Raw genomic sequence first — 144,179 nt, forward strand, 5'->3', positions numbered from 1 at the left:
CTTAATTCAGATGTGTCACATCAGGGTTACCAAAGAAGAGCACCATTACCATTACCATAATGACTCCATGCCATGCACGCACACCTATTCCCTCTCAACTTGGGAAAGGTAAAGAAAACTCATCAATAGAGAAATTAATTTGACAGTAACCTTGAGAGAGTTAGAGAAACTCTTTCGCTTGCCTAATGACTACAGAGGGACTTTTTGCATTGGGATTTCACATAATCTAACTGTTTGCTATTTAAACAAAAAATAATCTTATAGAGCCTGCAACTACCTGAGACTGAGTCCCCTTTCAATTACAAAAGTGATTGTGTTTGAATAGCTGGCTTTCTCCTTCACTGCTCTGCTTGTCTCCACTCTGGTGACTTCTACAGGGAAATCATCTTTCGGACATCATGGTTAGCTGCTCCAGGAGTTAGTGGATTGTAAAAAACTCAGTGTCTCAGCATTACTGCTAGTACTAGGAATGGAAGAAGAGAAATGGACTGTTGAAAAGAAGAGTAGTTGTTTAGATACTTTTGAGAGCCCTTATGCACACCGGAGAAGTCTCCTTCTATCAGCACTCGTAACTAGGAGTCACTTAACCCTTGACTGTTTCATGCAAAAAAATTCCATGATTTATTGGGTTGCCACTGTAGTAATAATTAAGGAGCACAATGTAGGAAATAATAATTTACACTGGTATGTCTGCAATCCCAAGTTCTCAATGTGTTCTACAACTGTTAATGAAAAATATTCAAAAGACAATGGGTTATGTGTTTAGATATGATTAATGTTACAGTCTTTCCCAGTACAGAAATGTCATGGAGGGAGGATGACACCATCAAAACAGAGAAAGGAGAACGCCTGGGGTATGCACTTGTTTTACAGACGTTACTTGCTTAGTTTCACTTTAAACAGGAGCAAAAGGTATGAGGCTGTTATAATTTCATGCAAGCTTGCAAAGCTGTGTCCTTATAAAGAGAGTAATTATACACACACTTTAAGCACGAAGCAGCACAATAATTAAATGAGTAATTACCTTCCCACTTTTAAGCTGTCATGCAATTAAACTTAATTAAACATTCTCTATACTTCACTAATCTTATACAAACAGAAGAAGGTAAGAAGGGTGTGGTAAAGAAAGGGCATTTGGCAGAAGGTTGAGCCTATTATTCTGCCTATAACAAAAAAACAAACCCGCTGTACAGTCAGCACTAGATTCTCACATAATTGCCTTGTTTCTAGTGAGAATATAGCCTGGCCTGAGCTGCAAGACAAAAAAGACAGGCTCAAACAATACATTACCATTTAATTTTATGTAACATTCTTGTATGTAACATTGCAAAATGCTCTTCAGAAGTGACAATTTCAAGGGAAGAAAAATGTTGGCATTTTAGAGCAGAGAGAGCAAAGAATTCCATACAGAAAGGCCAGTGTAAATGTTAAACAAAACCTTTAATGTAAGCCCAAGTCCAAGGTTCCATTTTTCCCCAGGAAAAAAATGACAGAGGTAGGTCCAAAGTAAGACACCAGAATTTTGTTGATACAGAGACAAGACTGCTATGGTGCAAGAACAGTTGTAAACTTGCTCCTATCCTGGTCTGAACTTCAAATGAGCTTTGTAAGGGCACAGCACCCTACTTCTGTTAATTATTTATTCATTCACAGATAAGCTATATCACATATACCGTCACTAGCTGCATGTTATTCTTATGTTGATAGAATTAAGACCAAAAAAAAAATAAAAAAATCCTTCAAGTTACAAGAATTCTGCCTTGCATCACTTCCCGAGACAAAGGTACCAAAACAAGAAGATACAGAAGTAAAGCCTGACCACACTTGCAAAATCACGTTTGTTAACTCCAGGTGTCCTCAGATTCTGGCACCCTCATACCTACATGTGTGCACATGCCTTTCTCCTCCCCTTTCACCGAGCCCTGGTTCTGAGTGCTACAGAAACAATTTCAGCACATCTCAGCAAAACATATCTAGGAAGAGCAATTTTGCCATTTTCCACCCTAATTTCTTCCAGCACCGAGAGCAGTTCCACAAAAATGAAACCCGTCACTGACATTAGCAGAGGGGATTTAAACATGGCTTGAGCCTATCAGCACAATGATGGGACAAAACCAGGATGCTTGAAGATGAATGCTGCTGTCAAACACTATTAGGTGTCATTATGGACATGGGGCAGGGGTGTGTGTGGTGCAGAACCACCCTATACTAAGCAGCATTCCAAAACACTGAGCATGACTGAGTGCTGAGATGCCTGAAAAACAGGTGAAAAATATTGTGCCACACACCCGGCCCTTCTGCCCCATACAAAGATAATTTTTCATTTATTTGCCATAGCCTGATGATAAACACAAGTGTGGTTAAAATGTATCAAGTAAAATTTAAAGTTATGTTTGGTTTTCATGCCATCTTCCATAAAAAATGAAAAATTTTAGTTTGATGAAGCCTAATACACAAATTGTCGTCCACATATTTGGACCAGAAAAGCTTGGGGAGAACATGAAGCAAATTGTAATACAAGTGTGTTGACCCAGCATGAAGATCTAAATAAATATAAAAAAGTGAAAGACTTTCATCCATTCCTCTTAGTATTAACTCTAGTTCAAATCACAAGTAAGGGTACTTTCAGGATCTCTAACAGCCAGAGTCTGTTCACAGCATCCCAGCATAACAGCAACATGCAACGCCACCAGTATCGGCTATGCATTTCAAAGATATGTCACATAGAAAAAAACCCACTACTACACAAGGAAAATTACATTAGAGTAGCAGAACCCAGAAAGACTTTTAAACAACTCCTAACCACTCAGGACTTCTCATCCCACTTTCAAAGCACCAAATTATTTCCAAATGACACTTCCTAACATTGCCAGTAAAAAAAAAAAAAAAAAAAAAAAAAAATCACAAATATAAGGCAACTGGTAGAAAAGGTCTCTCATCTACCAACCAAAAGAGCCTTCTGTCATGTATTTCTCTCTGAAACACAATACTGTTTCTTATGCACTGTAGGCCAAAATAAGTAAATAAACATCCTGAAAAACATTGGAGGAGCAGCACTTAGTAAAAGACCGCTATGGCTAGTCCACGTTTGCTTGCAAAGAAGAATGGCAGCCCAGGGAACATGGCTTTGGCTGCTGTGACCCTGCTGTCTGTCAGTCCTCTGTGCAGAGGTAGGCAGTGCCATGTAGACGCTGCCAGGCATACAGCTGACAGAGCCATTCTCCCAGCTCCCTTGCTGCGTGGCCCATCTAGAAGCTGAGGACACACTGGGTCCAGTCCCAGTGACTGCACAACTGCAGGGAGCCTTCAGGAGCCTCCAGCCTCAGCTGCTTAACCCAATCTGACAAGTTCCAAAGGATATTTTATTTCTTGTCTGGGTCATTGTATCATTTTGTTAATGGAGTGGAAGTCAACAGTCCTCTATAGCTAACAACAGTTAAGTGCTAGTGACAACTGTGTTATTGAAATTCAGAATCATCAACACGGAAAGCATATCCAAGTTATTGTTTCTGCCTTATGATCCATTGCCCCACCCATACCAGCATGTCCAAAAAGACATTTCAGCAGACCAGAATTCATCCACAACTAACAAGTCCTTTGTTTTCTGTGATTTAGGCTCTGGTTTGGAGTTACTGGCTTTCAGGGGTTTTCCCCTGCTTGTTTCATTTGCACATTTTTCTGCCAGATTTGGTAATACTACCTTAACTCCTCCTACTGCTTTTCGACACAGATCCAGCACAGCTCCTTCCAGCTCCATGAGTGTAATTATCACCTGCTACTGAGGAACTTGGTTGAGGTGAACAGCTTCCATGTTACCTCATCTGCAGAAGCAAAGGAAATAGTCACATGAAACTAACTAGCAAATAGGAGCCCTCAAGGCAGTGCTACCAAAAAGCATGGTGAACTAACCCACACCATTCTGCAATGCTTGTTGTACCCAGCCCAACTCCTTTAAGTTCATTTTAGTATATCCAGAAAGGATGTGAGAAAGAGTTTCCATGGCACAATTTCCTTTTTGCACGGTTCCCATGACGGTACTGACATATTATAACTTCATATCTGCAAATATCAGAAAACCCACCCTCCCTCTGGACTTACAATGTGAAATGAGACTGAGGCACAGGCAGCACAGCATTGTGTTTAATGCTGTGGGGGCTGTCGCAGGGATGTGCTTAACCCTGTTGGGGGTGGTTGTCTCTTGCTGGCTGGGGCTAAAAGTATGGTGGGACTTGTTATTGACTGGGTTTCAAGGAGCACTTTGGTTTATATATATCAGTAAACTTTGCACTGCTACTAAAATACTTACACAAAAAACAGCTGGAGCCTGCTTGCACTAGACTCAGCAGCATGCCTCCGTCTCTGCAGTAGCTGTTTCCTCAGGATTGCTCAGAAGGTATAAGCACGCTGCGTTACAGATATCAGTGTTTATCATCAGCTGAGCTTTTCATACTGGTTCTCCAAAATGCACAGGAACTAATCAGTGTGTGGTTAGGTTGTATAGCACCATCGTGGGAAAGCTAGAAGCAAGAAAACAGAGAAGGTTAGTTTGGGAAGAATATAGAGCTCCTCTAGTACCACCTCCTACTCAATGCAAGGTCCTCTAAGGTCAGGCTAGTTAGCTGAGCTCACTTTCAGGGTAACCTATTCTGATATTTCACCTTATGATCAATTTTTCTGTCCTAATATCTAATGAGATTTTCCCATGTTGCAATTTGTCCCTAACGCCTTCCATCCTATCATTAAATGCCTACAGGAAGATGTTGACTCTGTTCTTTGTATGCCCTCCCTGCCATTAGATTGCAATACATTCTTCTCATCACCTTCTCTTCTCCAGGCTGGAAAAAACAGCTCTCAGCCTCTCCTGCTCCAGCCACCTACCAGCTTGATGGAAACTGTGGGCAGATGCTACAGTTTACCTCTGAAGAATACGAATCTATGAACAGAACAGGATTTCTGTGAGGCTTTTCTCCCTCTTTGTGTACCTCCGATAGCCTTTTCATCTGAAAACTTTTCTTAAGACTCTCAAGCTTTCAGATAACAGAGCTTTAGCTTCTTGTGGGAAAACACTGTGCTTCTGGGTTGAGTTCACAGCAAGACAGACTGTAAGTGAAACAACCTCTATTGCCACTTCCATCTTTAGGGTGTAACTGCCATGCTACCACAGTCTTGCCTCTAATGTATGTCTTTGCCATTGCACATGTAGGCAAGCCCTTTGAGTGTACTGTCCTTGTGACAGCTCAAGAGACAACCTCAGCTCTAATCACTAAAGAGCTACAATAATACATTATCTACCTTACAATAGAGAACCATTGCAACTTCACAATTAATAACCGCACTAAACATTAAGTGAGAAAACATACAGAAATGCATACGTTCTCTTTGAAACAGTCTCCCTGCTACATTTAACACGTAGAAAAACAAGACTCCTTCTGGCTTCACTCTGAGTGAGATGTGTATAAGCTGTTCTCACAATGTTTGTTACTGCAATAATAAATACAAACCTGAAAATGAGAAAGGAAAAAAATCCACTCAGCTCAGAGACTACTTCTTGGCAATCAATATACTCTGAATGACCTACAAAGCTGTGGTATATGAGTTCGTCAGTCAAGTCCCACTGCCCATCCTCCTTTAAACACTGATCTTCCTAACAGCTCTTCATTTAGAAATGTTCGCTTCCATCAGTGCTGCTGCTTAGCTCTGTTCTCTTTCCCCAAAAGGCAAGAGTGAACAGACTGAGACAGCCTTTGACTACACGCTTTCACTTACAAGGCAGTTCTTAACACTGCCTCTCTGAAGTCTCCTCTAAGCTGATTTGAGAACATCCAGGGGCACAGAAGATGCAGCAAAAACTACAGAATTACTCAGATAATTGCTGATAGAGCTCACTAAGGAGCGCAAAAGCTTCACAGCTCTTTTTTTTAATTTATTTTTTTATTTTAAACCTGATAAATTGGTCCAGGGAAGAGTTCTTTCCTTGCAAGTCAGTGGGAATGGATTATGCACATTCATTCTTCCAGTCCAGCCCAGGATGTTAGGACAGAAAAGCACACAAACTGAAATATCTCAAAATAAAACAGAGAAGGATTTAACTTTTCTAAACAGGCATCTAGAACTCTGTTGTTTAGTGTTGTTGGAAAAAAATGCCATTTCTGTAGAGGGAAATGACCCCTTACTCCAGGAAGTGGTCACTGCTAAAACAAGGAGGGCAAGTGTTTGAAATACTATTAGCGCTATTTGTCCTAACACCACAGTCTAAACAGGGGTCCTCAAACTTTTTAACCAGGGGGCCGGCGCGCGGATGCAGTGGCAGGCAGCCATCTGCGGCTGCTTGGTTTCCCCCCCAACCCCCGGCGGGGGGGTCTGTAAATACCGGGGACCGGATTGAGGACCCGGGGGGCTGTATCCAGCCCATGGGCCGTAGTTTGAGGACCCCTGGTCTAAGACATGTGACGCATGAGATAAGAATTGTGAATGATGTTTCATACTACCCAGAAATAGAGTGTTTTCTGCTTATATATGCTGTACTTCTCCCAGAGTGCCTTCCTATATGACCTATTAGGCTGTAAAAGTTGTTTCAGAGATGCTAAGGATTGTTCCCTGCCACAATATCTCATATTGCACTTAAACCCTCAGTCCCACAAGCCCATATCTTACGGGGGAACTCCCTCCAATCCTTCAGACTCTGCTCTAGGTGCAGATTTCTCATATTTCTTGGCAGTATCTCCCACATAGTACCATTTCCAAAGCTATGAAAGTAGCATTAAGCTCACACACACTCCAGCAAATCCAGAATTCCCTTGTAGCAGTTCCCTACCACGATCATCAGACTACAGTGAGAGTCAGAAAGCCATCCTCAAGCACAGAGGAGTTTCACATCCAAAAGAAACTCACAGAGCCAATAGGGGCCATTGCTGAATGTGTGTTAGATGCCCACATGCTTTAATAACACATGCGAGCTGAAAGCTGTTTCGAGAAAAACACAACAAAGAAATGCCAAAGAGACAACTCGGGCTAAGGAAAGAATATTTTTGGGAAGCTTGCAACAAAAAGCTGTAGACAAGCAAAATTCCCTTGTGCCTCCCGTGGCCACTGGTTTGTTAAGTGACTGTTCTCTCCACCTGCTGTAGGAGTGTGGGCATCTGTGGACAATGACTACTCACTAACATCAATTCATTAGCTTGGAATTAAGGACATTGCTCATCACAGCAGCATAAAGGCTAAAGAGAAATCAAGCATTAGGCAGCATTTGCATTGATCACAAAGACAGGTTTAAGCTGCAAACAACTGTCCATGAAAGGACTGTCACAGGCCATAGGCCATGCCAGAGGCGTGTCTGACAAAGCCTGTGTATGCTGTCTGTCCTGACACACAGTTCAGCCATGCAATGGTGGCAGCAGCTGAAAACATGGCAACAGGTACTTCCTGAACTGGAGAGCAGACTATTTATGCCATAGCTGGCATCTTGCACCACATCAGTACTAAACAGCGAGGCAAGTGAGAAACATATGTATGCGGCTCACACGGAAAGTGAGTTATACCTAGTTGATCCACAGGGTGATGCAGCGATAATGGCCAAGTTGTAAAGCCCTGCCCTCGTGTTCAGTTGGATGCTCAGCTCTAAGTCCCTGAACTCCCTCCCATGGAGACTGAATAAATTTCTTCTTGTGAATGGAAGAGCATATCATCAGTAGTTTGCTGCTAAGGGGTTGAATACTAAAAATAAACATTTCTTGTTTTGACACTTAAACCTCGTTCAGGCATATTACATCCATCAAGGAAGATTGAATAAGCTTCTAGTACCTGTTTTTACTCCAGAACTGAGAACAATAATGTAATTAAATACAGACATGACTAGAAGTACCCTAGTATTCAAACTGCAAAAGGAAATCAGTAAGTAGCTTTCAGAGATGAGGTCATTCAGTGTCAATTCCAGTCATACAGTGTCAACTGCAAGATTTGAACCGACAAAATGGAACTGACCACTGATGAATCACACACAAACATGAAAAGATCCATAATGTCAAGCACAGGGAAAATCCTATAAACATTTACTAGCACTTTGCAGGCTGCTTTGGTTACCTTATGTTGATAAGTACACCTCACAGAGGTTTAACTTACTTATGTTGCAATTAAGATTTCAAAAGCAGCATGGACATCTATTAACTCTTCCAACAGTCTAATGGGGACTGCAAAATAAGGCATACATCAATAACATAATGTAAGTCTCAGTCAGCTAAAAGCAGTAGCTGGCTGAAAGAGATGACATTACTTTTTCTTTTTTTAAAAAACTTGCAGAGAAATCCTATAGGAAGCATTTCAACCTGGAATTTTAAGGTGGTACTTTTCAAAACACTTGGTGAATTAAAATATTTAGAGATAAAAATTTTTCATTGAAGTCATCTGTCTTGACCTTTTCAGATAAAATCCTAGTGTATCTATTAAGAGTTCTGCTGCAATCAAGTTACTCCATTCTAACAAGGTACAGATCTACCCTGTAAACATTCTTCCCCTAGAAAACTTCTCTTCCACCTTATACTAAGAAACAATCTCTCTGCCATTCATCCAAGCAGCTGAAGTCTCTCTGGTTCATTTTGTATTTGGCTAAGACACTTTTCAGGTAGAAAACCAAGCTGCAAGTGAATCCATATTCAGTTGTTTTCAGAAGCGGAGATCAAAGATTGCCCAACAAGTAGCTTCTAGGACTACATCTATCTGGATAACCTTGTGTCGTGCAATCCCTTCCCACAGCGACTGCACCAATACTGGCCCTGAGAATGTGCTATATTCAGTAGCACCAGGAATGATGGCCATGCTAATACGTTAGTACCACAGAGGCGCCTAAGGAAAGGCTCAGTAGACAGGCAGTTTGTACTAAACACATCGTCACAGTTGCTCCTGCTGTGCACAGGGACAATCCTGGAACACCACACAGCTGGAATTTAACTTCCCTTGACCTTCTCAGGTTTTAGCTGCTCGGCTCAAACAGGAACAGCAGGAAGTGAGCAGTTAAGATCCCTAAAAAGGCTTTGAAAGCTACTTGCAAGAGCAAAGTTTGGCTATTACAAAACCAGCAGCTCAAAAAAGACCTCGAGGAAGAGTCTAGTAGCTCCCCATCGTGCTTCATTACACAGGGCTCTATTCTTCTGCTAAGGTTCCCAGATGTGGGAAAAGGTACTCCAATTTCCAAAGCAGAAGTTTATTCTGTTCTTCAAAGACAGATTTAGGGGTTTTTTGCCAGCTTTTTGCCCACTGCATCATGCATTTTTACACTTGGCCTGCGAAACTGCAGCCAAAGCGGGGTGGATCCTCCAAACATCTCTGGCAGCAAATCAGCAGCTGGAAATCCTGCAACGCATGTCTTGACTAAGGCTGTTCTGGGATCTTGCTTCACAGGGTCAGTTAAGAGCAAGGAGGAATATCTTCCAAAACAACACCTTAAATCCCAGAAGGGTGACGTGCCATTTTAACAAGGTCATTATCTCAGATATTGACATGTGTATACACTCCTGGGCAATGCCTACGTTTTTCCTTTCACTGCCTTGGAGCCTCATTTGTCTCTGGTCAGTACAGCTCAATTATTTTCTTAACTGTCTGTAGTCTACATCAGTTCACCTGATTGATGTAGACTTCTGGATGCTGAGAACAAACTTAAAAAATTTGCATGGACACAATGGGTAGAAGAGGAAGGATAACATACTGCTATTGGCATTGGCCAGACTGTACAAAAAAAACCCAAAAAAACAACTGTAGCTGATTTGGCAACCGTCCTTATACCCAATTCTGAAGCTCCCCAAATATGTTCCAAATTGAGACCCCAGCAACAAGCTCCATATAAAGCCCAGGAGGCAGCCAGTAATTTCATATTCTGCACAGGGCTTGAAACACGTGAGGTAAGCAAGATCTGAAATTTCAGTATTAAGGAACAGATTAATTCTGTTCAGTGAGACTATCCTTGCAGTATCTCCACACCAGAGGAAGAAAAAAAAAATTAAAAAAAATGTGTGAGATCACTTAACAGACTACACAGGCAACCAGCTGCAGCATCTTCCTAATTCTGAGTGCTCTGCATTGCAGTCTCAAGAATGAGGGGAGGATGTTACTGGGTTTATTATTATTTTAATAAGCTTCTCTCATCACCAAGGAAATATGTACATGTATTTAAATCAAGGATTCCCTGCCTTCCACAAACACATTGGTTCCTGTATCACTAGGGTGGCAACCTCAGATACTTACGAGGTAAAATGAAAGATCTACATACTTAATGGATTCAATTGTCATCATCTCCCCTCCCACCAACCCACCCCCTGCCCCGGTTTGACAGGAAGAGAGGGAGAGTATGTCTAACACCGCTGTGGAGCCTCACTGGCTGTTCACAGGGTCATGTAAAGCTCTGACCTACAGAAGCTGTAAGAGGAAACTAGCTGCTTTGCAGTGTAAATCTTTGCCATCAAAACAGAGCTCAAACTGACAGGTTCCAGTTGATTTCCTTCCTCAGTCTCCGTTAATTACAAGGTCTTTTAATTATTACAGGGACATGAGGGGTGGAAACAACTTAGCTGCTTCTCCAAGATTTAATTACCAAGCTCATGCCAGCAGTGACCTAGCATGGCCCAGTGCAGCAGGAGCTGCTTACTCTCACAAAATCCTGTTCACTAACACAGCCAGTCTCCAACACAGCAGCACCTTCCTGCTGCACTCAACCCAGGAAAGCAAGTACTGGTGGTAGTGGGGAGAAGATCTCCTATCTGCCTTTTCCTCTTCCCATTCAAGCAAGAGGTAGGCACAGCTAGTCACCCACACAACTAGAGCGCTGTTATGGCAAGGAAAATCTTTGTAACCTTCTGGATGGGCAATGTCCATACTGATTATCCCTTCCCCACTTGTCAGATTCTCTCCTTATAACTCCCCCAAAAGATAGGGCACAATGATCAAAATGCTCTCAGGTCACTCACGTACAAGCCTGGCTTCCAACAGCATGCTTTTTTCCCTCCTGAAATACACCGATGGCTGGTGTCTGAAGTGGACTTGGGCAAGAGCAGAGATCCTGATGGCAGCTCAGCACCCTGAAACCAGCTGTACTTGGGAGAGTGGCACACAGGAACCCATGCCATCTCCAGGCCAGCAGCTATTTTGCTGTAGGTGAGCTGGCCCAGAGCCCTAAAGTAGGAACTGTAGCCCTGGCAGATCCAGCTGCCCTGACTCAACACACAGCCTATAAAACTGCTAAATAGTGGAGGAGGGAGACCAGCTTAGTCCACATCAAACATAGCAATGCATCCAGAAACCAGAAACACTGCAAATAATGTATTTCATTTTTGTCTTTACAGCATGTTCTTGCACACCTTCCACTCTGCCAGACCAGCCAACAATAAGAACACCCAAACAAAAGGCAGGGAAGAATATGGATTGAAAAAGCAAGCCAGCACTGCTCAGCCCCTTTGAACAGTCCATTTAAATCCAACTGCAGTTCTGTTGAGAAAATACTGTTCTGCAAACCTTCAAAACAAGCTTCAGGTAGCAGCTTTATGGGTCTCAGATTGCAACATGATAAACAGCAGGTACAGAAGCCACTATAGTCTATCAGAAGGATATTAATACCTGGTAGAAGAACTTCAGCAAACACTTAGTAAGCCTGAATTTACAATCTGATCCTTCAGTTCTCTGCTCCAGAAGTGACTAGACCTTGGCTTCTTCATACAATATATGCTCATTCCGAAGTACGGCTTTTGGAAAAAGGCAGAAGGGAACTGAGCTGAGTACCAGCTCAAAACTCTGTTGGTGTTTTACTTGCTGTTTTCTATTAATTCTTTCAAAAAAGAAATCATGTCAACTTCCTGCATAAGACAGAGGAAGAACAGAAGCAATAAGAAAGACAGAAGCAATAAAGGCTGCTAAAAGAATAATTCAGAGCTGTGAACAGAGGTCAATAAATAAATTAGAGACCTGTTCAGCCACCACCTCCCAGAGCTGAGGAGAATTAAAAACCAATTAAAAACCATGCATCTGTCTCCCAATCATTCAAATGGGAAGTGAAGGACAATCATAGGGCAAAAGTTGTCAAGAGAAAATGGATCTTACTGGGACACCTTTTATGGCTGATCATATAGCTATTAAGTTACAAATAAAATAACCCCAAAATTAGGTCTATTATAAAACTTTGGTTCTGGTTTTACAAAGCAACAGACCCCTCTCCTCGTTGATCATCTCAGCACAGTTAGCATTTGATTCATGAAGCTATGCCTCAGGTTGCCAAGAACAGAGCTGCTCATTAATTAATAATAATGAGCACTAGCTCAGGAGCCTCACACTTATCAGACCCCAAAGGAGCACCAACTGAAGCACGGACCTCAGCGGGCAATTTTTATATTCAGCCAGCAGCAGAAGCACGAAGAGATTAGTAACAGATAGTGTTTACAAAAGATGCATTAATCATCTTTGTTGTTCATCTATAGTATCACCAGCATTGTCAAAAGTAACACCTTTTTAGGTTTTAGCAAAGCATTTAGTACCAAAGCCCATGAAACTACCTAAAAGTGGTTGCATCCATAAGTTTAACAGCCGCAACTTGGTAATAACCTATCAGAGAATAGTGAGCAAGTTCACTGTATCCGAGAAACCAAATGCATTTGATTTTCTGTGGCAGAATCTTGTGGAAAGGAAGGAAGAATGAGGCTGTTGCATGAGCAAATAACATGACACAAAAACGTTTACACAAATACAGTGTGAAAGTCCATTGAATGTTCACATTAGGCAGGAATCATTCCACCTTCTGGTTTAGGACACCCAACAACAGCTCTATTGCATACACCAGATCACTTGTTTGCAGAATTAAAACCACTAAAGCACAGGCGACTGATGCTGGGTCAGAGTTTTGTCTCCAGCTCCATCCCCAGAGATAAACCAGCAAAAACTCCAAGTCTGCCAATAAGTCTGACATTCAGTAGTTTGTTTAGCTCAAACAAAGCGCTGGCACACAAACAGGGAAAACTAGCATCTTTTGATCAAGGCACTCATGTTGGTAAGCTTTTCAAGGATCCATGAGGTCCCATTTAGCTGGTGGTGAAATAAACACAAGTGTCACCAGAAAGATCGATGCTGTTGAAAGTGAAAGGAAACTGAACTGGCTTCCATGGAGCATCTGGGGCACCAGGACAAGAAAAAGAAAAGAATTTTCTTTTTCAGAACTGAGCAACTTCTTTTTTTCATTCCCATTATTTAGAGGAGGAAACTAACAGCCATTCAAAAGTGCCAAGAAACCTTTCGTACCTTTCAAACCCTACATGAATCACGCCCACACACAGTAATCCTTTCTAATAATCTGTTTGTCCTAGCCTGGTTCAATACCAGGTGCTTCCACTGTACATTTTCACTTGAAAAAACCCTGCACAACAGCACCGTGCACCTCAAGACCACAGACCTGCAAGCAGCTCTTCCAGGCATCCCCAGGACCACCACCAGCCATTTATTTCCAGCTTTTTCCACAGCACAGGTGGGATTTCCCCAAGTCTCCTCTTGAGAGCCCCAAGAATCTTGAGTCCCTCCCTCACAGTGCCTGGCCCACCTGGCTGCCCCACAGCAGTGTCTCTAATGGCCAGCAGCGCACACACAAAATGGCCGGTGGCGCACACACAAAATGGCCGCCAAGGCTGTGCAGCAAGAGCACAGGGGAGACTTGGCTGCCTCCCCCGGGCCCGGCCTGGCTCCCTGCAGGGTGGCTGGCCTCAGGCCAACGAGGACTGTGGTTGGGGCCCATCACCCACCAATGCTTAGCAGTGACAATTCCCCTTCCAGAAATCTCCAGAGATGTGAAGGCAGCACCGTGCTGGTGCATGTTTTGACCTCATTTCGATGCGCAGTTCCCTTCTAGTCTAACAAGGCCTAACATGCTCCTAGGGATCACAGAAGTCTCAGGATCGCCTTAGGCAAAGCCACAAGCTCTGCAAAGGGTGAGCCCACAGATCGCAAAAATGTCATAGAAGTATAAAATGAAGAGACAGCCCCGGGCTGTGGGAAGGAGTTTCCTGTAATCCCTGGCACTGGTGCTGCTGGTCACGGTCAGCATCACAAGACTCACCAGGTCAGTCGTGACGGGTGGTCATTGGAACCAACAGAAAGCCAAAGTACTACCCTGCACCCAACTTAGTAACTGCTGAACAGGCAAATAAAGTCTGCAGGACATTCAACACTCGGGCAAACGGCCAGAGATATCCATGTATCTTCCATCATGGTAGGGAAGGCACATTACCTTTGTGCAGAATAAACATACTTCCAAAACGAGAGGAACGCAAGGAACCCAACATACCAAGCAACCAAAACACTTCTGAATAAATGGACCATCCTGGGAAATGGCCTGTTTGACCCATGGCCATTACCTTCCAAAAAAAGAGCAAAGAAAAAAGAAAGGCCACAGCTCTACGCAAAGCTATTGGCAGCTGGGCCAGCTGCTATGGGATTCATGGCTGTGCCCTTCCAGCGGAGCTCCCTCAGGTTCCCTGCCACAGCAGCAGGCTCAGCTGCACTCAGTCACAACACAGGCAAGTGCTAAAGGTGTGACAAGCGCTCATGCATGTTTTCATGGGGCAAATTAAAGGAAGAAAACAGAGGTGGAATCCTTATCAAAGCTGCAGCTTTAAAGAGACTTACAAATAGCTGACTTAAAATGAATTCAAACAGCATGTGTTTTGTTTCTCCACAAACCAAACCAAACCCCAAAGCTGAGAAGAATTATTCCCATACCTTTGATAGCGCAGTGGCTGACAATATGGCTTCAGACAGCAAGCAAACATCTCTGAGAAGCGGTCTCAGGACCGAAAAGTGATTTCCTTGGTTCCACTAGTAAGAGGTTAATTCATTATCAGCCTGCACTCTGCTGTTGAAGGGCTTGTGTCCTCTGTAGTTACCTGATGAAAAGATGAACTCAGTAACACCCATGGGTCACTATTGAAGGGAGGAACAAGGAAGTAGCTACCAATAATCAAATAAGCACCAAGACCAAATGTAACCGAGACTGACAGGAAAAGCAGGTAAAATGATGCAGAGATGAAAAGTTGGGGCAAGCAAATGGTCTGCAGATAGCTTAAAAAAAAAAAAAAGGAAGGAAAAAGATGCATAATGCTCAAAGTTATAAGGCTGATATACATATATATTATATATATATATATATAAAATTACAAATAAAAGGAATCCACATACGTAAGCAGCTAGGTGTACCGTGGAGATCCATAGCAGGCAACAGCCTATGTACATGTACAAAAACACCCTAGGGGAAAAACAGGAAAAGGATTAAACTGGTATGGTCATGTCTGCAGAGCTGCAGAATCCCAGCTGTTTCACACTTCTCCCAACTTGGACAAGACTGATCAGATCCATAGTGGAACTGGACATGTCAAAGGAGAAGCAACAGTCTTCTGGAAATGGAGTCAAAATACTTCAGCAAACAGAACTGAATCATTTCTTCTAGACCCTGCACCAGTACCACTTTGAGCTGTATCACTGATACAGCAGGCAAGAGGAAAAAAAAAATATTAAAATGATTCTTCCACTGCCTCGTTTTCCTTTTTGTTAGAAAACTACATACACATAGTGATCTTCCAGCTTGGCTAGGTACATTCTACATCTGTGTGTTTCCTTTAGAATTTAAAGAAGAATTGCCTTTGCGAGCTCTGCCCTGCTGTCCATGGTCTGTTTTGCAAGGGCAGAAAGGGGAAATAGAAATGAGGCACATATATGCCAGAATACGATGTGGTTAACAGGTGTCTAAATTAGCACCGGCCTGAGCCAATTTATTTTTTCAACTTCCACACATTGTGATTTGAGTGGGACAGGCATAGTTAGCAACACAGTTGTCCTGCTTGTGGTCTTGAAGTTAGTGCAATCTTAGGTGAGTCTGCACCGTCTTCAGCTGCACAGCAAACATGGCAATTGCATGGCCAGTCCTTCAAGAGATTTTACAAGATGTGATGTTACAGCCTTTTCACGCAGCTTCAGCAATGCAGTTTCCTTCAGGCCTGCAACAGCTACTGTCAAACCGTTTATAATGGTGTTAAGTCAGCACTGCCCACCTGTTCTTCATGCTTCTGGTATGTACCAACAATAACTCATATCGTAACATCTGCGGAACATAGGAGAAGAAGCCATTGTTACTTTTTAAAAAAAGACCAAAAAACTCCCTCTGCTGGATTCAGTCTGAAAAACTGCATTATTCTTCAAGAATGGTGCAAAACACTGAGAAGATCACACAGATTTAGCAATAGAAACCCTGTTTGCTGCGTACCATGTTGCATTTCTATAAAGCTTACACCCAAGGTATAAAGCCCTGATTGTGTATTGTTAAAATTAACATAAATTGTCATTTATGAGTGATTCGTTTGCTATCGGTCAAAATAAGAATTTTTTCATAGAAAAGAGGCCAAGAAAAAAAAAACCTGAATAAGCACTAAAAAGCAAAAGTTGTATGAGAATGCAGAGACAGGCTAACACAGATTCAAGCTACTTCAAAGGGAAATTTTCAAACAGTTCCATTTAAGGGGTCATTAGGAATCTATTCATGGTGTACTGGAGCAGAACTGGTAGTGAAAACAGTTGAGTCCAAGGTTTCCCTGAGCTACAAATCAAACAAACAAGTCACAACGTAAAGCCCCAGGTCTAATACATCACTAATTTAATTCCCTGAAAAAATGCTCGCTTGTATCTATCTTAATTAAGGGCAGTAACATGTAATTCTTCAATTCTTCCAATCTTAATTCATACTCACTCTACTTGTAGAAATGTTATCTTTAAATTAACACGAGCACAACAGGCCTCATGTTTCACAAAAATAAAATGCAATTAATCTTTATCCCTGGGTTTATTCCACATTAAATATTCTTATAGGATTCCAGTGCATTCTCAATGGTAAGCAAACCAAACCAAGTTCTTAAACATGTTCATACGTAAAAACCTCCTCCTGTGCAGAATGGAAGGCTTACTGCAGCGGGGCTGCTCACTGCTATAGCCTCTGCATGTCAAGGTGCAAATCTGAACAAATCAACAGACAACCAAGACTGCTGGGAAATGAAACATGGTAGTATAAGCAGGCAACACAAGGGATAGCTTCCATTGCTGAAGGTCTGAGGAGGAACTGTTACCTACTGGATACTCAGATCAAGGAACCTTAGGCGTGAGTAATTTTTTTTATAGTTGTAATGAAAGGATGCTCAAGATATCAGGCTCATTTAAAGCACACTGAAAACTGAGGACCTAACAGCGATAGTGATTTCTGATTCTTTGATCTGTGCTATATACAGTAAATGTCATGCACAATTAGACAGGAAAGAAAACACATATTTTCCTCAAGTAATTTTCCAACAGTGACCACCAGCACAAAAAAGTGTTGCAATATAGTGAAGGGAAACACCTCTTCCGAGGCAAGAAGGATTTTCTTTTCAGGGCACGTTTAAGCACTGAAAGTGCAGTTAAAGATTTCTACTAGGGCTTGGGGTTGCAAACACATTTGTGCATTTAGTCTTTATCTCCCATACCCCTTATAGATTTCCAACCTGAGCACTCAGTGAGCTGAACGATAAATACAGCTGACTGAAACAAGACAAACCTGTCACAGAGACCAAGCAGGTAAGAACAACGAAGTGATTCCAGTTCAGGTTATACAGCTTCTTTTGCTAAGGTTATCGATATCAGTTTTACCCCCTCCGCCTCCAAACAGATATTGCTTCTTCCTACTGAGCAACGTTGCTTCTGCTCTCCGAAAATAATATTGCCTAGTTTGGGGCTGGCCCATCAAAGCAAACAGGACCGGGTGGAGACAAACGGTCTGTGCTAGCCAAAAAGACACGGCCCCACCTATGGCTGGGAAGGTGCTTTAACGGAGAGAGGAATTCCCGTTACAAACGCGCGGTCTTCCAGCTGCTTGCATTGCACTGCCCTCTCCCGTTCACAGGAGCGAGAGGCCAGCCCTCTGCCTGTGTTGTGACGGGGTGGCGGAAGGGCAAGAACGGCAGTTTTCGCTATCGAAACAGACGAAAAAAAAAGAATTCTCTTTTAAGCTGATCTGAAGAGGGAAAGGGAGTAGATGGAAGTATTTTTCCATGGGATTTTTTCCCAAAATAAGCATGTCATCTCGCTTGCTTTTACCCACCTGCTTTCTATGCATTTACAACTGAAATAATAACACTCAATTCTTGTCCTTTTCTGCCAGTAAAGCTCCAAGTGCTTTACCAAGAAAGCGCATATTACTAGACCTTGATATTTACCCTGCAGACACTAAAACGTTTGCTAAGGTCTGTGCAACTGCTACTCCGTTTAGAGCAGTTAGCACAACATGGAGACACATGCTCTTACAGTAACAGCTGAAAAGCCCCTCTATAACATTTATCCTGTGATCATTAGTATATTTCTAACATGCCCCCTCAAATTTTTTAGTTTCAGTTTGTACCTACACTAATCACGTTGCAGGATAAGACTCTAGGAAACATGCAAAACAGAGGTGATGCAGTGTTCTGTGTCATCGCTGTAAGACACATAATACTGCAGCATGAAAATAACCCCCATGACCCTTTTTCTCCTTTAAAAGAAATACATTTGTGTGAAATCAGTATTACACAACAGAATAATGACTGTCAAAGATAACTGGTTGAGAAAAATAAGACCCTCAAAGCAGGTAAAAAAAAAGCATCATTAGAAGCATATTTTAAAGGAAATAGGTATTTTGCACGTATAAATACAAACTACTAAATACAGAGTATTTTTTCAATACCCTGCATGTCCCTGAAATGCTACACAACACACAGAGCTTTCAATAGCCATTAATATAATGCACACACATAGACCGTAACTAACTCTTTTGAATTAAGAAATTGAATGCCAGCATAAAATGTACAGGAGTATTATTAGCAGAGAGCTTGTGCATCATTAAGCTTTCCTGCACAGTAACACCAGATCTGCAACAGTTTATAAGCATATGGTTTGAACATCATAGACTTTCTAGAAACATAAGTTCAGATCCTGACAGGATCAACTCAGCTTGACAGCCTTCTGTTATGCATCTTGCAGCAGTAACTACTTCGCTACTACTGTTTGGTACATCTCACACAAGAGGCTCTCACCTGTGATTAAGGGCTTCTAGGGTTGCTACTGTAGTACAAAAGAAAAAGCAAGCAAACAAACAAACCCCAAAGCACCAACCCACTTTACAGAACAGAACTTGAGAGGGGTTTATAAACCAGGACTGAAACCAGAGCTGCCTGTAGTAGTCTGAATAACACAGAAGTTAGTTGCTTAATTCACTTTGCCAAAGGTGAGTGGAATTAAAAAAAAACAAGCCACAAAAAAAACACCAAAAAACCACAACCACCACAACAACAAAAAACACCCTCCCACAAACTCACAACTTTTTGTATAAACATGACATACACTTTTGGGATCCTCCAGGAAGATGGGGACATGGGTTCCTACTACCCCATGACTCTGTCAGTGTACTCTTTGGGATACATATTGCCAGGAGAAATTCCTTACACGTCTTTAGAGATTTTGTCCACTGTACTGTAACGTAACTCACAAGAGAAACCGTTCCCTCTCATTTACACTTAATGAATCCCTGCAAATAACTGTTGTGGAACTCTAGCAAGATGGCAATTCACTGGATCTGGTAACAATAACGTAGTTCCAATAAGGTCCACAAGATTTGCCTTGCAAGAAATTGCTTTAAGAACTTTATCTTATTTTAAAAACTGATCTTTGTACATAGCTCAAGCTTTTGAAGTCTCCTAAGCAGACAAATGCAAGCAGACTAATACTATGTCCAAGAAAAAAAGGGAAGACTCATCTCCTCAGGGAATTTTTATCATGCTGTCAGCATAGAATCCTTGCAAGTCTTGACTTTGCAAACACGGGTATTATTCTCATTTTATACATGAAGAAACCTAGGCACAGAAACTAAAGGCAGCATGGGATAATTAGCAGAGTTTGTCAAATGGAGTAGCAATTAAAATGGGATAAAGAACTGTAGGAGTCACTGGACTTTTATATTACCAAGCACTGAAATCTATCAGACTAAGTGATCCCAGTCTTTAAAGGCTCCCAGGTTTTCTATGCGTACACTTCAAATATAGCTAAATTAGCGTTATTTACCATCCCTAAACTTACCACTGTGTGCGCACAAAAGCTATTCTATGCTGATGATAAAGAAATTAGGGAAATTTAGACAGGCTGATTTTGAAGGGTGCCTCTCTTTTTAACTGTAACACGCAAGATAATGATGTATCTCTTCAAAATAAAATTAAACAATTGTTTTGATTGGAGAGGTATTAAGAGAACCATATTCTGTCAGAATGGGAAGCCTCATTGAAATCTAAATGTTTCTCCCAAATTGCAGCTTTTTAATGGAATATTAGGAGAAGAAAAAAAAAAAAACCCACCCCAAAAAAAATTCCTAAGTAACTGTTGGAGTGGCCCATCTCTGCAATGTTTTTAAATGCCTGTTAGTTCAGGTTATTTCAGAGGCTTGCATTGTAATAGGCTTTAAAAGTTAGCCTCTGTCACATAATGTTTCCAATAGCTCAAGTGATTTTCAGAGCCTGTGATTTAAGGGAGCATTTTGAACAGCTTTGAAGTTTTCAGATTTTCCTCTGCTTTGGAATAACCAAATTTAAAATTATTCTTATAACGGAGTTTCTGGTCTGTTATGTAAGGCAATTACTTCTGCCTTTAGCATCATACTAAGAACTCCCACTATATTCAGTGAGGACTTCAAGCAAACACGCAGACCTACCCACGTGTTGTACTAGAGCTGAGGACCCTTACTGCCCATGGTTTCAGAGAAAACAACTGTAACTCCTAACAGAAAATCCCCCTCTTACTTTTCAGATTGACTGATTAGCACTAAATACTCGAGTAACTCATTTTTAGAGCTCTGGCATTTATGTTCTCTGTTAAAAGTCAATTATTTGAAAGAGCAGCTAATATTCACAACAGCGACTAACATTCATAAATAGGGAAAGCAGCAACACATAAATCTGGTTGATGTTACATATGCTTTGATATTAACTAGTCTCGTGGTTCAGCCACATTCAACCATGCTCATAAAAATAAACCATTGGTATACGAGGAAAGATGCCAAGGGTATTGATTCTGGATTGCAAAAGGAGGGAAATGTCAGAAATTTACATCTAACACTTTCTCCTCACACGTAGCGTTCTGCCCGATGCCACTCCCAGCAGAACTGCTCCAGCATCAGGAGACTGTTGCTCTTAGTCCCGTAAGCAGAACATTGCTCATCACTACCACAAGGCCTTTGCTTCTGGATGGGAGGAGGCAGGGAAGAGAGGGAAGCTATGAATTACAGCTTTTAGGAACACTATCTACAAGGTCATTGCATGAGCTGTTTAACATCTGATGATCACAACGGCAGGACTGTAACACAGTCTTGTCCACCAAGTAACAAGGAGCACACTCACCCAGCAAAACCGCAAGGCAGGAGGATCCACAATACGTAGCTGCCTTTTGAGGCCTCAGTTGAAGAAGGCACCTAACACACTTTTGAACTTGGAAACCCTACACAGGAGTCCCGTCCGTCCGTCCCCCCAAAAAAACCCCAAACACCTGTGAAAGTCTACAGAGATTATCTTGAAGCTCAAAACAAAACCTTAACGTTTATAAGTACCCATCTGCAGCACTTCTTAAATGTTCTTACTTCAAACTCCAGGATTGTCCCTTTACCAGTCCCCCAAATTTTGACTGAGATTTCAAACTTGAACTTCCACCTACCGAAACAGGCCGGATTGAATTAGTGAGCTGATTTCCTTTTCTCTCAAGAATAAGGAACTATTCAAATCATCAGCAAAATACTGATACACAGTCTGGAGGTTTTTATGAACGTTTACATGCATGCATACGTTCTATCGATTTAGACTCCTGTGGGGAAATAACTTTCTCAAAGTAGTCTCTTATGGTGATAGCTTTAACTAGTTAATTGCATAAGAAAACTATAAATACTTTTCTCAGCTGAGCACTACAGGTGAAATAACATACCTTTTAAAACTAGCCACATAAGTCCTTGTTCCTCTGGAAACAATGCATTAGAATGTTTAGCTTCTCTATGTCTTTTTTTCTTTTATTAAAAAGAAGTCTGACGCTAAAAGCCTGCAAGTCTGGTGGAGAAAGACATTCCATGAGAAAACACTCCAAGTATAAGCATAATCTCCCCCTCCCCCAAAATTTCCTGTCTACAGTCCTATAATTCTGCACAATTAAAAAAAAACATACAAGTGAACAGTCAGGAGAAATGGATACTTATTAGAATTATGACTTTTATTTTTATTCACTAGAGCAACATTGAGGAAAGAATTTTTACATACAGGTTTTTTAATCAAATTTACAAGCAAATTCCAATATACAGTATTTACTCTGGCCTGGGTTAAAAAAACAAAAACAGCAAAGCAGAGAGTAAGGGTACCTCTTGTTTTAGCTAGTATTGTATTTTAAGATTTCACTGACACTGGAATTATATTGTTTTTATTGTGGTGCTTTTACAATTAAGTAGGCAGTGAGCAGCTTTACCACAACAGTGACTGAATTTCCTTGATAGCATAGTTGTAAGATTACTATACTGAGACCTACCACCAGGATCATCTATTAAATCCACTCTGCTCAGAAGAAGCCACTATAATGAGAATAGCTACAGAAGCCCAATTCAAGAACCGATTTCCATTTGTATGGCAAGAAAATGTCCATATTAAGAAGATTATGTGCTGTGCAAAACCAGAAATATTTCCCCCCAAACATGCAACCTACCCAAGTATGACACTTTATAATGTGCATATGGCTGTGACATGCAAACAAAGGAAATCACGCAACTGGTATTCAGTTTTCTAGCATCATTACAATAAATCAGCATTCAGATCGAGGATGAAATGAATTTTACTGACGTATGATGCAATCTAGTTGCTATGTCTAGTCTCAGTGCTATGAGACGTTAAGTTGAGGAACCCACATTTTTTGGAAGTTATGAAAAGATTCAGCACCTGTTTGGAATTTCAGGGCCTTTGTGATTATTTCAAGAAAGTCTAAGAGATAATATTGCACTTCTTAAACAAAAACATATGCTGGGAACATCATTAAGGGCTATGCTAGTCCTAGGGAAGTTTTGCCATCGGCCTTGATTGGCAGTAGGAAGTGCTAGCTTCAGGGAAAGGGAAGGTAATAATCTGGCTGCATCATCAGTATTAAAATTCCACAGTTAAATTAAAGTCATTGCACAACAAAAACTCAGTACATCATATGAATATTTTTAAACATGCTAGAGTGCATATCAATTCTGTGAAAGTGATGTGATGATACCTTGGAAACAGCAACACTAGCAGGGAAATTAGTTTCAAACAAAAGCCACACACAGCAGGAGGCATCTAGATTATTTTAGGCACAACTCCAAGCAATAACGCTCATTTAAAGTGCAATTCCATTTTTTTCTTTTGTGTTTATTCACTTGTTAAAATGCATAATTTTTTCTGTACACACATACGGAACAGTAGTTTAATACTTTTGTGAATATTCACAAAAGAATGAGAAATCAAAAACAAAAAAATGGCAAAAGAAGTTTTAGAAACCTAAAAAAAACCCTGAAGATATCATATCCTTTAATTGCCAACAATCTGCACCAGTACTGATGATATATCTGCACCTTCCGTAAGGTAGATAAATTACCTGAAAATACTTACTTAATCCCATTCGATAAGTTCTACACAGCGCCCTCTTATCCATCTCCCTCTAACGCCCGTCCTCACTGAAGTGAAGCTTCAAACTTCATTACTTCTCTTCCAGTTACCCATCTACTGACAGGCTTTGCTCATACTCTGGACTTACTGTACATGCAACAGAGCCTTCCCTGGTAAAGACTGAAGTGCCAAAATATGTAGTTGTCTTAGAGGGATGCAAGGTTAATAGTTGAATACAAATACAATTCAGGCTAGAATCTGTCATCAAATCCTGCTGTCTACAGTTCAATGTCTCGCTAATCTGTCAGAATAAAATGGGGAAATGCCCTAACAAGGAACAGAATCTACTCATGCTCCGTTGATACAGAAAAAAAAAAACCAAACCAAAAAAAACCACCCACAGAATAAGTAAATTTTTGTTCTTCCGGAAAAAAAACCCAACACTAAGAACTATCTTTTTTATGAAATCCTGATCATCTCCTTGCTTCGTTCTTTAATTTTCAGTAAGGGTGCAGATAGATATCTATACTTTTACATGTAAACATAAAAATTTTAACATTACTAAATCAGGCTGGCGATACCTCCAGAATAAGAAGCAAAAGAATTCATAGTGAAATCTTGTTGAAATAGCATCAAGTGAAAGTCACCTTTTTATGCAAAATCATATACAACTAGAAATAAAATCAGCTTCTATTGAAGGAAAGTAAACTTAAAAACCCCACCTTCCATAGAAATCTGTATGGACCAGAACACAAAACAGGAATCTGATCATTCCCTTAGCAGTTTTTAAACTCCTGAGAAACACAGTTAGCTGCCAGGAGCTAGTTTTGGGGAACACAAAAAGTCAGTTTTATTTTCTTATGGAAGGTAAATGCTTACACTGAAGGCCATCTAATTCAATGCTTTTCAAGGAAAGAATTTTTCCTGGAGAATAATTGTTACAGCAGTCTTGAATTGCAGTTATTTGATCCTTTATCAACTGTAACAATTAATGTCACTCTTGTTACTTCTTGCTTACATTGTCTTTGCCCCCCTTAACAGGAAGTCCTGCAGGTCTCTTATTACAGATTGACAGAAGCAGTTCTGAAACAGAACCTCTCCCCCCAGCTTTCCCCCCAAGCTTTTCATTTTTCCATTTCATTGTCAGTTAAAAGAATTTACAGTGTGACAAATCCAAAAACTTTATTGGATATTAGTTACGGACTGAGAAACTTAGGTGAGAGAATTGTATTTTTTCCTTCTCCCATCCAACTAAGGTATCCATCAGAACACCCCTAGTCAAAGGGCTTATATTACAGAAATTGAAATTATTTATGAAATGTCTGTACCTATTCACTTTAATCCTTTCAAAGAAAATACTGTCATATGCCAAAGTCCTATAGTCAAAGCCTAGAAGAAACTATGACTATGTTTTGTTTTACTGACATTATATGCTGTTCAGGAACAAATCTTGAGTGAAGTTACTGTAACAACCTTCTGCTGATGATGCTAAACCAAATCCAGAAAAAAAACCCAGCCCAATCTGTAACATCCAAGAGACAGTGATGGGAAAGAAGGGGAAAAAAAGGAAATGGGACATAACATTAAGTTTCTGGAAAGCCTCACTGGATAGGCATGTATTTCGCTCACAGGACATGTCTCATGGTCCCATATAGCTGCACCACGATGGGCATATATTTCCAGACCACTTTCAGAAAAAATACTTCTCCTAGAAAGCAGAAAAATGTTTTTTGCTTTATTTCCCCAAAAAGCTCCTTCCCAGTTATCATGCACTTCTTTAAAAATTGAAAAAAAAAAAAAATACAAAAAACTCAAACCCAAAATAAACATCTCTGAAAAACTCTTAAGAGCACCAGCTCTGGATTAGGACATAATAGGATTGCTCAAAGCAAATAAGTGGGGCTAATTCATTCTTTCTTGTTTTTAAAAAATAGTCGCTATTTTGATACAAGTTTTATTCTGTAAAATAGTTTCAAATCCTTACACACATGGCAGATTTTGTGCAAAACGTCAACTCAGGTACTTCAGAGTCTTTCAATATTAAACAGAAATCAATAAATACAAGCAGTACAATAAAAGTTAAAATTCTAATTAAAATGCATGTTGTGCAACCTTGACGTAGGTGTTATGGACCCCTTATTCCCAGAGGCTCCCTACTTAACAATTTGTAAGAGCCTATATTGGAAGATTTTGCACAAGTATCCCTAGCACTGCGTTTCAACAATCTACCCGGTAATGTGTCTATTCAACACAATAAAAACATACCACATTCTTTCAGCAAATGATGATGCTTAAAAGAGAAGATCCATTTCACCCTGTGAAATCTGCTTATTGTCTGTGAACAGTGAAAATGGGATAAACAAAAAATAGAGCAACTTCAGACTACAGCAAAACAAAACAACACAACCCACCCAACCCAATAGATTAAATAACATTAAATATGTCAGTCTTGAGATAATGATAAATACAAGGATTTTTGCATAGGCCTCTGGAATACAGAGTAGGAATTATGGCCAATAAAACATCTGCTAGTAAGTCTAATTTTCCACCACTCTAACCTAACGAGTACTCAGAATCAAGAAATTAAACCAAATAGTAATTTCATTGTCTAATAACTCAAACAGAGGTAAGAAATAATTTCTGCTATCCTGAAATACACAGTGCAGCATTCTGGTATTCGTGGTCACCACAGACTTCAGTGTTTGCTTGATTACTAAAATCACTGGGCAATACAATCTTTAAGACAGACCTACATTATAATAAAACACTCTCAAGAAAAACTGCACAACTCGTAACATGAGCCTCAGAACATAACAGGATGGAGTATGCAAACACTGAAGATAAATGCTATTTTTAATATTCACTCAGGATTTGCAAGCTGCAGATAAAGCAGCCTCAAAGGCAGTCAAAACACAGGAAGTAGTTTAATTTATGGCATCATTCAAGGATATGTGGGTACGTTCTCAATGTGTCTTTGGTTTAGGGAGGCGGGAATGCCGATTAGAGGGTAAGCTATCCCCAGAATGCAAACTGGTATTCTGTATCTGCACATTTTCTTTTCTCTGTACCAGTGGCTTTGGGATGTTAGTCTTCAAAGAGGTGTTCTGGGGCTCTGGAGATATTGGTGTGGATTTCTGACTGCTCATTTGCTTAGATTTAACAAAGGACATAGTCGGTGGGCGAAGTTTAGACACTTTCTGACTCTGTTTACCCTTTAGGTTATCCTGACCAGACGTTGGCTGTAGCGGAGTTGAACTACTTAATGGTAGAAGCTCACGCTCCTTGGAAGCAGTGGAATGATTTGCAGATCGTGTGAGAACGGCCATCGTAGGAGGCACTAAAGCATTTGGGGGCTTTGCGATTCTTAAAGTCTTTGGCCGAGAAGCCTGGTTTGTGAACAAGAGTTGACTTTTCACAGCTAATTCAGTCTGCACCTCTCTAGCATCATGAGAACAGGAACGAGATGGTAATGTACCTTCTTTATTACTAGCCACCTCTCCAGGGTCTTCAGTATTTTTATTTTTCAAATTTTCCAAATATGATGCATTCTCTTCTTTTACATCTAACTGTATGCTCATTAAAGAGTTTACATCATTCGGGCTATTTGTGAGGGAGACATTTGCAGCATTTTGATTCTGATGATTGCTATTTTCATGCAGACGATGTTTAGGATATTCACTGTGGGCCTCGATATGTGGCATTTTTATTAGTTTTCCCTGGGCGAGGTCTGTGGAACTGGGAAGGCTGCTGGAAGGCTGTAGTACTTGAGGCTGTAAAGAGAAAATATAATAATATATTAGGCAAAGAAAACACCAGAAAACTTTCTGAATCCAACGTGTGCTGACTGGATGCTTGATAAGGGCTGTATATCTGTTTGTTGTTTTTTTTTAAATAAAAACTTTGACTTTGGCAAAACAGGATGATTCATGGGACGCGCACAAATGTAACTTGTAACTCAAATGGAAAAAAGTATACCAGCACTGAAATACACAACAACATAAAGACAAAAAAAGAAAATAATTAGTTTAAAAGAAACATGAAAAAGGCATGGTTGATGGTTTCACCTAAATCTGCAGTAAGAATGGCATGTGAGTACTCATCAATTCTGATTGAAGTGCTTAATAAACAAATGCAATGGCTATCAGGCTGTATCCATCTTTGAATTTCTGTTTGCCGCATATTCAAGTTAGCTATCCCAAATTTTTGTCAGTGTTCCATACTGTACAGTAGGAAGAGAGTTTAATGGACCACATGAACTTACAGTGCATTTTCCTTGCCTTACTGAGGTCAGAAACTTTGATACAGGTGTGTTGTAAATAGGCTACTGACGAGACCTACGTAACTTTTATCTTGAATGGATTTCAAAGTGGCTCATAAAGAAGCCATCTTCAGCAAGAGAGTACAACAGAGTACACGTGAAGCTAAAGTTCATATACTACTGCACTGATAACTGAGGGATAAAGATAACTTAATGAAGAATTGACATTTTATCAGAAGGTACAATCTAATCAGACATGGATCAGACAAAAGAACTGCCAGTACCTCTTCTGGGTCACTTCTATTTTCTTTGCTCTTCCCTGCAAAAAGACTTTGAAGATTATTGTGTGTACTAGCTCCACAAACATATCTTAGACCTCCAACTTGTATTCTTAGAAGACCTTAGAAGAATTATTAATGATTGTGCAATTCACGGCAAACCCCCAAACCTATTAAAATAAGCCGTAGTTTTAGCAAGTTTCAGGTTGGGATGATTTTCTCATTTTCTTCGTAAAGGAGGGGAACCAAACTATTACAAGCTAGTCTTATCCCTAAACTACTTGAATTCTTACCAACTGACAGATTGCATGTACGTAGTAAACAGGCATATATAACATTTGTTTACTAGTGAAATACAGTCAGAAAAAAATAAGCAATGTTTGTCTTTAAGAGATTTGACTAAAAAATATTACTTCAGTTGCTCTCTTGAATTATTCACAATTTCTAAATAAGAAAGCCAATTATTTGTCTGGTCTTTTTAGTTCTTCTTGGAATTAACAGGAAGAACGCAATGATAAATGTGCATGCCCAAGTCCTGCTACGTTTTCAGGACAATAGCATGTCTCAGGATTCTTTTTTTTTTTTTTTCTTCTATTTTTCCCTAACAGAATTACTATTGAACATGGAATCCTCAAAATTCGCCCCCCCCCCCCCCAAAAAAAAAAAAAAAAGACAGAAATACCTAGGTTTCTCAATCTAATTTTAACTTATTAGCAGTTCTTCCCTTTAGAATATATCAGAGTTCTACCTGTAAGCAAAGGCAACATCTACACTGGACCAATGACATCAGCAAGTCATAGACAGGTAAGTGCAAATATATTGAGTAGTCTGAATACGATTGTTTTGGAAAGAGAAAGAAGGAAAAGACAAAAAAAGAAAAAATAATTTAAAATGGTGTCAAATGAATATCAAAACATTATTTCTTATGTGACCGAAACTAGTTTAACTTTGTGAAGACTTCTTAACCAAGCAATCCTACAATAAGGAAGTACTAAATACAATAATTCAATATATTAAGAGAGTTACAGCTTAAAAGGAAATGAATCCTCCAGATATTTTTGTCATTTTTCAGTGTTTATGTAATGGGTTACAGAAGACATTATCCTTTGAGCTTAGAAGTTGACAGACAGATGTTAGCCAAAATTATTTATTAACTTGAGACCTCACCTGCAAAACAAAACTGCTAAAAATGAATTCAGAAACCAAAGCATACCTGATTCCCATACAAATATTTCGACAAATAAATCAAATTTCCTAATCCTACCTGAAGGACAAAATTAGTACATTTATACCAGAAAGTATTATGTCAAATTCTAATACATAAAAATAACTGTCAGGGAACTTCCCTCCTCACCTAGAAAGGGTCTCTACATGCCAGTCTTCAAAAACACAGCTAAGTATCTCATCTGAGCGTTAGAAATCCTAACTTTATACCAAATAATCCTAGTTATACTAATCAGTAAAATGAAAAACTTGTCAAGTTAGAGAAGAAACTAGATTTGTATGGGAAGTTGAGTTAAACACAAAAACATCTGAAATGAGCAAAACAGCAAGCTTCCAATAACCTATTTTGAGGGTTTTTAACAAAAACTAGGTAATATTTGAGCTTTTCCACTCAGACAATTTTGCATTTTTACATACCAAAATAGCCAAATATACATTTTCCTCATTATCCTTCATACCCTAAAAAGGTCTAAGCAGCTTAACATCCAGAAAGTTAGAAATTCAGAGGTAGAAAACAGCTACATGCTCAGAATTATGAGGACACTACAGCTACGGTATCACTTTTGCCAAGCTGTTTTAAGTACTGTACTGTTTTCTAATTTTGTATTTCTACTTAGTCAAAGTCTGTCCAATCATCACAATTCCAGATTTTCATCTCTTCCATTTGCTATATGCATTAACAATCAGATGACACTGCAAGCAGAAAAACACCACTTCCAAAATACGCAAGCAACAGTTCACAAGGCACCTAACACTGGAAACTGCGTTACCTTCATCCATAGCTTACATCTTTGCTCATACACAAGTTTTCCTTTTACTAGGGAAGTCCTAATACATTATGACCCCGTTATTAGTCAAAATCACCAGTCGGGAGAAGAACTAGTATTTGGTAAATTCCATCACAAGAAGGAAGGGGAATAGAAAGATAAAGAAGCATTCCACCTTCTAGACATAGTAATACATTTCATGGAAGTCTTGACACCTGCATTGTTTTGAGTATACTTCTGGTAATACTTCAGGGTGGGTCAAACCATGACTTGGTGTAGACTGTCACGCTAACCACACTTCTATTTTTGTTCCATAAAGAAAATATCCATGGGAGGAAGCATCCACATTCCTTTGGGATGCTCCTAAAATGTGAAGTTGGACTCTAAAACATTTTGACTGCAATATAACTGCAGAAAACTAGTTCTCCTCAAACCGAGAGTACATTAGACAAAACGCTTTCTGCACATGCTCCTTTTTGCACAAGAAACAGACTCTTCTGCACTGGCAAGAGCTTCAGAGACTTGCATGTATTGATGCACCAATCAAAATTACTAAATTACAGTCCCCACCACATTAGCTTAAGACACTTTTCTCTTATTTCTCTCAAGTAAAACTGGCTGTTACATCATCCAGAGAAAAATGACAACATATCCACAGAGAGGATTACCATTACTATGCTGTTACTAAACCACTGAGATCATATTAGCTTTGTGTTGGAAAACTGATTCAAGTATGTTATACTGATAAGGAAGTGATAAAGAAGTGAAATTGATGTGGTCATGACAGTGATATTTATCGCAATATCACCACTTTTGCTTTGGTTATTCTGTATCTCTAACTTCGATCCCCATCTCAATTCCCTATATAATACCTCTATAGAATTAAATAAAGGCATTTTCTCCCTGCAGTATTTTGAGGAATGAGGGAAGTGAAGCAATGAGAAATTTGAGAATTGCATGCACATCTCCAGTAGACATGCATCATGCATAGAAAAAAAAAAGCGAAAATGTGTGAGGAGGAGATGGGAAGAAATCTGAAGTTGTACTGTACCACGCTTTATCACAGAAGTAATGGACTAACTTCTCAACTCCTTGCCAATGGCATAATGGGAAAGCAGAGACAAGAAAAAGACAAGGACAATGATGTCAGAGGACCAAGACAAAACAATGAGCAATTGCCATGACAGAACTGCAACTTATAACCATTTCATTCACGATTACCATGTCCCCCATTGGTTTTTTATCCACCTTCCAGAAACAAAGGTAGCAATAGTGTTGAAGTAATGCAGAACAAATATTTATAGCAAGACCTGCACAGAATACCTGTGCTCTTATAACTTGAAGTCTTTTAACACAGTTAATATCTTACACTTAAAATACTGCTTAGAGCTGTAACTAGAATTTGTGTGTATGATTACAACTGTACACATAATATTTGCATCCACGCACATACGAGTTAGATACCTGAGAATGAACACCAATGTCATAAGACACACTGTGTTACATGTTCTGATTGTGTTGCCCATACTGTTTAATAACCCATCTTCCTAGCAACTCATGAGCTTGAAGAGACTCCAAACTATCACTACATTTTTTTTTTTTTAATTTATTTTTTAATTTTTTTTTTTGGATGGGGGAACAGAGCAAGGGAAGCCCTGCCACGGAACTTTTTCATTTTCTGATCATTCCTGACACCCCTTATCTCACTGCCTTGGCACAGGATAAGCTATCATTTCACAGGCCTTCAAATGAAGACACAGCCTTGCTGAAAGGCTAAATGGGAAAGCTCTCATTTTCTGTCTCTGGAAAAAAAAAAAAAATCAATATTTCACACCATCAATCTGTAGTATCTGCCAATACCTTCATTTTGGAACTTTTTTTTTTCCCCCCCCTTCTCCCTTTTGGCTAGCTATACTATCCCCATATTTCAACACTGTAAAATAGGATTCCACAGTATGTAATATGACTTCAAATAATTCAACCCCCCCCCCCCCCTTTTTAAAACCACCATTCACCACAGCATGAGGGTGTAAAATAATTGCTAATACAGCGTATTGTTGGTTTTTTCCTGCATAGTCTGTATAAAATCCCCAACTTAAATAAAAATACCATCTTTCTCAAAGAAAAAATACTGAAATTAATATATAATTACATCAAGACAGGCATTTCATCCATAAATACAGAAATATGTGCAAACAGAAAAATATGACCATATGTAAAATTTTGTTGGCAAATATACTTAGTTCGGTACAAGAGATACTTCTTTTGTAGTCCAACCTGCAACTACCCAACTTTGGAGAAGAGAGTTTTTCTTAAGACACTTCTTCACATAGATGTAGACTTGTTTCTCAGAGGAAAAATAATTACGTACAAAGGACAGTAATGTAATGCTTCCAGGACATTTTTAATATTTTGATGGAGATTCAACATGAATTGTAGAACTTCCAAAAGAATACCTGAAGCAACTTCATTCTGCTAACACCAACACTGTACACCCTACGATGAACCTGAATCAGTCATAAAGGTTTTGGAAACATTTCATACTGTGAAGCAACATACCTTTGTTAAGAAAAAAAAACAACCCACAAAAACATGAAAAATCAAAGCCTGGACCTGTTCTAGTCGATGTGCATACAGCAGCTTTCTTGTTCATGATAAAAAACTATGTGTCACCTGCTAGAATTCTTATGTTATCTTCACTTCTAATCCTTAGATACAAAAAGTCTAAGTACTGTGCACTTCATGGAAAAAGTATGTGGAGATGTGAACAACTGCAACGCTTGAGTAACAAAACAGTTTTCATCAGTGTTTCTGTTTGGAGAAGCACTTGGGGCTAGGGGCCTAGGCATAGTGGTGTAATATTCTTTTATTACAACAAGAGTTTTTCATTGGTTCATTGACAATACGTATTCTAAATGCTGTGTTTCTAGAGCTGCATCATTAAAGCTCCAGAATACAAATGCTGAAGTTCTAAACTGTATTGAAGAAAGCTTGCTTTGTCATCAAATTAGATCTCATAACCAAGAGAAAAATAAAAGGACCGTTACATAAGAGTTGCGTTCAGGACACATACGGGAATTATCGGCATAAACACCATATCATTTTGTTAATAAAAATAACAAAAATCAATGTACCATTATTAAAATGTTTATGAAATACAAAACGCTGAGTTGTTTCCAAGGCTGTTGAAACAACATGAAGTTAATAAATGTGAAAGTATTAAAAATTAATTTTCATTAAAAGTGCAAAACATCCAATTCTAAAGTGTGTTAACAAAGTGCAACAATATGGTAAGTTCACAGGGAATTTAAGCAGTAGGCATGCTAACAATTCAACTGGTGCTAATAGAGAAGAACTGTAAGCATATTACAGTATTGTAATATTATGTAGCAGGGATATATTACCCGTCCTGTACAGCAACAGTAAAATTATTTTTAGTTGTTTATATACTGTAATATATTTAGATGATGTAATACTGTTTACAGATTTATACCCTCATAACCTACAGTGCTCGTAAGTGATCTACGTATCCATCAGCTACTAACAGCATAGTGAAGAAACCTGCAGTATTCCCAAGCGCAGATGATATTTTAGGTTCAGGATCCAGAAGTTTGAGAAGAAATGCTTGAATTCCAAGATCTCCAGACACAAACCACAGCCAAACAAGAACTGAGAATACTTCACATTCCCATCACCTTCTCTATAATATTGCAAAAGAAAACTAACACTGACTTTAAGGCTGTCTTTCTTATTATTATTCCTATTCTCGGTGATGATACCCAGCTCCCCACTTGCCTCAAAATCCCATATTGGGCATTCCATACTAGCTCAAAAACCAGCAGACCTAAAACCACTGAACCAAGGGAAGTAGTAATAAGGAGAAAGACCACCTAGTAATGTTCTTTATGAGACTCCTCATGCAGCGGCTGATTTTGCAAGAGTGTCAGTAGAAACATCCAAGAAACCTCCTATTTTATACCGTATTTCTTATTCTCAGTATTTACTATTTGATCAAATCTAAAATTTACAGAAAAAGGGTAGGATCACTCAGTTACAGGAAACATTTCTTTTCCTAAGCAATAGGTTATTTATAATTTAGGTTAATTAGTCAAAGGCCAGTTTTCATCTGCTTTATTTCCTTTACTAGCAATTCGTGGAATTTAACATGTAAGATTTATGCTAAAAAAAAAATAAAATCCAACCTGCTTTAATAATAAAAGCATGCTACAGAATCCCTGAGTAAGAAGCTACTGCCATTAGCAGAGGAATGAGATGGGGGCTTACAGAACTACTAAGAGATTAGCCAAGTTTTCCTCTTCAGTTAAGCAGTCAACATGAATGATGTGACACCAGAGGCACCCATCTGGCAGTTCAGACACCATCCTCCTATTCCAACTCTCCGATCAGTAAGCCCCAAACCCGTGACATTTATATGCCACTCAGGTCTAAAACTGATCTTAAACTCCGACTCCCTGCGGACAGGACAGCAAAGCAGCCAGGCTGCACTACTGCTGGGCCTCTACCCAGATAGAGAAGATGTGATGATTGGCTTTGGGGGTTCTACATTCATTACACACACACACACAAAGTTCCACATCAAACACCACAGGAAAATGAAGCACATACCTCGATTGCATAGAGAAAAGCCTATGAAACAGGCTGTGCATTCCTGATGGGTTGCTTAAATGAACATTGTCACAGAAACATCAAGAGAGTATTTGAAACACCATTTACAGATTACTTCACAAGGTATTTTTTTCTTGTAATTGAAATAAATTAGGATTATTGCAACGTAAGCTTAAGTTTCTCAAGATTCAGGTTACTCTTCCAATCTCCATTGGCCCTGGAAATCTTAACTTGATTTCCATAATTTTACTTTTCCCCTTTATTTCTTGTCCAAATACACTCTTGGGCTTTGCTAGGCAGTCAAACACACTGTAATTCTCAAATTACAGTACATTTTAAAAATATAACTTTAGCTTTATGAACTAGTTATATTTCTTCAAACAATTATCTGTTTATAATGCAATACCAAAGCACAAAATAAGACTTACCATTTCTCTATGTCTACGTAAGCATACAGTTTTAAAATCAGCAATTGTCTTTTGTTTTGCAGATCCAAGCCAAGAGAACAAATGCATCTTATATCAGCCCACATCGTAGCTAGCACATAAGGAATGTTAAGAAATCATGCAATTTTTGCAACAGCCACTTCAATGTATTAGAAGCCTTTTTTACAACAAATACCAAGGGGGGGTGGGGAGGAAATTAGTTTCAGGAAAGCCATTCTGAAAAGTTAAGGAAACTTCTTCTAAGAGGCAATGAAAATGATACTTTCATTTATACCAACATTTTTATGTACTTCCACAACATATGTAAATACATCCACATATGCACGCGTGCAGACTTATGAGCAAACGGGACACATACACAAACAGGATAGTATATTACAGCCATGAAAAAGAAAGGGGAAATGCAGCAAGCAAGATTTATGTTAAGACAAGACTGGAAACAAGGGCCTACTCAGGGTTGCCTGAAGAACTGCTGAAGTAAATCAGCATTTAATAATGGTTATGAAGCTTTAAGTTGTAGCTGCTTATACGCTGGCTGAAGGAAGCGTTTTGGTTAGCCACAGACTATTGTGTATGCCTGTAAATCTGCCTGAGAAAGGAGGATACTACGAGATGAACAGTGCGTGCAAAGGGGAAGCTTCTACTGGAACACGGTGAGGGAGATGAGTGAGAGGTACAGACTCACTCTGTCTGCGGTGCGGTGGAACAGTCCGAGGGATGCCCTGGAATGAGCCCTGCCAGGGAGAGAAGGAGGGAGCAGAATACCCACCCTGTGCAGAAAGAGAGAGGGGGAGAAGTATAATAAAAAAAGAGAACAGGGAAAAACAAGACACCAAAAAGCCACACCATTCTTTTTTTTTTTTTTTTCTCCCAGAAATGTATCATTATATTTCCCAGTTGTTCCACTTTGTAAAAGTAAATGCTACAGCCTAAAGCCCAGCAGAAAAAAGTCATTATGATGCCCTATACTAGTCAGAAATCTTACAAAATACCTCCATTTTTGTTCAATATATATGCACACATTTCTGTTAAAGATGTTTTTAAGGGAAAAGTACAGGACCTGAGCTTTTCATGTTAAAAATACATACCAAAATTTGTATTTTTAGAGATTTCAAAAACATTTCAAAGATGCCTCACCAAGCAGTAAGTTGCTTAATACTAATCTACTGGAAAACCAGTCAGCTTTAGTTTACAACAAAAAAAATTTTAACGCATCAAAACAGATTTTCTAGCAAATCCTGGTGCTTTAGAGTCCACTTCACTCAATTTTATTGAATGTGAAATAGAAGAGGTGGCATAACTGTTTTCCTTGCACTTTGAGTCTTCTATTACAGGATCAGAGAACCGTGTACATCAACACCATGCTGGGTTTGCCCGTCAGGTATTTCAGATCACCACAAAAGTGACACATTGTGGTTGCTGCAGTCTCAAAACCAGAAGAACTAGCTTTACGCAGTCTATAATTTTTCTCCATACCCTTACATTTAAAAGAAATCTATCCAAGCTGGAACTGCCCTCTTAAATCACGCAAGTGTTGATTTCCTATTTCAGCAAGATAGGTTTACCATCCTTTACCATCCCTTCACCATTTAGCAGCTGAAAGCTTCCTTTTTCATAAGTTCAAGAACATTGGTGCTAACAACTGCCATCACCTCCTGGCTACCAGTAACCAGAAGATATCAACAGCGACCAGTTGTAGCTACTCTTTCAGACAGCAGGCTTAAAAGATCTGAATGAACATCTGTATCAAAGAAAACAGGAACACAGCTCACCCCTTCTCCCTAGTTTCTCTGCTGGCATATCTGCTGTAGATCATACTGCCAGTGCTGGACAAACAAAGTATTTTATTTCCATGCTTATTTGAAAGAATATTAAGCATCACATTTTTTCTATAAAGAACTATTCTGCTTTTATTTATCCTAGAAGAATTTGTAAAACTTCCCTGACCTTCCAGTTATATTAATCTAATTAGATTTTATCCACTGCTATTTCAAGTTTCAGTACTGCTAAGATGTAACTTAAGACATGCATTTAATCAATTCTTAGAATTTGCTAGCCAGAACACTTTTAAACTAGAACAGGAAAAAAAATTAGACAAAACTTCTTTATTCTTTTTCAGAAGTTGAGATAAAACAATTATTGGAGCAAAATCCAAGGAAAAAAACCCCAAGTTCTTTAATCTGATTATCTCTAGATAGAGGAGATATTGATTATTACCTAAATTGTTCTTACAGTCCTCCATCAGTAGCCATTAAGGTCAACACAATTTTTAGACAGCTGCATTAAAGGCCAACAGTACTAGCTTTAGTCATGTTGCATCAGCCAAGCAGGTATTAAATACGGAAATATGCCTTGGAACAAGATTAATCAATCAACGATTGATAAGACATTTACAAAAGGTTTGGATTTTCACAGTGCTGTACGAAAGAACACTTAATTTTTCAGGCTTGTTCACATTTCATCCGTAATGGTGTCAGGGTAGTGGAACAACAAAAATACTTTCCATTCTTTCAACATAACTGAATCTCTAGATAGTAAAAAGCACAGTATAATCGATTACAGGTCTCATCTTGTAGAGACTTGTTTGAGTTGCCAATAGGCGTTTTCCAGACTACTTGGAAATTTTTAACACATTAAATTAAGAAGGGAGGTGAAAGTTTTAGATACTTTCCCTTTCTCTCTCTAAAAAGGGATATTAGGACAAGTACAAGCCAGCTGAGCTACATAACAGTTAAGTTACTGTTGTGTTGTAAAAGCAGGGAAATATTTAGATGTCTTGATGCATTCCAGTATGTTTAAGCATCCTTATTAGCACTTCAAAGCACAGCACTACAATACAGTCTTCTCAATAATTCTTCATGGTATTTAATCATTACTCTGACTGGAGAAGAAAATGAAAGTGCAAGTAACTTGCTTCAGTGTTTTGCCTGCTAAACAGAACTCCTCTCCAGACGCTGTTCAATTCCCTTCTCCTGAATGCTGGAGAACGGTCTATAATCTGAGAAGCAGAAGAACTAGATCTTCCTTTGGCAGCAATCTTGAGTTTACACCGCTCCATAGAGGTGTACATCAAATAAATGGCATATTTCTTATTTGTAAAAAAATCGTAACAGGTATCGTTATGTACATCAAATAAGGTAATTAAGATCAACATCAATTGAACCAAGGACAAGAAATACAGCACTGGGCATTTATTAAAATGGGTGTTATGACTTACACTGATTTTACAAATTATAAAGGTTGTATCAGTCCCATAAATATAGCACGTTAAAAGAAGTGTCTGCAGATAAACCTATTTCATGAAAAGATGACTTTTAACAGTTTTTTTACAAAACTCCAGCAAATTTAGTGCTTCCTCCTCTAAACAACTCACATCCATCCCCTTCTATTAGTTAAATGTGTGCTGAGGTTCCTAAGAAATGCAATAAAGAGGGAGGAGGGGGGAAAGAAATACACACTAGTGAGCACATCTCTGACTGCAGTACATATTAAAAATGCACAGAAAATGTTTCCTACTAAACATAGTAAAGAAAAACCTGAATCACAATTTATGCTTATTAAAAAACCTGTAAAACTCATAAGCAAGCAATATTAGAATTGAAAGATGACAACATTACTTACCTCAGCTTTTATAAAAAAAACCTAAAACATTCAATGGGATTCTGAAGCCTAGACTGGTGCAAGTCTTTCCACTTGCACTGTAAAGTTAAACAGCACTCGGAACAGTTCCTCCCCGAGCTGTTATGTGCATCCAGCCACTAAACTTAAATCCCATTCCTCTCCTTTCCCAGATACAGAGTTGTGAAATAGCAAAAGAATCCCAAAAGAGAAGCTATTCAGAATTTTAAACACCAGGCAAAACAGGAGACTGGGGAGTGGAAAAGCTGAAGTGGGAGCAGCTGAAAGCAAGCAGCCTACAAACCAGAACAAAATGATGAATGTTCTTCAGAGATGCTGATGAATTGTATAATTGCTGCTAAACACTTTATGGTTCTGACCCTAACTGCACTGGAAAAGCTGGTGGATTTTGTTTGGGTTATTGTGGTGGGTTTATTTTGTTAGTTTGGTTGTGGGTTTTTTTTGTTTGTTTGTTTTTTTTAAGGCTACTATGAAGATATTAAGGCCACAGTTTTCCATTGCAATGGAATGCAAAGGAATTGAGAGACCTCAACCTTAGAATAAGCAATCACATGAACATAATCAATTGCTTCTGTCAGAAAAGGACAGGAGAAATATTTCTAAGTTATTGCTGCACAGTAATTTTAGCCAACAGCCAAATATTTCAGCTCTTTTCCCAAGGATACACCAATACCCCAAAATGATACTGCTTTTAAAAAGTCTTTTCTCCTGCAGAAACGCAAATACAGGAAAGACCCATTTTTATCTGTAAAGCTAGAGCCCTCGAGCACTTCCATGAAAAGATTATTTTTGCTGCATCTCACCCAGCACTGCCAGTTCTTAAACTCAGAGCTACACATCACGACCAAACCTAGAACAACAGAGTTCCAAGTATCAACACAAACAAAATGTTTCTTTTCGAAAGTATTCAAGTCTAAAGAAAAAGAAAATACCCCAGTCATGTGCTGGTTTATAATAAACCAAAAAGAATTGCCAGTGAAAGGTTTAAAGGACCTCTCTTCCGTTTATATGCCTACATGTTATGCACTGTCACTGTAACAGTAAGAAACAGGCGCAGAACATTACTGTCTAGGTCCACCTATGGTTCTGTCTCACCATGAATGTACGTTTTAATGGATCAGCAAGCAAACGGCAGAGCACTGGACAATGACAGAAACGTAGGCACAACGGGAAGATAAACGCTCATGTAGTGACTAGGCTCCAAATGTGGAAGTTTAAATTCAGAGTTGCAGAGTCAAAGCATATAGGAAGTTTAAGGCTAAGGTGGTAGGAGATACCAAAACCAAGAAGACAACAGTACACAAAGACAGCTCAAATATTACAAAGGTTCATCAAAACAATTAATGTGAAAGGCTTTGGAACAACCAACTGGAACAATAATGAAACAGAAGGCAAAGAATATCTCAGTGCACAAGCACAAAAGAGATACAGCAAAGAACAAAAATATGCATGCTCCCATGCAAACTGAAAGGTTTTGTTGTCATTTTATCAGAGACAAGAATGAACCTATACACGTTTAGGAAGCAAAGCTTATTCTCGCTGTGTACTGCTCTGATACCAAGGAGAAAAATCAGCTTTTACTGTATGCTTTCTGCTATTGCAGGACATGGGAGAGCACCCATGAACTAGGCGGAGTTGTGTTATGCTAAGCAACTGGACCACAAGGGTCAGAATCTTTTACAGACACCTTCAACCAAATTCAGGACTTAGCAGTTTGCTTGCGTGTCTTTTAGTTCTCGCCATATGCAAACAACCTTTCAGTCTGAGAAATGAAATGATTTGTCAACATAAACTTGACATTTAACCCCTCTAGCCTCAAAATCTTAACAATATTATCAATAATTAGCATTACAGAAACAATACTGCAAAGGCTGCAGGACAAATGGAGCAATGGCTGCTCATGTTTCTTCCCTCTAAGCTTTGTCCATCGACACTTATTTCTTCAGGTAATTTCATCTTCAATACCTTCTTCCAGGTTTGGGTTTTTTTCTTCCATGATAGTTAAACAATAGACAAATTAACAGGAAGTGAACACCATATGAAAGATCTATAAGAAATCCTTCTAGAAAAATCATGGTCTATCTTGTCAGTGAATATGTGTACAAGCCTTTATCTTAAGGGTGGCAAAGAAAAAAAGTTTCCTTCTAAGTTACTGTCTATAGAAGCAGTCACTTAAGTTTTGAGCATACTGTCAGGGAACTACTAACAAGAAATACCATGCAATATACACAATAGCTAGATAACAGGTACCTATTAACTTTTATTATGCCAAATTTTCTAAACATTTTCAGCCACTAGGTTTTATTACACAAATACCAAGTTTCCAGTTACAGAGCTTCTGTTTCTGTACATATTTACCTTTAAATAGGAATGGGAAAAAAAAAAAAAAAAAAAGTACTTTCAAAAATTGTAGCCCCTAAAGACAGTAACCCCAGACAAGTTTATAATCACATCGGGATGGGACACTTTCTAGAAATATCTGGTAAGAAAGAAAGAAACAGTTAAGAACATAACTTCTTAAAAAGAATATGACATTCACTTGTCTATTTACTGGGAGAACAATGAAGTGATGAGAAATACTGGGTATTTCAAATGGACAGCAGAACCACAATAAATTCTTGCAATTCACATAGTCTTAAATTCTTGACTGAAATCTTTCAATAGCCGATTTCCACTCTCACTGTTTCCTAGTTTATTCTAGCATCTATTCTTTATGAAACACTACATTAACAGTGTTCATTAAGCACATTTCTGGAAGCATTTAAAGCATTTCTTGAAACAGTAAATTACTGTGTGTTCCTAGACTGTTTTTTATACTTCAGGAATCAACACATCGTATCGTTGCTGCTAGAATTTATAAACTGCCAGAATAATCTTGAAAGTTATGATAACCAAACTGAAGTAGCTTCCTGATATTCATCATCATTTAAAGTGACTAGCAGGTCAACACATAGGAAAAAATGAAAGAATTAAATATTCATCAAGTTTGATAACTATTACCAAACTTAAAGAAGCAAAAAGCTTATACACCTCAAAGGAGCTATTCTCTCATTGCCAAGACTTCATTTGTAATTTAAGTTTTTAAAATATGTACTCCATTCATAAACGTTAACTACATTTCATGATTCACACCACATTTAGGACCAATAAACCTGATTTCTCCAAGCCTGCACTCTCAGTTCAAGACTATTCTATTATACTTCACAGGAATGTTAACATAGAGGAACAATTATTTTAAGCCTTTTTTTTCAGTGAGAATACATTTTACTCTGGTATCTCCTGCCGTTTCCATTTATCCTGCCACAAGAAAAACAGAACCAATTGTCTCTCCTTTCTATTGAAAGCAACACTATGTCATAGGGTTCCAGATCAAAAATTATTTCACAACAAGGTTTTTTCTACTTTTTACTTCTGTTAAGTCATGAAAGGAAGCATACAAATGCATGTTAGCAGAGGAACTATTAAACCAGAAAGTGGAGGTCTGATTATTAAAACCAAAACTTGGCTACAGCACCAAGACTATCGGCCTCCTTTAGCAGCTCTTTTATATGGGATTTCCTATCAATTTCTGTTTGCTTACAGAAAACCTGTAACTTACAGTTATGCAAATGAGAAGACATTTAAAAAATCAAACCCACACATCCAGCTAAAAATTTTTCCATTATCATTTACAAATAAAAGCTCCTTGAAAAGCAGTGCATTTTGAAAATTTGTCAATACTTCATGAATTTTCCTAATTGCTTTATAAATTTTCAAGAGAAGCTTCACATTTAGACAAAAATACTGAGATGGTTACAATGCACAACTAATGGTCATCTGTCTACAGACATATGTTAAGTGTATCATATACATACACATATCTATAACTACACACACCCACCCCTAACCATGAAAAACAGCAGAGGGTTTTTGGGGGGAGTTTTTTGGTTTAGTTTTGGTGGTGGTGGTGGGGTTTGTTTGTGGGGTTTTGTGATTTTTTTTTTTTTTTTTTTTTTTTTTTAAAGATTGCCTCCCTTAACCTGTACTTGCTCATGACAAAAGAGCGTCTATTTCAACAAAACTACTGAATATTGTGAAAGAAATATACTGACCAACCAACCTGGCCAAAACAGTCAATTTGGCTAAATGACCCCTTTCCCCCAAGATACAAACTCACATTCCTCATCTTCTCCAATATCTTCGAACAACCTGCAGTATTAATTCATCAGACAAACTAATGGTTCTGTAGTTAGCAACTAAATTTCAATGGTTACTAATCTGTTTCTGAATTTAATTGGAAAATGAGAGAGGAAGAAAAAAGAACATGAAAACAACAATAGCCACTAACCTAGTAATAGTATTAATGCAGAAAAACATCAAATGAACACCACACATATGAAATGAAACCTTGGGAAAAAGACACAACAGAAGTGCTCAAAAGCTCTAAAGTAAGAGGAAAAAAGACAAATGGGATAAAGACACTACACACACATTCCGGAACAGGGGTGTTGGAACAAACTCAAACCTACTCATGGATATGATCTTTTTACTTTGGGTTCTTATCAGAGAGAAAATTGTTCAAGAGCATGGTCTCAACAGAATAAAGCTGTTTGCTAGTAACTGGTGAACATACAATGTGATGGTATTTCTATCCTAGCACTATATATTTAAGATTAATTATAGAAGGATAGCAAGTTTGATTTATCTTTACTACAATCTCACATCAAGTAACTCAGGGTAAAAACAAAGAAACAAAAATCTAACCCATTTTTAACCTTTCAAAGACATCTCTTCGGATCTTCAAACTATGTCTCTAGTTAGAAAATACTATTTGCTAGGGACTGACAAAAGCTTTGCTCAGAATTCAAAGACAATTCCTTATTATTATATAATGTCACATGTGTTACACCTCCCCCATCTGCAGTATTGAGTTCATGTTCCAGGAAGAATGTACGCTTTATATAATGGAAGCGAATGTGATCCATGCAACAACATATGGGAATGAAGATGTCTTTTGTCAAAGTGATTTTCACCCATTAATTTTTTGAATGAGTCAAATTATTTAAATAAATGATAAAAATAAAAAATAAATCAAAATTATAAAAATATTAACTTTTTTTTTATTCTTAGGGACTGAAACTGGCAACACATTGCTTTTCATCAACAAATGTGGGAACATCAACAATGAAACTTTAATCAGGAAAAAAGCCCAAAACCAAATACAGTTACCTATGTCTTGAAAGTCATGATACAGGAAAATATGTAGGATTAGATATACAGCTTGGACCGACTGTAATTTTAACAGTGCAAAGGATGATTATTTCAAGAGGAGACTTCTAAAGTTTAATTACTTATTGTAAAATAAATGTTTGTAATAAAAGTTCAAATAAAAAGGTGGCGAAAGAATGCAAGGGATGCACAGCAGGAAGGATACCACTCTCACATACAGCACAATCTCTTAAGTAAGGCCAACTTGTGTGACAGCAGAAGTAATAGAACTGGGGAATCAAACACAAAATCATAACAGAATAAATGGCACATATTACTCACAGAACTTCGCCTCCAGGAGGTTTGTGTAAATTTATCAGCATACATGCATGGTGCCCCTGCAGGTTTTTGACTGTCTTTCTGGCAGTTACACCTAGTGGCCTTAATCACCCCCAAAAAGAGAAAAAAGAACGAACTTGTAAGAAAACAACTAACCAAGGCTCTTGAAAAACACAGTCAAGGCCCAGTGTTCAAATAACATGCATTACTTGACAGTACAGCACAACACAATTAAACTGTAGAAACTAGTATTTACAGTACTGCACAACAGCTTCTTTTCCCAAAGTATATTCAGAAATAATCTAGAATAAAACGTGACTTTTGGAAAGTGTTTTTGATTCACTCGAATTTCTGAAACACTACACTCTCGAAAAAGTCACCTTTTAATAATCACAAGTAAGTTATACCCATCTTCACGGTGGAGTTCCTTAGCTGCAGAAAGGTTTTCAGTTACTACAGTTATTAGGTATATGACCTAGCAGGAAAGGAGAGATTTCCTTGAAGAAATCTTTAAAGGCTGACAGTAAGAATGAAACTAAGCATACAAAAAAAAAAACACCTCTACACTTACTGCAAAATACTAATAGACTTTATTAGACTTTATTAGTGTAGCAGACAATTTCTTTTGGTATGCTGTGATCTGGAATTATGATGTTTAAGCAGCAGAGCAGAAAGCCAAATCTTAACCTTTCATTTTTGTTTTAGAAGGAATGATCTCATGCTAGACAGGGACACTATGAAGATCACAGGTGACTTTCAGTGCGTGTATGTACAAAAGCACATTACAAACATTTTATTAGAGATTATAGTCACATAAGATTGACTCCAGCTATGATAAATATGGTGTGCACCTTCCGGCATTTCATCTACCCTACCTTTCAGATCTTGCTGTGGCTTGAAAACATGGGGTTATTTTACGAGAATTGTCATAGAGGTGCATTTACCAAAACCAAATGCAGACATACGCATGGCAAAATCCAAAGTTAACTTAGCACAACAGTATAAAGCAGAAAGGCATACGTTACTTTTAGTCGAGGACTTACATGTTTGCCTGAACCTGATATACGATGAAAACGCGCCCATAATTTTTATTTCACCAATTTGATCTTACTATTCAACATACTTTATTTTATTGGGGTTTTTAGGTTTTGTTTGTTTTTGAAAGAGAATCAACTTTGAATACTACCTTGCTCAGCTTTACAGTCTATGGTAGAATTCTTTAGTGAACTAATGGACACTCGGGGAAAGGAGGAGAAAAAAAACCAACAAACCAAGTAGAATGATAGGCCCTATACTTGTTAATTTTTAAAATACTTTAAGCACAAAGTGCCTTACCTTTGCTCATTGTTATTTCTGAACAGCTTCTAGAAGTTTATGTTCAAAGTGTTTCTTTCAGAAATTAAATACATTTAACAATTGTATAAATGTCCTTGCTTAGTGCCACACATGCAAATCATAACTGGCCTACAGAATTAAAGATCCCAGGTGTACAGCTGCAAACGCACTGGAACATGTAAAATAGGTCTGCTAACTGAACCTTCACAGACCCATGAGACAGGTGGGTCTAAACAGAATCCAAACTTACCTTAGTTATAATGAAAGTGTACGAAAAAAAAAATCAGATGCCTAGCCCTCTTAGAGCTTTCCTAAGAATTACCTATTGAAGTTACACTCTGCAGCGCACACCTGGGATTTTGTTAAAGATTTAGTAGCATACTTACAAGTTGGTGCTCTAATTGGTTGATTGTTTCGTCCTTTTTCTTCAGTTCATCTTTAAGCTGCCTGATCTCATTCAGCAGATCATCCATCTGCAACAGAAAAGTGGGCAATACAAGGTTTTCTATAAAGGACTACACAATCTAAATCAATGCCTATACAGAACATATCACATGAGATGTTCACGGAGGACTGGCAGTAACATTAGCAGATGTTTTCCTCTTATTCACATGGTGAGATGGGCTGTAGACATACAACTTAAAGAGTGAAGAAACTTGACTAGAAATCTCTTTAAGAGGCCCAGTTGAGCGGACCCACTAAATTTTCAGGCTAAGTCAGTCAGCTGCACTTCTCACGTGGTAGTTCATCTGTCATACAAGCAACTAACATAATGTAGATGAACATCCCTAGCAATCAAACACTACCCATAATCCTCTTTATCCAACTGCAAAAAATACTGAAGCTTAAAGGTTAAGTGAGCTGCTATTTAGAAATCATTAAACAAGAAACAAATAATTTAGAAACGTAAGCATAAGGACATTTATTGAATGCAAACAGCACAACCAATTCAAATACGTCCTACTGAAAACTGAAGACAAAATTATGCAAAGTTCAGAGACTAAAAAATTGGTAAGTATTCAAGAGTGATTTTTTTAAAAATATTTTCTCATCATAACATATTTTTAATGTATTTCATAACTGTGCCACTATAGCTAGGCCATAAATTAAGGGGCATACTTCCATTTAGTAACATACATCTACTATTTCAGTTTCACTGAAGATGTTACTAATTACTGCTTTGGGACCACACCTGATTGGTTGTGCAATTTTTCAAACCATATGCCATCACCAGTTCAAGAAGTGACAATTCAAAGTGTCAGTTAAGCCTAGCCTTTTTTTTTTTTTTTTTTTTTGTTAAGAAGATAAAAAGCAATACTTTATCTTCTGGGAATTAAGACTAAGATTGAGAGATGTGACTGTAGGAAGACAAGCACAACAAATACATCAGACAACAATTAAAGAGAAAAGAAGGCCTAAATGTTAACCACTTAGAAACCAGGGTTGCTAAAGGATGATGTATATGGATATACAGCTTTGGCAAACCTCTTAAACCTGGAAAACAGGATTTGGACAGACAGCTTCCAAATAGGACTAAGATTGTAAGTGTTCTTCCCTTTTGAGAAGCATTTCCAATTTCATTGCATCTTCAGCAAGTATTGCTCCCCTCCCAGAAGTGCAGAACTAGTGATCCTTCCGTACCGATTTTACAGTAACAGCCAAGCAATGCTATAAAACCTTAGCGCTGTAGAAAGCACAACATTACAAATCTGTGACCACAGGAGATAATCTTTTTTGGAATACCCATTGTGATTGCTTCTTCCTTCAGTTTATTGTTTTAGAATGGCCATTAATCTTTGATTTTGTGGGGTTCAAATTGTTTTTAAATTATATCTGCAATACCTCCGTTATCTCAGGGAAAAATTACTTTAGATGAAAAATATTTTGAACTGAAGTCAACAATAGATGTAATGAAACAGACCAAGTAATTGAATAAGTATGGTACGATTAGACTTCAAAGCAAAAATTGTCTTTTCAAAATCCAACACTTATCAAGCAAGCAGAAAATTTTTGAAAGACGTTACTTTTCAGCTGTTAATTTGCATGACTGCTACAAATACCAAAAGGCAAAATTATTCTACCTAATTAACTGTGCTAGCAAGTACATATTTTAAAAGGTCAAATAAACCCTGCTATTTTAACAAAACTGTGAAGATTAAGTACATAAACATTTGCTAGGTTTGCATTTAAATATAAGAAAGAAACAAGAAGCAGCACTTTGTAGTGACACAAAAGTTTTTGGTTTGTTGTTGTTAAACACAAACAGGTTTGTGTCTCTTATTCTGTAGAGTAAGTCAGTGTCATTTACCTTAAAAGTTGACTCAGGTTCTTGTGGTTCTGGACTTGGAACTAAGAGTGGGATGTCCTGGAGTGACACATTTTCATCATTCTATCAGGTAACAAAAACAAGAACAAGAGGCTTGAATTACTGGCTGAAACTCCTCCCTTGCAAACCTGCTTTCAAGGATGGAGACACAATCTCTCTGCAGAACCTGTTACGGAGTCTGAACTCTCTCACCATTAATTTTCCTTTTAGTCCCCTAATAGGAAAGCTTCCCTTGCTGCAACATATATGTACAGTGCCCAAATAAGGGCCATCAACAGCCTCCCTTCTCCTCGCCAAGCTGTAGAAACAGCTGCAGCTATGTCAAGGCGTGTTGATTTTGCACAAAAATCCACTAAAAAACTGGCCATTGTGTTCAAATGTGTTACATCAGGAAAGAATGATGCTATGTGATTTTAAAAGCTTCGTTTCCTTTAGCGTCCATTCAAATAGTATGTCTAAACAATATCAAAATAAACAGCCAAAACAGTTCAGCTAGGAATTCTTAACTAAAAGCAGCAAAAATTGCTACTGGGCAGACCAACACAACACAAATTCACAGCTACTGGAACTAAACAGCAATTACAAAAACTGGTACCACACAGAAGTACCCTTTCCCCCCTCCATGACAGTCATGAAATTAAGCACAGCAAGTAGAAACAGAAATACCTATCAAGGATGTCAAAATGTGTTTGCCTAGGTACGTCCTGAAGCACTTCCACTCTCAGGACAAAAAAACATATGCAGCCACTATGTGCAGTCCTCTAAACCTGTGGTGCTCGACCCTGAAACGTTTCAGTTACATTAGAGTCAGGTCAGACTGAACAACTGACAGTGTATTCTCGTGGTATGTTCTCAGGTTTGTATCGTGATGTTGTGTCCAATCTTAGTGCAACACAAAACTACAACGTAATTACAGCAGTTATTTTATGGTCATGGAAGACTGTAACCCTTCACTTCCTTGGTGTAAAAAGATTTATTCTCTGCCCTCTGCCCATCTCCTCCATCTGCTACCTTCTTAAAGTTAAAATAAATAAATTCTCTACCTTACAGTATTCTCCTTTATTTTTAGGGTTCTTAGAGGGGAGTTTCTTTACCCAATGACTCCTCTGCCTAGGATTGCATTTGTAGAACACAAGGGCAGCATGTCCCAAAACCTGTCTAAAACCAGTCTGAAGCCGAATCAGCAACTCCCCAAAACCAGAAGAGTAATACTGCAGCCCAAATGCTAAAGATCAGTTAAGGGAAAAACCCCACAATAGACCTATTTATGTTCTTCATGTTCACGAGGTATCTTTTTTGATTTTTAATCCATCAGAAATTTTTCTAATACATTTTTAACTAAACTGCAAAAAACACACAAAACAGTGAGACTGTCCAGATGCAAACAAAGCACAGATTACGTGATGAACTTTTAATTATTACATTTTTACTCTTTCCTACGGTCAATGCTTACTTGCAACTATGTACAACCATCATCAAACTTAAAGGATAAAAACACAAAGAACTACCACACAATTTCAAATCACAGTTAACATACTGTAGACAGTTAAATTTCATTTCCATCACTTAGATGTAATTTTATATCTTGCATTTTTTTTGGTGTTTTGTTGGTTTGTAGGTTTTTTTAAAACTTGGCTTTTTTTTTTTTTTGAAACCTATTAATTATGAGAGCAGTCAAATTTCAAGGCTACAAACTCCTTAACATAGCAAATCCTTCACCTTACACTGTCCGACACACAGTTTGTTCAATTCACAAATAGCCACTTGCCCCTTCTGGGCAGATCGCCAGCAAGTGACAGGCTGATGAAGCAGCAGTTTACAGTCTGTTATGAACAAATTCTAACAGTGTTTTGAAATAGTTTGCACAATAATCGTGTGAAGAAAAACCATTATTCAAAAACATTTATAAAATGCTAGAAGTGAGCAATTAGAATCATAGAAAAATTTACAGATTATATATTTTGTGTGTTTCTTTTATATTCTACAGCTAACAGATTTCCTCAGCATTTACCATTTTAAACAACTAATAAAATACACACACTCAGAAGAGAAGATACTTCAGAAAGTCAGTTATAATTGAGAAGGAGTAATCATGGGAACAGAAACACCACAAGACAAACGATTTGAGACAAAAGTATCTTGCAAGGCTTCTAAAAGCTCTATCACTGATACCTCTGCTATACTTTTTATTCCCATTAAAATGCATATAAGTGGAGCAATAAAACATTGTACAACAGCAGATTAAGACCTAATTGCAAACGAAGTCAGTATGTCACACATTCTCTGGCGATATAAATCAACTACTCCAGCCCTATGCTATATCTAGCTAATGCTCACTAGCAAAACAAGAACTGAGTTCATCTGCACCAATTCCCTTACCACTGCCTTCGTCATCTTAATATACATAATGAACACAGGGCAACTGAAAAAAAATAATAATCAGTTCTAATACTATCACTGGGAATTTAAGCATCCCATTGTGAATATATGCTTGGATGAATCAAACTTTTCTTGTTTTGCTTCTTTCTTGCTCATCACATTGCTAAAATGAGATTGAGGAAAGGGAAATAAACAGAAAAAGGCTACTTACATACAAAAAAGATTACAATTAGCAAAACAAATGTAACTGGTTATACCACATGTTATTTTTGGTAGCATAGGAATTATACGCTATGATATCACCAGACTTCAGGAACTTGGGAAGAACATACACTTTTAACCTTTAGGTAAAACTACAACAAGCTTTACAAAGGTATCATCACATTGCAATAAGCGATATAAAAAGCTGCTACCTTTCCGTTTTTACCTAACGTTCTTACAGTAGTAGAATACATTATTCACTACATTATAACAACATCTTAAAAGCAGTTGTACGAGCCTCAATTGTGCAAACGTAAAAGACGCTGGCAAAAACAAGAACTCAGGATAGTTTGTTAACCATATCAAAAACAAATGCTTATCAAATGCACAGAAAAATAATTTCTACTTATAAACATAGGCAGAAACAATACATTTTAATTGAATTTCCTTAGCAGAAGATTCCTTTTGAAAAAATAGCAGCATAAGAAGGAAGAAAAACAGTTAATATTTGTAATTACTTTCTAAACTTAAAACACTGCAACAAACAACTCAAACCTCATACATTCTGGCAATCCTGGTACAGTTATTTTTAAACATCACTGGCAGATTAGGCATGAAGATAACTTGCAATATGTAAACTGACAGATGACTAACATTGCAGACATTCACATTTAATTAGTTAGGTAGGGACAGTCTTCAGTTATAGATTGATTATTTTAACCCAATGTAAATCCATATATAACTATTTGCACGCAATATTTAAAAATGAAAAGCAGTCAGGTAATATGGCAGTGAGTGAGCATTCAACAGTCCTTTTCTTGTTGCTATGAAAATCAGCAACCAATTTGAATTGCTACCCGACTACAGTCATTTTCACCTCAATTACATTTCCTGGAAAGTTTTTGCTGGACTTAAGTCCGCAGCATACACTTTTGGCCAGTCATGGGTGGTGTGGTCCCTATGTAATAAACTGAAGTAATCAATAACTCAAGGTAAGTTTTAAAGTGGCTTATAAAATTACAGCAAACCTGGAATCAGAAACCATTACAAAATACCCCAGACAGAAAATCATCCCAAATTCACTATAGGTACATAAAGGGAACAGGTGGTTATGTCAGGAAAAAAAAAATCCACACATAAATTCCCTTCAAACATCTTTAGAATACTCAAAGACTAGCAGGTTGCTCTGAAAAAAAACCCCAACTTCACACTTGTCTTCAAAAAGGTAGTGTAATGAGATGTAATTCACCATCTCTCTAATAATGTGTTTGTATTTATGAGCAAAGTGCCTATAGAACAAATAGAGAGGAATGTCTCAAGCTTTACAATCATGACTATCAAAGTAACCTGATTTCAAGCTGAATATTATTTTAGCTTCATATTCCTTTGCAAACAGTATCTGTTGATAAAATTAATACCACCTTAGTTTTCTACAAACCAGTCGATTTTATTGTTTCAGGACAAATTCAGTGAGAGTTACAGATACCACTTTTAAGTGTACACAGAGGCAAAATATGTAAAAATACTTTCTTCCTCAAGTATTAACATTGTCATGCACCTTATTTCTCTGGGGTTTTTCTACATGTCCAATGTTTTTACATGTTTCTTACATGTTACAGTAACTGAAGCATTTTATTATGTTCTCTACTCTGCATCTGTCATTTTTAATCCATCTCAAGATCATGAGCTAAAGTTGTGGGAACAATTTCCATCATGGCTGTCACAGGTACACCACAACTCACCCAAATACAAAGAGAGCCACAAACTGAAACCTGTATTTTTGAGTGGCTGTACTTAACATGCTCTCATGCCAACATTTAACAAGTGTGAAATCTTAAGCACAAATGACACACAAATCCCTCTGCTTTTTTCACTTTACAAATCCCCAAGAACTGACTTACTGCTTTTGGTAAACAGAATACCAAACATAAATTTTTATTTAGTCCCAGATTACTAATTATGATCACATACAAGTATTTAGTCAAGAACAGCTTAATAATAATAAAAAAAATCTCACTACCTTTCTAACCTGAATATTAGGTAAACTGCTGCTATGTATAGATAGATTGTTGGGTTTTGAGCACTGCAATATTTCTGCTGATAAACAGTTCAGCAGCTCAAAAATGCTACATTTGCTTGTATTCTCTCCTATCCTCTCAGCAGTTACGTGTTCTCATTTTACATGCCTCTATTTTAAAAAGACAAAAACACAACCAAAAAGAACAGTCAAGCTCCATGACATAATACATCATAATAGTCCCCAGAACATATTTCAGTATTATAAACATGCACCTCCTATACAGCATAGAGACAGCTGTTCTCACTGCCTATGCTTTGCATCTTCCCTTTCCCCCTTGCTTCCTTTGGGTGCTATTACTTGCAGGCTTTAATTAAAAGCACAAGTAAAATAAAGGAAAATTGTAGAACTTCTAGAAGAATAGAAGAAGAGGAGAGATAAAGGGTATTCTCTCTTCAGAAGAAATCTCCCATATTGCCTCAGAGGAAGATACAAAGCTCAAAGCTTAAAGATAATTGTTTCATTATACTAACATAATTTAAATTCTTCAATTACAAAAATCAACCCATTAGAAGCAAATGCATTTTCCACAGCTATCTTGTGGTTCCCAAACAGCATAAGCTGCCTTTTAACACACAGGATTTTAAAAGAATTAACTACTAATAGCATACCAATAATTTAATCTTGAGAATTCTTTCAACATTCCAGCATCTACAGCTCACAAAGTTGAAAAATGCTAAACAAAGCTCTCAAGTTCATCAAGGTTTATTAAAGCTTTATCAAGATCTAGCCTTTGATTCCAAACTCAAAGTTTTTTTGTAAAACTTACTCATTTATTTGAACAGTCTCCTTTGCTAACAGCATTTTTACAAAGATGCAAACAGATGATTCATTAAGCATCCATAAAGTGGATGGTGATACTTACCTGCTGACTACTGAGCATTTTGCACGTAGGTTCATACAGATATCACTATGAATGAGCATCGTACAGTCTCCATTGCCCACTGTCAACCACTGTTACAGTGATAGTCTGAACAGCTAACCAACTGCTTAAACTTAAAATTTGTCTATTTGCTACTTTTTCTTCATTTCTGTGGTTCTGTTTCTTTCAAGCACAGTTAAGTCACTGAGGTGAACTATTTTGTAGCTAAGAAAAAAAATTCACAATTGTAGGTGTATTTTCTACAACTTAATACATGAAAAAAAATCTCTATTTCATTAAGTAAATATATTTCCTCCTTGTCTGCAGGCTTCTTAAAGGTAAGTATCTGTTACAGATTGCACCAGATGTATATCTTTCAAGTATTTATTGTGTTCTTTTTACAAGTGACATACTCATCTAAAGCCTCAGCAGAAACATCGTGCATTTTACAGTTTTGCACTACAGACTTCATTTCTTCATTCATACCTCTTCATACAAATGGGCTAGTCATTTCTAATAAGTTACAATGAAGATTTGTGCTTGAAAATATAGAATTTATTTCCCATTCATGAAAGGTAAGTTGAAAAGAAACATTTTTTTATGAAACCTGCCTCCCCAGAAGAAAAGGGCCTCACAAATCTCACAGCTGAGTGAACCCCTTCATGCTTCAGTACTCCTTAGGATATCAGCAAGTGCTTATCTGAGATAAGACACAGCGGTTGGGAATCAATGTGGCCAGTCTTGAGAGAAAGTTACTAGGGAGGATGGTCAATCCTTGCCTAGATCAAAGGCTCCAGGGCATCAGGAAAGAACATTTTGATTTAAGTAAGAATTGTACTAACACATTAGCTCTAGTTACCCTTATCTAGAGCAGCAAGTTTAATAAGTTAATTGAGGAGGAGAAAGACAGAAGTTTGATAAGAAGAAAACTTACTAACTATTAAGCATGCAAATCAAGTACCTTAGTCAATGTTTAAGAGGTATTAACATTTAGATGTCAATTATTACTAGAGTTAAGACTTCCAAAGCATTTTCTTCTTACAATACAAAGTTAGTGCTCCAGTTAAGCATGGAGAACGTTCACCAGTAGTTCAACGTCTCCCTGTAAATATTTACAGCTGCATTTAGTGCATGAAGAATGTACTTTTTTTTTTAATTCCATGTAAGCTAGTATAACAGTACTGCAAAATCAGAGAACTTTATACTTAATACAGTAAAAATCTTTAAAAAACCCTGCAGGAGAGACTCCTGCTTCTGGTTTCACTGTTTGAAGGTACAGAGAGATGGCAGCGTGTGAGGAGTAAACAGGCAGCATGTGTACTGCTGGCATTGTTATCCTGGTCACACGGAGTTCAGAAACTATTTGAGCTAGACTGCTCAAATAACTATTTATTTTTCCAAGAAGAGCTGGGAACACAACACCAAAACCATGCTGTTGCAGCTCTATTGCTAGTAATATTCAAGATAATTTATATATGGTTATGTGAGCTCCAGTCACAGCAATGAATCCCATATAGCACATGACGTCTCCCTAGGAATCTGTTAGGTATACATTCGTTACATGCTATGCTCTACAGTAAGCCACACTACAGTTAATTAGATCCATTTTATACAAGTGAATATAGATATTATATCTTACTATAACTGTTTCTGTGAGACCTCACGTCCAAGACCTGACTACAGCTCTATCTCTACCTATCCAAATTAAATAATAACACTAAAAGTCATAACTGGATAAGATAACACCTATACATTTAAGCTTACATTTGCTTCATCTGTATTGTAACAACTTCTGCTTCCTTTACTACAGCTAATGTTTGAAAGGAGCTGACTTAGTATCTCGCTTTTTTTACTTGGTGGGTTTTGTTTTTTTTTTTTTTTTTTAAGAGGACTGAGATCAAGCCCTAGTCCAGTATTCAGACTGCTAAAGTTCATGTCACTGTTTTCAAAACTAGACTTCTGCTCTTCATGGTAAGCAAAAAAGAATTTCAATATTTTAACTCATTTCTGTTAGTATAAAGCTCGATATTTTCAGTTAAGGCTTAACACTTACAAATAATGAAAAACTATTTCATACAAAATTTACTCATTGTTTAGTAAATAAAGGTAGTAATTGTCTGAAGTCTTCCCCTCTGTAGCAGGTTACTTTACTTTTACATTACTATTCATATGTTTATCCAGCCTTTTAATCAAACAATAAGTCCAGCGACGAGTTTTGGAAGCAGTGAGTCAAAGCAGGGGGGGCTAGGTCAGAAAATATAGAGAAATATGCTTGACAAAGTTTGAAGGAATGAACAATGCTTGTTATTACAAAACTAGCTATTACAGGAAGGGAGGGGGAGAAGATCAAGCTTTTGACAAAAGCAGCAACAGATTTTGAAGAACATACATATTAGAAGTAACTTTCTCCCATGAATTTAGGTTTTTTAAAAAACTTAGACTGAGCTACTTGAGGCAAGGTTTGTGTTCTGTAACCTTTTAGAAAAGTCTGGCTGTTATAAACTAGATCAACATTTAAAATACAGTATTCTGCAGGGGCACACACTAATTTGGCTATAAAGTGCACACCTTTACAATTACAGTGAATTACACATACACAAATCATCTATCTAATTGTTTAATTGTCCTTGTGTTAAGGGCACTAAAAGCTCCAGATAACGAGTTCCCCGGTATCTGTTTCATGTACTAATTGCAAGCTTGAGGCTGTTGGGAGGCACAGTTCATGCAGTCCACTATGCAGTTATTTGGACCTAAGAACACACCTTCCATCCTCTCTGACACTATATTATTTTTGTTACAATAGCATTTCTGATTTTGTCAGTGGAAAAACATCTCCAGTCTTCTCAGTTACCACAGGAAGCAAATGCTCACATTTCTAAAAGGCAGGGTCATTCCCTTGAATTAGCCTCAGGGTTGATTTGCTTTTTGTTTTGCTGTGTTTCGTTTCAGTGTCTTACTTTCAGGGCACAAACTTATTCCCATTACATTATCCTGTTAGAAAAGAACAGCAGTAAATCTAGTATTAAAGAGAACATCACACAGGTACTTTTCAGTGCTAATCTGTATATACCACCACAGAAAGTCTCATGGACTTTTTTTTTTCCCTAAGGTAACAAAGGAATTTTTGCAGCCGAAACACCATACTTCTGCTGAATCGTCCAGCGTTTTACCAAGTCCTGGAATTTGCCAGTTTTTGAGGTGAAATGAAAAAGCTCCTTAAAAGCTTATGACAATTCAGTGATTTTATACACTAGAAAGGTTAAATTTGAGCACTTCCAATCGAGATGACCCAGTAGGATTTGCTAAGATTTTTGTCAAAACACAGAGAAAAGATCAAAAGAACAAAGAAAACAAAACCTTAAGAAAAAGCTGTTAGCACTGACTTGCCAAATGCAAGTTTGATCAGTGGGATCAATTTTTCTTTTCTCTCAGCTTTTTAGGATCTTATTAAATAAAAGCTTGTCTTCACATCCACTGATTTTTTAAAATTTCTTTAGCGTTATTTCCTCAGAGATGCAGGAAAACATTATTTAGTATTTTTTGCAGACAGTAAAGTGCTGAAAAAGCAAAAGTAGTACTATTTTAAATGGCAATATAAAGCGCACACTTTCTTGGACACATTAATTCAACATATAAAAGAAATGACAGTAGCTTAATAACACCAAACAGAACATTAGCCCACCTAAGCTCCCCCTACAATATACTTTACTGCTTTTGTTCCATTTAAACAGCTCACCTGATGCAGTAATCTCTTCAGTTTCAATAACTGAGTTTTTACAGCTGTGCAGTCTTGGACCATGTGCCGAAGGGTCATTTCATCAAGCATCACAGTATTCTCCGGTAAGCCCACCAGCTGTCTAGGAGCCTGGTAAAAATTCGGTGTTCCATAGCTTTCATAGTGACCAACAGGAGATTCTAGGTAGTTTGAGCCCCTAAAAAAAATAATAAAATAAAGACTAAAAAAATCCAAACAGTGATGAAAAAGTAGAGCTACAGAGCATTTAGTAAAAAAGAAAGTGTTATGTAACCTGAGCTATATCCACATACTGTGGCATAGAGCAGAAAATAAATAAATCAGAAAATGTCAATGCTATTTCACTTAAGTGCTGGACTTTACTTCCCACTTGTACAAATATCTTGCAGACCAACAGCTACAGTACCCTAAAACCAGCCTGCCCATCAGGATTTCTTTAAACTCAGTCATGCAAGCTAGCCTATAAGAACTGTAGGATTACTAGTGAGTTTTTAAATGAAATGTAAGTAAAAACTGTCCAAACATACAAAATGCAAGTAATAAGACAGTGTAATGTCTTTCCATGGAACACATACAGTAATTTAGTCAAGCATTTATATTATCTTACAAAAACAAGTAATAAATATTTAGATTAAAAAACACGACAGAAACAAAAGTTTTGAAAATAAATGGTTATAAATCTCAGTGATGCTCCCATGCAGTTTATAGATGTATATACAACACCTTGTACTCAGTACAAGACAGACCCTTTAATGACAAAGATTTCTCATTAGAGTATTTTAATGGCTTGGGAGAAAAAGAGGCAAGTCCTTTACCTGTTTAAATCATTTTTACTATGGATATAGTGATCAGTATGGCCAAGGTGATAGTGATCCTGTGTATTCCATCGCTGCTGTGGTGTTCTTTTCCAGAATCCTTCCTGATGTTGTCTAGCATTTCTGTCTTGTCTATCAAAACGGCTCATATTTTCACATTCCTCTACAGAGAGCATAAAGTAAAAAAAAAAAAAAAGAAAAAATATTTCTAAGACCTTGTAAACAAAATATTGACTATGTGCTGGTAACTTGTAGCATAAAGTTTCGGGGGTTTAATTTTTTTAAACTGATCCAAAAAAAAGAAAATATGCATTTTAGAACTGTCAAACAGACTTCTGTAATGGTGTCACATTTTTAACAGCATATAAACTTGTTACAAGATTAATCTGTAGCAGAAACTACAGAATTAAGCCTTAACAGTATTTCCACTTTAAGAAGAAAAATCATTTGAAGATCTATGGGGAAGAAAAAGTAATCCAAAAGTACCATTTTTTGGTCTGACAGTATCTTCAGATCTTTAAAAAGTTCAAACACTTCACACAAAGTCGTTTTAGAAAAAGGCCAGTACTTTGTTCCAAAACAGAACAGTTTCAGTACTTAAAATACATATATATATATATCCTCTTGCTCACCGTGTTTGTTTTTCAACTTGAAACACATTTAATCTTGATTTACCTGGACAACAAGCATGACTTAGAACAAGCAAACAAAATCTTTAAAACACTAAATTTTGCAAAGCATATTCCACAAACTTCTTAAGAGAACAAAAACTATTTGGCAACAGCTAGTAAACCACTAGAAACAAATCCAAAACAACTGCTATCCGTGCAGTCAGACACTGGAAAAAAAGAAGCAGACTTTCTCCTTCACTTACCCAAGGGGTTTTTCCTCACACTGTCAGTCTTCTGCTAGAAAAATAACTATACAAGAGCACATTGTTTTATTCGTCTGCCTACTCAGTTGCACATAAGACGCTCATAAACAGGCCTTCCTTCCTGCTTAGTTCCCAGCCTGCGTGTTGTTGGGAAGTGAGCCCAGTTTTACCCTGTGATTTAAAACTGCTATCCTCACTCACTGCATACTTGTTGAGCTAGAACTGTTTCTATAAATAGTGTCCAAGCAGCATCCCAGACTCCAAAGTGAAACAAGGAGAGTTTCTAAGGACCTGGAAAGCCTTAAGAGTCTGACATCACTGAAGTCACACATCATTACAAAAAAAAAAATGTTGGTAAGAAGTGCTGTTAAATATGATTATAATTAATACTCATATCTACAATTCAGTTTTTATCACCAAATTCAATAACCAAAAACCAGGTGAGAAAAACTTGTTCATCTAAAGTAACAAAAGACTTATTTTCCTTTAGAAACATCCTTGTACGGTTCATAACATGGAAATTCAAGTGGGTCTATTCAAAATAAGCCTACAATAAGCTTAAATGATTATATTATGATGATTTTCAGCTTTGGAAAATGAAATTGAGATACCGAGTAAAAACACATTATATTAACAACAAACAAGTTTCACTTTTTCAGGTGGTCACATTCACTTAAGGGGAAACCTGGAGGTGGCTTCTGGATTCTTTTTTTCAGATCTTCTTTGCTAAAAATTCAGAGATTTCAAGATAAGTAGTGATTATAGCAGATCCCCAGTTTATGCCACGTTAATTTTATAAGGAAACTCAACTTCTACAAAATGCCAAAAATAGGAGTAATTAGCTAATCTCAAACAGTAAACTTCTCCTGAATCAGCAGCTTACACAAGATCATCATAATCACAAAACATATTCCAGCTATACAAATATTCTTGATACTTAGCTGTAGAAGTGAGAGTAGGTTTCTGTTTATTATATTGATGCAAATAAGAAAGAAGTGAATTAATGATTGCATTTAATCAATCATGTCTAGATTAAATGAAGTTTTTTATGGTTTTGTGGCAAACATTCACCTTAAAATGCATGTATTAACAGTTTTTTAATTAGTAACTTGAAATTACTCATGCAGATGTAATGCATGTTTTATAAACTAGGAATTTTAAGAGAAATTAATCTACCCTTCAAAATCATTTCTTAGTTTTTCCTAACAGAATTAAAGTTAACCTTATTGAAAGAATATCCCCTAGGCTTGGATTGTTACCCATTCTGGAAAAAGTAAAAAAATAGGTGTTAAATTTTTATCTGGGCTGTAAAGTTGAATACTAGCATTATTGTCAATAAGCACCTTTCACACAAGTACTTTGTAAAACTTCTTCTAAGACTGAAAATATTAAGTACTGCACTTCATACGCGCACACTCTTAAAACATGATGTGCCATCGTTGTGGTAATGGAAGACTAGGTATTTATTTACTGTTAATTTAGCTTCGAATCTAACATACACACAGGAGTCTTCACCCAAGGAACTCAAAAAGCTACTCAAAAAAACCTGCATTTGCCCAAACTTCAGCAGGCAGCTGAACGGTACACAAAATAATGAAAGCCTTTTTTCTTTCAGTGCCTGTTTGTACAGCCTAGGGGACTGCAGTGCTCCGTATTCAATGTTTCTATTCATTTGAAGATACATTAGCCTCCACTGAACTTTAAGACAGAACTAATACCTATAATCACATGACAGTGACAATTCTTACAAGTAGGCCACAAATGACCAAAAGCAAATGCTTCCAACTTTTCCAGGCCAGGATTTGAGGAAGTATGTCAATAATTTGCCTTACCTAGTTCATTCTAGTTTGAATTTGTATTATTTTAGTGGCATGCAGGTGCCAATATCCTTCCTGTGAAAGTTTGCCAGCTTCCTTGCTGATAACAACAGCGCATAAAAGACACCTTGAGAACACACATCCTAAATCTTAAGGTTCCTGTTACCCTGAATTGTATAAAAATATATTAGGAGATACTGTAATTTTGTAGAAAAAAATAATTATTTCAAAAAGATTACACTGTCATTCACCAAAGCTGAAAAGATGCCGTTCCAACATTTTCAAATATAGCTGAAGCCTGAGACTGAATGATCAACATAAAAGTTTGACATTTATCCTATTAAAATAATTTAAACAGAACAAACAGTGTGCAACAAGGTTGCATTTTTATAAAAGGCAGTACATTTCTAATTTTACAATTATCTAAATGCAAAGATTGTATCTGGGGAAACAAATAACACACTTTCAACATTTCAGATAAGAAAGAGCTGTTACTTAAAGAAAAAACAATTTGAGGAGTGCATTGGCTTATTAAAAGAGATGTCAGAACATAACTCAAAAAACTCTTAAGTCCATAATGCATCTTCGCAATAAGATTGCTTGGCTACTTTACTAACCTTTGTCATGAGGTGGGTCCTCAGGCAGGTCCACATCAAGCATGAGATCATCATCTTCAAGATCACATGAATCAAGATTATTCAAAATATCCTGCAAGTAAGAAAGCGTGAGATATAGCTGCTTTAATGATACTTCATTTACCCTACTATCATAACATTTTTATTTCAAACCTTTGCTACATTTGTATTGTTCACATTCCCAATGTTATCAGCAGCCTACTCCCTTTAGAAGCCAACATCAATCTTACTTGAGACCGTCTATACAAACAACAATCGTAATAACTCTAGTAATAGCATATAATAACAGTGCTAGATGAAATAACTATGGATAAAAACATTTTTCTGCCTGATACCTACGGAATACTCCAAAGATTTTTCTTCATTAATTCATTAATCCATTAATATACTGCCTCTTCCCCAATCAGAAACATTTTAAAACTAAATTACTTTGCTCACTTAGAATTCAAAAACAGCTATATGAAGAGAAGATGTTGAATCACCTTATTTTAGCTCTCATATCATACTATTGTAACCTAATGGAAAGGAAGAGGGGAACCTGTATTATCTTGATTTTTTTGGGCCAACGAAACTTAAAATATGCTGCCGTCACCACTAAACTCTGCTGCTTTTGACTTTAAGTTTATGGTTCATACAAAGCAGTTTCTAAAGGGACTAACAAACTCATGTTGCATGGGTGTACTAGTAGTACAAGAAAAATTCAGTCAAATGTTAGTACTAAATGGAATTATACATATTGTAGATAGCAATGTATATTAAAGAAAAAGGACTATAATGTCGGCAAATCAAGACAGTGTTAGGAAGACAAAAACCAACCCCTCTTCCCTTAAGTTTACAAACATTAGGAAAAACTCCAGAGGTCAAGGCTGCAAAATATTCAGCTTATTGAGCGGACAGATGCTGCTAGTATCACGCTACTGAGAAGGCACATCAGGCAATGAAGTGCAGTACTTGATCAGAAATGCAGACGCTGCTTTACCTCATTATTCAAAGAAAGCTAAACTTATTAATACCAAGTGATTGTAACACAAAGTAGGTCTAAGGAAACTGTTACTAGTTATGCAGTTTTAAGTCTTGAGCTCTGTTTTCCCATACCCCACAGATAAAAGCCATAGCTTTAAGGCCCAAGATCAGACTCTGGCACTTGACATCTGCCTCTTTTCTAAGAGCAGAGATACAGATTTTTCTGTATCTAACAGCTACACCCAAAGATGATTCATGGGACCAATACTGAAAAAAGCTACCAAATCTAAGTAAAATATCTGTCTCTATTTCTCACTGGATAATAGTGTTCATTAAATACTTAACTGAATAGTTGCATATAGACTACGCGTGCACTGCAAAACAACATTCACTTGGAAAGCTATCCTTTTGCTGGCTACCGTTTCTTAGGTTTGCTTTGTCAGAGATGTATAGTTGAAAAGGAAGAACATAAACAGGCATTTGTCTAAACTGTTACTCCAACTGTTCTTCAGCAGTCTTCCTATAGTGTTCCCAAAGGACTACTGTACTGTTACAAATGGTGCCAAGAGCTAAGTATATTTTAAAATGTTTTTGTTTGTTTGTGACACAAAACATGAGAGATTCTACATTTCTGCAAGGGAAGTAATTTATTGGCTTAGGATGAGAGTATGAAATGAAAATAGTTCACATGCACTTTGTAAAACATGAGCAATATAAAGGAAAGATGGAACACTTGAGACAGAACCACCTCTTTTGGTTATATTTCAAAGTCCTACCTGAATTATTTTGTTTACATATTCTAAGTATTTACAGGAAAAAACAGAAAAACCTACATATCAGGGCACCGTGAATAATAATAAAACCAACTATGGAAAACTTCACAGAGAAATGAAAACCATGTAAAGCACATGAGGATTTAACATTTGGGAGAACAAGTTGTCTGTACATTTTTACTACTTCTTGTTTCCACTAATTTACATATTCCTAGGAGCTGGAAGACTTTTAATTAACATGCATTTTTAAACATTTTGTAAAAGGTAGGTGCATTTGAGAGGCAGCTTTGGTTGGTTAATTGATAAATTGTTTCTATGCCATGCTTTGATCTTCCAAATTAGTATGAACAAGCATTATTTTCTTCTACTGTAGGAACCTTAATGAGCATGACAAATTACAGTAGTCACAAACACGTAAGGAAGTTGAAAATGTTTCCCATTGCTTTGCGAAAGCATTAAAAAAAAAAGCACAATATAAAAACATAGTATGTCAGAGTGTTAACTATGAACCTAGATAAGCCACTTTAGACTTCTGAAGTTCTGATATAAAGATAGCAATGATGTCAAAGAAGGTGAGCATTCGAGATGCCAAACATACTTTTCTGTCAACACCACATTTCGTTATGCTTCCCTAATTATACATTCCTGCACCACACCGAGGCAATTCTGTGATAGAAAACACAACTGTGAATATGAAGTCTTTGTAATAGCTGAGCCATATGTGAATTCACTTTGAGTACTTCCCAAAGCTATCTACTTGGGAAACTTAATACACAAGTAGATGTCAGCAACGTTGCCTTGAAGTAGCTATAAGATAAAGTTCAGGTTTCATCAAATCATAAATTTGTACATACAAAGCCTGTATTTACAGATTTCCATTGTTGTTCTTACTACTGTATAATGAACTGAACTTAACTACATGGCAGTAACATTGTTAATAATGTGTGCTTAATAGCAATTATCATCGTGAAGTAATGCCGGGCAACAAGCTCAAACAGAACAGGAAATAAATTCTTCAGAAGTGCATCACTCCAACTCCACAGACTATTACGTGTTTCAGCAATTATTAGAAGTTACAGTAAGAGAAGAATCCTTTTTCATTCGTACAGTTGAAAAAAAGAATGGATATTAAAAGGGGTATGTAACTTCACAAGGCTGACTTAGCACTAGATTTTCAAGACAGTACAACCTGGAAAGAGATTAAAGTTTGGGACTGCAAAATTCCAAGTCAAACTACAATGCTGTCCCCGAGCTCTCCCTCCAGAAAGGTTTTCAACTAAACACAGCAGTAGTGCCTTATTCTCTTACTGCAATAGAACTGGAAAAGCATTAGGAAAGAAACTGATGATCTATGACTACTCGTGTAAGAACTGAGTAAATTAACCCCAGCAGCAGGGAATACCCATATTGCCTAAGGAGATGGGAAAAGACTAAATAGAGAGGTACAGGTAAGGCTGGCAAACAATTACACCGCATTCTGCAAGTTTACTTCAATGTTCTGCAAATTCTTTCTGTAGTGATTGCCCTCATGCGTTACGGCTTACCAAAGGTTAAACCAGCACATACCAACAGCTCACATACAACAGCCTGGGGGTTTTGCCTAATTTTTTGAATGAAAGAGATTCTGAACTCTACTCAAGAGGCATAATAATATTAAATTCTGAAGACTAACGCTTTGAACATTGTGGTACTGTAGAGCAGCTACTTTTGCTAAAGCTGAACAAGTTTCAAGTTCAGTATAAACTCATGACCATCATAATGAACTGGGGAAGCAAAATAATTTTTTAAAGAGTTGTTTCCAGTAATTCCTCATGCTACACACATCGTAAGTTCTCTGTTTCACTGAACACAGTATTTTTCAGTCCACCAACTTAAGTTCATTTTAGCTTAAGCATTAGAACTAGGCAAGAGGCCTGATTCTCAGCTTTCCCATTTCTTGAACTAGGTATATAATGCAACTAAAATTAAATTACAACGTGCCAGAATTTGAAGGATAGATGTCTACATTTTCTCCCTATTAAACATACAAGACGTGAACCAATGAAAGTTTGAAACAATGTATATTACACTGGAATTAAAGAAAAAAAGGAAGAAGTCAGGCACCCAGGTTAGTGCAGAAATACAAAGCAACACCAGATAAGCAACCGTTAAACAAATAATTTCTGAGTGTTTACAGAGCTGAGAGAAGTCTGAGCTCAAAACCCCAGTTCGGTACCCTACTTTTCCTGTCAATGTATGCTGTCTTGCTGAAAAGAAACTGCATTGGGGTAGTAACGAACTGTTGGTGAATATTAGGAACAGTGTTTCATCTTTTTCCACAATTCAAGATCTCAGACCTCATTCATTTGTTCTCCCTTTATAAAGCAGGCTGTTAAAGGAAAATAAACTTACTATTTTTGTTACTGATTTAGGGAGTTAGGTCTTGCTTCCCATAATAATCATGCACTTCTGAAGTCAGTGAAAACTAGAAGAAAAAGCTCACATGCAATTTAAACGTTCTATAGTGATTGAATTCAATACACAAATTTCTTTAATTTTACTTGCTCTACATCCTAATTTAAGCCTATCTGCACATTTTATTTCATTTTTTACTTTCTTGCTCAAAAAAGACCATATGAGCAATGCACATAGATCATTTAATACAAAAGATTACAACTCCCTAAAAAACTTCGAACAACAAAAATATTGAAGGATAGGTATCACCACAATGGAAAAAAAAAAAAAATAGAAAAAGCACGTCTACAAGCTCAAAATTTGAAAGTAAAAGATCACATATTATTTAGAGCATCAGTATATATCAGCATACCCTTCTGGCATGCCTAGTTTTGATGTTAGTATTCACATATTTTCCCAGATTACTGACATTGCGTTTCTAGAAGCTTTATTTAGTAAAAACTGTACTGTTAAATACGGTTGGATATTACAAACTGTAAACATGCTAGGCTATTTCCAGTATATGTTTTCAGAGTTGTTTACTTAGAGAACACATCAGTAATTACAGGTCACGTTGTTGAATGACAGCACACTAGAGCACATTCCATCTACTTAGGTGTGTTTTGATCTCTTTGTAAAAACAAATGATCACTAGGTTAGAATCAGACTTCAGACTTGTACTTAGTTATTCTTACAGTACCATGCTGTATCCCTTTTGATAAAAATGCATTCTAGCAAGTATCAGTAATTTCCATTATGAAATTAAGGTTATTTTATAAATTCCATTAGTTAAAGGTGCATTACTTATTTTGAACATTGTTACTCTTTACAGCCAAATTTTAGGCTCAGTTTTTCTATATTTACCTCAAGCTGATCTCTGGTTTTCTTGGCTTCATCTTTCAGCAGTTTTTAAGTCATTTGTCCACGTAAAACATTTCCTTCTGTTTTTATGTTAAAAAGATCTCAGACACATACCGGAAGAAAGCTTGACATTTAAATTTCTGACAGGTTTTTGAGATCTCAGTTTGGGCCAAATTTGAGTACGATTAACAGACTTGGAAGATAATGAATACCTAAAACATATCAGAGCAATTTAAGAAACTGCTTAAAGAATGACATTTAAGTCATCCTAAAAATAACAATAATAGAAAAATGAAAAGCCATCTGAGTAGAATTCTATCAGCATCTCCAAAATAACAGAATTACTTTTATAATTCCTTTAGGTAACTAGCATGAAAAAAACATTTTAAAAACACAGTTTTACATAAAAAGAACCCCAAGTCTTAGAAAAACTAGCATCTCTGTACTACAACATACTTCTCTGCAAACTTAGAAAAGCAGTTGTCAAAGTCAAATTATTTAAAGCAGGCATTTCCTTGTGACATTCCATAAAAATAAAAGTTAGAGATCCTTGTCATATGCCATCCTTCATTCTTTTCACACTACTGAAGAGACTATTTAAATAAAACATTTGCTGCCTATGTTCACATAACAATGAAGCCACAGTACCGTGTTTAACCTAAGTCTGATACTATGGCAATGAATATATTTTCTCCTAATACCACACAGGAGAAAAGAGTAATTACAGTAAATCCTCTGGGGCAGGGGGGGAACGAATTAAATAACCACCAAACAAAAAACCCTCTTGAAACATAAAAGGATGTAGGGGGCCGACACCGGGATAGAAAGCTCAATTTCTAGTCCAATGGTTAAGGATCTAAGACGTATCTGATAGTTTCGAGCCAGTTATGCAGTTGATTCACCCAGCGGCAGGAGTCTTCACACTCGCAGCATCAAAAGGACAGAACAGTGCTTGTACATAGGGATGATTCAACACACCCTTCTAATGCACAAGAGCATCCTTCAGAAAAGGACTATGGTAGTGCACTGTATCACTAGTTGTGTTTTTTATTGCAAACTCTGTTTCAGAAATTCCCCGTCCTATCACTTAGCAACAAAAAGGCCAAGCTCTTTTTGAGAGCATGTTATTCACAAAAATGTTGATAAGACTGCTGAACAGACATTGTATCTTTTGTCAAAAATTTCAAGTCCAACAGTCTTAAGAACTAGAGTAAGCAAAGCTTTTTCTGCCTTATGACTTCTGAAATTAAGTAAAACATCACAATACAGCCTTAATACACATCTCAATAGTAAAGTCCTATCACTATACGAAGCAGCCAAGATGGAGCTGAATAGGAGGCCAGTTACAAGATACCTAGCTTCCAGGATTTATTGGGAAAACGTATTACAAAAAGCATGAAGATTACCAAAAGCATCAAGCAAGCATTGACTCATAGGGCGCTAGTCCTGGACAACAAAAACCATCACAAGACAACAGACAGCTTTCAAACTAGTTTTGTAAAGGGAAACCTCTGTATGTCTTCTTAGAACATCAAAAAATACCTACTCTCAAATCAAACCTGCCTTATATGTTTTTGTTTTGTTTAAACTGGAGGGTTTAAATGCGATACACCAGAAGGGCAAGCACTCCAAAAATCTAATTGAGAAAGAGAATTAAAGTCTTGGCAACCATTGCTCCACAATTTGAATTCTTGTTGACAAAAAGCATCACTGGAAAACATGAAAAGTTCTCTTTTCCTCATACGTAAAAATATATACTAGACTTCTTTTAGTTATACTACAACATCTTTTCATAGATTACATTTTTCATTACATACCACAGTATCTGAATATTTTTATTTAAAAAATGCACACCATCAATAACCCTGCCAGCATGGTAGAAATACCTACAAAGACATGCTACATAAAAGAACACTACTTTAAACCTTTCTATTAGCTATTCATATCGACTTTCTTTGTATCATCTGCAGCTAACATGAGAGGAGTATTAAGACATCACAGTATCCCAGATGAAACGTACTCCTACTATTTCATTAGTAGTTGTGTCTCTGTAGTTGTTAAGAACTCCCAGCTGGATGCTTCTGGTGTGACATTTGAATACTACAATCAACATATAGTTCTCCTTCCAGAACAGAATGCCTTTTACTGTCTACAAGAGTTCATTCACCTGACTGAAAGTAGGGACCATTGCAGTGAGCTGTCATAATTTTGGAAGAACAATAAAAATATATACTGTCTGTATGACTCTCTGTAATTTAATATTTGAAAGGAGAACAATTTGAAATTGTACTACTTTGCACCTGAAAGTGATTCATAATGCCTGTGGTGTCAAAGTGTATTACAAGTCTCACGCTATGCTAAAGAGGTTACTGTTATTTCATTCTTTTGCAACTAAAACTTAGATGTGCTTTATGCTCAGAAAAACTAGCAGCTTCAGATGCATGAAATTCTACAGGTATTTTTACACCTGTTTTCTATGCAGTTGCATATGCTGCATCTCCTCTGGCAAGATGCTGAAAATTAAAAAATTTGGATTATCCAGTAAAAAAATATATTGAAGAGGAAAAAAAGTATAAAAAAACACTACAGAAGAAAGTTCAACAAGCATAAGTAAAGGGAGCGAACTACAGAATAATGTGTCCAAAAAACTCAAGGGAAGTGAAGAGTTTGAGAAAAGTACAGAAATTAACAAACTATCATTTCAGGTACTTCAAGACTGAAAAAAGGAAGTTGCTTTTAAAACAAACACTAAACACACTGGGTAAATCAGTTATCTGGAGGGCAGTTAAAAGGATAACTGTGAGTCAAATACGATTCAAGGATGTCAGTAGAGAAGAGGGACACTTCCAGGGTCTTTTCCAATGCTATTGTCAGCATTTGACAACATCCCAGATAGACAGAGAAGAGATAAATAGAGAAACAGGAATTCCATACAAGTGTCTGAAATAGCAACGTTAAGTAAGAACTGAAGAGAACTCTTAAGTGAAGGCAGAAAACTGACAGAAGAAAAAGACACACAAAGGCACATACCCTACTACAGGGCTGAGAAGTAAAACCCACTGAAAATAAAGTCATAAAAAGGATAGAATTCTGCAGGATACCAAAAACAGGATAAAAGGGAGTTATCTTAAATGCTGTACATTGAAAGTCACATTAAAGACAATTAAGCCCAACAGCCGAACAAGTATTTCATCATGCTCTGTAACAGAAGGTTGCCATGACAACAAATGCAAGAACTTTGTTCTGAAAATCCAAGACATTCTACATTTAACTATTAGACATAATGATCTTAAGATTTACTATTCTTGAAAACATTTATGTTCTATGTAGGTTTACAGAAAGTAGACAAGAAATAATTATTAGGTTATTACCTACTGTATCTCAAGAAGTAGCTATGCTTGCTGCTTTTTTTTAATTTTATTATTACAAAATCAGATGTCAGACTTGTGTATGAAATCTGAAGTTCAATAACATCGAGAAAAAGAAGAAAACCAGAAATATTAACTGTTCTGTTGAGACTTCACCAATTCATAAGCAACAGTACTTTCCAAACATGTAGTGCAAATCCCACAGCCACAAAGAACATTCCTTGGCTGCCATCTAGCCTCCATTAATAAGCCTACAAAAAAAGCAACTGAACAAGGAGGCTGGGGGGGTGGGGGGGCAGGCATTTTGACCATCTTCCTGCAGAATTCCAGCAAAATTTAAGAACATTTTCTAATTATTTTTTTCTAAATAGGCAGATGCTTTTAAGCAGAATTTCCACTGCACTGCCAAGCACAGTAACAGAAAGCCATCAGCAGTATGTATGACTAGTAACATAGAAGTAACACAGGCTGAAGAAAAGCTGTCCTTTCTACTCATTGCTTCCAGTCCATTTTCAGAAAAAAGTCTACTGATACCAGAAGTTCAGCATTGCTTTTTGTCCTGGTTTCAGCTGGTATAGAGTTTATTTTCTTCTTAAGCAGCTGCAGTGATGTCTTTCATATTCAGTGTGAGAATAATGCTGCTAACACACTGATGCTTTAATTGTTGCTAAGTAGTGCTTACTGTTAAGTCAAGGACCTTTCAGTTTCCCATGCTCTGCCAGTGAGGAGGTGCACGTGCACAAGAAAGTGGGAGGGGACCCAGCCAGGACCGCTGACCCTAACTGGCCAAAACAGTATTCCACGCCATATGATATCAGGGGACAGCTGGCCAGGAGCCACTGATCACTGTTTAGGGGACTGGCTGAGCATTGGTCAGCGATCACCTGTCTATCTTGGGGTTTATCTTTCTGTTTTCAAGACAGTTATTATAACAGTTATATTATTACATATTTTTTTTAATTATTAAACTGCTTTTATCTCAACCCACAAGTTTATCTTTTTCTCCCCCAATTCTCCTCCCCATCCCACAGAGCCAGGAGAAGGGGGGAGCAAGCGGCTGCATGGTACTCAGCTGCTGGCTAGGGTTAAACCAAGACAGTCCTTTCTGGTGCCCAACACGGGGCTTGAAGGGTTGAGGTAACGACAGAACTGACCCAAACATATTAAAAGAAATTTGTTATAAGCATTCATTGCATTAGTTTAATAGTCACCGATGACAAACTTGATTTGCTCTCAGAGTTGCATTACCTAACATCTTACTTGTAGTATGTGTCCCGTTGTGCTGTTTGTCATCTCTGGGACCTGGGCTAAGGTTATCATTTTGTTGTACTTTGTAACACTGGTTTATGATACAATAGAATTGTTAAACTAATCTGGTATTTGTAGTCACCACTGCTGTCACCCGTGTACTTTGGGAGCCATCTATTGGAAACTACTACTAACTACACCTTTTAACTTTCTTCCTCGAGAAAGACAGACAACCCGTGGAGGAGACATCTTCCTACATCTTCCTCTTCCCCTCCAGGGTAATTACAGAACTGTTTAAGAACTCTGAAAATTTTTAATATCCTTGGAATGTCGAAACCAGCACGGTCCCACTACTAGGAACCATGAAAGTGGTTCAGGTCTTGTTTATAGTGTTAAGCAACTATTTGCCTCTATTCCAACCCTGGTGACAGGCACTGCAGCTTCTCCAACCCCTTGGATTGGAGATTCAGCTGCTGGGTGATGCAGCTGAACCAGAGAACCAACCCATGCCAGTATCATTTGCCCCATACACAACAAGAAATAAACACAAAACCCAACTCATTTAGTAAAAGAGGATGAAGTAGGGACATCACGAGAACAGGACGAAGAAGCAGAACAAGTGGTAACCACTCAATCCCTACCCCCGAGTGAGCTGAGGGATATGCAAAAAGATTTCAGCTGTTGTCCAGGTGAGCACATTATCACTTGGATGCTCCAATGCTGGGACAAGAGGGCTAGTAACCTGGAATTAGACTGTGGGGAAGCCAAACAGCTGGGATCACTTTCTAGGGAAGGTGGCATTGAGAAGGTCATTGGAAAAGGGACACAAGTCCTAAGCCTCTAGAGGCAACTCAAGTGTGAAGGAAAGGTATCCCTTCAAGGAAGATGATGTATGTCACTCAGGCAAGTGGACAGCAATAGAGAGGTATCCAGTACTTAAGGGAATTAGCTGTGCTAGAGATAACTTATGACCAAAAAAACGCGCAGTCACCCACAGATCCAGACAAGTCCAATGCACACAACCCACAGGGTGGCAATTTCTGCAGAGCGCACCATCATTATATACCAACTCATCGGCAGCAATGACCTGGAGAGACGAAGAGGCACCGGTGATGGATCAAGTAGCTTGCTGACTCAAGCAGTATGACAAAAATCTCTCTTCCTCCCTACAGACTTGTATCTCAGCTGTGAAAAAACTGTCCAGGAAGTGGGAAACTGTTCCAGGAGTTTCAGCAACAAGAAGAAAACAGGTCCCACTCACCACCTGTGTGGACCAGTATCTCTGCTATTAACAGTAAATGCTCTTTTGCTCAAGAGAGAGGATCTAGAGGGTGCACACCATTGGGTACCCTATAGTTTTAACTGCTGGACCCATGGACAGGACATGAGGAAGTGGGATGGAAAAATCTACCTCGACCCTAGAGGCAAGGGTATGTGAATTGCAAGGAAAAACAGTCACAGATGGGGGTTCTTCCAGGAAAGTGGCTGCTCCAGTTTCCCATGGGCAGCTGCCCAGAGGGCAAGGGCTGATCTTACACCTGATCCTATGGCAAGGAATTCTAATCTGTTATGAGAAGTGGAGAATCCTATGATCAGGACTGGAGGGCCCCTGCATCCAGCCAGGTAGAAGAGAGGGACAACCAGGTTTACTGGACTGTCTCGATATGATGGTCTGGCACATCAGACCCACAGAAATACAAGTCTCTAGCAGATACTGGTACAGTGTACCATAATGCCATCAAGCTATAGAGAGGTAGAACTCATCTGTATTTCTGGAGTGACAGGAGGAACTCAACAGCTAACTGTATTGAAAGCTGAAATAAGCCTAACTGGGAATATCCAGTAAAAGCACCCCACTGACTAGCCCCGAGTCTCCACGTGTCCTTAAAAGACTTTTACAGTCTACCTACAAATACTGGAACATTTTGCACTATAAAGCAATATGTAATTGCTACAGATACTCTCAACTATCAAAAATAATTGTGAATGATTCTCATTTCACTGACTTGCACTTGTATTATTAGTCTGAGGTTCAGTTTAAAGGAAAATGAGGAGGCTTCAAGTAACTCCTAGCTGAGAAAGGAACCAAACCATAGCCTCAAAATTCAGAGGAACACCATGGGCAGGACTGCCACCAGGACATCAATTAAGTTTCCTCTGTGAGGTAAGTTTTAATCATACCCTAGCTAGATTTTTGGGGTAACCCAAATATGACTTGTTACACATCATTAATATGTCCTACTCTTATACAGTCATCTTAATATACTTGTTTCTAATTAATAACAAAACAAGCCTCAAATACCTCCCAATTATTTTCAAGTAATGCTATTTTGACCAATCTCTTAATTAACTGCCAACAACACAGGAAGCATCTTGTCACTTACTTGCACACATTGTTGCAAAAGTATATTCTCACTACATTATATTGATACATTTCAACAGCCTGAACCAAGAACATAAAAACACCAAAATGCTCTTTCCTCAGAATCACCTCACATGTGGAAAAGCAGCACTCTGATAAATTTCCAGTCTCAAAGAGGATGACAATTATAGTTATAAGGTGATAACAGATCGCAATTGGTATCAATATAGCCTGAATACAAAGTTAGGCATTCTTGAAAAGAAAAGTTAAAGTGCATCTCAAATTTAGAACTGTGGGGACAGTAAGATTCAAGTTTGAGTGTACACATTTTATCCAGAGGGACCAAAGCTGTGAGTACTATTAAAAAATTGGCCTCAACATGTATAAGACACTGCCCCTCCCCTAAAATTCTGATGCTTCGCCACAAAATAATTCAGAGAAAAGATTCAACATTACTGTCCTAGTATGTTATAGAAATGGTATTTTAGGTAAAAATTAGGTAAAAGGAAACTGTGTGCCAATCTAGGTAGTTTTAATCATGTTATACGTAAAACGTTCAGAAACCCCGTTAGATGGGTTAGATATATGTCTCAATTTGTTTTACATCAGTTTTAAAAACGCTTTTCTTGTTTATACTTACAACTTTAAAAAAATACTTCAAGACTACTGTTCTCTCTGGGCACATGTTTACCTGCTCACTATGATTTGAAGATTTCCTACAAGTATGGAAAACAACATGGGAGACTTAAAAATTCAGCAGTAGTTAGATGAGGTACACTAGAGTAATTCTGAAGTGCTACTGTTACTGAGAAGTGATGCAACTTGGTAGAATAAAAAAAAAAAAAATCAAAAAGGAATAGCTATAAACTCAAATTAAAATTTAACATTGGTTATGCAGTTGCCAACTCATACAGGAAACGTCACTTACAAGCTTATGAAATAAAAGTAGTTCTAATTTCTACCAGTATTTATTCTCATATTTCATACAACACTACGAACTGCTGCTCTCTCTCCCTCTCTCCACCACAGAAATTCCAAGCTGTCATTAACAGCTACCTACCACAACTGAAATCCAGGAGTACAAGTGAAGTTCGCTTGATTTTACCAGCCAAAACTGTATAAGACTCACTGTGTCAGCTCTGAATCAAGCAGCTCTCAAAGGCATATATGCTTTCCTATCCCAAAGGAAAAAAGGTAATTTGCCATAAAAGCTTGTTCAAAATGTCATGCCTCTCAAACCAACATCACAAGAGGTTTGTGCACTGCATATAGTCATATAACCTCAATAATATTTGACAGCAGGGACGCTTACATCACACAAGACACAGAAATGCCATCTCATTAAGTAATTCAGTTTCTCACTGCCTCCCATTGCTGTAATAGTTAAGCTCTAAAGTTGAAGACTAGAGCAATAGTGGGAGGATAGACAGTGGCTATTTTCACTCTGAAGGCAGTACCTCTGAAATCACAGTCGCTGCTTTAATTAGAGATTTCCTTTCTCTGACATGAGCAGAAAACCATCTGCCAGCAAACTCTGTCAAAAGAATGGCTGAGGAACCCTGCTAACAAAACATACTGAGAAACAAGTTCGTACTCTTAGCTCTGTATTGACAAGTAATAATACAGACTGAGTTTTACATACCAGTTGCACAATTTTCTATTAAAAGCGTAACTGTGGCCATGTTAATGAAGGATTCTCTCAGATGAATTTGAGATGTCCACAAGTATTATCTGTTCATAATGGAGACTAAATGCAAAACAGGTGACACAGCAGAAATTGAACCTCACACTGTCGAGCAGCTTTCTGCCACAAAACAGTGAAACTGCTAGGTATTACAGTAGGTAGCTGAAACAGGACAGCTAAATGTTAAGAGAGAATACAAATAGACAAATTTAGTCTCTGCTGCTAATTTACAGAGCCATCACAACTGCTCCACTAAGCATCAGTCTTCTCTACAGAATTGAGCAGAAATAGCATCAGTGATTTGGTGGTCAGCAGCACAGACCAGCTGTTGAAAGGAATATAAGGAATAACAGTGAAATGACACTCTAGGAATTTAAGTCCTTTCAAGTTTGTAAGTGTTCAACCAATCTATTTGTTGCCTTCAAAAGTAGGAATAGTGGAATAAGTTACTTTGCTACACAATCAGAAAATTAAATCATTTTCACCCTGACAAGGTCTCAAAAAAACATCCATGTCCTACTTAGTTGTAAGTTCCCACGGCACCATCTTATGAGAGGGTATTTAGATGTCTATAGCTTTTAAACTTCCTACACCGGACCGCATATTTTCTCTGTAATTCTTGGCTGTTAGCGAAGAACATAAAGATTATCCTAAAAGAGGCCAAATTTACTTTAATCCCCTGCCACGTCCTTAAAACAAAGCTCTACTGAGCACAGCAAAGCTACCTGCTTTTCTTCTCCCAAAAAAAGGAGGAAAGAAATTGAGTAACCAGCAAGCTGCTTCCATTGTCTTTGTATTCTGATTGCCATTCCAGAAGCCTAGTTAAAATCCTCTCTGCTGAAATTGCTCTTCACTAGGATTACCCAGTAAGAGCGGCACTGCCATCTATAGAAAGGTTTAGGAAAAGCATTTAATAATTCTTGATACTAAGGATGATACAGCTTAAAAGACTAATGATACAGGATAGAAGTAAAATAAAAAAAGATGAATTTTGCACTAAACACTACCAATTACTCAGTTACTCGCCATCTAACTACCTGAACTGTTATTCAGCTACATTACTTCCACTCACCCCAGCCTGATGCCACGGAAACTCCAGAATCAACTATCTGCTCTGAAGATTTCCCTGGAAAAATATATTCCAAGGGGCAGTCAGGCTAGCATTAGCTCAAGCACTCAAAATTCTTATATCTGATTCTTATCAACTCAATTTTTACACACAGATATTAACTTTTACCCTCACCACACTAGAGGATAGAAGCCGCATAATTTGATCACGTATCTCCCAGCAATCAAAACATGTGATGTGTTGACTAATCACAACAATTATTCTCAACGCCTTCAGTTCTCTATTTTTTTAACCTGTCTTTATACTCACAGCCTGAAAAGAAAAAGAAAAACACGGAACAAAAGCTTACATTAACCTACCCAAGAATGTAATTCTTCAGAAATAATAAAAACTATCTTAGAAATTCTTCCACATCTTCAGATTAAAAATGATCAGTGTTTAATCTTTAGGCTAAAGAAATCAAATACATCATGCTTTCTGCTAAAAACAACAAGCACGGGGTTGGGGGTGGGGTGGGGAAGACACCACTAAAAGGCAATTCAACAAACATCTCAGAGCTACAATTTCCCCCCAAAACCCAAGCTGAGTGAAAATACATTTATGCCTTGTAAAAAATAGATGATTTATTATTGATGTTTCTCTCATTTAATATAAAAATTCACAGTACAGTAAGCACTGTAATTCTGGAACAGCACTAACAGGATAAAAATCAAAATGGGTGGAAAAAACATACAACTTCATAGATTCAACACTAAGTCTTACTTATACCTCCTCCTTTCTCCACTTCAAAACCTAGTAAGGTTTTTAAGCCCTCTCTAAAAGCTACTTACTTTTAATAAAGGAATAAATAAACCAAAACAGTAAAGAAAAATACAAAAAGCTTCTAACGTATGTCTGCTCCACAAGGCTTACAAGAGCTTCTCTCAGTCAGAACGCTGCTTGACTATCAATTCATACACATGCATAAATTAATGCATGGAGGTTGCATGTATTAAAAAACTAGATACATAGTCCAAAAGCATGGGAAAGCAGTGCCTTTGATTTGTTTGATAAGTTACATTGTATGTATAAGAGATATTTATATTTAAAATTTATATCCAGGACACAGTTTAACAAACTGCCATTCTTCCCCAGATACATGAACACACATGCCAGCAAAAAGGGTACTCATTTTTGCCGTGGCCTACGCTAAGCTTGTTTTGTCCCCTGTAAACATCAATACAGCTACAAAGCTCACACTGGCAAAGTCTCAAACTGCTTTTCCAAGCTGGCCACAATTACCACAAGAAGTTAATAATCATTTCTAAACTCTTTTAAAGCAGTACATCCCAACATCATAATTCAAGACAGAAAACAAACACCATCACAAGCAGCTGAAAACACATCAGAAATTTGTATGTAGTTACACATAAAAATAATTACGTAGCTATGCCCAATTTTCAGGGGAAATCCCTGCTGTTCTGCTCTTGGGCTACAGCATACAACCCTACTGAAAATACAAAGTCCAAGTAGGTGCCACAAACCCTGTCAAAGTTCAAAACTGGTGTCTACATTACTAAATTGGTGGTGGTGGCACAGCACATAACACACCTGAAACAAATGAAGCAAGACACATTAATTATACTACATTATTTTTGTTAGAAGTTTTGATTGTTAGTGTCATGTTAACGAAAATCTAAGTTGCTTAATTGAAAAGTCTGTTTGGATAAAGGAATATCATCAGTGAAAAGCGATTAAGGGCAGACAGCATTTTCCTTACACCCACTGAAATCTCCAGGTTGGCTCCCTGACCTCAGCTGGAGGGTCACAGCACCGCAACCACTCTCCATCCATTCTTCAGACTGGATGATGTTTCTTGCAGATGAGTTATAAGTTTAGCAATAAGGAAAAGGTTATTATACATCTTGTGTATTGCACTTGAGACATACAAAGAGTCCTGCTACAGTAAGCTACAGTCAAGTACATACTTTAAAGATTCTATGCTTGAACAAGCTGAAATACCAAAACAAACTTCAGTTCGAAAGGGTCCTACGTGTATACAGTATAGAAACAAGATGATGGACGAAGTCAGATAGGCAACAGCTATTTTCTGGCTTTTTCACTCCTAGGTTTAGAGATGGCTGGGAGATATTTACCCGATCATTTGCCAAAGTTCCTTCATTCTCTGTGATCACTACCACAAAATTGTGGAAGAGCAGGCCTGTTCTGTTCTAACTTGAAACTAAGGGGATAAAGTTTCAAAAAAATCTACCAACTATAAAGGATAGAAGAAACAATTATCCAGAAAAAAAAAATCATTGTTTTAAAAATATACTTAGTAAGCAATAAACACAAAACACTAATTCCGCAAATTATGCATATAAATACATACTATGCTGTTCATTTCTGAAGAGTCGTAACTTCCACATGGATGGACACTTCCAATAGGTTCCAACCCTTCTTCATCCCACATATACGTGCCATCAGAGCTGTCAGATGGAGAAAGTTCAAAAGATGACCCAGCTCTGTAATTCATCTCTGAAGAAATCACATTCTCAGCAGTATGCTTTGTGCTTTCACTGTTGTCATCCACTGCTTAAAGAAAACAGGAGTAGTTAAGACTAAAAATAATCCAATATTCCAAAAATAAACATTAAGATGTGTATTATTGGAGTGTTAACTCTTCTGAAACCATACTGTAAGAGAAGTATCTTAAAGCATTCTACAGTATTGTTCACTCATCCTAGAAAGAAAAAAGTTCAGGCTGCTTTGGTAGCTACAACTAAGTATCCTTCCAGCCTACACATTTGCTAGCCTTTTACACAGCAGTAATGCGCCCATCATGAAAGCTACTTTCTAAAATTACGCATCTTTTAAAAATATTAGAAAGTGCGTCCAAAAGTATATCCTTTGGATCCAATCTTTCAGCTGTAGCTTCTCTCAAAACAAACATGTACTATGAGAAGCCCATCAGAGACTTGAAAATGTGGCTTTTAAAAGCACCTTCTGTCTCCAATAATTTTTATGGAATTAATATAGCATGTGTCAGGAAAAACAAAAAACCAATGACATTCCTATTTATAATTTAACTGATTTTAATTAGACACCTTACACTTATTCACAGTACTTAGAAGCAGTTAAAGCTGTTCTCTGCCTACAGAGGTGTAGGGGGCAGGAGGGGAAGAGAAATTTTCCTAGCAGTTCATCAGTCCAGAGAAATGAATGGCAAAGCAAGGATATGACGAATCCCACAACCAATTCACAAGCGTGGTTGAAGGAGGTATCATTCATTCTCACCCCGAAGAAAAAGAGGTCTTCAGAATCATGCTTGGGAAAGATAACTATCTTGCACTGTAAGAAAAGAAGTGGGCCAGTATAGAGCCAAGTTCCATTCTGAAACAATTCATAAACAATTGTCAATTACATAAACCAGCTTACAGTTACAAAATCTTTATTTAGTACTTGAAATGTCAAACAGAACATAACAAAGTATTTACCAGACACGTTTATATCAAGCCATTCATCAGCATTACAGCAAGATCCTCCACTTTCCTTGAGAGAGGCGAATGGCTCGATCGACATTACACTCCCATGCTCTAAATCTTGAAGGCAGCTCTCCTTTTGCTGTATTTGTATAGTTCTGTTTGGGTCTTCTATATCTATGAAATCATCACTGAAGTCTTCACTCAAATCATTTTTTTCTGAGGATGACAATGAAGATATAGATATTTCATCTCCATCATCACTCATACACATGACTTTTGACCCATGTTTTCCCACACTTTCATGCAGACCCTCATCAGATTCTGTTCTTTGAGAATTGCTCTCTATAATACTGTTTTTCTCAATTGCTCTATTAATATTTGTTGAAATTTCAGAATTCCGCCCAATGCATGTGTCAGGAGTTGTACTTTTGCTGCCATCCACAATGATATTTCCAGCAAATCGCTGCCTGGTAGGCTTCAACAGAGAAGGTCGACTTAATCTGTATCCAAATGAAGGTGCTGACCCAGATCCATTTGATAGCGGGGGCTTCTTTGAACAAGGAGTTGACATGCTCGAGTAGGGCCTGGTAAATCCATACTTCACAGGTTCGTTTCCATTGGGTACATCCAACTGACATGCATTTCTTGACAACAAAGTCGACCTTTGAGATGTCCTGGCAGCTAGATTTTGACTATGATAAGGCCTTGTAAGATCCACAGCTTTATTAAAGGAATGCGACCTGGTTAAAGATGCAGTGGGAAGCAAAGAATTCTGAATAGAATGTGAAAAACTTTGTGATCTTACCATTTTTTCACAGGAGAAAGCCTTACTGTTGTCTGTAGATTGCGCCAGGCTTTCTCCCGAACTTGTCCTTGTGGCACTGGAATTAGCTCGAGGTCTCTGCAAACCTACCACTGGCCTATTTCCATAAAATCCATTTAAATGTGATTTTGAAGCATTGAGTCCAGAATATGAGGTCCTTCCTGACAGGGTACCTTTGGCGAATTTTGCTGAACTAGAGAGTCCAGGCAAAGACTTTGGATTTAATTCCTCAGTAGAAGACACAAACATACTGGTTTGCTTTGCTGCTTTTGATGTAACTGAAGCAGTACTGTTCAAACCCACCCTGAGCACATCATTACCCAATGCTCTTTGGGACTGAGAATATTTCTCAGAATCAATTAATTTTTCATTACAGTTATGTTTAGAGTTGGTCTCTCTCCCATTTTGATCATTAAGTTGATATTTATTTGATTTTTTCCAGTTGAAAGAAAAGGAAGACATGCGAACAGTGCCACTGTGCTTGCTGAAATTTTTGCCACCATTGTTCCCTGCTAAACTAACAGCCGTCCCATTTGGCATAGGTTGCAAAACACTTCCTAAAGTTTTCGTTCCATATTTCGGTAGCCTGGAAACCAAGGATGTCCTGCTTTGATTTTTTTCTTCCATGAGCTATTGGGTACATTGGTCCTCAAAGGGTGCTTGAATCTAAAGAAAAAAAAATATATATATATATTAGATCTGAAACAACCACACATTAAACAATTTTCTATACCTTTGCATCTGTATGTTTACTACATTCCTGTGCCAAATATACCATAGTGATACCAAGTAACCCATACACATTTTGTGAACTCCAGAGAAATACCTGTCACCAGCAGTTATTTGGTAGTAATGTTATTCACATTGCACCTCCCTCCCCCAACTTTCATTCTCTAGAGAAACTGCCTTTTTTTTTTTCTTCTCCTCCTACTTTTGAAATCTATGAAGTAAGCAAGCTTAAAAAGAGGTTGGAGGGGTGGTTTTTTTTTTTCATTTACTTATTTTGAGCAGCAAACCAAATTTTTCAACTGCATTACAATTATTAAATACCTAAAACTTCACACTTAAAAAAATTCCACAAATAGAACACAGCACAAACCTGTGGTCAGTAATGTAAAACTGCAAAAACTATAATGTAAAAATCTGACTACAAGCTAAAGTTTTGAAATATTTTTTCTTCCAGTTTCCCCAACGCCTATGTTACAAGATACAAAATAATCACTCATCATCCAGCTTCTCCACAGCACTTTTTCCCAGATCTCATTGATATCCCCAGTTCAAGATGAACATTCCTAGCCATTTTTCCTTCTGTATGGGAACTGTCGTCTATTTTGGTCATCTTATTCATGTACAAGAATTAAGTTACAAGGCAAGAGTTGCATAAGGTCAGTGTTAGTGAAAATTTTACTTCTGTGCCTTAGCTACAAAAGTATGACATAAAAAAATAATTACAGGATTCACACATTACTTTGTATCTTGAATTTTGCTCCTGTCCACCTGATTTGGAATACAGGGACTCCACTACAGCCTTCAATGAAGATCAATGAAGTTGTATCTCAACTTACAGTTGTGTCATTTTGGTCTATTTTATATCACATTTATTTTACAAAGCCATGACGGCTTTACAGACATAACTTTGCCTTGAGAATTTTTGCCTTGAGTATTCTGATCTCCTTGCTTTAACACACTGCTTTTTGTTTCTTCCACACTTATCTACGTATCCATCCTACTATTTGGACAACTGTGTCTGTATCACCCTTCTGTAGAGCACCTTAAGTCTGTTGTTTTCCCTGGCTATACAATACAAATAACTTATCTAAATGTTATTATTGAAGGCTTGCAATTTAGACAATAAGGCCTCGAAAAGTCTCCAAGTTTCAATGTTGCAACTTCTTAGGAAAAGTTTTATTCTTGTGTTAATTTGGGTGTTCACAAGACCAGGTTTCTGTTTCTTTCAAGACAGCTTTAAAAGTATATCTTGCTTATGCTAGCCTGGATTTTACATTTTCATCAGTTCCACCTCCAAGTCTCACAATAGTGTAAAGACACAGAATTTCAGTCATTCATATGTTATTCCCTGAAATTATTATCTGTGTTTCTCTTTTCACAGATCTACACAGAACTGGCAGAACTGAAAAGATATGAAAATTCTTTAACCACAGAAATCATGATAAGAATCAACATACACCAAGCAAAATGTTATTTGCTCAGGTTATAGAAAACACCTGTGTAACCACAGCAAGCACTACCTTAAGGTGAGTCACTCCCCAAGCTCCAAGACCTCACTAAGTAATACTTAAGATAAAATCAAGGTGGCATTAAATTTATGCAAAATGAAGTACCCTTAGGATTTTGTAAATTACTAAGATGCCCCAGAGCTGTACTTCTGGAAGTAGATCTATATTAAGATATGAAGAGAAACATCCTCAGAGACATGGCTTTTTAGGGGCTCCTAACCTAGCAAAAATATCAGAACATACACCCTACAGCTGGCAGAGTGCATTTCCATTAGGAACACACAAATCCAGAGTTTTCAAATACTAAGTGAGCTCTAGAACACCAGAGACATGACCCTCACCTAGGCATACAAATAAGAACACAAGTATTTCCCCCTGGCAAATTTAACTCATTTTGTATAGGCATGTGCCTGTATGTGAATTTAAGTGTCTCATGTCAGATGTATCTCAAAACCACTATGACCAACATAATTACTAAAAAAAGCATTCACAGCACCTCATTCACTATCTGTACTCATAAAAAAAACAATAAACCCCCATGCCTACAGTATACACATGTATACCTTGCAAATGAAAAAAAACCATTATACTTTAATACCAAGTGTATCTATCTTTGATGTTGGCTTTATGTCAAATATATATAGTAAAGCCAATGAAGTACACTTTTAAAAAAATCTCCCCATGATTAAAAAATGGCCTTTAGCCTCACAATGAATTCATTCACAGCAAGCATCATACTGTAGATCCATCAAAAGATACCCCGACTAACAAAAAGGCTCAAGTCGCAAAGAAATCTTCCAAATTAAAGAAGTTAAATTAGAAAGCTGCTAATGTAACTTCCATGCTTTATAGATAATTCCCTTTTCACATCTGTCTAACATCTCTTAGGTGACAGCAAAATTTAAATGAGGCCATTTAATTAGATTACTTCTAATCCTCCACCAAGTGCTGCAAATTAAACTTAAAAAGAAGAGCTTTCAGTTCTTTAGGAAGGGTGCCTGCTCATTTATTCTTAACTAGGGAAAGACAGAATATTATCTGTCAAGAAAACTGATTACTTAAAACATTTCAGATAATTAAACAACATGCAATACTTGTTTGTGTTTTGTTAGCTACATCACTAACTACTGCGTCACCTTTCCTATTCTAGGTTGTATTTGTTTCTTTGAAATACAAAACACCCCCGAAATTTATCAGTATTCTGTCTGGCAGGTGTTACTTTTCCCAGAAAATGGGAAATTTTCTCACCAAGTTCTCTTAAATATCCTGCATCTTGACATCTAGTTACCACTAGAAATTACACTACCCTAACAATGGAATTTCCTTATCAAGAAGCACAGCACCTGCAAGTTAAAATATTTCTGCATTCCACAAAACTCAGGTTGAATTCAACTTCTGTGACATTCAGCTGTATTATGAAGAAATTCAAAGTAGCTTTATACCTCAGCAATCTATAGAATTTTTAAAACAGACATCTGGGCAAACAAGTCTTACATGCTTTGCCTTGGGAAATACATTATCTAGTGCACACAAGACTAATCAGGAATTAAGCTAATTATAAAGAGCCTCGTCTTACATAATGATCCAGGGAAAAGGAATTAAAACTCACAGACACTCTCTGAAGTATAATCTGAATCAACTGAAAAGCTGCTACATCCTTACCTTCAAGGATATTCAAGATCCTGGTGATAAGTAAAACTATATTCACTCTCCTTTGTGCCTTCTGTATAAGATTATTTACACCTCGGGATACTCCAATGTTAGTTTCAATTAGCAAACACAACATTCACCTTCACTTTATTTACAGTCTGTTTTAACACCAGAAAGGCAGTTTCCTATATATTAGCTTCTCAACAAAGTTTAATTTTACACCCGAGACTCCACCTTACATGTTGAGGAATAATTATTAAAGCAGAAGACAGCTTAAGGCTCATATATTTAATGTTTGGGAATCTTAAAATATTGTGATCCCTACGATCCATGCCACCAGAGGGCTAAAAGCATTTTCAGGTTCCAAACAGATTACAATGAGTGGGACCAAATTCCCCTCCTATTGTCATAGCAGTATGGAATAAGCAGCTGCGCGATTAAATTTATCTGACAGACTAGGGCAATTCTGCAGAACTATTGCTATGCCAACAGTTTCAGTTGTATGTTTCATACTTCTTCTCAATTTCAAGACCACCTAAATAGAAATGCTGAGTAGTAACTTAAGCTACTTTTCTTAAAGCAACTTCCTTCCCAGAGTGAAGAAATTTTTTCTTGAAGCAGAGACAAACATAAGTTTGTATAACAAGATTGTGCTGGAAAAGCAAGATCGTCACCACCTCCTTGCTGCTTCTGGGTAACAAAAATGGTACTTTCCTGTAGGTCTGTAAGGTGGCAACTATAGCAGTACACAAGCTTCCTTCCCTACCCAGAAACATTACATCCGTCAGTGTCCATATATCACCAAACACCAGCTATTAATCAGTCAATTTTGGGTTTGGTTTTTTTTTTATTTGGTGTGGGCAGACTGTCAGAATAACTACTATGAAGCTATGCATAAATGGATTATTTCTATCTGCCATCACGTGCTGGATGTTACTGAAGCCAATTAAGTTTAACAACCACATTTGCCAAGCCAGACCTTATACTCCTATCACTTGCCTTCTGCAAAAGACCTAAGAATTAAGATACTATCCAATTTACTTGTTTGGCTCAGTGACAGGTGAGCTGAAGCAGAAGTTTACCCTTATGCATGCATATTTATCTTGCCAACTCTACAGTGCAACAATTTCCAGGAACCTTCATGCTTTTTCCTAAAAGCAGAAGTACATTTCTAGTATACAAACAGCACGGACAGGAGGGTGAGAACACTCCTCCAATGGCAGCCTGCGTTATCTCCTTTAATGAAAAGCTTACTTGGCCACAGCACTACATTAGAGCGGAAAAAAGAACTGTTAACTACTGCCCAAGCAACACAGAAAATGAGTGAAGCCCACCCTTGGGAACTGAAGAGCAAACAGCAGGCAATGAGCAGATGGCTTCAGGCAGGCACAATCTACTTACTACCTCAAGCAACAATTACATCCTGTTTTCTGCACCACACTTGTAACAGGAGAGCCCTGCTGAAACCGGAGACACAAGACCAGCTCTTCAAGGTGCTACGGACATGCTTCAAGGCAGCTACTCCTAACTTCCCACTGGTTTTCATGGTAAATAAGATACGCGCTTGCCAATTTGTTGAATAACTGCAGTTTACTTCTAGTTATCATCTGCTGAAACTAGATATACCACATGACTTTTGTGAATTTAAGCACATGCCTATTTCACTTCTGTCCACTGTACACGACTTATAAAAGCAACCTCTGTGCACCTCTGGATTTTAGCATCACAACTTTTATTTATTTTTCTGTTCGTGTCACATAGAATGCAGATCTCTTCACTACTGATTCGTGCTGAAACAACAATAACTAAAGAAGTATTTTTCTTAAAAATGTAATTTAAAAATGCATTAGGGGAGTTATGTGAAAATACCTTCTTTCTTCCAGTGTAGGGAGGCATTGAATGACATAATGGAAAAATCAGGAAGGCCCCTGTAACAGATGCAGCAAAAGGCTTCTTTAGCAAATACTTAAGAACACTGCAAGATGGGCAACATGGCTGCAAGTCAATTTTCAGCTTTAAAAGGACCATAGGAGCTTAAGAAAATGAAAGAAACTGGCAGGAGATCTAGCTAGAAAACACCTGCTCTGAGCAGGACAAGCCCTGCGGAATTAAAGATGATGAATCCCAAGGAAATTGTGCATGTTTAATGAATTAAACTGAATCAGAATACAACTAGAAATTCTGATGCTCCAAGACTGAACTTCTGGTATTTACAACTGTCATATATTCGTTTGTGCTATTTACCCTGCACAGACTGGCTCCAGTTCAGCCAGAAAAAAAAAGCGACCTCTCAACTCCAAGATCCAGCACGATTTATCAGCTCTGCAGCATAACCTTCCAAGCCTGCCTGCCTTCTTGTCTTCAGTGCCTCAGAAATGCCTGTTCTCGAGTCAATTCCCAGTGCTTTAGGAAGGCATCCATGAATTTTAGCATCTCTCCCTTTCCTATGTCCCAACTGCACAGTGATTAATACTAGCATCCTTGACAGTCTGCCTTTTGAAGGTACCGTAATTATAAATTATGGTAAGAAATTCCAAGACACTGAATGCTTATTCTTCTGTTTCTCTGAAATCACTTTGGCCTTCTACATTCAAAGCTGTCAGATTCTGTTCCCCAATCTCAGAGAGCTTAGAGGTCAGTCTTTTCCTCTTCCTCCTCCCTCACACTCAGGCACGTTGATGTTCTACCCACTTGTAAAGTTTGATCTATCAAATACCAACCAAAGCAGTTAGCCAAGCTGATGTGCTGAATTTCAGTTAGTGTTGGTCAGAATGCACTAGATCAAGGAAGATAAGCACAGCATGATAGCAAATGGAGTTAAAGGGAGCAGAGAACAAGAAAGAAACGATGAAGATATCGGGGCTTCTGTATTTCTAACATTGAACAGTATCTTTTGTCGATACAGTAAATTGATGTGACATTCCATGCAGTCTTTAAAAGCATTGTTGATATTCATCAGAATACGGTTCCTTAATGCTTTGTAAGGCTAGAGGACACAAGCACTTACTGGAGAAAAAGAAATAAGGAAATTCAGCTCTACTTCGTAGAAGAAAGCTACCAGAATACTTCCAGAATCAAAAATTCCACTCACATTCCTTAGGGCCACGCTCTCAGTTCACTCTGCCATTAATGCTATTTACACTGAGTATCAGGCACCTCAAGGAAGAAGAAAAGGGCTAAGTGCTATCTGCCCAGAAATGTATGTTTTGTAATAGTTTGCCCATAGAGACTACACATTTTAAGCCCCAAATTTTTACAACAAACCTTACTAAAAGGTTGAAATAAGACAGGAATTGAGTTATGATAAAACCCTGAAGATTTTATTGGGGTAGGAGCTGGGGGGGGAAGTCATGCAAATTTTAACTACAAGTAAGACCTCCGCTAAGGTTTCTCAAGTAGGCAAATCTGTCCTGATTTTTCACATTCTTACAAAACTAGTAAGTCAGAAGGCAGTCAAGGTCCAGATGCTTAGCCAGGGAACAGCTTCAGGACAAAGAAAAGAAGATGGAAGAAGAGATACTTGGGGGTAGGGATATATTATTTCTTCCTTTTTGGCAGGCCTGATACTCTCTTTTATTGGGAGTAGACTTTAAACAGTGCCCTTTCACATTCCTCTTAAGTGTTAATACAGGTTATTATAGTTCATTCGTAAATGAGATATGAAATGCAACAACACTTTTCTGTATCAGTGCTGACAGCCTAACTGTTCTTGGGGACAGAGGTCACCCAGCAATCAGAATAAAGCATTGCAGAAGCACACAGCCCCTCTGCAGCTGCCAAAGATCTGATGCATCCTCACGGAGGAACTCATCAATTCGCTTCTTCAAAAGATCTACTCTTCTTGCCACAACAGAGACAAAACATAGGTCTACTCTGACTTTGTCAAAATTCTGGAAAATGCCTTTAATTTAGAACTGATGGGGGCTCAGAAACCGGTGGCCAATGTCTTCTCTTTCAGTTTGCTTTTGCGCACTCATCCACTCACTCATCCAAATGCAGCAGAGATATATCCTGTTAAATCTGAACTAGCAAGGTTAACTACCTGCAGATATGAACACCACGCACTTCCTGCATAACCAACTCTTCAAACCACAAGATCGAGAACATAGTAAGGCTTTCACTGGAAGTCTAGAGAACACTGGGTGCAGCTGATGAAAAACACTCCATTAGGTGTCCCGATCCCAAGAACAGCTTTCAAACATTGTAACAGGCAGATGAGATACATTGTAATAAATCAGAAGCAGAAACAATTGACATAATCAGGACTAATATACCTAGCTCCAATGCAGAAACCCTCCTGATAGAAGGAATTAAATTATGTGAGTTACTTAATTTGTTATGCTTTACAAGGAACAGCCTTCTGCAGACAGAACCAATTCAGCAGATTCAACCTTAGCAAGCAAGTCATGCAGACCAAGCTTCTTCAATAAGGTAGCTTAACATCTCCTAAACTGCAAAATATGTATTGTTCTCAAAATTTTTATTGAAGAGATACAAAAAGCCTTTATTTTCTTCAATTCTTTAATGACATTATTCAGTTTTAATTGTTACTGAATCTATGAGGATAACAAAGGGGAAAAACAAACTAAGAAGAGCCATACACTGCCTGTCTGCCTTACAGATCTAATGCTCTGCAACCTAAAGACAAAGTCATGCAGCTACAAAGAAGAAAAAACCTAAATTATCATATTACTCAATCATTATTCACACACGTGTACAAAAGTACTGCAACTATAAAGCACATCTATATCTAGATTATTCTCCTATGCTGTCTTAAAGCTTGCTTGTATTTGGCAAGATTTCTGTCCTGGAAGATAACCCATAATTATGTCTATGTGTGTACATATATATTTGAAAAACTCTGATCTTTCCCACTTGACATAATAGCTGCCTTTCAGAAAAGTTTTTAAACTGACATCACTATTTATATCATAAAGGCAAATTAACTTTTATGCCATAGTTAAGATTGACTAAATAATCCTAAACATCAATCGCAGGCTAGAATCCTAGTTTTCTAGAAGTGAAATGATGGATCTCAATCTCTCCTTTCAAAAATTTTGTGATTATGTCTGCAAAGCAACTGACAGCAAAAACAGGCCACTGCTTTTGCTCATGGCGTTATTCCTTCAGCAACAGCATTTCATGCTAGCAATTTCAATCTTTCTGATTTTATTCTTACAAAACAGACATACAATTCGAGTTCAGACATACAAGCAACGTCATTCTGCAAACAGGTAGGAATTACCTGCTGTTGTCAGTCAAATACTTCGTTTAACAGAGGAGCCACCCTCTTCCCTCAGAACTATCCACTGTCACCAAATGATTCAAACACACCACTCCCATCTCTAACTCTACTAGGAAATATTTACCTCACCATTGATTCACTTAAACTTAACAGCTTCCAGTTATCATTTTCTGTTACTTATTTAGTAACACATGCTACCTGGAGCAGGATTTTCTTGCTGATAAGAATAAGCAGGCTGGAAGCCAAGTGAAACTTTGAATACAACTGATTATAAATGGAAATATCCCTTTTTAGACTGCCACCTTGTCCATCCTACTCATCTAGTTTATTTATTCAACTGGTTCATCTTCTCCTTAATAAGGACATAAAGCTATCTTGAGCTAATACCTTGTTATGGTGGTACAGAGTTCAATATGTTTTTGTATTGATTGTACAGAAACAGATATTACATACTACCCATCTGAACCACTGCTAAACAGCTTATTTATGTAGCTATCTTAAGATTAAGAATTCCCATTAGTTTAAATCTGCAACAAGACTGCCCTTACCACCAGTACCTAAGATACTTCCCCCGCCCCCCGGCTCCAGCCACACGTGCTTATTCTTTCTACTGCTGCCTGAGTAAGGACTCCAGTTATAGGCTAAGCTGAATGACAAGCAGAGATAACTGAAGGAGAATGCATGTAATTCATAGACTTACTGGTACTGAGAGTAAGTCTGAAGAGGTTCACAGGTGATAACTGAGCAAGACTAGACAAGCTGAAGCAGAAGGAAGACGGAACAGTTCTGGGAATGCCTTTTCTACATATTATCAATGCTATTTCAACATAGTTTAGGGTTTTTTCAGAAGATCATGACCTTGAGACAATAACACGTGAAACCATTGCTACAGATTTAAAAAAAACATATCACTAAGACAGCCACTGCTGGATTAAAAGAAGGCTAGAAAAAGGACTGACAAAGAAAACTTTTAAGACTTAAAGACAGTAAGTAAACCCCAGATAAGCTTGAAATATTATATAAATCATAATGTTTCTCTGGGTCTGGATCATGGTAATTCAGTGTCCAGGTTCAATTTTCCAGCTCAGCCATACAGTTCCAGCAATCAGTCTTATTTTAAAGGCAATGAAAAAAAGTCACATTGCCTTCTGCAGTAGCTTTAAAAAAATGCACAACAAAGAGGATGAACAGGGCAAGCATAGAATGCTACCTCCTCAATCTTCAACTAACTTCAATTCATAGTATTTCTTGAATTTGGCAGTTTGTTTAGGAACCCTCCCCAGATCTCTCCTCCACTATCTTGTCCAACCTGTCCCTGAGCCCCCAAAAACTCTTTCCATCCATGACTGCCTTAAGCAAGGAGTTCCAGAGCTCTACTAATAATTCTTTTAAAGGTTATTTCATTGCCTTGCACAGGATCCTGAGGAAAACTATTTGTAAACTCCTTACACAGCAAGAACTGGCCACTGATGTCTGCTCTCCTTGCTACCCAACATACCAGTTATATCGTTCAGTTTGTTTCATACCTACGTGCTTTCAAGAAGCTACTGGATTACTTGTATTCTTCGAAGCGAAGTTTCACTTCTCTTCAACATCCATCCTTAAACAAAAATACTGCAACCATATACTGCCATACCATAGCTTTCAGCTGAAACTTTCTTATTTTTGAACCACATCTTCAAATTATCATTTTCTTGCTATTAAATTTCATTTCATTAGTTCTGGACACTACAGCTTCTGTCTACAATTCAATCAATATAAATCACTTATCTATCTCAAAAACAAACTCTCTAAAAATATTTCAGTACCAAACCACCTCACTAGTTTGCCACAGCATAACAAATATCAGTATGTTTTTAACCACTGGCAGGCTTTTGTAAGTATTTTAAAGCATGCTTTGTGTTTTCTTATTTATTTGCTGACAGCTATATCTGAATGTACCTATCAAGGTCCATTTTCTGCAATGAGAAGGCACAGATACTTGTATTATTTGCAATTGAAAAAAAACATTCTCAAGAAACTGACATGTGTAACTTCAGTTACTAGTGACAGTTTGTCCACAGGATCAGTTTCTCCCACATGAGCTTAAAGAGTTACACAGACACAGTGATCTATGCTTGCATTTAACTTGAATGTAAAGGAAGTTGATACATACAATTTGTTTTGTTTAATCAAGATCTCAAATTTAGCCATGGTAAAATGTTTTTTTTTTTTCCTGTTGGTTGGGATTTTTTGTTTGTTTGGGTTTTTTTGTGTTTGGTTTGTTGGGTTTTTTTATGAGCCACCATTCCAGAGAGCTTTCATAACTGAAAGATCTACATAGAAAGGGATTAGGATTTATTTATTTTTTAACTCTGTTTAGTGATGTACAAGGCTGTGCAGGATGAAAGATTCTGCTCCTTTCCCCAAGTCTCCTGCAACTAACAGCAGTAGCTTTGGCTTTGCCAAGTTTCCACCTATGCAAGTTTACCCTACTGCAATGACGGTTAGTTAAAAGCCATAGCTTCTTCCAAATCATCAAAAACACATGTATGGAATAATTTCATCATGTGAGATCAGGAAAAAAAACCCCAAACATTTACCTAAAACCTATCTTTAATATGATTCAAAAAAAGAACATGGGTCGAAGTATCATACACATTCACACTGTAGTGAGAATCTCTGTATCTAGAGGAGATACTTCAATCTCCAGCTCAAAGTACACATGATATTAGTGAGACAAGAGAACACAGGATATTCAGTTCTCCCTTGATGCTTCATTTGTGCTCGTGTGTCACAACCCATCTGGGCTAATTAAGCTAAAAGCATAGGAGTTCTTTCGCTTCAGGGAATAAATTCAGGAATTGTTTGCAATTTAAGGGTTATTCCAGATCTATAACTTGTTCAACCACCACATAAAAGTAAAATCTTATCATCAGCCATTTCCCTTTGGCTAAGAAACCAAGTCTCCTTGCAGCAAGAACCTTGCCAACATTAACCTTCCTTCTCCTTCCATCAAAGCCATTAAAATGTACTCTGCAGAAGGCTGCCTCAACTCATCATGGACTAAGTGCTCATGAAAATCCCAACAATCTGTAGTGAAAAAGGCATTTTACTGAGAACTTGTGACACCAGTTCCCCATGTGACCAGGGATAAGCATCCCCCACACAGAGAAGACTTTCTCGCTTCACTTATTATACAATACTATCAGCTGAACTGCTCTAGCTGAATCCTCCCGTTAGAATAGAAAACGGCTAGTGAGCAAAGTTCAGATCTCTGCAAATCAAGCTACTTTTGATTAAGGAGGAAACAATATTCTCAGAATGTCTTCCAAAATGCACCTATCTGACAGAAGTTTAAGAGCGAGCTAGAATATGTGTTCCAAAGGTACAAAGAAATGCAAAGACCTACACTGACTAGCTAAACTTAAACTTTGGAATAATTATTTTAATGCTGTTGGGATTTTATTGTAGTATACATGTGTTCAGGTATCCAGAGATTTACATAAGCTTTTTTTATTACTCCAATTGAAATACAATACAGGATTTTAAACCTAATTATCAAAAGCACCATTAGTATTTTGAACTTCTTGGCATGGAATTTAATCCTGCCTGAAAACTTCCAATTAAAATGATGGTGCCGCTGTTCACACTTCCAAATAGTGGCTAAAAGACAACACCACAACCACTGCTGCAACTGGCTACCTCTTATTCCATTCCCAGAGATCTGCGCTTTCTAACAATTTTAGGCAAGCAACGTTCATCTGAAGACTAATGGCATGATGGTTTTTAATCTAGACCGGGGTCCTCAAACTACGGCCTGCGGGCCAGGTACGGCCCCCCAGGGTCCTCAATCCGGCCCCCGGTATTTACAGACCCCCCCTCCGGGGGTTGGGGGGGAAACCAAGCAGCCGCAGATGGCTGCCTGTCACTTCATCCGCGCGCCGGCCCCCTGGTTAAAAAGTTTGAGGACCCCTGGTCTAGACAGCCAGTGCCAACACTTCTTTGTCACCGGTTTATTCCAAATAACCAATACCTCTTAATGGATGATCGGGTCCAAAAGCAATACGTTTTACTCCAGTGAGCTTTCACATGAACAGTTCCATTAAACAGGATTAGTCATTAGTAAAACAATACATTAAATTAGGTCATTATGTTGATTGATATCATTACTATTAATTTTTCCTATATTCATATATATTATTATTTCAGTTCAATAACATCAAATACAGTAATCTCCTAAACCTGAAACAATTCTACCATTTAAACAGCTTTACAGTTAGAAGACAGTAATGAGCAGCTTTCAGAGACCAGACATTGAGATTTCTATAATAAGAAGCACTAACTGCGAGTAAAGACTGAACTTCAATTTAAAAAAAAAAAATCCACTGCAAGTTGTACATTCATGTAGATCCTTGGTTAACATTTAGGTAGCGGGTTATTACTAATGTTCATTTGTTATGCATTTACCTCTTCAGCTTAGATGCACTAAGTTCAAAATGGGCCCACAGAATATGGTTACGTGATCATTACATACACGATAAAACATCTGCCAAATTTCACTCAGTACCACCAACAAACACAAATATTTGCTGCCTCATGCTAATATGATGAAGTTTTGTATTTTCGACTACTCTACAAGAGATATTTTTAAAGTTTCAGAGTATACTTGATCAAATGAGATGTTTCGCTTTCAATACCTTTGTAACAAAAAGTTCTATTTTGCATCAAATTGAGGCTCAAAGCCCATAAACACCAAGAACAAGCCTGCTATGAGCATGAAACACCAACCCCATAAGTAGAACCAAGTCCCCTGAGAAGTGGTAAACATCTTTATATGGCAGACCTGATTGACTATTAAATCTACAATCCTTAATTTGTTGTCTGGCCTGGACACTACTGTTGTGCTACCACACAGCTCCCTTTCAGCTTTGCTTTCTCAAGATAAACAGCTCAATTTCCTCCAACTCCAAGTTAAAGGCTGGAGTTGCCTATATTTCATTGTGTGTCAAAGTACGTTTGACAAAACATAACAGCAGGCTCCGGATGATGAAAGCAAAGTCCCAGTGTCATTAAAGCAAAATCATCATAACATACAATAATGTTCCCAAGCTGCTATAAGCAAAATCCAAACAGATTATAGCTGAAGTAGATATTGCACCATTATATACGTATTTTTTTTAAAACTGTTGTCTTCGCACAGCCACATACTGGGTATTTTTGCTTCTTCCTCTTTTTGGAGCTACAAGTAAATCTCTGCGACCCGGTCCCCTTCAGCAGCTGTTTCCGAATACCCCTGTAGATACGTCTCAACAAAACGGAGAATTAAAAGACGCATAAAGCACTGCAAAACAGGCGCCGCCGGAGGAGCAGCGGGCAGGCCTGCCGTGCCAGGCTGCCCTCCACCCGCGGCAGCGGCGCAGCTGTCGGAGCCGAGCGCCAGCCCCGGCCGCGCTGGCACCGCCGCAGCGCCCTGCCGGCCGGGGGGCACACCTGTGGCACGGCCGGCCGCCCGCCCGCGGCACTGCGGGAGCCGCCGCTGACATTCAGGCCGCCCCAAAGGTGAAGGCTGCGCCCGGCGGGGACACGCAGGAGCCCGCCCTCCCCGGCCGCCCCGCCGCCCTGCCCCAGCCCCCCGCGGCCTGCCGTGCCGCAGCATCCCCCCGGCCGAGGCGCCGACCCTAGCCCCAGCGGGAAGGCGGCCAGGGAGGGGGGCGAGCGGCAAGGAGACCCCCAGCGAGGGGCGCGGCGCGGCCCGGCCTGAGGGGACGGGGGAAGAGCGAGGGGATGGCGGGGCGCGCCCGCCGCCGCACTCACCGCCGGGACGGGCGCAGGCCGGCGCTGTCCCCTTCTCGGGCAGGGCCGTGGCGCTCTGCGCCCTCAGGTACCGGCCGCCGGGCGCCCCGCCCCGCCCCGCCCGGCCCGCGGTGGGAGGGCCGGCGCGCAGCAGCCACCGCGCATGCCCCGGCCGCCGCCACCGCCCGCCCGCCCCACGCCCCTCCGCGCCCCTCGCCTCACTCTGACGTCAGCGCGCCCGCCCGCCCCGGCCGGCGCCCGCTGCAGTTCCCGCCGCGCCGTTCCCGCGCAGCGCCCGGCCCGCGCCGCCCCGCTCCCCGCGGCCCGCCTGAGGCGGCAGGCGCCGCGCCGTGCCCGCCGGGCTGGCTGGCTGCCGGGCTGTCGTGGCGCGGCCGCACGCCGGGCTCGCAAGGCCGTGAGGCCTGCGGGGCCGCTGGAACGTCTTGCGGCCTGCCCTGACAATTCGGGGACGCGTTGACTGAATCACATAAAAATTGAATGGAAGTTGTTGAAGGCGTTAGGGAAACGGGGCTGCGAGTGACCTGGCTCTGGGACAGGGAGAGTGCTGTTAGGGGAAGGAGGCCCAGCCTGAAAAGCCTGGGAGGACCCCAGCAGCCAGTAGCGAGGTGCAGAGCCAGAGGAGACCCAGCCTTTCTCTGTCCTGGTGCTCGCAGAAGGACTGGAGAGTTTAATTTCCTCAAATTTCCTGTCTGTGCCAGGAATAAGACACTGACATAACATCAGAAACTCCTGCAAGGGTCGAGAATTATTTGCCTGGGGTTATGTGAGATGGTTCAGGATCGTTTCACTGACTCGGCATTTACACCCCCACGCTTTTCCTAGCCGCTGTGTTTGGTGCGTGTGTTTCCGCATCTCCCATGGTTTGGGGCCTCCTTGTATGTGTGGCAGCATTTCAGCGCCTGCATTGCTGTGCTTCAACTTCAGATTTTCAAAATTCCACTTTTTCTCAAAAAGTTTTGACTGCCAGCACTTCTAAATTTTTGCCTGCCTGTTTCACCAGGTCTCCCAGAGGAAGAAAGCTGCTCAGTAGCTTCAAGCTGTGTTCGTGTAGGGGAAAAAAAAAAGCCAAAACCCACTCCGTAATTGGTAAGCATAACTTGTCGCAGCGCAGCCTCCTGACTAGAATTTGGGCGCACTGCCAGGGTGTGAGACCTGCTTACAGATGTGGGCCCAGGCACTGAAGGTGCTTCCTCAACTTTCTAGACAACGGGTGTGAAGACTCCAGTACGTTTGCCTCACAGATAGCAGAAAGGCCTTTTCTAAAAAATAATGAACAAAAAGTGAAGCTTGTGTTTATCTTTTTGTCTGAACCTAAATGTACCAGCGGCATTAATGCATTTATTCTTAGAACAATCTGAAGCATAATTACTCCCCTGTGGTAGAGGGGATGGGGAAAGGCAAGGAGAGAGATTACATCTCTTACGCAAAGCTAAAGAGATAGCAAAGCCAGGAAATGAACTCAGATTTCCTGAGTCAGGCGTCATTGCTTTAACCACACAGTCATGCTTTTTTAGTCGTTCTCAGCTTCTGAGCATTAATGTAAACATCAACTGCATTAGCATAGATTTGATTTTTCCCTACTTTGTTCATCAGGATGACTTCACTATGTCATGAAACTTGGAATTTTCCTCCGATTTAACTTTCTTCTCCATTTCTTTCCCAAAAGTGAAAGAAATTGTATTACAGACTCACTGGGAGGGTGAAATGGTATCACAGACTCCCTAGGAGAGTTTTACATTTCCCAGTGCCTTTCTGCAGGCCCTGGCAGGTGTTTCTTCAACCCCAATACTTCAAGTATCAGCTCACAAAGCAACGGTGGAGCTTCCATGGTGCATCTCTTAGGCAGATACCCAAATGCACAGTGAACGAGATCAAGGAACAAATTGTTCCCTGTCATCGTACTTCTCAGCTAGAGCAGAACACTTGTAACCAACACACAGGAGGTACATAAAATGGAAGTGGTGATACAACCACCCTTTTTAACTCCAGCTCATGCTTTTATTATCTGAAAATGATTATAAAACAAAAGTCTAAAAAAAACTAGATATATAAAAGAAGAAAACAACCCAGAGATATTTTAGGACAGGTTTGAGAGCCTCCAATATCTGTTTAGACATTTAACAGATTTCCACAATGCTTATATAGCCTCAAGATTGAGATCTAGTCTTTAACCAGAATTACTATTTTTTGAAAAATGACTTCAAAAAAGGGAGGCATTACATACACAACTCCAGCTGCTAACCACTTAAAGCCTGTCAATCGTACTGACAGACTACAAACTAAGATCTAGCTACGATCAAGTGCCGTATCTTTTATTAGTTTAATAGTTGATATGCCTTCAGCTCGAGGACTTCACATTCCATTGATTTTTATACTAAATTGATTTAAATGGACTTTATATTACACTGGGAAATGGACTAGAAGCTTATTTTACCCACTTCACTCACTGACCCGGTATTTTGCTGCCTCCAAAAATGCATTGGCAGAGACATGCCAATGGATAACACTAGCCACCCAGAGAAGGGTTTAAGATAAGAGCTGGATGAGAAGATAGTGATAATCACACAAATATTCTCCCAGCCCCCAGCAGTTTACAGGCCAGGGACCCCTTCCTACAAATTTGCTGAAGTGTGAGCAGCTTCAGTGCAGGGAGTGTTAGGGAGGCCTAGTTCTCCTAGTAGTAGTTGAACAGGTATTTTGACAGTATCCAGCCATAACCTTGCTGGCTTCCTTAGTTTCAACGAACTTGCAGACAGCTAGTGATAATGAGAAAGGTGCAATCAGCTGGCCATACAGTATGAACCTTGTTCGTTATTGTAAGTAAGAGTATTTTCCAGTCAGTATCTGTATTATAGGCTGGTTTGAAGGGAAACCCTGTTCATTCTTTTGACTTTGGATTGGTTTCAGTTTTATGTAATTCTGCAAACTGGAAGTGCATGTGTTTCCCTAACCAGTGGAAAATGAAAGGATTATTCAAATTTGTCCATACTCTTTACAAAATCTGAACTTGATATTTCCCATCCCCTGCATTACAATGAAACTGAGTTAGTCTGCTTGCATTAAAGCCATCCTCAAAGCAAGGACAAACGCCTTCCTCACATCACTTCATAAAAATCATCTTTGCCATGATGTCCACACAAAAAATCCTTGTTAGGTAGCTCATATGCTGTGACTGCTGCTAACTAATCTGTTCACAATAAATTTGGGTTTACTTTGTGCATCCACTTTCTGTTGCTGTATTCAAATACTTTCTACTTACACTCTGATTTTGTATCATCTGATACACAACCCATGTTTTATCTGTTTGCATTGTTTCTGCTTCAGAAGGGCAAAGCAGCCAGATGCCATCATTCTCCCCCACATATAAATAATAATTTATTCATTGCAGGCATTTTACTTTTACAAAAAAACTGTAACATGGACTACCACTTTCTCACAAGCATTCAAAAAAAGAGAAAACAGAGGTTAGAATTAGAGAGTGTATGCTTCTTGGGGTATAGCTGGACTTTCGATGAAATCTATGACAGTGCATATAGTTGGATGGTTAGGGCTTGAAATTCTTAACTTCAAAATGTCTCATTGTGTGAAATATATTCATTGACAGGTATCAAAAGATAAATTGTCATCTGTTTTCTTAATCTGTGTTTCTACAAAAATTTCTTTCATTAAGGAATACATCCTTTATATATTCCAAGTCTTAATTTGACACTAGAGAGTCACTGTCTCCAGAATAACTGATTTTATTTTCAACTTCTTGTACTTTCTAAACTATATGAGTAACTTCATTTTTGTACTACCTTAAAAATATGTACTAAAATGAGTACTACAAGTTAATGAACTTGTTTGCTGAGATAACAAAGAAGGAAAAAAATGGGCTAATGTCACATACAAAAATACTCACATGACTGTGCTCGTACATGTGTATATTTATTATTTCCATGCATGGTGTCCACAGGTCACTAAAATTTGTACCATTCTGAAATAAATAATTGTTTAAGAAGTAAATAATTAGTAGGAGATTCTGCTTGGTGCAAGCTGAGGTCTTTACAATGGTTCACCATCACTGCATCTTTTATGTATGTGAGGGGGAACACAGAGATGAGCTCAAACTCATTCTGCTGAAATACATTATAACCTAGTCACATGTAAGACTAAGTCCTGTATTTTTCTTAATCACTTAAAAAAGAATCGAAATTAAGTACTTGAGCATTTGATATCTTTTCAGGCATTAGTGACATCTACCATTTCTGAATAATAGTTAGATAATATTTAAAGAGGATACTGTGTAAATGAAGAACTGTTCATTACCAGTTGGCAGCTGCTTCATTGGATGTGAAAAGAATGTTGCTATATTCATGGTTTTGGTGGATGAATGATGAGCTGACCCTTCCTACCCTTCTTCTTTCTTTTCTTTTTTGCGGGGTTGTTTTTGGTTGGGGTTGGTTTTGGTGTTTGTTTTTTTTCGGGGGGTGGGGCAGGGGGGGTGGGGGGGATGGTCTTGTTTTAAGTCAAACTTTTCTCCTGAACATTAATTAAAGAGTACTTAACTATTAGGCCAGGACATTACTTTTTAAAACTCCATAATGTGTTACTCTCTGGCTAGCACTGCTGACATTCAGAGACGCTCAGAATGCATTACACTGTCTATTCATGCTGTGAAAAACAGGGATGTTACACATTTTAGTATTTCTGATGTAAATGAACAAGTGGGCAGAAAGCTTTCCTCTCTGTCCCTCTCTCAAGGCAGGTGTACCAACTGTAAGTTAAAGTCATGTGGATGAAGATCACGTGCTTGATGTTACCTTTTCTGTACCCTGGCAGTGCTGCAGTAGAAGTAGCCAGGATCTGTTCAATAAAATCTTCCATTAAAACCTGCCTCGGGCAATCTTTACACCTTGCTGCTGTTGTGGCCCTTTCTTCTAAGGGCTGACCACGTGTCGTGGTTCAAAACACTACATTAGTTTAAATAATTTAGACCTGCTAAGGTCTAAATTATTTAAACAGACTGTTGGTTAAACTATTTAAGCAGCCTAGTGAAAGCTACTTCGTAAAATACTGCCAGGGTTTTTTTCTGCATGTCTTCAGTGGCCATCCATATTCCTACAATACATACCACCTCCACAAACACAGAAAAGCATTTCTAGACAGTCATTAGAATCATACTGCCTATTTCTAAAATCCAGATGTGTTTTCATTTCTTCTTAAATATGTGTTCCTTAGTATCTAAATGCTAAAACAAATTAGTGTATATTTCATTTAAGTCTAATGCAGTTTCTTTATTTTTCATTGCAACTTAATTTGTATTCGCATAGGCTGAATGCCCAAAGGAATGCAAATGCCTAATATTTCCTTTAAGTCAGTGGGATTTTTGAGGATTCTGAAACGTAAATAAAAGCTCTTATTTCAGCTTGATTTACAGATACGGAAATTATTGCCTTTTGTATAATTAAAAATTATTCTAAATCAGACCAGATAAACTTTTTTTGCATTTTATAACTGAAAGGTTGATTGATCGTCTCAGAAATAAAAAACCTAACCTTCTACTAGTGACACTGTCATGGAAATGTATCTAATATGATTAGGATTAATTTTTTTAATCTTACTGGTGAAGGCTTCATTCATTACACAACAGAAAACCCAACAGATTTATGTTTCTAATAATGGCGTCCAAATGTAACAGAATGAGAAAAGTTGGCTAGATTTCAATGAAATCTCAGTAGAATTCAGTAAAACCATGAAAATATATTTGGCCTTATATGGCTTATTTTTATGTAAACAGTGTTAAAAAGGATCCTTTTTAAAATGAATGCTAACCCTAAGCTGATGGATGTGGGTAATTTGTATTTTTGTTATTTTTGTAATTTAGTAACATTTCAAATACTACAATCCTTAAATTGTTTAACAAAAATGAAATGAAACCTGTTTTGTTTGTATAACTGGTGTCCTCCATTTTACAGTCTCATTATAGTTTTTAATATTGAGATTTGTAATCTACTTATAATCAGCAAAGCAGTTGATAATGTAGCAATAAAGCTATACATATTAAACAAAAGGTAAAAGGAAGGAAAGCATATAGTAAAAGAATGCATACAGTAAGAGCATTGTATTTATGTGTTTGTTTTCATTTCACTGCTCAAAGTGCAGCTTTCATATTAACATTCATCCACCCGGAAGACTGTCAGCATCGCTTAGCAGCTGGAAACGAAGAACTAAACATGATCCTTTTGAGCCTTGTTCAAAAAGTATTTAGAAATTATGCATGGCACCTGGATGGTGTGGTGACCAAAGTGATTTCTACACACTGTTAGCACACAAATAAGTGCAATATACAGAGTGCAGTTGCTCATTTGTACCCCCACTGATCAGTCTGTGCCTTGAACTGACAAGACAGCTGAGACACACAGGTTTGATTCTGGGCAGTCTCCATGTTATCCTCTCTGCTAGGTTTGCCAATAATTTTACAAGCCCTAGTGGCAGTTAGATTATATGGTGTGCCATCAAAACTCACATAAGAAAGTTCCTGCATTTCATCCTCATCTGTTTCATTCTAACACTTGTTGATTTTGCTTTAGAAGGTTTAGGGAGTGTGTAAAATTACCAGTATGGGCTAATAATTTTGTTTCTTTAAATACTCTTTTTGCCAGTGACAGATATTCTGTAATATGGTGAGAGACTATATAAGAAACCAATGACAGACAGAATTACAGATTAATCCCACCTTCCTTTCTTAGGGAAAATTCCCACTGACTAGGGAATTATATGAAAAAGTGTATAGTAACTGAAAGTATTAAATGAGATGCTTATGCATACTATCAGGAGGCATTAATGATTAAAATGTGTCCTCTGATCAACTTAATTATCTACTTAGCAGTGCAGATAGATAACAGAGATCACAGAAAAGAAAGCAAAGAGATCCTGCACTTCAGCTGTACTTCACAGAGATTTTGGCCACACCAGCCTGAAATGGTGTGGCTACAAATGCTCCTGGCGAGGTGAAAGAACAGCTGAGACTCTTGCCTGATAGGTACGGACCAGTTCCACCTCCCTGAACTTGTGTGCTGGCTGTGCACCGCAGGCAGTCCTTGGCTGAGCAGTTAGTTTGTGGAACAGCTGTATGTTGTGCAGGATTCCAGCTTACCAGAACCCACCGCAGAGGATACTTCCCACTTGCTCAGATGAAACTTTAATTCATTCTTATTTATCACAACCCAGAGAGAATCCTTTTAAGAGGAATCATACATTTTCTGAGTCTTGAGTCATAGCTGAAGCAGACTGCAGAAAGGAATTAGCTCAAATGAAATTATATTGTTTCCATGAATACTATTTCAATGATTTTTTTTTTTTTTAATAGGCAAATAATTAGTTTCAATTGACTTAGAGACTTAAAGAAAAATACAAGCAGACTGCTCCAGTAGCAAGCAGCACTTTCAAAATACGGTTCAGGACTTTAAAAACAGTTTTATTCCATATATCTATTTGACCCTAATATCTCTTGTCTGAACATGTAAAAACATCAGAAGATAAAAAATGAAAGCTGAAATTCCATTTCTCAGTGATTCAATTACATTTTCAGTATTAAATACCAATGAGAAACAAAGCTCAAAGATGCAGATTAAAGGATGCAATTCTTTTCCTCTTGTGCACATGGCAGTAACTTGTGCATTGCGAAAAGAGTTGACCTTATCCAAAATTATCTATGTGACCAATCAGTAATTAATTAAATGTTTCAGAGCTCCATAGGAACATCAAAGACACTTAACACTATATGCTGAAAATCACAGTTGCTTGGAAAAATGATGAAATATTGCCTCAGAAAAAATTATATAAGTTTTTTTTTTCTTTTTTATAGTTAGTCCTTCCCTCCTTTTTTCATTAGGTCTAGTTACTCAGGAAAGCAAGGCTTATATATGCATGTATGTATAAATAAAAATATATTTATATCAAATGTAACTTTTCAATATACCCTGATATACATGTATATGTGCGTGTATGTATAAAAAAAGTCATTCTATGAATTTGGAATCATTTGGAGAATGTAAGTGGCTAATTAGATGATTACTAAATAGCGACCCTGGGATGCTGGAGATATAATTTATACAGGTCACTAGTCATTGCTTCTCCAAGTGGGGCTGGTTAGCCCATCTCAGCACAGGCTGGAGGATACGCTATCAGTCTGTCTCCAAGGTCCTTCCTTAACGCTGAATCCTTCCGGAAACTGATTTCAAAGTCAGACACAGTTCAGTTGCAGTGTGTGCTAAGTACTTGCTTTCCTGTCAACTAAGAAAGCTGGATTCTCACAAAGACAAAACAGAAATTTTATTCTTAAAAGGTGGCGCCTGCCTCTGATTCATGGACTTCTGAAGACATTATCCCAAGAGACTCTGACAGTTCCCTGAAATACTGGCACCAGAGGTTCAATCACTGCTCTATCTAGTGAGGCACTTAGCAGGCTTCTGCTATACTTTTAAAACAGGAGATGTTGAAGGTGTTTTCCTCTGATTTAATAATTACTAACTGTAGATAGCAGCAAGTTTAGAAGAGACTGAAGGATTTTTGAAATGCGTGCAATAAATAATAATGGGTATGCTTTAGATGGCTGTCACAAGGCTCAAGGACAAATTCTAAACAGCATGACTGGCATTTTAATGGCTAAAAATATGTCTTCAATCTACACTGTGAAATAGAAAATGCTGGCAGAAGTTACATGCAAAATTATGAGTACAACTGCTGCTGCTCTTTCAGTCCCACTGTAAAAACAGATACAAAAAAATATTTTGTGCTCCGGATCCTCTGAAATCAATGAACACCTGGTGCTCTGCAAACAGGAATGTATCCTCAGAATATGTTTTCGTAGAGTTAAGGCTACTTCTAATTAATTTTTAATAAACTGATGTACAGAAAGGTGCCAGGATCAAACTGGCATGCTAGTGTCAGAGACAAAACTGGAATCGACCGTTCCTCAGTGTCAGATCAGTATGTTTAGGATGGGGCCGTGCAATACACTGTGTGAAACTCTCCCATACCAAAGCGGTGTAGAGAAAGAACATAAAATCCAATACACTGAGTATAAGAAAGCTCTAACAATAACACTGCAAATAAATTAGGATATATTTGTGGATAATCGCCTAAATGTTGATGGTTAAAAACAGAGGTTCTGAACAGAAGCTCAGGGAGTCTCAGAGGTGCAGAAAAAGAGGATAACACAAAGTGAAGGATCTCTCTTTACTGAGGTTGGAGTTACAGTACAGAACAAACTCAAACTGCAATGATGGACGTACTCAAAGCATTATTAGACAAGCACTCAGAAAATTATAAACCTATAAAGAATGCACAGATAGGTGGATAAGCTTTTAGGGAACGTCTGGCTTTCTTCCATCCTTTAAATATAATTTTAAACTTTGTGATTGCAAACATTTTTTAGATGTGTGTTTGGGGTTTTTATGCTACATTTTTATAAGTCATTGTGATCGTTTTTCAAGAACAGTACGATAGTCTGGCAACATAGCTCTAAGTTGCAAGAAAAAGTGAGGACAAATATTTTATAGAATTCATTAAGTACTATAATGACAGCTGCTGGGTTTCAGTATGATATCTATGGCTAAAGGAGGATCTTGGTGAAAGGGGAATGTTCTTCTGAATTATTCACTTACTAAAGTGAGAGTGCTACTATGGCTTTTCCAGTGCATGCAGTAATGCATTGTTGTACATTTATAGTGTTCAATTCCTAGTAACATCCAGATTCTGCTGCCGTGTGACATACAATGTTACACACCTCTGCATGGAATGTAATTTTCTTCAGGTTCATCAGAAAGCACTTAAGGGAAAAAAAAGTTCTCCTTTTGGAGTTAGAATTTCTAGTCATAGTTAGCTCAAGACACACTGTGATGTCCAGAGGAAAAAGAGGTCTGGAGGCCTTTTTTTTACAGAAGAGATACCTCATTAGTCCTGTGAAAATCTTCAAAGATGACAACCCTCATTAATGTGAAAACTTAGGAACTGACATTCTCTTACTGATTCCAAAATACTTTACAGGAGAGAAACTAGACAGAAAAAAAAAAAATTATGTTCATTTTCTTTAGGACAAAATTCTTTACAGGTATAATCACCTAAATAAGTAACTGTACCCTTCATCCTGGCAGAGGTAATGTGATAGTCTGCATTTAAAATGGTGTTTTTGAGTACTAAGAAAGCAGTAGCATGTGCTGCTGATGCAGATAAGTCACGAGCAATATTGCAGACTCTTGCTAAGAGAAATGAGCTTTAGTCTTCCCTGGAGTTGTGCTTTTCTTATAGTCCCAGTGTCCTGGAAGTCTTTTACTTGTGGAAAATATAGAAGCAGCTGCAGATAAGAATATTAAGCATTATTTCTCTAGGTGCAGATGACCTAGATTGGACCAAAGATGGGAGAAGACAGAGGGGAATAAGAGATTGGAAAGAAAGAGAAACCAAAAAAAAACACCCCAAAATGAGACAGAAAAAGGTTTTCCTAACCAGGAGAAGGCAACCTTGTTAGTAAGAGAAGATCAGGTCTCATAAAATATTGGAGAACTAAAAAAAATAGGCCTGACATTTTCCCCTGGAGTGGTGAAAGCTCCTACTTTGCACTTGCCTCATGCTGTATTTAATTCCTGATGCTAAGACAGGGGCATCCCCTGGCTAGCTAGAGACACAAGAGTATCACTGGGGAGACACAATTATGATCTGTAAAATTTTACACCTGAGGCCAGATTTAAGTACTTAGCTAAATGTAGAGTTTGTATATTGAGTGAATGAATTAAGATATATGTATTGGATAAAATAGGTCTGATAAGGTCCGAAAGGAGAGGTCCTTAGTTCTGTTTTTAAATCAGCGTTTATAAGTACATGTGAATCTCTCATTGTTTGTCACTGAATGAACAGGTGCCACTTCATGAGTCATGGAAGTCTGTTGTAATTTTAAATGCAGAAATGCTTACCTGGCAATTTTAGTACATTAGTACCCAAGGTTGCTGGCTTTTTAAAAAAGCTTAGGCAAGGATCTGCAGTCCCGTGACACTTCTAGTTCCATCCTGCTCCTCCAGGTACAAATTGTAGATTCAATATCAGCTTGGGTAATATTTTATTTCCAATATAAATTAAATTAATTCATTCCATTCACATATTTTCTGTAGGTTCACGATGGATATGCAAACGTTTACCATTCTCATAAGATTCTGGTTTAAACACAATGAACCAGCAGATTTATTACTTGATTTAATGTGGTCTCACAAATAAAATTTAACATTAGGATTATGGTTAAGGGCATATTGGAAGATATTATCATCTTCCTGCATCCTCAACGGCTCTTTATATTTTTTAAAAATGTACTTAATCTCTTACTACTGTTAAAGATTATAAAATCACTGAGTTGCCTGCTTTCTTCACCAAGTTGTTCCACAGAAGTATGTTGATACCAGTTTACATGCACCAAGACTTACTAAAGGGGTCCACAGCTGATGGCAAATATCAACACTAACAGTAAAAGTTAATTTGAAAGAAGAACAACCCACAGATATCTTTTCAGCTCTTCCCATGATTAATAATTCAGCAGAGGATGACTTGGGCCTTTTACAAATTTAGAAGGCTATGATAATAAAGGTATCAGATGAAGAAACCTGAAAACCAAAATCCTGTATTTATACACGACTTAGAAACAGCTTTAAGGAATATATTGCACTGCCAAATATCTCTCCTGTAAGCCAAGAAATCCTCTTCAAAGGAAAAGACACTTTTGATCCATGTCTAGTACAGTCTATAGCCTTTTTTTTTGCCAAAACTACTAACGTTAACATTTGATTTTATAGAATAAGAAGTATGGTCTCAAGACAGAAATATTGATAACCACAGAGAACACCAATTTTCACTGGAAGTTTGATCACTGAGGGCTGGACACTAGGGCTAAAACTTACTCTGTTGCTCTTTTAATAGCCTTCATACCATATTGTCTGTCAGAAATAATACATCATCTTCACTGAGATGTGACCCAGTTGGTGACTGCGAATTGAATCTCACTATATTCCCTTTACTACCTTTGAGATAAAGATCCTATTATCCATTACTTTCTCTTTGTAGGGCATGTAATTTCTTATGAAATTTACTCATTCAAAAGCTAATAATGTGTTTAAAGCTCTCTGTTAGATGGTCTTCGATCACTGCCAAGAAGGAATGACGCTAACGGTAGAAGTTAGTCCACGTGTATAGTAAAAATAGAAACAGATTAGTTAGAATGTTTTTTGCATTTGCTTTGCAACACTGAGTTATATAAAATAATATATACAAGTCCAGATACATTTCCATATCAAATGCAATCCACAGCAGGAGACTATATTTTGATTAGCATAGTAAATTATGTATTGGTCATCTTACAAATAAACTGGGGGGTGGGGGTGGAGAATAAGAAGAAAGGAGTATATTGGAGAGCTATCTACAAAGATATTTCTTTTCCTACTGAGGGGGGAAAAAGTATGACAGGTGCTTTTTTGTTTGTACTTAACTTTAAGAATATAAACTAGATCCATATTTTTGGTTTATGCTAATTTTTGACATTCTCCTGCCTTGATTTTTTACATTTATTTATATACATCTACATCTATATATATGTATTTTCATATATATATACACCTTGACAGCTTGTTCTAAGAGGAATAACTTCAAAGACTCAGTTCCATTGGCTACTTGGAGACTTGGCAAATATTCACCATCACCAAGCCATTTCAGTTGCTGCTTTTAACTGCTTTACAGGCCATCAGCTTATGGAAATATTGAGACAGTAACTCATGTCTTGCTAATGCCAATTTTTTTTTTTTTTTAAGTAAAAGATGAGAGAAGAAAAATAAGGCAGAGAAGGAAAAATAAGTCTTCCCAGGTTTTGTTTGCTGGTGGAGATGAGACCACAATCTCAATATTCCTTATCTCTGGCTTATCTAATCCATGTATATTCCTGGATCAGGCCCAGTAATGATGAAGTTTTGAGGAGGGTGTGGGGGGAAGCAGGTGGGCTTCTCTAAATCCCAGGGATACTAAAGATGGCAAAGATGACAGTAAAATTCCTTCCATTCTCCCAGCCTTTCTCCACAGCTACTTCCCACACTTTTTAATGACTTCAAAAAACATAAGGAGCAGCCATTACCCTGCCTGCTAGTTAGTTCTAATTGCCAGCACATCAATTATGATCCATTAATTTCTGGTTCCATTCCTCCCTTGTCTACCAGACATGATGTCAACGCAGTCCTTGGGTTGTATCAGTAGATGTTTTTGTTTTCATTAGTTCAGTAAGCCACCCTCTCTACCATCTCTCTCAACAACCATTGTTATAGGCAAATGGGACCTTTTATGAAATGTTATTCACTTAAAAATCCAGCTTAGAGTTTGGTTCGGCCCTGTAAGACTTCAGTGATTACAAGGGAAAATCTAGTACACGAGTGTCTCCTAAGAATTGATCATCTTTGCTCTATTTAAATGTTAAAGCTAATGCCATTACAAATTCAAATTACCCTGCCCTCTAGACCTGTAATAACATTTAAGTAGGAAAAGTATTGTGCTCTGTGTTCACTTTGACAACTGTGTCACTCCTGGGTGCTCCTGGTACCAAGAGCATTTCCACAAGGGCAGTACTGGTTTTATTCACCCACTGTATGCAGCATGTCAAGTCATTCTTTTCACATTATGCACTAATTAAAAAATAAATATGTAGTATGAGAAGTTAGATTCAAAAGTCCCTGAAGGACAGACCCGCATACAGCAAGTCATCTGATAGACTGTGCCCTCAACTCTGACTTATTCCTATTCTCTTAAATTACATTCTGCCGGCTGATCAGTTCATAAAGTAAATGGACAGCTGCAGTAGAGAGCAGACATTTAAATAGCAGAATGCTGTAGATATGGCTGACTGCCAAAGAACACATTGTTAAAGCAAGCAGCATAAAATGAAAAATTAAGATATTGGCACCAAGACCTACTGGTAAGAGCTGAGGGTCAGTAAAGGACACAGCAATAATATAAAAGATTTTTTCCACTAGATTAAATTTAGGGCAGGCAAAGCATCCTTGCTTTGGAGAAGTGTTCTGCGGTGCTGGGAACTGAGACAAGTCTCAAAACAAAAATAAAAGACCCTGTTGGCTGTCCTGGCCAGCGCAGCTTCCCTTCTTAGCCAATTTACAATTTGGTGCAATCCGTCTTTATAGCACAACAGTCACAGCTGGACATAACACCACTCAGTTCACTTCTGAAATGTGCCTTGTCAGTAAACAATACATATTTTAATGTATGCATTTTATTTGATGCTCTGTTGTGTTTATTCAGAAAACATCAACAATTACTTGAAATTATGTTTTGCCTGAAACAGGTGCAGAATAACAGCAGCAAGGCAAAAGAATATATTCAGATGGTCCTTCCTCAGTACCTGCCACCATTATTACCGTTAACACACCCTGCATATGAAAATGGTTTTGAGAAATTGTCTAGTTAAATGGCTGAGCATTCATTATTCAGGAAACTCCAAACATACAATTGCACACCCCTTCCTCTGGGTACAGACATTGTGCCCCAGTCTTTACTCATCATCATGTACTGTTACTCAAATAGTATCATGGGGGTTTTATTGCTGTCCTATACAATGACTACAGTGTAGCCTGTGATGTGTCTTTATTTCCCTCAGTAATTCTACTGTCACTGTGAGCTACTGCCTCTTTATTGACTCTGTCTTCTTTACATAAATTATATTTTACTCCACAGATACATTTAAGTAGTTTGTCAGCATCTGTATACCATCTCATTTATTTCTGTGCCTGAGAGTGCTCCATCCTTTGGAGCAATTTAGAGCTGAAGCAATTAAGCAAACAGCTACAAATTGAGATGGCGAGACTCTTTAACAATGTCTTATAGGACCTGTGACTTAATATTGTAGTATAATCCTAAACATTTTTTTACTTGTTTGTTTATATGGAGTCTGTCTAGTAGTATTCCCAGTGGCACAGCTAAGAATTAGGAGACCTATTCTCAAGCTTCAAAAGCAACAGGCCATCATAGCTACAGATTTCATTATTTGGAATCATTTAGCCAAAATCAAAGGTATGAAATACAGTCTGTGTGTGCCAGGAAATCTTGTCAGCTCAATGCAGTGAGATTTTCTCTCTCAAAGCAGAGAAGCTCTGAAATTTCTAAGGTGAATCATGAAGAGTGTCCTTTTGTGTATTTTTATTGTAAAGCAGGAGCATTACTCTTTCAATAATTTACACAGTATAATTGAGCCTGAACGTCTTCAACACAGTATTCATTATTCATCCACATTAGCTGGGCATAGCTCAGCCTTCCCTAGGTTGCATTGGGCAAGTAAGCAGCGTGTCTGATAATCAGCAAAGACAGAGCCAACCCTGCCATGCAAGGTGGTGGGAAGAGGGAGGGAGTAGGAGAGATGTACTCAGCCATGTGATGGCAAACGCGTCACAGGGCATGGGAGTTTTTGTGCCACATCCAACTGTGCTCACATGGGAGAAGGGCCCCTCCCCTGGTTTTTTTTTCTTTCCTCTTCACCCCATGTAAATCCAGCATATTCACCTGTTGGTTCAGACTGTAAATGCTGCCTCATTGGGCAGATTGCAACTCTCACACTTTAAAGTTAGGAATTTAATGTAAGGTATTTGTCTCACCTTGCTCCAGATTATTTTTAGACATCAGGAATGAATTACTGTTGCGAATAATGGTGCTTTCAGACATTTTGAATTAGGAGACTATACAGAAGATCTTGGGAAACATTACTAACTTGTATCAGTGGCTTAATACAAGCAGATGAAACCAATGGAAAAAAATGAGCCTATTTCACGTTACATATTTTAACAAGAAATTGTGGCATTTGTACCATCATCTAATTTCTTTTATGCAGATCATCTCAACAGGGTATAAAATGAAAAGTCCATTCCCCTAAACTTCCTCCACGAAAGTTTCAGCTTGGATAACCCTGTGTCTGACACCCAAATCAAAAGGTGTTTGAAAATGCAAGCCTCTTAAAATACATAACCAGATTTAGATGTTTTATTTTAACTACGTCTAAATGGATTTTTGGGCTTATCCATACTGGCCCTCTTTGATTGACTGTCCACTCACTTTATTTTAGAGCAGTCAGAGAGCCTGGGTCAATTTCTTCTTAGAAAATTGAATTGCATTTGCATAATGTTAATACAGGATGAAGAAACAGGCTGGATATAAGGGAAGGTTAAAATCTGGCACAGGAAAACCAATGTGACTCTACTTATGCATGCCTGCCTTGTCTTGGGCTGTACCAATCAGGGCTGAAACAAATACAGATATTAAGCTTCCTTCCATTTCAAGCAGCATTATTAAAAAGACCTGAAAAGTGGGACAACTTAGCAGCTTAATATCAGCCTAACACAATGTGGAGACTAATCTCTAATACCTTTATTCAGGACACTCCTTCTCTGGGTTCTCTGCCAACACCCTTTCCCTCAGCCCTGTCTCAGCAAGGGAGGATCTAGGTCCTGGAGCGATTGAGGTCACTGGGGCAGCCAGCCCCACTGATATAATCACAAGACTGCAAACCGTCAGCATTTGAGCCTACCATAGCTGACAAAGTCACGGCCGCTGGCTGACCCACGCTGGGGGAGAGAGGAGACCCAAACAGACTCACAGCTGAGCCAGCCATCAATACAGATGCCCCAAGGCCTGCAAACAAACATAATTTCTCACTGATCTTCAGTCTCTCTCAGAGCAGGAGGCATTTTAAGCATCGGTTGTCACTAAGATCTCTGAACAGAACACCACCATAAATGGCATTTAAGTGACTATATTAAAAAGGCTACAAAACCAGATTCTTTTCTGAGGGTTGAATAGAATAGGCCAAGTCTAATCAGGGGCTGAAAATTGAAGGCTAATATGAATAATCTTTGTCCTAATACCTCCTACACATATTATTGCTGATAAAGTTGAGCTATAAATATGAAAGGCAATTTTAAGGAAAAAAATTAAATACAGGCATAAATTACTGAAGCTGGAGTCAAATACAACAGTAACAATGATAATGAGTGCAATAAAGAGTATCAATTTGTTGCATCTTCTAGAGATGAGACTCTCAAAATAATAGAAATAATGCACATATTAAGTATGTTCAAGGTTAAAGTAACACCAAGGCTCACTTGTTTCAGTTCCTCTGCTTTCTGAAATCCTCTCTTACATTTTAAGGCTTCAGTGACATCTGCTGTTGAAGACCTATTTAATTAATCAGTTGTAATTTAACAGATATTCCCTCTAAGTGAGTTCTGCTTTCACAGAGTTTCTGTTATTCGATTCTATTTGTAAAGTTCCCTACCACCATGGAAACCCTTAATCTGATCAGAAAATCTCTGAGACTGAGCTCTTTTGTTGTTCTGTTCATCCAACAAGCTGTTAGATTGCTCTTGTTTTGTTAGGCAACATAAATTTTCTCTGCTTTGATCCTGCCCTTCCTTCCAATTTTAATACGTGGAAATTGCATGAGCACATGTATAACTGCCACTAAAGCTGTTCTGGATGCATTCACATCCATCGATGGAATACCAGGACGGAGTTTATGATCAAAAAGCAACCATGACAAAAGGCTCTGTGTAAAATGATCCTGTAACTTTGTAAATCAATGCTTCTGTGCTCTCAGAGTAGCCTGTAAGGAGGACTAGCAGAAAAGAATACACTAATGATTACCCTTGTTAATTAATCTGTGCTTCCCTTTCATATGTGACTTCAATGCTCCCAAGAGCAGAACAGAAAGGCCAGCAGGCTCCTGTCAAGCCCCTAATCCAAGCAGTTCAAGAAAGGCTAAAAGTAAGGCTAAATGTCTGATTCTTCAGGTCAGAGCAGAGACAGAAGAATTCAGAATTAAACTCGCTGCACTGGTCAGTGGACACCACCAGCTGTGTGATATGGTGGTTACTGTCCTGGCTAAAAGGTGGTGTGTCGACATAATACTCCATTAACAAGATATGGTCAAGCAGTATGCAGAATACTGCTGTTTAGTTACATTTCTTTCTTCTCATTGAAAAAAAAAAAGATCTTTTAACCTTAAAATTAATGGCCCATGCTTCTCTGGTGCATTGGAGTGAAGGCCACAGAGTTGGGGTCCAGAATTTTGCATCATGTTCTGCTAGAAAATTGCTGTATGAACTTGAGTAAGCCACAAAGTCAAATCCTCAAAAGCCTTCTACATTTCTGGATGATCAACTTTAGACACCAGATTTTTCTTGTCAAAGTACCCAGTACACCAAAATGAAAGTGACTGGAACAGGTGAGTGTTTTGCACCCAAGAAGCCCTAGACTGAAGTCTACCAAGGTGCTCACCTGGATATAGAAGCATTTAGCATTTAAGTGTCTCTTGAGAACACAGATATCATGTCCCATTTCACAGAGGTTTTGTGGTTCAAATATTAATTCCCAGTGTTTAGGCCCTGTTTATTAGTATTACTGAAGTGCCAATGAATGTCGAAGTAAAATGTGATGTAAAACCTAAACTACCAAAATCCTGACTCCTATCTTCTCTTGCTACCAAATATTAATAGTGCATTGTCTGAGTTGCTTGCAGAAAAGGCAAAAATATACAGAACTGTGACATTTTTATTTTAACATTTGGAGCCCATAGCAGACAGTGCCCTTTTTATTTTATTTCATTAAAAAATTCAACACGTTAGAAAGTCAGAGGTGAAGGATTAAAGTGAAGAAGCCAAGGGGAAACCTGCTACTGCCCCATCAAACTTTCAGTTCCCCACATCATTGTAAGCCAATGGAATTTAACCAGTTACCAAATATATGATTGTATTATTTATTTCTGATCTATTATAAACTGTGGCTGTGACTGATATGTCCCTTCTCTTGAGCATTTTGACCTTGGGTACAGCTGTAGTAAACAGAACCAGTTCAATTTAATGCTTTTTCCTCACTGGAAGGTATCCAGATCCAACTTTAGCAATCGTTTGTAAATTCTTAAGAGTTTCTGTACAGCTGCCTAGGCAGGGCAGGGTCCAAGGGTGTGAAAAATGATGGGCTGAGGAAGAGACCTCTCTACCAAAAAGAGGTAAGCATCAGCAGTCCATAAATTTAAAAGAACTAAACCGAGTGGTAAGGAATGTAAACTCCATTTTAGCTAATCCATTTAGGAGTAATTTTTTGCAGTGCAGAATTAAATTAAAAAAAAAAAAAAAAAGAAATTTCCTTGTCTTTCTAAAATGTGTTTACAATATACTTTAAAGTTGGATACAGTATACATTGTTATATACTATTAAATTTTAAAACTGTGGTTGTCATAAGAGTTTTTGCCAATATTTATCAACTAAATAAAGCTGGTTTAATATGGAAAGCTTATTTCAAGGTCATTTCCCTATTTTTGGAATCAAAGCCACACAAGTGTTGTACCAGTGAGAGGTTGTTCTTGCACAGAATAAGCAATATTGTTCGGTTTGCATTTTGGACCTTGTCACTTCTTTAATGGAGTATTGGTTGTATTTTTACTCATTTGCATTTTTGTTAGGTTTCTTGAACTAGAAAAAAAAGCGCAAAAATTACAATGTTGCCATATTTAAAAAAATTAAATATGATATTCTTTTAATAACTAATTAGTAATGTTAATGTATATTAGTAATATTTAAAATTTTGGTAAGTGCTATGATTTATTACCTGAGAAATTCTCTTCCACTTTTAGAATTTATGACGAAGTCTTCCTTATCTGATTTATGTTTTCCATTCCAAACCAAGTGGAATATGGATAATAATATAAACCTCTTTTTAAATTAGCTTTCAGGCGAGATATATTTAGACATTTTAATTTTATTTGGAATACATCGCTTATATTTTCCATAAACCCTCACTGCACTGCAATACAAACATGATACCCAGAAATCCAAAGCTATACTGAAAGCAAGATGATCTGAATTTATAAAATCCATATATTTATGAAAAGTTACACAGTTCTACCCCTGTAAGAAGCTCAGAACTGCACACTGCTAGAGCTCTTTTTCCATGTGACGCTCACGTTCTGGCAAACCTCCTGCACCGATGCAGCTTTCCTTAGGTGTGTCTCGCTTCCTCTGTGAGTCAATTTACGTGGGGAAGGATATGTTTATGCAAAAGGATCCCTGCTGTAAATAAAGCTCCTGCGGTCTGCAGCAGGGAATTTGTCTTCTGCTACTTGGAATGCCAAAGCTCTGAAAGAATGACAAGAACTGAAATAATTAGTGGGTTGGCTTTTTTTTTTCAGGATAGATAGTAATTAGGCTGCTATATTTACTCAGGCAAAATTATGTTTTTACTAACTGAATTAACATCATTTTTTGAGCTAAGTAGGTGCAAGATTGATCTTTTTTTGCACTTCTTGATACTCCAGACTAGCATATAAATTCCTAAGAAAACATTTCAGCTTCCATGAAAGTAGGGTTTCTTTATCAAATAATTTACAGCAAGTTTAAGTCAGGCTTTTGTATATTCTTCGTGAAATAACTTCAATTAGAAATTAAGGACTTTGTCCATCAGTGAACAAAGGGAAACGAAGCTGGGGGAGAGTCAGGGGCTCAAGTCTGATAAAGAGTGGCTGAGGAAACCGGGGGTGTTTTTCCGGGAGAAAAGGAGGCTCAGGGGGACCTTATTGCTCTCTACAGCTGCCTGAAAGGAGGTTGTAGACAGGTGGGGGTAGGTGTGTTCTCCCAAGTAGCAAGTGACAGGACAAGAGGAAACGGCCTTAAGTTACACCAGGGAAGGTTTAGATGGGATATTAGGAAAAATGTCTTTACTGAAAGGGTGGTCAAGCACTGGAACAGGCTGCCCAGGGGGAAGTGGTGGAGTCACCATCCCTGGGAGGTATTTAAAAGACATGTAGACGTGGTGCTTAGGGACATGGGTTAGTGGTGGACTTGGCAGTGTTAAGTTAGCAGTTAGACTTGATGATCTTGAAGGTCTTTTCTAACCTAAACAATTCTATGATCCTATGAAATATTTTAAACACAAAGGCTATGATTATCTCTTAAGACCTTGACTGCAAAGTGCAAAGTTGTAATAGAAGTTAAACACTAAGTTTGACTTGCAAAAGCTACTGCAAGACTGTATTACACTGTAATGCCTGCTTTCATTTTATCGGGACGCTATGGGACTCAGGCTGTGAATACCTAGTGACAATTCATCATCACATACCTGATTTTACATCCTCTTACTGCTAGGCACAAAAATCCCCAGGCTGCTTTATTCTTTGCTAAAAGATTAGTAGAACCAGAATGCCAATAGTATTCTATCCCCAAAAAGCTGTGAAGGGGCTAATTACAGAGCTGAATAAAACTTTAAATACCCTGTTTGCTCAGGTCTATTGTGAACCTTTTCTCTTACTTATCCAGCTGTTTTAGACATGCCTTCCTCCTTTCTGTATCTGCCATAGTTGAAGTGAAATGCCTCCATTTGCTTTTCCATTGCCTTGAAATTATGCTCCAACTAAGCATCTCCTTTTAAATGGCTTAAACACACTATTCTAGTCCTTTGACTTGCAAAAATGACCAGAAACAGGAGATCAGAAGGGAAGCTATCTGTATCTGAAGGAAACTGTTCAAGTCCAAGGCCACCCAAAATATTCCATTAGTTTGGGAAATGAAAACTGGTGCATTCATTGCTAGAAAGCAACCTGAATTCCATCACAGTGCTAAGAAGTCTGCTCGGATGTCTTCTAATGTTTCGTTCAATTAGATGAATTAAATTTTAGTTTCATTTGAGCTACATAAGAATCTTAAAAACTTTAAAAACAAAAGCCAACAATCCAATTGCTTGTTACCTCTTTGTACTATGATTTTCAAATCTGTGGATGTCCCTAAAGTAAGGCTGCCCAGAAGATGGAGTTCATATTTTGATGTATAATCTACAACTCAGGCCAGACACGGGCAGTAGGTAGGCATCATCTTGGCACCAATTCTGCCATCATTTCCAAACATTACAATGACTTAACTAAGAATTAAAGTGATTGCCCTCAAGAAGCCCAGTTCGCTTCCATGTACATGAGGAGACCAAAGTTTGAAACACAGCAGCCCTCAAAACACCCTTGAGCACTTTTCTTTTAAAGGCTGGAAGGAACAGATGGCTTTTGAACCCTGATGCTATTGGTGCTGTCTGCATGATGAAGCACTGTATCCTCATTTGTACTGATTGGGGTCAAATCAGCTCTAGCCTTCTAATTCACACTAACCACTGAGTATTTTTTCTAATTAGAATATATGTCATTACCTATTCCTACAGTAATGATAACCTACTGAACTCTAATGAATCAATCCCATCTGCCTTGCTGTGCATACACTCAGCCGTTTCACCACTCAGAATCAAAAGAATTCACCATGGCACACAAGCTAGGAATCAGAAGAACTGCTCTGAGTATTACAATGTAAATTGAACAGTTATTCTGGGTTGCGCTGTGATTTCATGCAGAATTGTGTCGCTGAAGAGTTTGTAAGGTCATTCCCATGAGAACTTTTGACAGCCTGCAGAGCTAAACACAAAATACAAAAGCACGGACAGTGTTCTTCAGCTGAGAATTGATGGTCTTTTGTGAAGGACAGGGATAAAGGGCACCGAACAGATGCAGTCCATCTAAACACCAAATGTTAAGCTCTGGTAGGAGTTCATACATTATAGATTGAATTCTGCTGACTTTGACACCTGGTTTAGATCAGAGGCATTTGAGCATCACCCCAACAGGTAACAGATGTGATCCTGGCAGCTACTACAAAGTGCTATTCAGACCCCTCGCAGATCTGTTGATGTCCTGGAACACTGGTGCAATAGTTTGTTTTATCCTACCAAAGATACCTTCCAGGCAGGAGAGCCATGGAAGGCCCACATGCCATGTGTTAGCTCAAAAACAGTTTAGAAACTGCTGCTTATTTAAAGAGGATTTAACTACTGATTCGAGCTCATTCTGCCATAGACAGGAATGTTTTGCAGGAAAAAGAGGACAACAGCAATTAGATCACTAACATTCCATCAGGTTTAAAGACAGTTTTCACAGTTCTACAGTCTGGGGGAGAATAGATTTGCTGGTTTTTCCCCCCATAATCGTGCACCTTCAATATACTTTATTGCCTTACATTTTTTTCTCTTTGTGCTTTTCTTCTTGCTTTTGTGTCCACCTGACTGTTACTCTTGTAAGACGACATGTGGGAAGAAACTCAGGAACTAACAAAATTAATTCAAAATTGCTAGAAACAATTGTATTTGATACATGACCTAACAATGCAAGAAGCTGAATTCACCTGGGAGGTCAGACTCTGTGTGCAGAGGAGGTCTGCTTGGCCCCATTGTTTTGAGCTAGAACATTATCAGCAGTCTTCAATGACAGAGTTTTAGGGAGTATGGAGACCATGGCCATGTTTCTTCAACCCAAGCCACTGGCCCTGCATTTGCCTGCCTAAAGGATGGCAAAGGAAACATACGCATCCTTCAGATGCGTTTAAAATTTTGCCCATAAGTAGTAACTTACTGTTAAACTGTACAGCAGCATAGTTCAGCAGAGAAGCAACCTGAACTGGGGAAAGGATTCAAAGACTGGCAAGATTTAGGCTGGCAAATACTCATCTTTATCCATTAACTCACAACAGATCTCAGGTGTCTGAATGAGTTACAGCAGAGCAGCAGAGCCCTACAGAATTTGCTTAGTTGTGCATATCAACAGTGGCAGAAAAAATCTGCTTCGATCAGCCTCACAAGACCTTTGTGGGAATATTCTTTCCTCACAAGGATGTTCCTTGACACACAGCCTGGTTATGCTATAGCAGAAAGATTTGATCTCTCAAACTGGCCACTCTGAGTTGGCCTGCAGTTATACCAGTGGCTGAGAGGGAGGATTGATTGAACTGTTACATTCTTTTGGCTAAAACACATTTGTGCTTACTTTACGCACAGCTCAAAAGTGAAAGGAGATGCTTCTAGCTTCTACCTTTGCGTGTCCAGCATAATCCACTCTAGATATCTCTATTGTTTCCCAAAGGAAAAGCTTAGGAAAAATTGGCTTGGCATGCAAGACACTTTTCCAATCAAATTTGTATTGCTAGATTTTGTCAAGAAACACAAATTTAAATTCTAGATTCAGACATTTGCTTCTGGAGCAGGAAGAACAAAAGGATTTTTTCTGGATTTTCCCAGTGGCAGTCAGAAATCTGCCAATCAAACACAGACGCAGCAACAAACCCCAGAGATTTTGTCAGCATAAAACTGATGCAGAACAACTGGAAATCTGTAATGACAGATTCTGTATCAAGTTGTCACAGAAGGGATGCACCAGGGATGAATTGCTATAGGGAGGAACTTTAGATCAGCGTTGTCCAGCTACCCATTATCAGCTCGTCTGGAGGGTCTCCCGAGTTCCCCAAGCCAAATGGCACCAGGAACACCAGCGTCCCATTGGTATTAATTATCAAAATAACGAGTTGCTTTCTAAAAGCTTGCTATACTATTTTCTTTCTAGTCTGGAATCAGCACAAAGAATAGACAACAACTGCCAGCTTAGGCAGAAATGCAAGATTACGTGCTGTGTACCTGTGGAGCTGCGTGAGTTCGGCAGGATTATATGGCATGGCTACTTACAGTACCAGGGAAATAGAACAGCCAAAAAGATCAGTTCTAGCCTCACGGTCCCGTGTCACAGGCTAGCCTGCTTTGGGCCTGAAATATCATGCTCTGTTAGCAAGTTTTAGATTGATCAAAGAATGGATTTAGTGGGTGTAATAATCCATTAATGCAAGTATTACATTATTGCCTCTGCATGTAGGAGGCAGAGGAGTAGAGACCTTATGAGAGAGCACAAGCAGTCGTCAGTAGGCAACATGAGCACAGATCTGCAGGTTCACTGAAAACTGGTCCAGAAAGGATTTCAAACATCATTTAGCAGTCTTTGGGGGGTTAGTGGGAAAGGCTATCTAAAGTACTCCTGAAATGATGTGTGGGTCTGTGGAATTTGGATCAGGCCCACAGCAGCTCTATTAGGATACAAAACATGTTATCTGGGACAACCTTACTCCATCTGATCTGACTGATCCCTGGAGCCAGTGCTCATCTACAGGATAAGCCCGCTAAATGGAAAAGAGTGTGTGACATCTGATTATGACATTACATCCCATGATACAACTTCAGGCCAGGATTTTGTGATGTCTGCTTCTTACATGACTGAAAAGCAAGCTTAGCCTGGGACTTGAATATGATGTTACTTTTTTCCTTTTCTTGGCTTCTCTGAGATTTTAAAAATGACAATCTCTGCTTAACTATTAACTACATTAAAAACCATTCTATTAAGTGTGCCTTAAGGAAGTACATCATGTTCACAGAATAATTATCGTATGATTTAAAATAAAATTTGCCCAATACTCAGTTAATCATATAATGGAGATTTTATTGTACTTGTACATTCATGTATTTAGACTTCTTATACCTCTACATAAAACCGACCCTTTGTGTAGGGCCAAAATCTTTTTCATATTGACTGTCTGATACCATAATTAGGACAAACTCAAGGAGAGAACTACCACACGGTACCAATACCGTCTAAAAGAATACAAAAAACCAAACAAAATCAAAGAAGATCTGAGCTTCTGTGGTGGGCTGACCCAGGCTGGATGCCAGGTGCCCAAAGCCGCTTTGTCACTCCCCTCCTCAGCTGGACAGAGGACAGAAAATATAATTAAAGGCTCGTGGGTCAAGATAAGGACAGGGAGATCACTCACCAATTACCATCACAGGCAAAACAGACTTGATTTGGGGAAATTAGTTCAATTTATTACCAATCAAGTCAAAGTAGAATGAGGAATAAAAAACAAATCTTAAAACATCTTCCCCCCCCACCCCTCCCTGCTTCTTGGGCTCAACTTCGCTCCTGATTTCTCTCCCTCCTCCTGCCCGGTGGCGCAGGGGAACAGGGAATGGGGCTGGGACGCTGTCTCTGCTGCAGGGGAATCTCTGCCCCGGATCCTGGAGCACCTCCTGCCCCTCCTGCCAGTGCAGCAGGGGGGCTGCGGGACTGTTGCTCTCACACAGTCTCACTCCCCTTTCTGGCTGCAGTTGCACAGTTTTCTTCTTCCCCTTCTTAAATATGTTACCCCAGAGGTGCTGCCACTGTCACTGACGAGCTCGGCCTTAGCCAGTTGCAGGTCCATCTTGGAGCCAGCTGGCATTGGCTCCATTAGACACAGGGGAAGCCTCTAGCAGCTTCTCACAGAAGCCACCCCTGTAGCCCCCCTGCTACCAAAACCAAACCCAAGACAGCTTCATATCAACAGCTGCAGTAACAGAAATAAAATGAGAAAAGAAAAGGTGATAGTAGAGTATTTTTCTAGACTGTCTAGATATTCTTCTATTTCTTTTTCCCTAGGATTGAGCAAAATATATAAATTCTTGAATAATTTTTAATTAACAAGAATTAAAATAAATGCTTTGCAGCAATGTGCATTTTCTCCTCTAGATTTTAGTTTAGGAAAATATTAATGAGTTATTTCACCTTAATTGTTATAGTAATTATTACACAGATTACTTACCCTTGTTTATCAATGGTAACACACCTATGCTTACGTTATATTTCTGCTTCACCTTGACAGTCATGTAGATACACTAATTTGATGAAATCCTTTGCATTCCTTTACCGACTTTGTGCTTATAATCACTAAACACTTTTCAGTCAATGGGATGCTTGACAGCAATGCCATATAGCGTGAGTAAATCCAATTCCGTTAGTCACTCTTGAGAAAAAGCTTCAGGTTGCTTTTGAGAAATGCTCTGGCATCAGTAATGGAACAAGCTGATTACAATTCAGTCTTGAGGTAGGGATTTGCATGATAGATTGTTTCAAGCTGCCAAAGCGGAACGGAAATAGCTTTCAGGGCAGGTCCTCGTAATGTTTGAACGGCAATAACAGAAGTTGCTCTAAGGTTTTATCTAAAACTTAGCCACTGAGCTACAACGTTCAAAGGAGCCTATGAAACTAAAACATAGTAGAATAAGGCCTATGAACACTTGCTGAAATTCCTTCAAAACCAAAGCTTTAAATAATAGCGAGATCAGGAAACGCTTCCTGCGAAAGTAAGAAACCCTATCCCAGTTCCTCCCCCACTAGTTACCAGAGAGTTTGATATATAACCTTGAAAAGGAAGCACTATTTGCATACTATGGAGCTGCAAGTGTTAGCAATTATTTCTAGTATAAGCATGGACAAACATTTTGCAAGCAAACCCAGGAGCACACTTATACTGCGGAAGCTTTTCCCTCCCACCGGCTTCAGGAATATTCCTGACATTTCCCACAATGTCAATTCCAGCAAGACTCTCTTTTCACACTTTTCAATTAACACAGCTGCATATTAAAGTGCAAACAGAGCACAAACTTCTCTTCCTAGGCCACAGCAATGAATGTTTACTGAAGGTCTAAACTATTATTTAGAGTAGTATTTGCTTATGCACGTGAAAACAGTTTAAGTACAGAAGGAAGAATTTTCAGCTGGTATGAAACCTAACTCTCTCCCATGTAAACACACCTCTGAGGAGCAGACCCTTTCTTTGCAGAAAGCCTGAGTTCAGAAGTGTTCTCCCACCCTCAGAGGCAGGGAAGTGTAGGTGAAAAGATGAGAAGCAGTGGAAGATTTACACTGTGTTCACCAAGAGATACTGGGCCACAACCCGATCTCTCGTACCCTGGTGTAAAGACTGGTTTCTCTCTCTCACAGTGGTATTGAAAACATTTAAAACAGCAGCACTCTTACTAGAGCACTCCTAGTACTTGTTAGTCAACTGCCAGCAGGGTTACGTGGTGTCAGCATGGGTGATGCAGCAGCCAGCCTCACACTGGTCCCATTCCAGGGTGATGTACATTTTACTTTCACGGGACAACAACATTTTACGTTGGTGCTCGTGGAAAGATTGATCCCACACACAGTGTCCCACTGACCAGCTCCGCAGTGCTGCCTGTGCGTTGTTCATCATTCTCACATCTTTCCTCAGCAGAAAGCTCCTCTTCTACTGTCACGAGAGAAAAAATATCTCCGTGTGCTAAGGAAGAGCTAGGTATCAGAGCCACGTGGGTTAGCTGACGGGCCTGGGAATTGATTTGTCCGCAGTGGTTTAACAGAATGATGCACGCAGGATGACACTGCAAAATGAGGGAGTCATACCCCAAGGGATCCAAGAGGAATTTTCCTGGTATCTGTGCACCATAGATAGGTATCTAAAATACATTTTGCTGTGCTCATGAGGCTGAAATGGACCTGTCTAAGGGCATCCAGTAAATTCTGCATCAATACACAAAATGTTTACCACATAAGCGATATACAAGTTTAACTTGCAGATACTACAGAATTTTCCTTATGTTTAATACAAGGGGCAACAGTTACAGAACCTTGATGGAGTATTAATCAAATCTATTTTATTCTTCCCCCCACCTCCCTTAGTCTATGACAGCTTTCCTGGCTGCAGGCTCGACTCCTGCTCAATGAGATTCATAAACCAACTTCTGTTTTTCACTCTGACTTTTGCCTGCTATATATAAATAGCTTGAAAATTCGAGAAGCTACCTAAACTTGTATCAATGAGTTAATCTCTCAAGCTTTTGGCTCTTACCGTCATCCTAATTATGACAGTAATAAGAACAATCAGAGCAGTAATAACAGTCATTTTCTTCAAAGCCTTTATCCTGTGGCATCTAAAAATCTCCTTGGCCTCAAATGAGAGTACTCACAAGGCAGGCTGCGGAAAGGCAAGGACACAGCCATCCTCCAGGGACGTGGCCAGCTGCGCTGAATGTGCATGTCACAGCCAAAGAGCCAGGGTCATTTTTTATTTTTTTTTTCCTTAGTAATTTGTTATCAGTCTGGCAGCTTCCAAGCCAGCACAGAAACAGGCTTCCTGTGCTAGAGCCTAATGCTAGCCACTTCAGGTTATTATATGTATTACTTTCTTCATTTTGCTGGGAGGGGGGAGTCCTTTCTGAGGTTCCATGTTCAGGAAGGGCACAGGGTGGATGCTGAAGTTTCCTCCTGGCCACCTAAAGAAAGAGCAAGGAGGCAGTTGCTGCCCAGTAGCCCCAGGAGACGGGTGTATGTGGAATATACTATTACCCTGTGAAGGTACTCAGCCGCTTCCCAAGGGCACCGTGTAGCTCTAGAGGGCTGGAGGAGCACAGAGCATCAGTGTTGCTTCAACCTAGGCTACAAAGCAGATTAACGCTGCAGCTGACCTATTTCTTCATAGCACCATTTATTAGTTTAAGCCTGGCTACATGCAGTCTGGTGAATACATTTAGGGGTTAATTCTGCTTAGGTGTATGACAGTTTATGGGAGTTACTTGTAAATACGGAAAACCCAAATCCAGCCTAAAGCAAAGGGGAGAAAATATTCCATGAGAAAAGGAAAAACAAGTTTCAGCAGTTAGCACGTAGAACAGAGTATGCTGTGCATCTGCTCTTGAGTTACTGCAATGACATTTGTAGCTAAATTGCCATATATAAATGGTGATACGGTAATTATAGTTTAAGAGCATTTTCTATTCAGAATAGCCATTTTCTTCCTTTTATAACAGCCTCAAGCTGTATAATAGCCTGAAGTAGATCATGTAAGTTCTAGCCCAGAAATACTAAATGAACAGCATAACCGTTTTTAATTAGGGGAGTAAAGAAAGTTTTATTTTAAAGTACCCCATGGCACAGATTACTTGGTATGTGCATCCACCTAACCCAGCTCTGATTCTTCCCAGCTCATAAGCCTATTCATGGCAGTACCTAGAGACACGAGATTAACACTTCCCATTGCATCCAAGCCCCTTCCCCTTGCGCACAGGCTGTCTTTAGTGCAGTCTTAAATGACCATCTGGATCTCAAACAGCAGGAGTCGATGTAGGGCTTTTTTATGGTCTGCCTTAAAAACATGGGAATGCTGCAGAGCTGTTGAAGAAACGCCCTACTCCTGTTGGCTTTCTAGTGTATTTGATGGGCTACTGATGGCATGACAGGTTTTGGCAATTTCTGGATGAGTCACTTCTTGCTATTCCAGTTGCAAGCACCTCAATAACAGTGATTTTTGCCTCAAGTAACAGATAAGTTGCATACCTGGCACTGTCACGGACTTTACATGCAGAGGGATGCTAGGGCGTATAAATCCTTGGCACACAGATGACATTAGAGTGCCAGAGCAGTCTTATCATCTGCATATCCTGAGACAGAGACTGCACCTGCAACAGTGGGTGCAGAACCTGGGCTACGGTTCAGACACTTTACACTATAGGCACATGGGACTCGCAGCTGGTGTGTGGACCGTGTTGCCCTCCAGGAGGTGGGGAAGCCCTGAAGTCAGGCCAAGGTGGCCTGATAACAGCTTAGTGCTTGCCGTGTCCCTGGTTAATCTGACACTACGCTGACATTATTAAGGCCTGTAATTTCTAGAAGCTCTACCTGCTGGTATACAGACTTTCAGTCAATCTTCTTCCCACCCTGGATGACCACAGCACTTCCTTGTGCTACCCCAGCTGCTGTGGGGCCCAGCGGAGAGCCACACGCGTCAGCCTCACGCAGCCCTTGTGCTGGGAAACCCGTAGAGGTGGCTGTGCAGCCACCACATAAGAGCAACATCTGGAGTCCATATTACTTTCAGGAAACCTGCTCATTAAGACATACACACTGATGTACTCCTTTATTGCTTGTCTTTTCTCCGTCACTTCTTAACAGCTCTTCTATAATTACAAGCCCTACTGACGCCTCCTAAGTCAGCAGAAGATTCCCATTGGAGTAGTTCCTTTGAAGTTTTTTTTCCATAGTCAATTTAGTTTTGAATTAACACTACAGAATTTCTACTGTATTAATTTCATCATAAGTCCTTTTATGCAGCTGAGTAATTAATTTCAATTCTCAATAAGGGCTTCCATTAAAGTATTACTATTGTTGAAACCCTATTTTCACAAAAGAATGGGGTATTCTTCTCCGGAAAGATATTAAAACAGTTCCTCAATTTTAGATAAAGTTACAGTGCGATTGAAATTACTCATTATATACTATTCAGTTTAAGTTTTATGACATTTCCAGGCCCATATCTAAAATTAAAATGAAGGTCAGCTTTTTTCACAAGCTCATACAGGAACTGCATTGTTTCTGGCTCCTTAGTAGCCAGCTGTTTTGATTTGAATTCACATTGTACATAGTTATCTATAATAAAATAATTTAACCAGTTGATACGCTCTACTTAATAATTTCACTTTTTAAAATAAATGTAATGTACAGGTGACAGCCTACATTTTTTGTTTATACATTGCCTCAGCAGCATGAGAGTTTATTATTCTATGGAGTTTTATACAGAATCAAAATCTCTTTTGTTCCCTTTTTTTCACATGCCTACGAGGCACTAACCAGCGCTACAGCGTTTTATGTACGTGTATCAAAGACTGTAGGAAAACAGCAAGCAAGATCCCAGTTCTCCAGGCTCCACATGGGGAAAGGAGCAGTGAAAATAGGTTGCCATGTAAAACCTTTGTGCTCCGAAACTGTTTTTGCAGACCTGGTCGTAATCCACATTCTGCACAGCCAGTACAAACTGGAACGAGCTTGGGGCATCTCAGCCTCTACTGTGCTCCTTATATCCACTGAGGGGGTAAAGAACAGCAGTTGTCCAGTGTACTGACCTCCACCCGCCCTCCTGGATCTTCCACCCTGCCTGGCCGAGGCTGGGCTAACAGACACCCAGTGCCTTAGTTGCAGCTCCAGGATGCCTCCCACATAGGATGGTTTCTGTGCTATTTCCAAATCTTCTATCCACTGGAAGATCAATAAGAGGGAGCCACAAAAGAAAAAAAGCAACAACACTATGCTAATGTGTGGAGTGGTTGACAGCAATGAAGTTAACTGTCCCTGAGGGGAAAAAAAAGGGACCCATCCCTAATGGGCGCTGCTGGGTGCTTTGGAGGCTGACCTCAGCTGCAGCACTGTCGGTCTGCTCCTGGTGCTGGCTCTTACTGAGCCCCTCAGAGCCCAGAACTCTCTTCTGTGAGGGGTTCTGGCTGATGCTGGGGAAGAAAGAGAATGTTGTGTGGGATGCTGTATAAAATAATATGGTGTCTGAGTACTGACTACCTGAGCCCTACCCTAAAAGCTGAGAATAGGGCTTGAACAAGCCCTGCAAACATGGTGGTTCCTTTGTCCCAGGCTCTGGAAAACTGGGATAAGTCTACATGCTTATTCTTCGACTTCCTGCACTGCTTTTCAGAAGCAAGCCTTTTTTTTTTTTTTTTTCCTAGAGAAACAGTAGAGCAGGTATTTATTCTGTGAGAACAAACATGATTTTTCTGTCTGTGTTTTGAGGAGGAATAAAAGGGCAGCAGTAAACAGCAAAGCTTCAGATTGAATAAGCTACTTAAAGCAGCTGTGCTGATGCCTCCAGCCACCAATATGCTCATTTCAACAGCTGCATGGCATAAATAGAAGCTGCTTACTCTTATCTCTCAGCTAAATACAGGCCTATGGGCTTTAACCCCTGTAAAAATCTTGTACTCTTCCTTCAGGGGAAAGCAACTGTTTCCTAATTGAAATGCCTCTAACCACACAGACAACAAGTTAAATCAGCAGGAGACCTGCTGTAGCTTCCTCTTGTGTACATATACAGAGTCCCTGAGGTCTCTCTGCTGGGGCCTGAAATAAGGACATCTGACCTGCATACTTATCCCAGTACGGATATTGTCCAGAATATTAAAAAGTTAAAGTTATTTAAAGTTATTTAAATTAACACTTAGCACATAACCTAAGCATCCACAAGAATATTTCAAGCAGACACTGTTACAGTCACGACCTTCCCATATTTACACTTCCTCATTGCGTTAAGAGCACATCCCAACCTCCCATGCACACGCAGAGGCAGACTTCTGGTCCATCGGCCACCTGCATGCCACAGCGGCCTGGCAGCTTTCTGCAGTTTGTGAAACTTCCTACTTTGACGAAATAAGTAGTTCCAGTATTCCTCAGTGCAACAAGGCCAACATATCAGGCTCACAACAATGCGGCTGGCTGTAAGGGAAGAACCGCCAGCTCCCCCTCACCCCCAGGTTTGTACTGTAACAGTGCAGAGGGCACAGCCAGAGACCTGTTATACCGAGCACCAAACAAAACCCAGTTTATGTTGCTCACCATCAGCAAAGGCAGTACATCAAAAGGACTACGTCACAAAAATCACAACGCAGGTCAGCAGCCCACTGTCTGACTCTTGCTAATCACAGTACTTGGTACACAGTTAGCAGTGTGTGATCCCTAGGCAGGGAACGGTGGACCACGGGTTAAAGAATCACTGCACGAGAGGTGCCTTCTGCACAGAAGCCAAGTACCCCCGCCAACTGCTGCCTCATACAAACAGTTAGTACCAGACATAGGCTTTGATGGAAAGGGACCTTGACTCAACATTTCAGAAGCAACTGAAACATCAGCATAAATTGTTTTACAGTCTTTAGCACTACGCTAACAAAGTAAAAAGCAAAACATCGCTTCTAACGCTTGCTTATTAAAAGTAATAAGCAAAATATTCCAGCTGCAAAACAAATAGCATCTAGAATTTTTTGCCTACCTTTAATTCATGTTAAATAAAATGTTTTAGACATAAGAAAAAAAATTTCTCAATGTAATTTACACTGTCATCTCCTATGTCTCTCAGATTGTTTTTCAGGATTTGTTAAATAAGACTCAAACAGTTCACTGGATACCCAAATTCATATGAATTGTTTTTAAGAGGTTCCTTGCGAGGTGTTCAGAAAAGATGTAAAATGTAGAAGTGACTATTGTGGAGGAAATTGCCATTTCTTCCTAATTAAGGGAGCTGTTTAACAGCATGCACTGCAATAGAATTTTATTGCCTGTGTGAACAGGGGTGTTTAGTACTTTAAGAACACCACGTCTTCAATATAGGGATAAGTTATCCTAATTATACAAAAGATACGTTCCAAGATGAGGAATTTTACATGAGAAAAATGAAAATATTGTTGGGGATGGGGGGGTGGGAAGGCACCTTTCTTTCCAGCATTTGGTGAATTAATGATATTTCAGAGTATTTAATAACACCTTACCATCAAAAGTTAACGCATGAACTATGAAAGCTTCTTTTAACGGAAAAATCCCAAGGGGCTGTTCATACATTCTCTTCTCAGAGCTGAAAAATGATGATTTATCTATTGCTCTAAAAAGTCCTTGTGTTTTTCAAATTGAAAAATTATAGCAAAAATACATGTTACAAGTATTTCCAGATGCAGCCTTGTAATTACCAACAACAGCTACTTAGTGCATCATGCTAATTATGTTACCCAAATACATGCAAATAATATGAAAAATCACAGGGGTGGGGGTGGGGCAGGAGGCATTCTTAGCTGCCTTTACAGTATTGGGCAATTAGACTAAAAGATGCCTGTAGGCTAATCCCAGCCTGGATATTCGAGACAGCCAGGCATTTTTAGAAATGTTCCTGATTGACTGGAAATGTAACTTATTTATAAAACTGCACAAATTTTAAGGCCAGAGCTGCAAGATGTCCTCATCCAGATTAGGATGCAGGAGGTAGCTATTAAAAAGAAAGCTTTGCCAATAAGGAGAGCTGCTGAAACAGAAGTTTCAGGGGATTTGTAAGAGGATAGCAAGCTTTTTACCCATATGTCACCAGTTCAAATCCTGTCCAGATGGGAAATGAAAGTAACTAGAGGCCTTGGCAACTGGCTAAATGGGTTTGTATTCTCAAACCAGTTTTAACAAGTGAAGTCTCTTCTTAAGACTCCAGGCGTTACTGCAGGCACGAGCACCTGCTTAGGGCAGGCATTCTTCCTTGAGGCACTGCAGCTACGATCTCTAATTACCAGTGCAAAGCCCTTCAAGCTACTGAGAAGTGTTTTGTACTACAGGGAATTCTCCATGGACCCTGCCATACTAAGCGGCTCCGTTCACTTTTTTCACTTTAGCTCAGGATTTGAAATCACAGCTGAGGCAAAACCGACTAACCGCTGTCTTTGCCACCGTTGTGATTGATTCTGGTGGGAGCGGGACAGGACTGCATCACGTTTCAGCCCCACCTCGGCAGACAGCAGGCTAGCTCTGTAAAGTCTAGCCCAAACTGAAACGACGAGGTTGGAGTAGCACTATCATTTACAGGGCTGGCTGTGATTATGTGCCGCTAGATGAGATACCATTACTCCCTCCTCGTCCTGCACTCCTGGCACATGAAAGCTTCTGGCATCATGAGCTGAACTTTGCTGACATACCAGGCGCACAGCACGGCCCTCGGAGGGCTTGACAATGAGTCTGTGCTATGTATGTAGCTGTATCACACTGCACGGGAGAATAAATGGCACAGCTGTTAAGATTTATGGCAGGCTGCACGCATGGCTTTATGTTGCTGTTTCCTGAAGGTACAGATACAGACACAATTTCTGTCGCAGTATAGAAAGGGGTCATTTTCACTAGCCTTATTAATCCTGAATAAGTAATTAGGATAGTCACTTACCGCAAGCTCAGTTTACAGTTTAATTAACCTGCATCTGCTCCCAAGAATCAAAGGCAGAAAAAACATTGGTGAAGTATTAGATGATAGCTGCAGTTAAACTTTCAGGGCATTACACAGAATTGGAGTCATACAGCTCTTACTTATTTTAGTGTGAATCGTGTAGCTTAAATGCTACGTAAGGCTTTGGAAAACCTAGGAATTAGAAGAGTCCATCTGACCTGCTCAGCATGCTGAGCATTCAAAAGCAGTAGTGAACACTTAGCACAATTAACTGAGGGAAAACAGGTTTAAAAATAGGTTTAAAAGTTATTGAAGCTTCTAATATGCACTTAAAGATTTGAGTTGTAAAGCGATCTCTGGAGAAACCGCTGAAAGGGGCAAATAAAACTAGGAGATTCAAGAATTATTCTAGAAAACAGTACAAGTCCTTAAGGAAGAATGTCACAGGTTAATCCATAATACAGCAGTACTATTAAGTAATGCTGATTGTCACTCAGTGACTCAAGGCCCCAACTCTGCAAGTGGGTGCCTGCACAGGCTAAGCACTTCTGTCTTCAGAGTCAGAACATGGCATAATGGTGCCGTTTTCTAAAACAAGCGCTCCGTTTTTACTTTCCTGTTTGTTAACCCACCTTTCAAACACAGAGCCGTTCCATCCCAGGCACTGATACAAGGATAATCTTCCCAGTTCAGACCATGATGTAGTATCTTCAGGGAGGTCATGCAGCAAACAAGCAAAGGTAGTTATGGCTATAGAGGTTTATATGGTAAACTCCTCTATTCATGTTTAGATGCTCATTTTATAAATGGCAGTGAGGTTCATTTTATCCATTACTCTTGTGTTTTCTAGCTATCAGCAGGAGGTATAATGCAGCCAAAACCCATTAAGTCTTTCTGTCTGCCAGAGGCTTAAATCTCGTACAAAACAAGATGCAAGTGACAGAAGTAAGCATAGGAATACAAACCCAATAAAACAGCATTGCTTATTGTGACAGGCAGTGATCTCGGCACACCAGCAGCATTGTCTTAACTCTTAAACCTCTTCATTATGAGTTGGTGAGACAGAGGACAGTTTGGAAGAGATCCAGATAGAGATTCGCATGGACATTTTTAGTGGAACTTCGAGTAATATTTGTTACAGAAAGCCCAGAGGAATTGGAGAAATCTGTTGTACTGAAAGAAAACATAATGACACCTTTGCAGCCGAAGGGTTGCTGAAAGTTTTGGGCGAGTCAGAAGGGAAGTTTGACATCTGACTGCAAAGGGGTCAGAGGCACTAGACTGTGAAAACGGTGGAAGGAGAGATCAGTAACATGTCATGTGCTAGAACAGCCAGGGGTGAGAGATGGGAAACTCAAAACAGACAAGACAAAGTCCTTGCCTCAGCATGCCATGAAGATGCAGGAGGGTTTCCTAGGGATGGAAAGGAGCATACTACAGTAACGGAGATGTGAAACAGTCACAGTGTAGGCAGGAGATTTAGTGTGGATGGAAAGGCAGGACCGTATCCTTCACAGTTTTCATTCAAGGTCAGCTTGTGAAATATAGACTCCTTTTGGACATATGGACATTTACAGAGGTTTAGATGATACCCACACAGTGGATCACCCTGAGTCACAGCAGCGATGATGCCTGCAGTAGTCTGAAGGAAAAAGCTCAAAAGCTGTGCTAAGGTGGACACTGACATGGTGCCAGCAAGACTGACAAAGGCTTTCGTTTGGAGGGAGGGGATAACAGGAGAAGGATGCTGAAGGGTCCACATAAAGGCATTGATTACCTGGGGCTTTGCAGGCAAGATTTTCTGCAGCCAAGCTGTACAGGAGGAAGAAACTCCTCAAAATTCCTGCGATCTTGCCAGCAGCCTCTCAGACCATTAGAGAAAGGTTTTCCAGCAGATGTTTCTGAAGGGCAGACAAAGGACTAGACAATGGCAGCGTCACAGAAGGTAAAGGACAGGTTTTGGGAGGAAGAGCATAGGGAGGGACGTGGAAGGAAGCAGACTGGCCCAGAAGGATGAGGAAGGTGTGTTTGATAGGAGCTCTGTGGGGTCTGAGAGGCTTTAGCAGCATGGGGAGAATTACTAGAGAACAACCAAAGCCCCAGGGTCAGGCTGGGAGGAAAGGGACTCCGGACAGCAAGGACAGTCAGCAGTCACAGCACAGCAGTAAGGGGAAAAGCAGGCAGAAATTGGAGAAGCAGGTGGAGATCACAGGTGGGTTTCTAAAGAACATTCTTTTACATTTCATGCTATCAGCTAGCAGACACACATTTCACATTGCCAAGGTTGAGTTCCAGCTTCCTTTATAACATCTCTTTCACTCCCTCATCACTTTCTGAAACAAATTCCTTAAGGATTGTAATTTTCCACGTTTGGTTGCAGATTAGAAGGTGAAAGGTGCAGGGTACTGAGGCTCAGCCAATGCATGCAAGCTTGTGGTTCCCCCCCACCCCATACTACATTTCTGCAGATGCATATATACATTCGTAATTTAACCTGCTCCATACACTAGTAATAGCACATTGTTTGACAAATAACGTGCAATAGAGAGGTAGCATCACAAGTCATATGAGAAGTGACGGGTTCATCTGGGCTTTGAACTTCTGGTTTTTGTTTTCAATTTTATTTTCAAATTGTCGTTTTTGAATCATCAAAAAATCATATTTTCAAATTTTAAAATGTATTTCAACCACCTTTGATTTCAATCTTAAATTGCATTTCCTGATACATGCTTGTTTATAATTTTTATTATATTAGCATTATATGTACAAAATGTGAAAACAAAAGGATAAATGCACTTATATATGAAATATACCTACAAAATATCATTCTAACACTAGATGGAAGAAAGTATTTCCCAGGTGTAAAATTGTTTTGGAATTCAAGCTGAAAAATACAATTACTTCTTCCTAACCTGCTTTTTCGTACAATGTGTTCTGAAAGTCCTATTTTTTTCCTGCTAACAGTTGTATTTCACTTTTCCACATGTAGCTGCTCCCAAATGGGAACACAAGTTTGGACTGCAGAAGCTAACAAAACAGTGATAACATTTTCTTGAAAATGTGAATGCAAATCACAACACTGCAGCAAAATACTGAGTGTTAAACTTGTTTTGCAGAGGGGAAAAAAACTAAAATCCATGGGTTGCCACAGGATAAGCCAAAATGGGCAGATTTGTTGCCTGCAGCCTTGCGTTCAGCCCCCACTGCCCCAACACGCCAGACACCGTCCAAGCTGCTTGCTGCAATGCTGAGTACACAAGGGCGCTCAGAGGGGACACAGTACGGGTGGCACAGGAACAGAACAGCCTATCTCAGGGGCAGCCCACGGACTCTGATCACTCGGGAGCCACACAAGCTCACCAGTAGTGACACTGTGCATAACCGCTGGATTAAACTTCGTAAGTATCACATCAACTGGCCAATGCTTCTATCCTCAGATCCGGGACAGCAGGGTAGGGGGAGATTTCCCCGCTACAAGAAGCTGGCCAGGACTGCAGCCTGCTCCAGCAAGTGACCCCAATGTGCGATACGGTCCATGTGACACGAGCAGGGAGAGCCTCACCGCAGCTCCAAGGGCTCAGCAACATTAGCCTGCATATCCTCCCAGAGACCTCTGGAGCATCTCCACATCGAAACAGTGACTAACACAGGGAGGCCACGCCTAGGGCTTACAGAAACCAGCTGCCATAAGCCAGGAAATGCAGAGCATGATCTTTAACCAAGCGTGTGCAAAAAGCCTGTCTGAAAAGAGGTGGAGTAAGGGGGCCTGACACCCCTCCCAGTGCAGGACAGACATCTGGCCGTGGGAGATGGATTACAGTAGCTGTGACATAAAACAGAGTGAAGTGGCAAGAGGATAAAAATAGTGGGTGAAAATTCCACGTTAATCTTAGAGGATCAACACTTTATATTGATGCTTTCAAGCACTAGCTTTAGAGATACATTTTTAAAGTAAATTGTTTTTGTTTTTTTAGTAATGAAATCACTGTGTGACTGCTTTTCATGGTGTTGTTCTTATTAAAAGCCTAATTATTAGCATTTCTTCATTTCTACAAAAGATGCCATGAAGGATGTGAAACAACATACATTGCTAACTGCATACTGAATAAAAACAGCAGTCATTTATATGACTGGCATATTTCAAATTCCAATGTTTTAATTATAAAATAAAGCAAATTTGCATAGAAAGGCAATTTGAGAATATAAGCATCTCTGATTGTTTTTTTTTCTGGTGTAGGCCTCCATTATCAGAAGTGCAGCTTTTATCCTCAACTTCGAGCTCAGCCTGACAGCAAAAGAAAACTTTTTCAATATTAACCTTTCATTTAGTACCCTCTGCTGGCCACAACAAGCACAGACAGGGAAGCCAAACCCCCAACCTCCAGTAACGAAAAAGATGCTGAAAAAACATCAGTGACCTTCAGCAGAGATGACCTAATCTGTCACAGGGGAGAAAGCCAACAAGCACGCTCAAGCCGAAGTAGCAAAATCAATACAACGCGATGCAATGCATCTCTCCAAGCCTAAGCAGATTTTCACAATGCAGGAAGTGACACATTCTCAGATGTATCACCAGCTCTATTCAACTTCCCTAGCATTAGCTTTTGTTAAAAATAAAATTGCTGCTTAGTCACCTGGAAGGAACGCTGAAAGCCTTATGTATTTTTCTGCTCACTCCTACTCAAGGGGGAACGTATGTGCATCACATCATAACCTGATCTTCCCTTCTTCTCTCTTTCTATGGCTAAAACCTTTAAGTGAGAAACTTTTCAGTAGCTATTATGTATGAAGATTTCCTGCCATGAACTGTACTGTCTGCAGCTGAAGACAGGTGATCACTGGGCAGACAGGCAGGGGCACCTCACCACTGCCACAGGCTCTCCTTGCAACCCAGGAGGCACTTTCCTTTGGACAAGCTCTCCGGCATGGGCCACCTTTGAGCAGCGCCCAGCTTTGCACAGTCATGTGCAGCCCAGGCTGCTCTCCTGGAGGACACTGCTTTGCCTTCCCTGGCCAGGGCGCTGTACCTTGGCTCTGCCCAGGTTCAGGACATACCTGGCTGGCACAGGGGGTGACTCAAGAGGGTATGCCTGCTCCAGATTTTGCCATCAGATGACAGGAGCGGTCACCTCCGTGCATAGCTGACTGTGAGCAGAGCTGACCGTGAGCAGACTGAGTAGTTGTCCTGAATCCAGCAGGCTTTACCGTATCACATAAATATGATCAAGGTAAACTGTGAGCAATTGCTCTCAGCCTGCACTCTGCTCAAGTTGCACCGCTGTTTTTCAAGCCGAGGAAGAAGCCTTCCAGCAGCTTGTATTCATCTGTCTACCCTAGGCTTTACCTCTCCCTACAAACTCCTAGGATGACTGGCTTGACTGAGAGGAGAGTTGCTGACCAAGCAGAGCAGCACATTTATCAGGCTCAGCTCCTCATCCAGCAGTCCAGTGCAACCTCATGCTGGCCTAGCAGCCTGTGCTGCCGAAGTGCCTGCTTCCCCCTTGAAATTATCATCCCTGGCACAAGCGGGTAAAGGCGAAAGCAGAGCTCTCCTCTTGCATTTTCTTTCCTTTCAGGAAAAAGGTCTGCAGGCTCACAAAAAGCAGTAAAGCTGTTGGACACCTGTCAAATAATGAAAGCCAAGCAGGAGTTTGAAGTGCCCGTGCGCATTCACAGGCCTGCCCCAGGTCGGGATGTGGTGTGTGACCCAAACACCTCAGGGAAACCTGTCACTGTGCAACGATACCAAAAAGCTCTGCCTACTGAGTGATATGACACGCAATTCGGTTTTGTCTACAGCTTATGAAAGCAAAGCCAAAACACTTCACCAAGTGTTAACTATAAAGGAAAGTGTCACACCATCCTGATTTCAGCTGGGACAGAGTTAATTTTCTTCTTAGTAGCTGGTGCAGTGCTGTGGTTTGGATTTGGTGTGAGAACAATGTTGATAACAGATGTTTTTAGTTGTTGCCGGGTAATGTTTATACTAAGTCAAGGACTTTTCGGTTCCTCAGGCCCTGCCAGCAAGAAGACTGGAGGGGCACAAGAAATTAGGAGGGGACACAGCCAGGACAGCTGACCCCAACGGTCCAAAGGGATATTCCATACCATAAAACATCATGCCCAGTATATAAACTGGGGGAAGCCAGCTGGGGCAGGGCAATCACTGCTTGAGGACTGGCTGGGCATTGGTCAGCAAGGGGTGAGCAACTGTATTGTATATCGCTTGTTTTCCTCTCCCTTCCCTTTGGATTTTATTTCTCTGCCCTTCTCCTTCCTTTTCATTGTAATTGTTATTGCTATTTTTTTTTGGGGGGTGGTGGTGGTTATCCTATTTTATTTTAATTATTAAATTGTTTTTATCTCAACCCTTGAGTTTTATATTCCTTTCCAATTCTCCTCCCCATCTCTCAGGACAGGTCAAGGGGGGCCGTGGTGAGCAAGTAGCGGTGTGGAACTTGGTTTCTGGCTGAGGTTAAGCCATGACACATAGGGAGATTTAGCACAGAAGTGAAGTGACCAGCCTTAGTTACTGCTCCTTTATAAGCATCGGAGAAGCACATTATGCTCAGTATGTCACACCATGATCTAGCCCTGTCAGACAGTGGTTTTTAACTATGTCCTCATGATCAGGATAAAACCCCAAAGATCTGGCTGTTTCCATATATAATCTTATGAACCATGCTGCAAACAGTCATGGGACTGGCATTCAGTAACAAAGTCATGACCTCAGCAATTGCTGAAGTCCAAATCAACCACTGGCTGAACTGAGCTCTTAGGTGACTCCTTGGAAAGGTGCTGCCTTGGCCAGGATCCCCAGAGACCCCCAAGCTGCACTACCAGAGTCAGCAACATGCCTGAAATGAGACTCCATCAGCAGGGCAGGAGCTCCAGCAAGCAGCAAGGTGAGGTCTTGTCGCAGGCCTTTTCCAGCTACAGATATATATATTTAACTTTTTATGCCCAGGTGATGGAAAGCTTCCTGGCCACCACAGGTAACTTTAGCTTTCCAAATCTCACAGAATCCTCTTCCAGAAGGATTTTGGTTTTCCCTCTCAGTACATCTATGCCCGAATTTGGAAGGATGAGGCCCCTAAGTAAAATGGTCTCATCTTTCCCGTTTCATCTTTGAGGGTGACAGGGAAAGAAGGAAAACCAGAAAGCAGGTACTGGGTTTCACCTACCTAGAAGCGCCTAGAAAGACTGCCAGCAGGAATACAGTTAAGGCAGCTCAGGAAGCATCATCCCAGACAAGTGGTTCCCTGTCTTTCTGCTCCTGCTGTGTACTCAGGGAGGTAAGAACCTCCTGACCAAGCCTGGCTCACCAGGGGCAATGCACCAGCTCTCCTCATGTCTTCTGAGGTGGCTCCATCCCAGGCAGGTTGTGGGGACCTGAGGAACAGGCAAGCACTACAGGCCAGGCACGAATGAGCTTGGCCAAAACACGGCCAGGGTTCAGACAGGGAAGCTCATCCTTCTCTGGGCTACCTGATCTCTAACACCAAGACAGCCACTTAAACTTCTCAAGACGATCACCAGCCCCAAGTCACATCCATGCTGTACTCCAGGGTATAAAGGCAAGAAACCAGACTGTAAAGTGAGAACAGGAGAGGGGAAGAAAAATATTCTTGCAAGCTATAGTTAATTTTCTTGGAAAAAACCAAACTGTTTCAAGAACAGGTTCATTGTGAGAGCTTCTGGAGTTCCTTTCCAGCGTAAGGCCCTGGTTTCTAATGCACCTCCCAGGTTGTTGAGGACCAAATGTGGCATCAGGTAAGAGCACTCACATGCTCTGGCATGCATTCAGTCCTGTCTTCTGCCCCACATGTGCTAGTTGCTTGTCTTTTTTTTTTTTTTTTTTGACCTGCCACACAAAGTTGGCTGAGCAGTGCACATCTAAGCCTTTTCTCAAGTCATTAATTAATCAGTTAACTCTTCAGTGTTCTTGCATGGTTTAATTTAATTCATTCTTCCTGTTGGCATTATATAGCATTTATTGATTTTGTATTTAATTTGCCATTGGAAAGCACTGAAATGTGAAAGTTCCTTGGAGTTCCTACCATCTCCATCCAACTTAACCTCAAAAAACACCATTCCTTGCATACTGTGTAACCTAACCTGGGTCTTAAAAAATTTTGACGTATATCATAATTAACACAGCTTTGTGCTGAAATTTAACTAAAAAGTTTTTCATCACATTGTATTTTAACATGTAAGCCAGGCCATTGCTTTAATCCATAATAGCTTAGTACTTCAGTAAGTTTTTAAGTGGGGTGTTAGCAACAGGTTATTTTTTTTTTGAGATCACAAGCAAGGCATGCCTTTGTCCACTGTTTGGGGTTTTTTTTGTGTGTATGTACTTGAAGTTCAACAAATTAGAGGAACATTATTGCCTTTGTAGAAGCCATTATCCAACCAAGTTTACAGAAGGACTTTTAAAAAACTGTTTAACTACTACTACAGCCAAAATGCATGATGGTTGAAGTAACACTTACTGCTCTGAACCTTTGTATCACTCTTGTTTTCTCACATTTTAAAAAATACAGAGAGTATACCTAAACTTCCAGTATTACAAAAGTGTTTTGATTGTCCAAGTTTATTCCTTCCTTCTTGGGAATATTGCAGTGGAGAGTCCACACCTTAGAACATAACAGAAAACACAGATGTGGCCAGCAAGAACTGAAAAAGCTTCATTATCTACACCTTCCCCTGGCATACTGTGCTGAAGCATTTTTCCACTAAATCTCAAAGTGAAAATCCCCTCCTGTTAAATAACAAACACTATTTCTATAAACTAGTAAGGCAGAAAGTTCTGCATCCTTTTCCGGATGTTTCTCCATTTTCACTCCTCTCAAATGCAATGCATTCCACTTCCAGGTGCATCACCTGAGGCCCAGGGGATGGGAAGGTATCTCCTGAAGGTTGTATCTCTGGAGAACACCCCCATCCTTGAAGCATGGTCAAAGCCTGAAGTAAAGAGCTGATGTGCTGAGTGCTCAGCAGGCAGCCGTACCGCCTGGAGCTGCAAGCTGAACAAGAAGTACAACAGCAGGGACCTTCCACAGCTACGTGTTTCATACTTCCTGGAGGCTTTTACACAGCCACCCAGGTTGGTGTACAGTGCTAGTGAACTAGATTCTGGTTACCCATCCTGTCAGCACAGGATAGGAACTTCAGGTTTATAGATTGGATTCTTATCTCGCTGAGCCAATTTTTACAGGAGTTTTGGGGCAACGCAAGCTATAGTATGAGGTATGAATAAAAAAAAATAGCTGGTGAGCTGCTCGTTAGGGTGGTGACGTGCAGGCCCTCCACAGAAGAACCTAATAAGAAAAAGCCTGGCTAGTACTAGCACGGATAACATTACTGACAAACATTTGACAGAGTCTGATATGAGCTCACAGCTCATATTACTATCACTCCATATGAAAACTAAGCAGACTTCAGCACCACGCTTATTTAAGGCGATTCAGAATTTATTAGCTATGATACGCTAAATAAGGATGTTTTTTCTAATTTACAGTGCTAGAAGTTTGCCAGTCACTGGTAGCTATTTGTACACTCCTCATTCCTTGGAAACTCTCAGATGCTATAAACATTAATGACTTACCTCTCCCACCCTGGGAGAGGCGTAATGTTTCTCTTGAACAGATGCACCGAGATCAGATTTGCCAAAGGTCATTCAGAGGGACAGCAGAGAACTAAAAATATTTTCCAAGTCTTAGTTCAGCCTCAACTAGGAAGCCTTTCAGCCAACACGAGAGGACAAACTGAAAGATTAAACCTTGAGAACTATTCCAATCAGACAATAAGGCAAAGTCTCATGCTTAGCACGGGTGACCTCTCTTTTGGCCCTGTTGAGCCAGGTTTATGAACTTTAAGACCAACTCCTTCCTAACAGTAGAAGAGCCAATGTTATATCCTTGGCCAAATCTCTGTACTGTTAATCTACTTCAGTCACACAAATTACAGCCTAGAACTGCGGTCCCTTAAAATCTAATCTCTTCTACATGTTTCTGCAGATAAAAAGCAGGACCAATGTTTTCTAGTACTGTGTATTTGAACTTTAACAGATGAGAAGTAGAAGAGGAAAGCAGAGGAAGGAGTGGGAAAGGAATCGAAGAAACATGAAAAAAATACCAATTGAAAAGAATGATATGAATGGCATAAGAATACTTTGCTTTTTCCTCCTCCCGTCTATTTCTCCTCCATCATTTAGTTCCCTTCCAAACACCATTTCTATTACTCTCTGCTTCCTTCCTGGCACTGGCAAGCCTAAGCATTCCTAAATTGAAAATCGGGCCCTCAGAACTGCTTGATTGACTTACAGATCACACCGATCTTGAGAACAGCCCCCCTGTGGTATGCCTGCAGAGTTCATTTCTTCAAACAGAGCATATGCCCTCAAGAAGCTTAGAGTAGTAGCTGATACACTAAATGCTATTAGAGAAAAGAAAGAGCTTCTTACTAGCTCTTCTTGGCCCTGACAGGCCAGACCGAGGCCAGTTACCTAAAACACAATGTTCTAGAGAGTTTTGCATTTAAACTCAGACCTTAAAAGGACAGACATCTTACCTATAGTAAACCCTTTACACTGCCATCCAATTTTCACATTGTTAGGATTTGCTCAGCTCATGTTTCTCCAGAACCATGTGGACTTTTTGCTTTTTTTTTTTTTTTTTTTTTACACAGAAGCTGTAAATAAAACTCATGAGAATTAAAAAGAAAGCCAGTGTTAGCAATACTCTGGCTTTCTTTCAAAAGTGAGCTTACTTTAATTGATATTTAGCTCAGAGGTGTGCTGCAAACACTTGGGGCATTGCAGCGTTCCCACAATTCTTCAAAGAGAGCGAGTCTGTTATTTGCAACCCACTTTCCACCCTCTGAGTCCTGTGACACAGATGGAAACAAGAAGGTTAACCTGGATGAGTAGATCAGCTGTTTGGTAGATGGCTGGGAAACCTGGTACGAGGATTTCACCTAAGTAGCAAATCCTAAAGCATTCTGTTAGCATGGGAATCAAATAAATGACCCCTGCTGTTACCTCGAGGTCAACCAAGCACACACTTGAAGTTTCAGTCTACAGGGTAGATTTGTTATACATATATTTAATTATATCATAGCCAGAAGGCTATAAAATTACCTGGTGTAGCAGTTAAAGCACATAGCAGTTCACGAGCTCCCAGAAACCAGCCATGTGAAGTGCCAGCAATACAAAGCAAAGAAAAACCACATGGAACAAAGGAGTTATTTAGTCACCAGGAAACAAGCAGGTTATTGAAATTGTGAAGGAGACCTTTAATTACTTGCAGCAGTTGTGGGAAACATTACCAGTTACATCTCTATAATACATTCGAATTTACAAGTCATCACTGGAAGGCTGTAATCAATCCTGAATTTGTTTTGCAAGCCAGTTCAAAGAAAAGGTTTAATATGGAAAACAAACACTGTATCTTTTCTATGGAAATAAGAGAATATTTTTTATTTCTACCATCTTCCCATTTCCAACAGATTATCTTTAAAAAAAAAGCTTTTAAAATACAGCTGCAATCATCAGGCTTGAGAGGTATTACAGAACATGGAACCATGCAAAGGGATTAACTCCTAATATCATCCAGCTGAACAGCATGAGCTCATCTGGGTTTAACCTTCTGAATCCATTCCATTTGTAGGACCCAAGCAAAAACAATAAATCACAGCTAACAAGTAGGCACTTTTTATTTTAAGCATTAAGAAGGATGGATGACTTCCCTTGCATCTCCATTAAGGAACCAAATTTTTCCTGGAGAGGGCATATTTATCCGCTCATAGCTGCTATGTTCCCATTAGTGCCAGGCAAATAATTCATAAGGGATCATCTGACACAGCACATCCCTTTGAGCTCACAGATTGGCCACGAATGTACTGTTTTTCTCCAATTCATTTGTGAACACGGGTCAAGGGGCACAGGTCTGGCAGGTGGAGCACAATTGCCCGTTAGCACATGGAGTCAGGGACGCAGCATTACGCAGGGCATGGATCCTTGCCGAGCCCAAAGGAGAGAGAAGTTCAGCAAATTGGTTGCAGTGTGCAGTGGAGAATGAAACCATCTCCCATCTCTCGCTTGTACTTTGGATTTTCTATTCATAAATGTATTGCTGGAGCTGAAAGCATCCTGGAGATCTGCTCAGAGCAGATAGATGGGAACAACCCTTGGGCTGCCACGAACCCCGAACAGGGAGGAAGGGACCCCCCCAGAAATCACTCTGTGTGGGTAAGTTGCCAGTGAGGGGAGGGTGGAATAGCAGGTAAAAGGCAATACCAGTGACTCAGGGTATGAATTTCTTCAATGAATCTGACTAGAAAGCCTGAAGAATTAAAAAAAGTCCAAACTGTTCCCTCTTTACCCTGTCTATAACCAAGATGATAAAGTGAAAGAAAAAAATCAGGACAGTGAGGCTTAGGAAAGCCTTGTGTTTCAGAGAAAAAGGACATTACCCGTGGAAGAACTACGAAAGCTCGTTGCTGTTTTCCTATGGCTGTTGACCATAACCTCTGCCCATTATCTGTGCCTGCAATGTCTCAGTCATCACCCAGCTAGAGCCAAGCAGGAGCTTCCCAGAAGCGAGACTTGAGACTCCGGTGAAGCAGAACATGCCAATACTCATCTCTGTGCACTGCTGGGCCTTCTTTGGCTGTCCTGTCCCCCAAGGGAGCGGGGAAGGCACAGAGGGAGACATTTTGAAATGCTTTGCTGTCCGTCCTGCAGAAAGGAGTGACACAGGACTGACCCAACAAAACTGATCTCTCCCAAAATCCCCCTTCTCCACATCTGAGAGCAGCCGTCCGTTCCCAAGTGCTCTCCAGTAATCCCTGCCCGTACAACCTCAGCATGAATAGCAAGCGCAGACCCTGGTGCCCCGTGTCAGCACCCTGCTGCCCGTCAGCCAGCTGGCATTAGGTGCCTGCCCCAGGCCTGGGAGGGCTGGCAGAGAGCAGGCACCCTTCGGGGCACTCTGGTACCAAGAAGATTTTAGCAAATGAGCATGATGATGTCAGTGGGGAAAGGGAATTAATGCTCAGAGCTAAGCACAGACTTAGTGCACAATTTCATTGCTTTCAGCAGCGGTGAGCCAGCTGGCTGCCAGGCTCTGAAGGAAGAAAACCACAAGTCTCTTTTTAATC

General features: G+C 39.0%; 1 protein-coding gene across 5 annotated transcripts; it reads right to left on the bottom strand.

Annotated features, from left to right (window-relative positions):
- Positions 1-22,281: 22,281 nt before the first annotated feature.
- Positions 22,282-95,649, bottom strand: CCSER2 (coiled-coil serine rich protein 2). 5 transcript variants are annotated; one of them, XM_037399916.1, is made up of 12 exons: positions 95,521-95,649; positions 79,782-81,258; positions 78,677-78,879; positions 61,527-61,617; positions 58,219-58,381; positions 57,386-57,581; positions 48,113-48,193; positions 46,191-46,277; positions 44,473-44,571; positions 35,990-36,074; positions 31,284-31,323; positions 27,294-27,475 (listed from the first exon to the last, which is right to left on the bottom strand). In XM_037399916.1, exons 2-12 carry the CDS (start codon positions 81,217-81,219, stop codon positions 27,412-27,414), a joined length of 2,547 nt encoding a protein of 848 aa, XP_037255813.1. In that variant the 5' UTR covers positions 81,220-81,258; positions 95,521-95,649; the 3' UTR covers positions 27,294-27,411. The 5 variants fall into 5 exon arrangements, with proteins under 5 accessions (XP_037255812.1, XP_037255810.1, XP_037255811.1 ...); XM_037399917.1 differs by lacking the exon at positions 31,284-31,323 and having other exon boundaries at positions 27,200-27,475; XM_037399915.1 differs by lacking the exons at positions 31,284-31,323; positions 35,990-36,074 and having other exon boundaries at positions 22,282-27,475; positions 78,677-78,876.
- Positions 95,650-144,179: the final 48,530 nt, after the last annotated feature.

This window comes from Falco rusticolus, chromosome 9 (genome assembly GCF_015220075.1).
Source record: "Falco rusticolus isolate bFalRus1 chromosome 9, bFalRus1.pri, whole genome shotgun sequence".
In the NCBI taxonomy this organism is placed as follows: Eukaryota; Metazoa; Chordata; class Aves; order Falconiformes; family Falconidae; genus Falco; species Falco rusticolus.

Bases quoted from the DNA above. Each gene is read 5' to 3' on its own strand.
- CCSER2 (XM_037399913.1), bottom strand. From the start codon at position 81,219: ATGGAAGAAAAAAATCAAAGCAGGACATCCTTGGTTTCCAGGCTACCG. The intron at 46,278-48,112 runs GTAAATGACACT...TTTCTGTTGCAG, and splicing joins AACCTGAGTCAACTTTTAAG to ATGGATGATCTGCTGAATGA. The intron at 44,572-46,190 runs GTAAGTATGCTA...GGGGTGATTAAG, and splicing joins ACCAATTAGAGCACCAACTT to GCCACTAGGTGTAACTGCCA.